The sequence below is a fragment of the Lethenteron reissneri genome, chromosome 37, assembly GCF_015708825.2.
Source record: "Lethenteron reissneri isolate LAM-NWPU_2019-01 chromosome 37, ASM1570882v1, whole genome shotgun sequence".
In the NCBI taxonomy this organism is placed as follows: Eukaryota; Metazoa; Chordata; class Hyperoartia; order Petromyzontiformes; family Petromyzontidae; genus Lethenteron; species Lethenteron reissneri.
Window position 1 is genome coordinate 8,354,675 of NC_083815.1, and position 144,179 is coordinate 8,498,853.

General features: G+C 46.1%; 1 protein-coding gene across 2 annotated transcripts; it reads right to left on the minus strand.

Moving 5' to 3' along the window:
* Positions 1-1,275: 1,275 nt before the first annotated feature.
* LOC133351504 (potassium voltage-gated channel subfamily C member 1-like) lies at positions 1,276-103,854 on the minus strand. 2 transcript variants are annotated; one of them, XM_061566762.1, is made up of 3 exons: positions 102,144-103,854; positions 71,120-72,104; positions 1,276-7,382 (listed from the first exon to the last, which is right to left on the minus strand). In XM_061566762.1, the coding sequence occupies exons 1-3, from the start codon at positions 102,768-102,770 to the stop codon at positions 7,330-7,332; spliced, it is 1,665 nt and encodes a 554-aa protein (XP_061422746.1). In that variant the 5' UTR covers positions 102,771-103,854; the 3' UTR covers positions 1,276-7,329. The 2 variants fall into 2 exon arrangements, with proteins under 2 accessions (XP_061422746.1, XP_061422745.1); XM_061566761.1 differs by lacking the exon at positions 1,276-7,382 and adding an exon at positions 43,712-44,869.
* Positions 103,855-144,179: the final 40,325 nt, after the last annotated feature.

The window sequence follows — 144,179 nt, forward strand, 5'->3', positions numbered from 1 at the left end:
ACAAGTTTGATATACATATTATTTGTCTGCAATAGCACATGTGTGGCGAATTTCAACATAAACTACAACTGTGCTTTATTGACCTGGCCAATGCCTGTGATACTAAACTAAACTATTTAAAATTTACCATGTAAGGCCCACTTACCTATGTAGGCCTTTTCCAGAAGCGACCTGGCCACTAATGATCGCTGAACGAAGTAGCTTACGTGGAAATTTATATCAGCCAAATACTCTAAACGCATGTTTCTAAATGTGGAGGGGAAAAAAATCCTGAGGACCTGGAGAAAATTCCATGTGATCACAGGGAAAACATGCAAACTCCAAATATACAGCAGGCGCAAACCAGGCGAGGTAGTTAACATCTCGTCACCGTGGCGCCCCATTAAGATACCATGAGTTTGGTCGAATCTGTTCCAGGTCCCTGACCCTTTGCTCATGAGCATTAGGGATCTTCATGATCATTAGGGATCTTCATGATCATTAGGGATCTTCATGATCATTAGGGATCTTCATGATCATTAGGGATCTTCGTAATGGTAGGCAGGCACGGGTAAAGCCGAGTAGCCAGCAGTCGGAGCCATTTTTTAAATCCTTTATATTAAGTTCGCTTGCTTGCTTAGGACCGTGCAAATCTTTCGGTCGTTTTTTAACCCACTTCCCGTGATCCAATCGAGCTGACATTTTGCACACAGACTCGTTGTGCGTGACAATGCATTTTCGTGAAAAAAGAATTTCCAAAATTTTACACTGTTTAGGGAAATTTTTAAAAATATTTAATTACCAATTGCTTAATGGTGGCAGACAATCATCTGACCCATAGGTGGCAGCCATCTCAAGCCAGAGGACGAGAGGACTCTAGCCGCCACGCATATAAAGGATTTCTAGTGAAAAACTTTGTTTTTACGAGTTATACTTGTTGTTTGCTTGATTTGGGATTACGGCAGAGATGTTTTCTAGCCCCGACAATATTTCACGTATGTTCTGGTCACATATAAAAGTATTCCATTGGTTGTACCAGCATGAATTCCATCTTATACAGATAGAAGGATTGGCGTGGCTCCCTACTCATCAGCTATGCCATGTAAGCCGAGGGGTGGGTAATTGTCGCTTACTTTGAGAAAGAGAGACTGCTGCTCAACCTGGAACTAGACAAAAATAAGTGGACATACTCTTAGGTTTTTTCGGTAAAGTCACGTAGGTAAAAATAAATAATAACAATAAAAAATAATAGAAATATTAATAGAAATAAAATAATAAATCACGACGTTTCGAAGGCATTTATTTATATTATTATTTATATATATATTTTTGTTATTATTTATTTTTACCTACGTGACTTTACCGAAAAAACTAAGAGTATGAATCCTTGCAGTCACGAAAGCTTCAAATCTAGAGCAAATAAGTGGAGCCTATCAGCCCCACCAAAACAAAATATCTGCCTGGATACTTGTGTATTCAATTACTCTTAACTATCTACGAGTAATGGGGTGCTTGTGAAGAGGGTGGAGGAGTTCCTGTGCAACACAAACAGCACTTGCCCCATCAGTCTGTTAAGGCTATACATGGGGGGGAGGGGGGAATCTTTGTATTTGTCTTTTGAGTATCTGTGCCTGAGCAGGGTGCACTTGAAGAGCTGTGGTTTTGCAGTGGAGGCCTCTTCCAATCAGTCTAGTGACAATATCTTGCATCGGCTACGTAACAATGTAACATTGTGTGGCAGTTGCCTGGCCTGTAACTCAGAACAGCGGCTTCTCAGCCACAAAACTATCCTCTCTTCTCTCTACTTCCCAAATATGGACCCCTTTACCAGGACGCTTGCGTTGACTTGATATATACAGGCTGGCCTGCCTACGCTCCTTTCTGGGAATATTCATAGTGGATTATGTGAGAACCTCACAAATCCTTGAAATGATCTCGACATTGGAGCATCAGCAGGCTACTCCAGCAGGCGAGGATCCATTGGATGGGTCATGATAATAATTCAAATTTATAACGCACATCCCATCCTAGAATCCTCATGGGCCTACAAGTCCAGTCACCGTATGCCCAAGCAGCTTCTGTTTGGCTGAATATAGGAAGCCAAAGTAGTCACTGCATGAGCTAGAGATGTTGTGAGCTAACTGAGAGTGTCAGTGTGTGTGAGGGTGTCAGTGTGGTGTTGAGAGTGTCAGTGTATGAGAGAGTGTCAATGTGTGTGAGAGTGTGTCTGAGTGTCAGTGTGTGTGAGAGTGTGTGTGTGTGTCAGTGTGTGAGAGGGTGTCAGTGTGTGAGGGTGTCAGTGTGTGAGTGTCAGTGTGTGTGAGGGTGTCAGTGTGTGGGAGAGTGTCAGTGTGTGAGAGAGTGTGTGAGTGTGAGGGTGTCAGTGTGTGAGAGAGTGTCAGTGTGTGTGAGAGAGTGTCAGTGTGTGTGAGTGTCAGTGTGTGTGAGAGTGTGTGAGTGTCATTGTGTGAGAGAGTGTCAGTGTGTGTGAGAGTGTGTGTGAGTGTCAGTGTGTGTGAGAGTGTGTGTGAGTGTCAGTGTGTGTGAGAGTGTGTGTGAGTGTCAGTGTGTGTGAGGGTGTCAGTGTGTGAGTGTGTCAGTGTGTGAGTGTCAGTGTGTGAGAGTGTGTCAGTGTGTGAGAGAGTGTCAGTGTGTGACAGTGTCAATGTGTGTGCACCTAGCCTGGCACAAGCGCCGTGGTGACTCCACAGCCGCTTAGTGGCGAATGGCGGCTGTGGTTGTTGTTGTTTGTGTGTGAATGCGTGTGAATATATGTGCTAGAGTTTTATCTGAATCGGTCCTGGGCCTCCCCTAGGTCGACTAGGCCTCAAATGAGTACCTGGTGCGATATGTAAAAACTTCGCCACTGGGGAGACAAAGGCGGCCGGGCGTGGTGTTGGCCACCCAGCCTCTCCTGTGCCGTGGCGGCCTTCATAGGTGCTCGCTAACAGCACTTGCCCCTACAGTCAGTTAAGGCTATACGGGGGATCTTTGTCTCATCTCTGGCGGAGCCTTAAACGTCGCAAGGCACTTTCAGAGCCGCACATCTGCGATAGGGATTTGTGGAACATTCTAAACAGCTGCACTTCGAGTCTGTGGCCAGCAGATGGCAGTACAACAAAAGCAGCTGATATGTGAACCCGCCTTCCGTATGCATTCTAGATTTGAAGCTTTCGTGACTGCAAGGATTCATATGCTTAGGTTTTTTCGGTAAAGTCACGTAGGTAAAAAAAAAGCCGCACCGAACCTCACAAAAATAATATTCAGGGCCTACCTTGGCTCCTCCCACCCTCAACCAGTATATATACAAATACGGGTTTCTTGGAATTTTTCTCACTTGATACAGCTATCGTGCTGTGACTGTTCCACCTGAAGACGGAAGCTTGTGTTGCCTCCGAAACGTCGTGATTTTTATTTTATTTTTATGTTTACTTTTATTAATTAGAATTTCTGTATGCACTTTGAGTTATCTCCCTCCCATGCATAGGTAGGATTTTCGCCTGGTACATCGGCATACCTGTCAACCCATACGGTTTACCCCGCGTTCTTGTACAGGGAAGTTGAATTTTCAGGTCCACAGCCGTTTGAATACGGGCAATTTTGTTTTGTCGATCTGTTTGTGTTTCTCCCTTGCGATGGGACTTTGTAGGATGAACTTTGAGGTTTATAAGGGGCACGGGGTGACCAATAAGGTCTGAATTGGTCTGTGATAAAGTAGGGCACTGATAAGGGGTTGACAGCTGATGCATAGGTCTCCCACCTACACGAAAATAATGTTCCCCCTTATTACAATAAGGAAGTGGAGCGGAAGATGGTAGCCTTCACGTGGGACCACCCTGTCAAGTGGGAAGTCCACGACTCCATGGCATCGTCAGCCCAGCGACCGGCGAACATCGATTGACGATCTCCCACTTGATACAGCAAATCTGGCTGATACAGCAAATCTGGCTGTGTATCAAGTGATACAGCAAATCTGGCTGATACAGCAAATCTGGCTGTGTATCAAGTGATACAGCAAATCTGGCTGATACAGCAAATCTGGCTGTGTATCAAGTGATACAGCAAATCTGGCTGATACAGCAAATCTGGCTGTGTATCAAGTGATACAGCAAATCTGGCTGATACAGCAAATCTGGCTGTGTATCAAGTGATACAGCAAATCTGGCTGATACAGCAAATCTGGCTGTGTATCAAGTGATACAGAAAATCTGGCTGATACAGCAAATCTGGCTGTGTATCAAGTGATACAGCAAATCTGGCTGATACAGCAAATCTGGCTGTGTATCAAGTGATACAGCAAATCTGGCTGATACAGCAAATCTGGCTGTGTATCAAGTGATACAGCAAATCTGGCTGATACAGCAAATCTGGCTGTGTATCAAGTGATACAGCAAATCTGGCTGATACAGCAAATCTGGCTGTGTATCAAGTGATACAGCAAATCTGGCTGATACAGCAAATCTGGCTGTGTATCAAGTGATACAGCAAATCTGGCTGATAACACAAATCTGGCTGTGTATCAAGTGATACAGCAAATCTGGCTGATACAGCAAATCTGGCTGTGTATCAAGTGATACAGCAAATCTGGCTGTGACGGTCCTACCTGATGACAGAGACTTGTGTTGCCTCCGAAACGTCGTTATTTTTTTTTATTAATTTTAATTAATTTTTTACCTACGTGACTTTACCGAAAAAATTAAGAGTATATCTCCCAGTTGTCCAGAGCAAAACAACTCAAACGAGGACTTTGAAAAACATGCCAAACGCAGGAGGACCCCGCGAGAAAGAGGTCCGAGATGTAGACACTCCCGGATTAAAAGTGTCCCTCATTCTAACGATGGTGAGATGGAACGTGTTTTGTTTGAAGGCAATGAAACGGATTTGAAATGAAAATGATAATTAAGGAATGTTTAATGATTGCAACGAATACATTTAAGCATTGTGAACCATATTTAAGGGTCATGGTAATAAATAGTCTTAAAAGATAAAAAAAGATATGTTTCTTATGCTAAATTAATATATTTTAAGTGATTGTACTTTTATTGGATTAGGTACATGGTGGTTAAGACTATAAAGTAATCAATTTAATTACTCCAATAGTCCAAAAAAGAATATGCAATTGGGCAGAAGTCATCTGGTAAACGAATAAAAATGTTAAATTAGAAACTCATTCCTGGTATGTATGTTTAGAGTTTGGAATTGAAAACAAAATCTTGTCTGAAAACTGGTGGGCGCCGGACTGACGATACAACATAGCATAGGAGATAGATTCTTCACACAGTGCTTCACCTTGACTCTGAAACAAATGGGAGTGTTAGCGCTGTAGGACACGCTCGGATGCATTTCCCGAAGCAAGATCCATCAGCAGACAAAAGTGCAACCCATTACGTACACTCAACAAAATTGCACATTTGGCCATTGCTCATTTAAACGTAGACTGCGCGTGATGAATAAATGCCGTAGACCTAACGGCATCTGCTAAACTAATAAACCAAATTAATAGCAACTTCAGTTTCTCAAAAGCTTTCAAACGTTTGATTTGATCATCCTCCATTGTAAGTGCTTCACAACTATGTGCACGCGAAAATGTTTATTATTTGTTTTTATGTATGTCGCCTACAATTGCGCATGAATGAGTAGCTGGCAAACGTTTAATTATTTGTATTTACAGGAGTAGAGACAATCTTGAGTCGCCTCCAATAAAGCAACATGGGGCTTTGGTTATACTGTACATATATCACATGGCAGACAGCACTCTGTCCCTCGGTGCAGTGGAAATCCTCTTATCCGGATAAGTATTCACCTAAACGAAAAACTCAACACTTTTCTATTTACTTTAGCAGGTAAGGCCCATAACTCCTCTTTCACAAACGTATCTGCAGATAAGTAGATACGTGTTCGGCACCATGACGCCTATCCAAGAAAAAAAACGATTAATAGAAGGATTGATTTTAGATATGGTGACCACCAGAGGTGGGACAAAGTCATTGTTATGCAAGTCCAAGTCGAGTCTGAAGTCATCAAATTCATGACTCGAGTCTGACTCGAGTCCAAGTCACATGACTCGAGTCCACACCTCAGAGGTGGGACAAAGTCATTGTTATGCAAGTCCAAGTCGAGTCTGAAGTCATCAAATTCATGACTCGAGTCTGACTCGAGTCCAAGTCACATGACTCGAGTCCACACCTCAGAGGTGGGACAAAGTCATTGTTATGCAAGTCCAAGTCGAGTCTGAAGTCATCAAATTCATGACTCGAGTCTGACTCGAGTCCAAGTCACATGACTCGAGTCCACACCTCTGGTGACCACATTCAGAAGGCCAATAATCCCCAATAACACTACCAAGATTAACTTTTGCTTCGACCAGAACTTCAGGGTAAAGTGTTTCTTATTCACGTAACAAAAACAACAACGGATATTAGAATCTATTTTTCCGTGATTTGAGGCGTTTTCACGGATTATATGAGGACTTCCGAACAACAGGAGTCACAGATAGTAGGAGCAGAAGCTTCACCGTACTAATGGACAGACACCTGCTGATGGGATATTTACCTGGGGGAAGCAGCAGGATAAGCACGTCTGATTCCAGATGAATTCATAGGTTAATGAAGGATCTATAATGCATTATTATTATTACTTTATCCAGGAAAGTCTTACGGAGTCTTAAGACTCGGGAGGGGAGGGGGGAACTAAAAAACTAAAACTAAACCATTTTTTTAAATCAGGTAAGGCCCACAGCCTAATAGCTGTTTTATTTAGAAGCGACCTGGCCACAGACGATAGCCTGATGCAGTGGATCATCACGTGCAAATGTATAGCAGCCAAATACTCTAAACGCACGTTGTTTCTAAATGGGACAGGTAGGTGGTTTTGCATTGGAATGTTTGAGCAATGTTTTATTTAATGTACAGTATTGAGTATTGGTGAACGTGGCTACTCAAAGTATACTGCTTAATTACGAGTGTGTGTCAACACTCTCTCGTTCGCAAACAAGCCAGCAATCGTCTTCCCGTGCTGCCATCTGTCGGCCACCTCGTCATCCCTATTTGGTTGGGAATCTCACAGCGTGGCACAGCGATCTTCACCAGCTCTGGCTGATCCACTAAAACCCACCTCCAAATCGCCACCATACGGGCGTGTGCCACCACCACCACCAGCCGCCGCCGCCGCCTCCAACACAGATTGAATGTTACACTTACGGTAACAGTCATGAGCTGAGGCTTGCACATCGCGCTCCAGCGCAGGCCCTGTCAAAGCAGGTATGAGCCCAAACGAGATCGGCCAAATAATTTAACCGCAGCGTTTCCTCTTGAGCTTGACACTTCGTGGAGAGGGGCAAAGTTCTCTCCATCAACTGCAGTCTTCCATGAAAGGGTCTGGAATCACTTTCTCACCCCAGGAACCTGGGAACGATACATTGACGCATGATCAAAATGAAGATGTATCAACACTGCGAGTTACACGACCGCAGTAGCGTACTGCAATAGAACACAATGCCCCCTATTCGTCCTCGCGCACCTGCAGGGCCGGATTCATGCGGGGGCTTTAGTGGCTGTAGTCCGAGACTCTGGATTTTGAAGAGAGGGGGGGGGGGCAATGCACCGGGTCGAGCAAAAGTCAGGACACCGGGTTATTATATTTATTTTAACAAATCACGTAGGACGTTTCGATTGCAACACAAGCAATCATTATCAGGTACGTATCTAAATTTTGATTTAAAGCTTTCGTGACTGCAGGGATTCATCTTCTTGGTTCTTTCGGTAAAGTCACGTAGAAGGGAAATAATAAAATAATAAAAATAAAACATAATAAAATACAATTCTCACGACGTTTCGGCCACAACGCAAGCAGCCGTCCTCAGGTGAAGAACAGGTCTGCTTGTGTTGTGGCCGTAACGTCGTGAGAATTATATTTTATTATGTTTTATTTTTATTATTTTATTATTTCCCTTCTACGTGACTTTATCGAATGAACCAAGAAGAGGTACGTACCTGATGATGTTTGCTTGTGTTGCAATCGAAACGTCGTGTGCTATTATTTAATTATTTTTTCTTTCTACGTGACTTTACCGAAAGAACCAAAGAGTAATTCCTGTAGTCACGAAAGCTCCAAATCAAGTTGAAATCACGTAGGGTTATTTCATATATTTTAATAAATATTAAAACCGGCTTCCGTTAACATTAATGCACGAATGTATTATCTTTTCAACTTAATTTAAGACTTTTTTAATATTACAAGTGCAATTTGTGAACATTCATCAATTATGTTTTGTTTCAATTCATTCAGGGGTCTTGGTCGAGTTTAGCAAATTACACGTTTTTGGTTGACCCCACAGGAAAAAGAAAATAGATATTAGTAATTATAATAGACACAAATATTAACATAAAGCATACTAATTAAAATGTTCTAATGCCAGTGTTAACACACATTAATTAACAACCATTTGTGTCCTGACTTTTCGGCCACCTTGTATACAGTATACCGCTTTATAATAGGTGACAAGCAATACTTAGCATTATGATACGTCCTATGGGTCATTTGTTAATTAAAGCCAATGCATCACTGTGTGTATTACCATGTACCAACATTAAATACTTTTGTTTATTTTTACTTTGATTTAGCGTTACGATTTGTATAACGCATTTAAAGCTTTAAAGCAGGAACTGAAATGACCCAGGTGAATATCACAATCGAGTGTTTGGTATCGGGATGTGTCGTGGTGAAAGAGTAATTTAGCTGAAAAGACTGAGGGCCCCCCAAAACCAAAACCAACGCCAAGCCCCCCCCCCCCCCCACAAACCTAAATCCAACCCTGCCCCCCCCCCCACCCCTTCCATCCCCGGCAATTTGATACGTTTCACGATTCAAGCCAATAATCTCAATACCGTTGCTATTGTTGTGAATTTAGCAGACTCTTGTGAGCTGAGGGGGTTGCAAGGACCCATCACTTATTGTGCACAATTTCCATAATACATCAAAGTGATGATTGTCGCCTGAGAGACAAACTTATATTTTTTTTAATTCCAAGGGCTGAAATTTTGCCAAATTACTTGAAACAATAAACTAGTGACGGGACTTGAGACTTACCACGCTTGGTTTAATCATGGTTGGTGACTGCCCCGATTCTAACCAAGGGTTTCAGCAGTTGCTGGCACATTACGCTGCCATGTGAACTAGGGGTCCACCTCCCATTAGTAATATTAAAGAATCTAGTGCATCTTGTGCTTTGCTTTTCTGGCTCAGTGTGCTGCAAAGCTTTACTGAAATAAACCAAACATTGATCACAGCCAAATATATTGGCGGGCCTTGCAGACATTCTGCCAGCATCCCTGATAAGGTGATTCTCATAGCTTGAATTTCATTTAATTAAACAAAGTTTTCCTGATCTGCGCACACGTACAACTTTTTGAAACAATATTTTATTTGATAAAAAAAAATATCCCCATGGATCAGAGGGTATTGTGCATCTGTCTAGACTAGATTTACCTGTTATCGTCACTTCTAAATATAGCACTGCCTTTCTATAATCCCCTCCGGATGTAACTTGTGCAGTACGTGTCCAGCTTGTTTTTGTCCGTCCACTGCTGGATGATCCTCCCCACAACCGAGCAGTCCGTGACGGTGATCTGTCCATACTTCACCACGATCCATTGTTGTGTTTGAGTTAGGCCACGTGGCAGCACGTAATTATTTGGTAAAATTATTGTCATTAACCCGACAAGATTCTCACGTTTACTAAAAATATTTATTTATACGTGGACAATGTCCGGATTAAATCCTGAATGTTCAAAGCTCCTCGCCGGTAGCTGAAGACTTCCTACGACTGATTGCAACATCAACGTGGGGACGACATTTGGCTCGGGCTGCTTTGAGCTTCACCGGGTAGAGAACTCGGGGGTGCAATGAGGCTGCCCCAGCTCACTCCGTGCGCCAAGTGACTGCCGTGTCATCACCAAATGCCAAAGTGGGGCTCATTTCCATTAATATATTTATTTTTTAATTTGGATTCTGCCCACTTTTATTCCATTGATTACTTTAAAAAAAAACTCCACCACGTTGGCCAGTGTGGGTTGGTGAAGGTGAGGAGAGCAAAGAACAACTCATGGATGTTGGGTGGTGCTTCGTCACTATCCTCTAACTGCTCACAACACCTACAACACCCGTTTTACTGGTAGGAACCTCCTGGGTACACCAGCCCACAGGGGATTATTGTGTCCGTCGTGCAGGGAGGGGCCGGGTGGGGAGGGAGGGGCTGGGTGGGGAGGGGAGGGTGGGGAGGGGCTGGGTGGGGAGAGTGGGGAGGGTGGGGCTGGGTGGGGAGTGGAAGGGGTTGGGCTGGGTGGGGAGAGGCTGGTCACCCCGTGGTGCCCTTATAAAACTAGACGTTTAACCTACTCACGCCGGCTTGTGCCCGCCCTCACAGTCGGGTATATTTGCGGAATACACCACGCCGCCGTTGACCCTGGCCATTGACCGAGCAACCCAACGTTCCTACCAGCTCCCTCCGCAGGAATGTGTTATACATGGCGATTGCCCATCCAGATACGGACCAGGCTCAAACTTGCTCAGCTTCCGAGTTCCCAGGGGATCAGATGCATTCCAGGTAGAAAGGCATTATATTTTCTTTTGGGACACTCACGAAAATTATTTCTGCTTCATATACGTTTAAAATCAAGTGGGAAGCCCCCAGCGAAACTCTCCCAACAACAATGCCGAGGAGCAAGAGCGGGATTGTAATTGTCTCATTGAACCCAGGGGCTCTTTTCAGTAGGATTCTGTAACTGGGATGCATGGACGATTCCTTAAACGAGCGCGTTGTATGTGGGACGAAACCACAGTGCTTGGAAGAATAATAATAAAACACTCGCATATGCAAGGGGCGTAACATGGAAATGGATGCTTCCGTGATGTAATGGTTATCGAGACTGGAGGTGCAATCCAGAGGTCACCGGTATGATTCGATCTCTTCACGTGGCAGTTGAAACAATGGCCAGTTCCAAGATGCCTTGCCAGTGTAGAACATTAGGCCAAACGCCCTCTCGGCGGCTCCATAGGTATGCATGGATTATACTAATAGGGTTTTTCCCCTTTTTTTCTGGCAACAAAACTGACACATTTGGCAAGGAATCATGTTTACGTTAACCACAATACTTGCAGTCAAATGTAAAAAAAACAATACTCTGATAATGTATGCATTGTCCTTGAAACTGATTGGTCCACATCAGAGACAGCTTTCTTTAGAGCCTAGTCTCGTATGGTGTTCGACCAGATGACGCCAAAAGGCGCACACTTCAAAGACAACGCACTAGCAGAGTAATGAGAGCTCGGGGTGAGCGAGGTCCCATGATGATATTCATGGATGTTGAACTTCTTTTCGCGCCGTACGTAGCCAACCGTGCCAATCGAAGGGTCCTCGCTTGGGGGAGCTCCCTCAAGCGAGGACCCTCGTGCCAGCAGTGACGTCAGCGGGAAGTTGCAGTGCTGCGCCTTCACCTTGCTTCACCTCACACCCGCTCGGCTCAGCAAACACATCTCGCTGCGATGTCATCCGCCGACTGAACGCTCCCTGAGCCCGGCAGACAGGCTGAGGGACTCGCAGCACGGTCGTGTTTCTTTGCTTGCGCGATCCACAAACCCCTGACTTTGTTACGAATAATATTGGTCGCGAAAGCGTACGTGTTAAAAGAAGTGATGGATTTACATTGGTGCGCCCACCCCCCCAACCCACACAGATGAATAAAATCAAAACGCAGCGCAACTGAGTGCAGACGAGCAATGCGGGCAATGTCCAATTGCAAAAACGACAACTGGCGTTTATTGTTGTTGTTGTCTTCAAATGTAAATAGATGTCTCTGGCTCTCTCTCTCTCGCTTGTCAGGGCTGCCACATGGCACCACATTAGTGGTCTCCTTCTTCTCTGCGTCGCCCAGCAGCCAATGGCGACGCAGAGAGCCCTACGCCACTGGAAGCGGAACGGCTCAAAATCGTTTACAATTCGTGTCTTGGTTGCTAAACAGGAAATCCTCTGTTTGTAGCGTGACGTGTGATGCTTGGCACGGTGTAATTGAATTAGAAGCAGCGGGGCTATTTGCTGTGCAGGCAAATGCCCTTGATTATTTTACCCTCCCGCAAAGGCAATTGTTTTAAATCACGAATGCGTCTAAGCTGCATACAATCGTGGGATGTCTGTAGAATCATATTTGAAAAAGGCAGTTGTGGGCGAGTTGGCAACCTTTAAAAAGCCACACTTTTGCGCACTTAAGTCCTGCTAGTATAATCAATGTATTATAATCGAGCATTTAGTGCTCCTATGAACACATTGCCCTGGATTAATGCGCATTGGCACGTTTTGCTTACGTGACAAACCTTACAAATTGGCTGTGTCGGGTGGTGGCGGGTTTAACGACACACTTATATATTTAAGCGATCTAACCCAAAAAAAATATTACGGATGATATTGATCGCGGAAAGCCTACGCGTCAAAGTGTCCCATCTCATCAGATGTTGGAAGCTTAAACAGGTGTTGAGGCTGGGTCAGTGCATCAATGGGTGGCCACAATGCACCGCAGTTTGCTCTACGCTGCGTGGTCGGAGCAGCAGAGGGCAGTGCAGCCACATCCATGGTTGTACTGGACGTTACTCTCCCGGGTCTATGCTCCCGGCCTTCGTCGACCATCATTGACCGGCGTGGTGAAGTATATCAGAAGAGAAAGAAAAAAAAACTCCCGCGGGAAGGTGACCTCTTCCGGCAGTTGATCGACACAAAGGGCTGCAACGCGTGCACGTACAATGTTTGTGAGACGTTAAGTGATGCAAGCTGAATCGCATGGTGCTTTTCTTTTTTTATTAAAGCGACGGCTTTCTTTCGTTGGGTAAATTAAGCGGGATAACTCTTGGCAAAGGCATTCGTGACAGCAGGATCAGGTGATTTTAGTCAAAATAAATGTCCGCGTTGCTCTATTGATTTTTTTTTGGTTGCTTGAGTCGCGCCAGTGTACATTTGCATCGCTTGTCTGGAGTGACTCAGGAATCAATCGGTGTCCATCAAAGCTTTGCGATGTTTTGACCGATGACTCCCGTTTTCTGTTTTCAATCAACATGGCACAATGCAGCGTCGTAAGAAGGAGAGAGAGAGAGAGGCGAACACTAGAGGCCGAAAGTCTATTTTTTACTTTCGGTCGGCCTCTAGCGAACACCCGCCCCGGCTGTAACTTTTAAGGACGTTGCAAGTAAAGCGAGGAAGACAGAAACCGTGCGAGCGCTTTACAGCATGCGTCTGTCCTCGGATGTACTCATTTGACTTACACGCCTTTTACTGGTAGGAACCTCCTGGTTACACCAGCCCACAGGGGATTGTTGTGTCCGTCCGTTCGTCGTGCAGGGAGGGGCTGGGTGGGGAAGGAGGGGCTGGGTGGGGAGGGGAGGGGAGGGTGGGGAGGGGCTGGGTGGGGAGGGGCTGGTCACACCGTGGTGCCCTTATAAAACTCAACGTTTAACCTACTCACGCCGGCTTGTGCCCGCCCTCACAGTCGGGCATATTTGCGGAATACACCATGCCGCCGTTGACCCTGGCCATTGACCGAGCAACCCAACGTTCCTACCAGCTCCCTCCGCAGGAATGTGTTAACTCACTCTCTCTGTTGTTGTCGTTGTTGTATCCTCAAATCTTGTAACTCAATTTTAACCCGCTCCCCAATGTGGTATCGACTGCAAACTTGGTATACTTAAGTCATACTGATGACAATACTATATTCTATCATAAAAAAAAAAACATTATTTTTTACATGTTATGTTTCGGCTTGGGTCTAATTGTCCACGTTCAACTCACGTTGGCTGTAATTGGCCAATGTCCCTTACGTTATGGAAAGCCTCGGGGCCACTTCATGGAGTCGTGGAGTTCTTCCATTGATATTAAATATTTCTTACTTCATGAAGATCAATAACGTGGACATTAAAAACGTAATGCAGAACACTTAAATTTAGCCGGTTTTCTGTAACGTTATTTCCCCCCATCACAATACAACTGTATGCTAAACATCCAGTTCATATTGGAGCATATTGCAAGAGTCATCGTGCCCACAGTAACATGCACACAACGCATAAACGCTTAAAATTTTGGTTGGGAATTGTCCAAAAGAACTTTCGTATGTGTGTTGAAGTCCTCTCGCACCGTACGTAGCCAACCGTGCCATTCGGAGGTGCGGGGAAGGACAACAACAACAAACTAAACACAACAACAAACTAAACACAACAACAACACGACTGCGTCAACTCTTTGTCGTCCATACAATTGCGAGCGTGCTGGGAGGTATCCTTCTTTAGGTCAGCGCCCCCAACCTTCTTGGCACCAGGGACCGGTTTCGTGGAAGACAATTTTTTCACGGACCGGGGCAGGGGGGGGGGGGTCATCATTGGGTCTTCCCCCTTTTCAAAGAAGCTCTCTAGCGACATTTGAATTTACTCATTTTGGCTACTATGGGTTAGCAGCTTGTGGGGCTTAACCAAAACTGTGACTGAGACAAGTGCGTACTGTGGGAAAGAGGCGCGGACGGAAGTGGTGAATAATAAAACAATGGGGGCGGGTTCCACGCGCGGACTCACCGCTCTCACCTCCTGCTGCTGTGCGGCCCGGTTCCTAACAGGCCACGGACCGGTACCGGTACCGGTCCGTGTCCTGTTCGGGACTCCTGTTGTAGGTGGTGTCGCTGCTGGCGACGGGCGATGGCAGAGGGCTCAGTGCGCAACGGCAGGAACCGACTGTGTTGTTGCCAGCCCAGGAGTTAGACCTTTCCGTTTCGCCTTGACACGTTCAATGGGATGCCACTGCATTAATATCTTAAAGTGTAGAGCCGGCGTTCGATGTTTGGCCATCGTGGATTCATGAGGCCAAAACCCTCCAGGGTTCGTCACGTCACGTGTGACGTTGATTTGCACCACGTGAGGTTGGAAAGTCGCTCCATTTATTTATCCGTCTATCCAACTGGGCGGTGCTGCAACAGATCATACTAATAGTCATTGAGAAGAAATCCCCGGGCAGTTTGTGCATATATGTACGTACGTTGAACTTCATTCGCACCTTACGTAGCCAACCGTGCTAATCAGAGGTGCGGGGGAAGGACGACAAACTGAGCACAAAACGCAGTTCTAAAGAAGTGAGTTTTCAATCTAGATTATTCAAAAGTGCGAAGCCCCAGTGGCTTCTTAATATCGGAAGGAAGAGCGTTCCAGACGGCCGCAGAAGCGCGTCTGAAAGCGCGCGATGCGGTGACCGCCTTCGTTCGATGGTCAACCAAAAGCCGCTGCAAGGATGGCGCGTGCTCAGAAGGGTATTGTGGTTCACTTGTGGCAAGCACTTTGTGTGCAAAAATGTCCTCTCGTCCACTCAATGAGTTGTCTACTTTGTTAGAGAAGTCAGAAGCAAACGTCCTTTTGAGAAGAATCTGTAATCACTCCCCTTCGCTCGAGGTTCTGCCATGGTGTGATGGTCGAGTGCTATGGAGTTATAATCTGGGGGTTGCTGCTTTGATCCGATCTCCCTGAGCGGCAGTTGTAGCAATGCTGCAGGTTTCTTAAATTATCCACCCGCCTCAGTCCACCCCAGCGGTGTCAATAGCTACACCGCATTGCATCTGTTTGCAAATCGCGCGGCGGTGGGATAAAGTGTGGGTACTCTCACCTCTTTTAACAAAAAGTCAATATGCGAAGCGTGGAAGATCGGACCAACTGCCCTCTGGAACGTGCTCTCCCAGAGCTCGTTCTTTCGTCAATGCAGGCACTTGCAGGGCTGCACCTTTGCCGTGTACCATTAACTCGTGATTCCCCCAGGGTGGTGACTCCCCGTCCCCACGTCCACGTGAACGTGAAGCCACTTGTTTTGACTCGGCACGTTTTTAACGTCGCTCGGTATGAAGTAACTCCACACAGAGGCCATCACGAATGACGGCGTTCCGCACGCCTCGCGTTTATGTTTTGTTTTTGCTCGACCGATTTCGTCAATGCACTACGATGCTTTTATCCCCCTCCCCCTTTCGTCTCTTAATATCGAAAGCCGCGGTGTGAACAACCAACCAGTGGCGGCTCCTGCAAAATCTCTCAGGGGGGGCAAATGTCTGGATGATTGATAAGGATAAGGTCCACCCATGCAATGGATAAATTAACAGCTTAAGCATGTAAAGGCAACTTCACTTCTTTAATATTAATGAAAAATAAAGTGACTCTTACAATACATCTTGTTTGTTTCTATACTCACTATTAAAACAAACCACTCAAGTTTATTTTATTAAAGATTCCACTAGATTTTGATTTAAAACTTTCGTGACTGCAGGGATTCATCTTCTTGGTTCTTTCGTTAAAGTCACGTAGAAGGGAAGTAATAAAATAATAAAAATAAAACATAATAAAATTATTCTCACGACGTTTCGGCCACAACGCAAGCAGCCGTCCTCAGGTGAAAACCAGGTCCGTCGAGGCGACAGAGTCTGAATGAAACAGCACACGAGCTTGGAGCATATATATAAGCTGGGCGCCTTGACAAAGGAATTTGCATATCAAGAGGAATTTAGCATATTTATGGGAAATGCAGGAATATGATTAGTACTGCATATGCATGTGCATTATGCAGGATTAACAGCATCAAAGGGAGCTGCAGTTGCTGCTGCTGCTGCAGTTGCTGCTGCTGCTGCAGTTTCTGCTGCTGCTGCAGTTGCTGCTGCTGCTGCAGTTGCTGCTGCTGCTGCAGTTGCTGCTGCTGCTGCAGTTGCTGCCTTATCCATTTTAATATAACACTATGTATTATTCTACCCACCCTAATGTGTATCACACTGCTATATATTTACTATACAATTACGACACCATACATTACCATGCACACTGCACCATGCCAGTGAGTGGAACGTTGTGGCCGAAACGTCGTGAGAATAACTTGCGTTGTGGCCGAAACGTCGTGAGAATAATTTTATTATGTTTTATTTTTATTATTTTATTACTTCCCTTCTACGTGACTTTACCGAAAGAACCAAGAAGAAGATTCCACTAGGTGGCGATAAATTATATTGTTGGATGAAACGTACTTACGTATAATGACGTGAGCACGTATGATGACGTAAGCACGTTAGGGCTTGCCCTCCCGGAAGCCATAGAGAATGCATTGCAGCGCCCGCCGTTCGAAAAAAACATCTTTCAATGTAAGTCTATGGGGCCACTTGGGGCGATTCTCAGCCGGGGTGAAATCGCCCAAAAAGAGGCGGTACGCCACAGAACGTGACATGACGCTGATTGGACTATATCCAGAGGCTGACAGTGACGGCTAGCATGACTCTGTGGGTCAATGACATTGGTGGTGCGTCGCCCAATCGCCCTAATGAAGAAACCGCCCCTGCAACCAACCCTCGTGTGTTTACCGCCCCGATGTGGGTGCCGTAGTTTGCGTGGCCACGCGTTTGGTTCGTCGGAGCGGCGGTCTTCAACAGTGGTTGTGGTTACATCGAGCCGAACCACTTCAAGCAACAGTACTTTATCATACGCACGTTACGCAGTCCAGACGCACGCTTGCGTGTGTGTGTGTGAGACACGCACGCACACGTACACACCGAGAGTGGGCTTGAATTTCACAGGCGGTCCAGCGTACCTAATGAATGTCTATTGACTGTAATATTGCACTCCGCTCCATTCTCCCATACTTCCTTTGCGCACGTTCGGATCTTCCATCCTTCACCACACGGAACATGGAACTATATTTAGCACGACTAATGGGGAGAGCAGAGGAATATGCGAGCGTTAAATCTGGGAATGCTTTTATTTCAGCTCGGCTATAAATGCCGTCCCGTATGAATGAGACCTCGTTCGATTTTGTGAGGTCTATCATGTATCGCATATATGCATGTTACCCGTGAAGCAATGCGTCTACTATTCATGGATAATATCGATTATTGGGCTCGCAGTCATCATCATCATCGGCCATGATCAATCTACTCCTGGATGAAGGCCTCCCCAAGCTGTCGGCATATTTCACGATCCAGCGGCGTTACCATCATTCAGATGACTGCACACGAGTCGACTTTGTCACTCCGTCTCCGCAGTATACGCCCTCTCAGAGATGTTCACCCCTTCAGCTGCCATTCTATCGCTAGGTTCGTCCATCTGTCATAAATTCCTTCAAGCGTCATGTCGTGCCCAATCTCAAGTTGGTTCTTTCGGTAAAGTCACGTGGGTATAAAATAAAATAAATCACGACGTTTCGGGCGCAACACAAGCGTCCGTCATCAGGTGGGAAAGCATGGTCTGCTGCTGAGGCAGACTGATTCAATCCCAATTAGTTTACTTATCGGTCAATCTCCATGACCTCAAGTGCATGTGTTTCTGTCCATCGGTGTTATGATGCGCATAACATCCGTCCATGGGTTTTTGCGCATGTTTCAGCCTTTCACATCTGTGTCAATGTTCATGTTTCTAAAGCGCATGTCGTGGCAAGTGGGGGGGAAAAAACGCCGGTTACAAGCTTTCTTTTTGTAAGCGCCATCGGTACATTGCTTTTCATGGTAATGTTCAGTTTTACACAAAATCACTCCGATCTTCTCTCATCTGCCCCTTTATTTCATCACCTTTGATTCCGGGACGCATTCCACGGCTGTCCAAGGGTTTCCACTTGCATCTCTTGACGGATGTTACGAATTATGTAATGCCACTTGTTGCACGTGACTTTTTGTTTTGCTCATTGTGATCTTGGGCCCCCCGTCTTTTTGAAGCCTTATTTTCCTAAATGCAAACAAGCATTCCCATTGGTTGTTCACTTAATGACTATGTCGTCACCAATTCTGATGAGATGTTTTCATTTCCCTGAGTGCATTCAACCATCAGAGAAGCAGTGCCGGTTTTTGGAAGCTCACACAGCACATGCGTGAAATACCGGGTGCAAAAATCATTTGTACTCGTATGCGCTGTATATAATGGGTTCACATCACACCTGTAACCACTAGAGGTGCTGCCATTCACCGAGGTGTAAAAATATATAATTGATTTTTTAATCGAATTACGATTCTTAACCGTGACAATTAATTAAATCGCTCGAGAACAAGGGGTGCAGGGATCAGGGAGGGATTATATCACCCCAATTACATGTCCATAAATCATCAGCCATTGTCTATCCTCTGTTGGATGAAGGCCTTTCCACGCCTCGTGGTCAATTGCTGCTACCATCATCTCATCTATCTCATCGCTCCATCCCATCGTCCCATTCCATCACCGCATCTCATCCATCTCATCATTGCATCTCATTGTTTCATCTTATCGCTTCATCTCATTGCCGCATCTCATCCATCTCACCGCTCCATCTCACCGCTCCATCTCACTGCTCCATCTCCATGCTCCATCTCACCGCTCCATCTAGCCGCTCCATCTAGCCGCTCCATCTCACCGCTTCATCTCACCGCTCCATCTCACCGCTCCATCTCACCGCTCCATCTCACCGCTCCATCTCACCGCTCCATCTCACCGCTCCATCTCACTGCTCCACCTCATCACTCCATCTCATCGCTCCACCTCATCGCTCCATCTCACCGCTCCATCTCACCGCTCCATCTCACGGCTCCATCTCACCGCTCCATCTCACCGCTCCATCTCATCACTTCATCTCATCGCTCCATCTCACCGCTCCATCTCATTGCTCCATTTCACCGCTTCATCTCACCGCTCCATCTCATCGCTCCATCTCACTGCTCCATCTCATCGCTCCATCTCACTGCTTCATCTCACCGCTCCATCTCACCGCTCCATCTCATCGCTTCATCTCACCGCTCCATCTCACCGCTCCACCTCATCGCTCCATCTCACCGCTCCATCTCACCGCTCCATCTCATCGCTCCATCTCATCGCTCCATCTCACCGCTTCATCTCACCGCTTCATCTCACCGCTCCATCTCATCGCTCCATCTCACCGCTTCATCTCACCGCTCCATCTCACCGCTCCATCTCACCGCTCCATCTCACTGCTCCATCTCATTGCTCCATCTCATCGCTCCATTTCACCGCTCCACCTCATCGCTACATCTCACCGCTCCATCTCACCGCTCCATCTCACCGCTCCATCTCATCGCTCCATCTCACTGCTCCATCTCATCGCTCCATCTCATCGCTCCATCTCACCGCTCCATCTCATCGCTCCATCTCATTGCTCCATCTCACCGCTCCATCTCACCGCTCCATCTCATCGCTCCATCTCATCGCTCCATCTCACCGCTCCATCTCACCGCTCCATCTCACTGCTCCATCTCATCGCTCCATCTCATTGCTCCATCTCACCGCTCCATCTCACCGCTCCACCTCATCGCTCTATCTCACCGCTCCATCTCATCGCTCCATCTCATCGCTCCATCTCACCGCTTCATCTCACCGCTCCATCTCACCGCTCCATCTCACTGCTCCATCTCACCGCTCAATCTCACCGCTCCATCTCACCGCTCCACCTCATCGCTCCATCTCACCGCTCCATCTCATCGCTCCATCTCACCGCTCCATCTCACCGCTCCATCTCACCGCTCCATCTCATCGCTCCATCTCACCGCTTCATCTCACCGCTCCATCTCATCACTCCATCTCACCGCTCCATCTCATCGCTCCATCTCACCACTCCATCTCACCGCTCCATCTCACCGCTCCATCTCACCGCTCCATCTCATCGCTCCATCTCATCGCTCCATCTCATCGCTCCATCTCACCGCTCCATCTCATCGCTCCATCTCATCGCTCCATCTCATCGCTCCATCTCACCGCTCCATCTCACCGCTTCATCTCACCGCTCCATCTCATCGCTCCATCTCATCGCTCCATCTCATCGCTCCATCTCATCGCTCCATCTCACCGCTCCACCTCATCGCTCCATCTCACCGCTCCATCTCACCGCTCCATCTCATCGCTCCATCTCACCGCTCCATCTCACCGCTCCATCTCATCGCTCCATCTCACCGCTCCATCTCATCGCTCCATCTCACCGCTTCATCTCATCGCTCCATCTCACCGCTCCATCTCACCGCTCCATCTCACCGCTCCATCTCACCGCTCCATCTCATCGCTCCATCTCACCGCTCCATCTCACCGCTCCATCTCACCGCTCCATCTCATCGCTCCATCTCATCGCTCCATCTCACCGCTCCATCTCATCGCTCCATCTCATCGCTCCATCTCATCGCTCCATCTCACCGCTCCATCTCACCGCTTCATCTCACCGCTCCATCTCACCGCTCCATCTCATCGCTCCATCTCACCGCTCCATCTCATCGCTCCATCTCATCGCTCCATCTCACCGCTCCATCTCATCTCTCCATCTCATCGCTCCATCTCATCTCTCCATCTCATCGCTCCATCTCATCGCTCCATCTCATCGCTCCATCTCACCGCTTCATCTCACCGCTTCATCTCACCGCTCCATCTCACTGCTCCATCTCACCGCTCCATCTCACCGCTCCATCTCATCGCTCCATCTCACCGCTCCATCTCACCGCTCCACCTCACCGCTCCATCTCACCGCTCCATCTCACTGCTCCATCTCACTGCTCCATCTCACCGCTCCACCTCACCGCTCCATCTCACCGCTCCATCTTACCGCTCCATCTCACCGCTCCATCTCACCGCTCCATCTCACCGCTCCATCTCACCGCTTCATCTCACTGCTCCATCTCACCACTCCATCTCACCGCTCCATCTCACCGCTTCATCTCACTGCTCCACCTCACCGCTCCATCTCACTGCTCCATCTCACCGCTCCATCTCACCGCTCCATCTCACCGCTCTATCTCACCGCTCCATCTCACCGCTTCATCTCACCGCTCCATCTCATCGCTCCACCTCACCGCTCCATCTCACCGCTCCATCTCACTGCTCCATCTCATCGCTCCATCTCATCGCTCCACCTCACCGCTCCATCTCACCGCTCCATCTCACCGCTTCATCTCACCGCTCCATCTCACCGCTTCATCTCACCGCTCCATCTCACCGCTCCATCTCACCGCTCCATCTCACCGCTCCATCTCATCGCTTCATCTCATCGCTCCATCTCATCGCTTCATCTCATCGCTTCATCTCACCGCTCCATCTCATCGCTTCATCTCACCGCTCCATCTCACCGCTCCATCTCACCGCTCCATCTCATCGCTCCACCTCACCGCTCCATCTCATTGCTCCATCTCACCGCTTCATCTCACCGCTCCATCTCACCGCTTCATCTCACCGCTCCATCTCACCGCTCCATCTCACCGCTCCATCTCACCGCTCCATCTCATCGCTTCATCTCATCGCTCCATCTCATCGCTTCATCTCATCGCTTCATCTCACCGCTCCATCTCATCGCTTCATCTCATCGCTTCATCTCACCGCTCCATCTCATCGCTCCATCTCACCGCTCCATCTCACCGCTCCATCTCATTGCTCCATCTCATCGCTCCATCTCACCGCTCCACCTCATTGCTTCATCTCACGCTCCATCTCACCGCTCCATCTCACCGCTCCATCGCACCGCTCCATCTCACTGCTCCATCTCACCGCTCCATCTCACCGCTCCACCTCATCGCTCCATCTCATCGCTCCATCTCATCGCTCCATTTCACCGCTCCATCTCACCGCTTTATCTCACCGCTCCATCTCACCGCTCCATCTCACCGCTCCATCTCACTGCTCCACCTCATCACTCCATCTCACTGCTCCACCTCATCACTCCATCTCATCGCTCCACCTCATCGCTCCATCTCACCGCTCCATCTCACCGCTCCACCTCATCGCTCCATCTCACCGCTCCATCTCACCGCTCCATCTCACCGCTCCATCTCACTGCTCCACCTCATCACTCCATCTCATCGCTCCACCTCATCGCTCCATCTCACCGCTCCATCTCACCGCTCCACCTCATCGCTCCATCTCACCGCTCCATCTCACCGCTCCATCTCACCGCTCCATCTCACCGCTCCATCTCACCGCTCCATCTCATCGCTCCATCTCATCGCTCCATCTCACCGCTCCATCTCATCGCTCCATTTCACCGCTCCATCTCACCGCTCCATCTCACCGCTCCATCTCACCGCTCCATCTCATCGCTTCATCTCACCGCTCCATCTCATCGCTCCATCTCATCGCTCCATCTCACCGCTCCATCTCACCGCTCCATCTCACCGCTCCATCTCACCGCTCCATCTCACCGCTCCATCTCCGCAGTCCTCTTGGACGCATTCCCTCCTTTGGCTGTTGTGCCATCATCAGTATCGTCCTTTGACCATCATCACGTGTGACCAGTCATGCAGAAATCACATTTCCTCTTGGTATGCATTACAAGCGTACCACATGTAATTTTATTAAATATATTATCCCCTTTATTTACCAAGTAAACCCTCACTTAGGGTCTCACAACTCATATTCATTGAGTTGTGTTATCAGTTCCGTTTATGAATGACATCTGGGAAGAAATCAGAGTACCCAGAGAAAATCCATGCATGTAAGGGCGTAACATAGAACGCACTGCACAGATGGATTCAATAATCTTAAAACGTACGTTTTTGTAGCTAATACAGTGCTCCATATTTGCTCTTTGGGTTAGGCCACGTGGCTGTTTTATTGCCAAAATTATTGTCATTGACCCTCCACCACCTGACCAGATTGTCACATTTACAACGAGCCTATTTCTTCATGCTCGTGTACAGTACTGGTACAATTAAGACCTGTAAGCCAAATAACTTCCGCCACTGAATTTAACATCAACGTAAAAGAAGACCTTTCACACTTGATTTAGAGCTTTCGTGACCGCAGGAATTACTATTTGGTTCTTTCGGTGAAGTCACGTCGAAAGAAAATAAATCTAATAATCGAGTACGACGTTTCGATTGCAACACAAGCAGTCGTCATAAGGTAGAACAAAATTTGAGAGAGAGACAAAACACATACACGGAGACACACAGACAGACACACAAGCAGAGAGAGAGATACACACACAGAGACACACAGAAAGAGACACACAGACACACAGAGAGAGACACACAACAGAGACACACAGAGAAAGACAACACAGAGACACAACATAGACACACAGAGAGAGACAACACAGAGACACACAGACACACTGACAGACACACAAGCAGAGAGAGACAACACAGAGACACAACATAGACACACAGACGGACACACAAGCAGAGAGAGACAACACAGAGACACACAGAGAGAGACACACACATAGACACACTGCTTTCACTCCGACTGCTTTGAGCTTTGTCGGGTCGAGATCCCGTCAATCGAGTGAGTGAATCAAGACTCCAGTGCTGTGCTGCCGTCTCGTGTCCACCTTGCTTTCTGCGTCGACAACATCTGGCATCCGCAGGGAGCTTCCAAATCCAAGCTGAGCCATATTTAGAGTCTGAGGTCTGATGCGGTCCACCACATTCTTGGTGTTTCTTTTCATCGGCTTTGAAGTAGATTTTTTAAAATATATTTTTGTTCATGGGCAAATAGTGTTAATATTTGTAGCTAAAGGCTAAAAGTCTGTCTTTACTCTGCCAAGATGGTCATCTCCATTGGAGGTATTGAGCCAGTTGTGGAAACAGGGGTCAGTATATCCATCGGACACCCACTACTTAATTTCCAGTGAAGTGGTCACTCGTGTTGATTAACCTTAGGTGGGAAGGCGCTCGGCTGAGGCAATCCCCATCCATGATTTGAACTTACAACCACTCTTTGATTCAGTTGCTCTGACATAGTACCACCTAAGTTGGGATGTAGAATATTTACAATGACATCTACAAATACAACTTGCTGCCCCTTGTCAGTCCAATGCTGGACGATGGTTGCCCCGTACCGTAAACTTAATTTGGAGCTTTCGTGACTGCAGGAATTATTCTTTGGTTCTTTCGGTAAAGTCACGTATAAAGATAAAATAATGAATTAAATTAAATACTAGCATACGACGTTTCGATTGCAACACAAGCAATCGTCATCAGGTATAAATGAAATAGAAACACAAATCTAGTATACTTAGAAATGTAATGTAATACAACAGAGAGTCGGATAACATAACAGTCAACACCCTACCTGGTTGCCCTGTACCCTGTTGGTCATAGGCATTGATTGTCCATACTTCACCTCGCTGGTCAAATGCATTTAGGGATGCAGTGGATGATAAATGAGGATACATGGCTTATTAACCGTATGATGAATTAATTATTTATAATTTACATTGAATGGCGACCATTTAGCAATCCACCACTGGGCGACGGCCTCCCTCATGCCATTTCAATAGAAGCTGCTGTTTGGCCATTCTTTGTTATGGTGGTCAGCGTGCATTGGTAAAGGTGGGGCATTGCATTCCAGGACCAGTTTAGATTTCACTTGCCATCGATGTTAGCCGTGGCCCAGGATTACACTTAACTGGCTGAGTTCCCTTGTGCGAGTGTATGTGTGTACATGGTAGTTTAGCAGTGAGCGCGTTGCGCTATGAACCTGGTGACCCGGGTTCGATTCCCGCTCAAGGCCAACACCAGTGACGATTATCTGAACCGGTCCTGGGCCTCCCCTAGGTCGACTCAGCCTGAAATGAGTACCTGGTGCGGTGTGTAAACATCGCCACTGGGGAGACAAAGGCGGTCGGGCGTGGTGCTGGCCACCCACCCCCTCGTGTACCGTTCCGGCCTTCATAGGTGCTTGCTAACAGCACTTGCCTTTACAGTCTGTTAAGGCTATACGGGGGATCTTTATATTTGTATTTGATAATACGGTGGTGTAGTGGGAGGGGAGAGATGGTGTAGAGCTTCGCGCTGCGCTACGAACCCGGCGACCCGAGTTCGATTTACCGCTCACGGCCAACAACAGTGACGATTATTTTAACCGCTCCTGGGCCTCTCCTAGGTCGACTCAGCCTCAAATTAGTACTTGGTGCGGTGTGTAAAACATCACGACCGGGGAGACAAAGGCAGTCGGCCTTTTAATAGGTGCTTGCTAACAGCACTTGCCCAAACAATCTTTTCAGGCTATACGTAGGATCCTTCTATTTGGTAATGGATTATTTTAGACATATTGTTGCACGAATGCCAACAATGTCGGATTTCAGGCTGTTGAGATTTTATTTTTTTATCTCAAAGGGCACTGTAATCTGATCGGCAGCGCATCCCAGGCGATTATTGGCTGTGACTCACAATATCGTCTGTCTGGTGACTCATGAATGACAAGTAGATGGATGAGTCACGGAGTCACATTGACTCTGAGGCAGTCAGAGGAGACTTTCCTGGTGGCATTTTAACCTTTTCATTTACTCTGCCGCGGCACGGCCCCCCGTGCAGTCCTGTGCTAAAGAGGCTTGTAATAATGTAAACATGTTGCAAAAGAGGAATTAATAATTAAGAAGAAGAAAAAAAACTGATCATTAAGATGATCTGAATTATACTCATACTTATATATCATTAAGATGATATGGTTTTGAATCCGTATTGTCGTCTGCGTCCTTATTTTCACCGTTTTATTCAGTAGCGCTATTTGTTTAACTTCTTTATTTTGATTAAAAGCCACGCTTGTAATGATGCTTTAAGTGTCTACACCAGTAACCGTGCTGGTTTTGACAGGCACTCGCATTGTTTTTAGTGCTCTCACTTTGACGCGTTCGTGAAAGTCATAATGATAATTATACTCATGCTTATATACAGTTAGTAAATACACTTTTTTAATTTCAGTTCTGTTATTGTATTTCTTAACACTTTTTACACATAGTGTATATATTTCACGAGAAAATGCATTCAGTATTTAGTTTCACCTTAATTCTGCATCTTTTTTTACACTGTAGATTCCGTTTTTTTATTCTATTTATTCTACGTTATTGTCCTGTTCATGTCGCATTTGTAAAACATAACCTAATTGTAAGTTTAAAAGTTTGCATCTGGATCCCGTTAATTCATGTCTCCCTTGAAAATCGGAATGGGCTCTTAACTCGTTTACCTGCGTCGAGCTGTCACCATATTCATGTACAGCTCTTTGTCAAAGCAGACCTGGATGAAGGCCTCTCCACTCTGTGCCTGTCAGGGGGAGGCCCAGGACCGCTTAAATCTATCACTACTGATGTTAGCCATGACCAGGTATCAAACTCAGGTTTACAAGTTAAGAGTGCATTGCGCCAACCAATGCACCACCACTCCACCCCCGATCTATCTAAAATAACAATGTTAATTGACATCTATTTGTCAGTCCACTACTGCATGAAGGCCTCCTGTGTTGTTGACCATACTTCACCACACTGGTCAGTGCGGGGTTGATGCACTGGTCAATGTGGGAATCAGATACGGCTTGCTGCTTGAATTATAGCCATAGGCCAAGAACTGAACTGGGCCCATTGGTTTAATATCTCAGAGACACACACCTCCCCCCCGGCATTTGTTCAAAGCAACACTTAGATCGGTTCACACATAATGATGATCAATTTCAACAAATAAAAATAATGCAAGGCAGCCGGTTCAGAATGGCAGACAATGCAAGCCCCATGGAAAGCTGGCGCTGTTGGGAGAGTCACGTGCAGGGGTGCACCGAGCCGCTGCGGCGAGGGAGGACGAGGCGAGGGCATCACGCGTGGATTCTTCACGTGTTTGGATCCCCGTCCGCGGAGGATCTCTGGCAGGCTGTTCAGCATCGAGCCCTCCACGATCCCCTGGGGACCCCATCGCCGCCGCTGACGCGCCAAGCGTGCGCGAGGATTTTGTGCGGTGCGTGGTCCGTTTGCGACCCGCAACTGTTTCGCGCGTCCAATTCGCATTCGAAACGGGCACTTAGCCCACGTGTGCATGGGGAAATAAGATATTTAAGGGGGGGTTGGGAGGCGGCAATCAATGCTGTGTGTACCTGCGATGCGTCTCAGAGGCTGTTGTTGTGGTGGTGGTTGGTGGCGGTGGTGGTGTGTACAGATTTGCAATCTTAAACGCGCACCGCGCGGCGAGGTGGCAGGGGGACGGGGCCGCGTCTCGGTCTGGTGGCCGTGGTGCCACCGAGGCTGTGATACGCTCGCATCCCGAGAGAGGGCATTTGAAGCCCGTCGTAACGCAGTTCTCCCGCGGTGCCTCCGCAACCCGCTTTGGCCGCGCTGCATTTTGCAGATCGCGACGAAGGAAGACGCGAGGGATCGTAGCATTGCAGCGATTTGCTCGTTTGACTTTCGTGGCGAGCCGGTGAGTGCCCACGTGGTACGAGAGACAGCGCGCTCGGCTCGCGAGGGGGGCAGCTGCCGTCCTCATGGCGTGGGCTCTCTCTGTCGCCGTTGGAAATGCGTTCCCCCCCTCGGATTGCTAAAATCATTTTCTACTTCGATTTAAAGCTTTCGTGACTGCAGGGATTCATCGGTAAAGTCACGTAGAAGGAAAATAATAAAATAATAAAAATAAAACATAATAAAATACAATTATCACGACGTTTCGGCCACAACGCAAGCAGCCGTCTTCAGGTGGAGAACAGGTCTGTCGAGAAGGCAGAGTCTGTTCTCCACCTGAAGACGGCTGCTTGCGTTGTGGCCGAAACGTCGTGAGAATTATTTTATTATGTTTATTTTATTTATTTCATTATTTCCCTTCTACGTGAATTTACCGAAAGAACCAATAAGATTTTCTACTTGCAACGATTTGAAAGCGAGCGGCGAATGGAAGGCACCGCCTAGGCCCAGCGAGGTTTACATTCACAATTGTGAGGATGAGCATGTCCAAGAATTGAGTTGGTGCCTCCGCGATTGTAGTGGTGGATAATCCACTCTCTACTCAACACACACACACATGTATACACCACTCGTAGCGATGTTTTTTTCTTCTTATGGCTGTTATTGCTTTGATATAAATCATGCACATTACGTGTACTTTCATTCTTGCCATTGCTCTCACTTTTGCATACGTTAACCGTGAATATTTGGCATTTTTCTGCATCTGCTAGCATCCCAAAGTGGAACCAAAAAAAAGATAATTGCAATGGCATTATAGTTCAAACGTCATCATCAGCCATGTTTAATCCACTGTTGGATGAAGGCCACCACAAGCTGTCGCCATCTCTGAGGGTGTTGCGATGTTGCAATCTCTCAAGCACCTCCAGACGAATTGATTTTTATCAAACCATCTCCAGGGTTGGATGTCCTCTTTGACCACGTACCCTCCTTTGCCCGTTCCAATTTTGCCCATAACCTCCAGCTATCGTCCCTTCAAGCGACACGTGACAGCCCAGCCCACTTGTCTTTTAACAGTCGATGTGATGTCTTTTGTATTTTCTCTCATCCGCGTGTTCCAAAAAGAGGAACACATGGATCAGGACAAAAAAGAAAGTAAAATACATCAAACGGGGATCTTATGTTTAATACAGAGGGGCTCTTTTATCTTGTTATTGAAATTGTGTCACGGCAAGCAGACAACAACAACAACAACATATAAATTATACTGACAATAAAATAATGGAAATGTGGATGAGCCCATTGCTTTGATTTCTGCTTCTGCAGGCAGGTGTTAATTATTTTCGCACTACCAGCCATTGTGCTGAGTGCCTGTGACACTAAACAGCGATTAAGACAGCGAGCCTCAACAGAGAGGCTTAGAGACAGTCCCTCCTTACCCATTACAAGTCACATGTCCAGTAAGAGCCACACCAAAGAGGATTCTCTTCAAATATTGCCATTAAGACGTGGCAACTGTGTGGAATGTATTTGCCGTGATGTTTCATTCGGTTCTTTGAATGGAGAGGCCACAGTACTGGAATATGATACACCGCATATCTATAGATCAATGGAAGGAGTTTGGCTCAGAAGTTGAATGCAAATTTTTGGGCAGGGTCCTTTGGGCCTCATCAATGACATATCTCACCCATCAATCTCATCGATCCTCCTGTCTCATTCATCAACCTTATTCATCCCCATGTCTCACCCATCAATCTCATCCTCATGTCTCATCTCTCAACCTCATTCATCCTCATGTCTCATCCATCACCGTCATTCATTCTCATATCTTACCCATCAATCTCATCCATCTTGTCTCATCCATAATTCCCATCCATCCTTATGTCTCATCCATCAAGCTCATTCATTCTCATATCTCACCCATCAATCTCATCCATCTTGTCTCATCCATCCTCATGTCTCATCTCTCAACCTCATTCATCCTCATGTCTCATCCATCACCGTCATTCATTCTCATATCTCACCCATCAATCTCATCCATCTTGTCTCACCCATCAATCTCATCCATCCTTATGTCTCATCCATCACTCACATCCATCCGTCTACATCCATATATCTGTCTTGTCTATCAGTCAATCCCTCTCATCCATCCATCCATCTCATCCATCTATTCATCTCATTCATCTATGTATCCATCAATTTATCCCAATCCATCCATCGAACTTATTCATCCATATCATCCATACATCATATTCATCCCCTTGTGACGGCTAGGTTTCAATCACGAGACCGTGATTGAACATTATCGGCATGGTGCATTTCACCCCATAATCCTTACATCCACCCATCCCATCCATCAATCATCAATCATCCCACTGGGGTCAGTACAAGGAGTACCACCTGGTGAGCATTCAGCAGTTAGTGGTAACTCACAGTTGTTGACGGTGTACTAGTCCTTGCCACAGACACTCGGAATTTGCAATATTTCTTCAGAACTACCCCAATTATCCTTGAGCTTGGGAATACTTTTAACTTTGACTTACCATACACACATACCATACACACATACCATACACATACCATACACATACCACACACATACCACACATATACCATACACATACCATACACATATCACACACATACCACACACATACCATACACATACCATACACATACCATACACATACCACACACATACCACACACATACCACACACGTACCATACACGTACCACACACATACCACACACATACCACACACATACCATACACGTACCATACACATACCACACACATACCACACACATACCATACACATACCACACACATACCACACACATACCATACACATACCATAAACATACCACACACATACCACACACATGCCACACACATACCACACACATACCACACACATACCATACACATACCATACACATACCACACACATACCATACACATACCACACACATACCATACACATACACACATACCACACACATACCACACACATACCATACACATACCACACACATACCATACACATACCACACACATACCACACACATACCATACACATACCATACACATACCACACACATACCACACACATACCATACACATACCACACACATACTATACACATACCACACACATACCATACACATACCACACACATACCATACACATACCACACACATACCACACACATATCACACACATACCACACACATACCATACACATACCATACACATACCATACACATACCACACACATACCACACACGTACCATACACGTACCACACACATACCACACACATACCACACACATACCATACACATACCACACACATACCACACACATACCATACACATACCACACACATACCACACACATACCATACAGATACCATACACATACCACACACATACCACACACATGCCACACACATACCACACACATTCCACACACATACCATACACATACCATACACACATACCATACACATACCACACACATACCACACACATACCACACACATACCACACATATACCATACACATACCATACACATACCATACACATACCATACAACATGTATCGCAAACAGATATGTATCATTGTTCCCATGACCAAATCATCTGGAATGTGGCAGACCTCTTCGCATCTGGGAAGCTGAGCAGGATGGAGCATTGATAGTGCTTTGAACGTAGACCCACCGACAAGCCAGATTGTCATTGGCGCCTGTGGTGGTTAGCAATGGGCGATGCGGCAAAATCCATAATTGCAAATATATCTGTGGTGCAACGCTTAGGCTGCCCGCCTTCGCCAACCACGCATTGCTCAGAGTGGTGAAGTATGGTCAAACAACACCCCCACGACCCGCACAATGTGTGTGTAGAGGCCATCGCACAGCAGTGGATAGACAAGAGGGGCCGCACACGTTACATGCGTACGTGTAAGCGTAGGCATTGACCCCATTGGCTGTTACTATCGTGGGTACAAAGCTGTCGCAAAAGCCCCTTCATCATCAGCATCATCAGCAGCATCATCAGCAGCTTAAACTATATTATCGGGCCAGGTGCAGCCCTGGAGAGAGTGGCCATTGGCCCTTCTGTGAGCTCACACCGAGGGGGAGGCCCTCGTGAGATTGGCACATCGCCACGAGGCACCGTGTCCGCTCCGTGCGCTTCCCGTGACCCTGGCGGCACCGCCACTGTGGGTGTCGTCGTTGGTGTCGTCAGCACACCCCAAAAACATGTATTTGTTTTTTTGTTCCAGAAGACTCAAAGACACCCGAACAGTTTTGGACAATTTCGATTTAAAGCTTTCGTGACTGCAGGGATTTATCTTCTTGGTTCTTTCGGTAAAGTCACATAGAATGGAAATAATAAAGTAATAAAATAAACATTATATTTTATTATAAAAACTAAAACATAATATTGTATTATGTTTTATTTATATTATTTTATTATTTCATTCTACGTGACTTTACCGAAAGAACCAAGAAGAGTTTTGGACAAGTATCTTGGAGCTTTTGAGGTATTGCTATACAGACTAGAGATTGTCAATGGAATTTCCGTTCAAATGAATGGGATTCGAGTGGTAATTTCTAAGGATCGTCACTAGATGGCAAGCTTTGGAAATTCCATAGATACAATACTGGCGAATCAACGATCCCTGGACGCCACCAGGAAACTCCCCTACACGGCACGCTCACCGTGTCAGAATCGTGTTTAAGTCGAGTTTAACTTGTTAATCACCCGCAGAAGAACCACGATTCCTGCTGGAATTCCCCACCGTGGAAGAATGGGATTCTAGGCTTCGGTGGTACGGCCATGTGATGCGAAGTGAAGAGTCATCAGTGGCCAAGACTGCCATGCGTATTGAGCCAGAGGGCCGCCGTCCACGCGGACGTCCGAAGAAGCGCTGGATGGATCGAATAAAGGAAGACATAAAGACGGTCAACGCATCCCCTGAAGATGCCCTGGACCGAGCCAAAATGGAGAAGACAATGCCGAAAAGCGGACCCTGCGCCACAGCGGGAACAACGCTAGGAAGAAGAAGGAAGAATGGGATTCTAAATCTATTCCTGTCGGAATCGCTCGAAGCAGGCTGAGTAGACCCCTGACTGGGAGGTCCATTCGCATCCTTCTGAATTATGAAAAATAAGATGAAGTTTTACCCTTTCTGGCAATAAAAAAAAGGGTGTTAAGATGTTCACATACTATATAGAAACCTTTTTCAAACACTCAAGTTCGCATTAACCACACGTGCTTGTGGTTAACATGCAAACAAACATTACAATAATAATAATAGTTCAATTTGTTACGCGCGCAAATTTGCAGACGTAGTGGCCGCAACTCAGAGGCGCGGAGCCAAGCTCAGAGTCGCTCAAAAGCACGTGGTTGTAGAGGTGAGTTTTTAAGTTTCTCTTGAAGGAGGCGATTGAGGTGATGCTGCGAATGCTGCAGAGGGATATCGTTCCAGACTGTTGGGGCTGCCACCGAGAAGCGGCGCATAGACATGACCATCCTGGATCATGGTATCAAGAGGAGGTCGTGAGTCACGCTGCGCAGTCATCTGCCGTGTGCTGAGCTGCAAGTCGTAAATAATGACGAAAGGTACGGCGGGCAGGCAGATATGAAGGCATTGTGGCATTATCTGATAATGTATGCAGTGTATTTGAAAGTGATTGGCCTACACCAGAGACAGCCTTCTTTAGGGCCTAGTCTCACCAGTGTCAGACGAGAGAACGCCAAAAGGTCTGGCCAGCATGGAAGAGTAGGCCAAAATTCCCTCTTCGAGGGGCTTTCTAGAACTATGTCTAGCAGAGGCCCTTCCACCAGCAGTGTTGTGAGCAAGCAATTGCAGGGCTGGATGATCATTATTTTCCACGTATAGATTTACAAATGTCGAATATATGAAGCCCAGCTCATGTCTAATCGATTAATGGCCTACTCCCTTTTGTTATCTGCAACGGCTGAGACCGCGCATGGTAAAGACTGCCACGCGGCATGCGCCCCGCACGCATCACGCGAGGCGCAATCGATCAATTGGACAAGCGGCGGCCAATCCCCGTTCGGCAGGACAATGTAAGGGCTCATTGAGATGCACCCGCGTGCTCTTTTTGCAGAGGAAACCAGGATAATCACTCACGGGTGGGGTGGAAGGGGGGCATTGGTTCTGCTTATTTTGCCATGAGTTTACATTTCATTTTCACATTGGGGGAGTGGCGGGGGGGGTGGGGTGATTCGAATTCTTGGGCGCTGGCACACCGTCATGTGCTCTTGGGAAGGTTGCCACGGAGTCTTTATGAACTTTGACCTTTGTGGCAGGTAGGGTGCGAAGGTGCTGTCCTACAATATAACCAAAGCAGCAGTGAAATTTTGATTGATTATCCTTTATTTAACTGTGTGAAAGCCTATTGAGAATCATTATCTGTTTTGCCCTGGTAACCACAGCCACCGAGAGGCAGTTATTTATTCATGACGCCGGTGTTTGGCGGTGTGCGTTATTCAATGACTTGGGGATTGGTGCTGGTGGATTGTTGAGAGATGGGGCATGCAGGATACACCCGCTGCTAAAGGTTTATTTCAACGAATAACGCATTAATGCTCTGCAATTCACGAATCACCTTTTGGCTGTGGGCGAAACGTAGAAATGTTAACTATTATGAGCATGTCCACATGCAAATAATAAACCCACACCGTCTTCTATCCACTGTTGGCATTGACACAGCCCTGAGAGATATCTTTGCGATAAACAAGGGCCACCGCCTGAAACGCGTCTATCAAATCCTCGATTCACAATTGATATCTGGCTTCAGCCTTGTGGCTCAAACCAAAATTCCACAGTGAATCACAATATTTGCTTCGCAAACCTATCCCGTGTCAAGCTACACATTTCCCCTTCTTCGAAGCAGAGGTATTGACGGAAACGTTGAGCGTCGTCGTCGTCGTTATATGTGCTCGCGCTCGCCACTTGGCCAACGCGCAGTGCCACGACGCTTTTTTTCCCCGTCCTCTGCGCTGTTGGATGATCCGGCCCCTCCCTCGGCCCCGTCTTCTGCTTGCCGCCGGTCGTGTGCGTGAATTAGTTCAGCTGCGAGCGATATTCACGTTTTGACCCCCGTCCGCGCGCGGCACGTCCGTCTCCAACGGCGAGCCCACCCCCGTTTAGCCATCACCGCGGTCCTGGGGTGAGCATTGCCTCTCATCAATAATTCCGTCGCCGCTGCGTACGCCAACGCCCGCCCGCCCGCCCGACACATTTGGCTCCTGTAATTAGGGTGAGTGGAGAGATGGAAAAGGTCCGCTGCTGCTGTAGCGGCGGCGGCGGCAGCAGCCCACCCGCGCTCTCCCCAAAGTCATCCATTGATTGCCCGACACGCTCTGCCACTGTCCTTAACACCCCGCGAGGGTTCCCTTCCATAAAAAGGGGCCGAGGACCAAAGCGCGCCTTCCCTCCACACGCACCGTGCGTGCTGTTTCTGTCGCTTTGCTGCTCGCCGCGGTCAAGCCATTTCAGCGATGGGATGGTGGTTTTGGTCACGGCTGTTACAGTTGTGCAGACGATGATGGTGATGGTGGTGGCAGTGGTGGTGGCAGTGATTGTGGTGATAACACTATGTAACACGATTTTTGTTCCTGGGTAGTAAGTGTTATTTTCGAATTGCTTATGTCTCAAAAGTATAGAAAATGGCTATTATTCCCCACAAACTTTGCTTTTGTGACCAGGACTTTATGTGAAATAATGACACAAATACACACTGAAAATGAAATAGGTAAATTTCTATATATCACTGTCCGGGGCACAAAAGCAAAGTTTGTGGGGAATAATATCCATTTTCTGTATGTTCGAGACATGAGCAATTAGAAAATAACACTTACCACCCAGGAACAAAAAAAGATGTGTTACACAGTGTAATTATCCTGCTGCATATGATCCAATATTGATGACGATGGTAGTGATCCAACGATAATGGAGAGCATTCAGTGATGATGACGCTGATTCAGGAATTATTCTGATAACGGTGATGATTAGGCGTGTAACAATGTATCAATCCCACAATTACAATTGACCCTTGTGCTCACGATGCATGCATCAAATTGTGCGACTCGATTGTTATCTTTGAGAAGCAGTTACATGCAATGGGTTCGTGTAACTCTACAGACACCAGAGGTGACACATTCAGCGTGGAGTTAATGACAGGATCATTTATTTAATCAAAGCATGACCATAAAACGTGGCAATGAAATTGCGATGGGCGAGAATCATTGGAGGAAAGTGGTGACGATGATGATGGTGATAACGATGGTAATGATGAGGGTTCTGATCATGATCATGATCCTCGAGTGAGTCTGTGCTTCGGTGAGAATGTGCGACTCACAACTGGAAGGTTGCAGGTTCAAATTGTCGTCTGATTTAATTCAATCCATCACCCCCCTCTCAGCGTTCCAGCTTAAATAAATTTAGCCCCTTTTTTGTGGGGAATTAAGAGTTGTCCACCTATGACTACACTGGCTCCCACCATGGAAATGTGGAATTTGCACCACTGGCTTAAAGCCACCAATGGAAAATTATGGTTTTAATATAATTTTGTTTTGGGGTGTTGGTGTGTACAAAAAATATTGTCCAAAAATATTAGCATGCAATTCACATTTAGTGTCGGTTATGTTGATTATTTGAACAAGGAAGAAAAACCATAGGCTCGCATGGATTCTGTAACTCTTTTCAAAATGCATTTGTCCCGCGAAAATATTTAATTGGCGGTAATCACGTGGCCTTCAGAGACGCACAACGGCGTGACGGCACACCGCTTGATGTGTGACGTCGCGAGATCACATCACTGGAGAGGCGGGTTACGCGAATGTCGTGTGACGTCATCGCCCTGGTCAAACGCCTGATACGTTTAGCACCGATTTTGTTGTTTGCCAAATTTTGGGCAACCCTTTTATCGACAGGGCCCTTGAAGCAAGAGAACGTTATTCAAAAATAGAATTCATACTGGATCATCTTCACGAGAGTTACCATGAACCCCATCGTGTGGTCAGACATCCGTGTTATAATTTTAAGCTCGAGAACTTTGGCACGAAGCAGTGGCGAAGCCGTCAGCGGAATACGCTGTGGACCCAGCAGCCAGCGTTTAATTTCTGGTCATAGCCAACATCAGTGGCAAGTGGTACATACATAAACCACTGCACCAGCCAGCACTGCCCAGCGTGGTGAGGTCAAACAACCCCTCTCCCCCCCGTGAAGAGGAGGCCTTCATCCAGCAGTGGATTTACAACGGGCTGTAAATTATGATGTATTTGTACTTGTCTAACGAACAAAACATACCCACAATATGTTATGAGTACCATTGGAACCTCATTTGCCAGTAAAAAATATGATAATTGTTTTTTTACCCTTCTATCTGGCAACAAAACTGACACCTTTTTTTACATAACTCTGATAAGGACAGTGCATATATTATCAGAGTTATGGTTTTTTTTTGCATTATGGCTGCAGGTATTGTGGTCTATGCAAACATGACTCCTTGTAAGAAAGGTGTCAGTTTTGTTGCCAGATAGGAGGGTAAAAAACCAATTATCATGTTATGAATACATTTGAAGCTTGCAACTGTAACGTTTTAAAGCTGTGGTTGATTAAACATTTAATGAAACAATTTTGTTTTGTTGTACCTAATAGGAAAAATGCTAAACGTAATGTTTGCTCCGTTTAAAATAAAAAGTCGTGCAGCTTTTTAACAAGTACGGCATTCTCGGTTGAGTCACTTCATGGAACATATTTAATTAATCGGTTTCGAATGTTCTCCTGGGGGAATTTTCACAATGCCATCGCAGCACTCATCAAAAATCCTAAATTCATGTTTTTACCTTAATACATATATATACATTGTTCACAGCTGGAGACAGGACCAACTTGCTGCAGTTATTTTACTTACTTAACACAAAATACTTGACGCACGTGACAACAACTACAATCTGTGTACTTTTGAATCAGGAAGGAGGTTTGCGTCTAGATGGAGGAGGGACAGGAATGACTCATAGATTTATTTCTATAAGTTAGCTTTTAATCTGGCATGTTATTATTTAACGTTTTCATTCATTTTTCTTTCCTATGCACACTTATGACAGTATCTTGAGTATTTTTACAATACGGTAAAACCTTGGATTGCGAGTAACTTGGTCTGCGAGTGTTTTGCAAGACGAGCAAATATTTTAAGTAAATATTAATTTGATAAACGAGCGAGGTCTTGCAATACGAGTAGTACGTGTATACACTTTGTCTGCCGAGCGTCACGTGATCACAACTGATATACGAGTGCTTTGGATTACAAACACGTTTGCGGAACAAATTATGCTCGCAATCCAAGGTTTTACTATTTTTGACTTTGTAAATGTTTGTTTATTATTGTACTTTGTGTGAAGGGGCCTTAAACCTCGTGACATGGAAAGTGCTCTTTAAATAACGATTGTCTCTCTGTGTGCCTCTGTGTTGTCTCTCTCTGCTTGTGTGTCTGTGTGTCTCCGTGTCTGTGTTTTGTCTCTCTCTCAAATTGAGTTCTACCTGATGACGGTTGCTTGTGTTGCAATCGAAACGTCGTACTCTATTATTTAATTAATTTTATTTCTACGTGACTTTACCGAAAGAACCAAAGAGTTATTCCTGCAGCCACGAAAGCTTCAAATCAAGTTCGATTATTGTTCATTAAAGAAGGCTAAGCTAAAGCCCTGCAATGTCTTGCTGACATCACGGTTGGCAGTAGATTCTCCGCTACGAAGGCACTTTAAAGGGCTCCTCTGTGGGGTGTTTTGGACCATCTTCTTGGTTCTTTCGGTAAAGTCAGGTAGAAGGGAAATAATAAAATAATAAAAAGTAAAACATAAAATAATTCTCACGACGTTTTTTCACCTGAGGACGGCTGCTTGCGTTGTGGCCGAAACGTCGTGAGAATTATTTTATTATGTTTTATTATTATTATTTTATTATTTCCGTTCTACGTGACTTTACCGAAAGAACCAAGAAGATGAATCCCTGCAGTCACGAATGTTTTGGACCACTTTGCCACGCTGGTTCGACGTCCTGGAAGAAGTGGGAGCACCCACCACACTTGACGCCACCACGCACGTCCCGCCGATCGACTCATCGCGCCGTCACCCATTTGAACCTCTGGGCTGACAGAGGTGGGCGTGCGTCCATGTAAGACGCCTGCACCATCGTTTCAATTTGAGTCCTGTGCGGAAGGCGAGCAGTGATCTCGTCTCACGGGGACTGATTTCTCCCCCTCCGGCGAAATCTCGGATCGCAACCACCGGCTTAGGACTTCGGTGTGCACGGTGGCGCGCATTGGAGAGGTTGTCTTGTTCTCCCGACATTTATTCTTTTAAATAAAAATCATAAATAAATACATGGATAAGTAATACATGAAGGGGGTGGGTTGAGGGGGTGGGGATCTCCACTGTCTCTCCGGTGCCGCGAAACTCTGCGGCTTTTTGTCGTTTGTAGTATCACCGAAGATAATGGAGCAGCCTTGTGAATGCGCGCAGACGTGATTCATACATTATTTAATATCGTGAGTTAGGGAGGTATATTTAGACAGCGTTTAGAGATGTAATTCATTGCATCCGAGTGCCTTAACAGGACGCGATCGTCTCCGCTTGAAGGCTCGTAATGTTAAACACGTGGCGTTTGTTTACTCGCTGCGGTTTAACTTCCACTTAGGAGCAGAGTGACTGACAGCCTTAGAGATGGCGAGTTCAGGCCAGCACCGAGAGAGTGCTGGATATATTTGAGTGCATTCGCTGTACAGGCTTTTGTAACTCGTGGAAAGCACGAGTGCTTATTTTGCAGAAAATTCGCGTATGTGCGCTGCACTTCTCTCGCAGCGTTCATAGCCAACCGAGCGAGTCGGAGGTGCGGGGGGAAGGACAAGAAACTAAACACAACACGCAGTTCTAAAGAAATACATTTTCATTCGAAAGAAATAGATTTTCAATCTGATGTGTGGTCGTCCTACGGAAATACTGACCCTGCCGCGGCAATGTGGAGCATAGAATGTGAACACAACACGCCCTAAATTTCGATTTAAAGCCTTCGTGACTGCAGGGATTAATCTTCTTTGTTCTTTCGGTAAAGTCACGTGACTTTACCGAAAGAACCAAGAAGACAACACGCCCTAATGGTGAAATGATGATGATTTTACTTTGCGTTTTCAATTTCGAAATTTCATCTGTGCGCAAGCTCGATTCGAAATGATCGCACGGTTAATCAAAGTGTACGAATTGAATCTGGCTAATTTACATTGAGCAATTGTACATTTTTTGTGGTTAATCCGATGACCGGACGAACCCTAGTCAGTTGCGTAAAAAAAGAAAATAGCCATCACACACGACACCGACAGTTTGAGTCTCAAACCGCCTAATGGTCGAAAATTAACGATGGAGGGGAGAGCGTAGCAATGGGAACGCGTCTGAAAAAGGAGGCAACGCACCGTAGACCGCAAAGATGGAGCAATGGAATTGGCTTGTGTGCGGGCGGGTGCGAGGCGGATTGTTCCATCGCAAGATCGTGAGGTAGCAGTGGCTTGGTGGAAACCTTCATCCAGCAGTGGGTTGACCATGGCTGCTGATTATGAATTTCTACGTACAGTGCCACATTGCAACATATTTGTTGTGCAAACCAAAGACGCTGAGATGCCATTTCAAGCTGATTATGGTCAAATTACCCAGAATGCACCCAATTTCATAAGATCCCAAAAGCCAAGCATGGCTTCAGCCTGGATAGAGCTTGGATGGATGACCACTGTGCATGCCAGGTTGTCATAGGCGACGCTGTGGCTCTGCTATGCGCTGGTCAGCAGAGGGCAGTGCAGTAAAATCCATTGTTGTACCGTATTCTATGTCCCCGCATCTGCGCTTTCCGCCTTCACCAGCCCGCACCGATCAGCGCCAGTGAAGTATGGTCAAATAACCCCCACAACCCCCACGCTGTGGGTAGGCCCTCATCCAGCAGTGGATTGACAAAGGGCTGTACGTGTACACACGCAAATGTGCACAGTGTCCGTCACATTGGTGAATTCTTGTGTGCTGGTGTCACAACCCAAATTACATGCAAATGACTCAAAACATTGTAAAGGACAACATATAATTGTCCGGTCTTCAATTGGTTCTTGGTTTTGTTGAATGAATGAATGAAAGCAACCTGCTGTGATGTGTGAAGACTAAGCAAATGTTGCGCAGCGATGACATAGTCACGTACGAAAGTTCACCACTTGGAACTCACGCCAGCTCTTTGCGATGACGCCCGTTACATTTGTTTGCAGCGCACAAAAGTAACAAATTGGGAATGGGCGGAGGAGCGGTGCTTGCAGTGGAATCGCGCGATACGCTATGAACCCATCCACCTGAGTTGAATTCCCGGCCGAGGCAAACATCGGTTGGCAAGTAATATCCGAACCAGTGCTGGGCTGCCATCATTCCTCAGCCTGCACTGGACCAGTGCGGTGAAGTATTGATTTGAAGCTTTCGTGACTGCAGCAATCAAATGTTCTTTGGTTCTTTCGGTAAAGTCACGTAGGTAGAAAGATTAAATAAAAGAATACTATATCACGACGTTTCGATCGCAACACAAGCGGTCGTCCTCAGGCTCTCGTGGTAACAGCTATCTCGCTGTGTTTCTTCCTGATTCAGTAGTTTTGCTGCTGGATTATATTTTCCGCCTGAGGACGACCGCCTGTGTTGCGATCGAAACGTCGTGATAGATTATTTTAGATTTTATTTTATTTTTCTACCGACGTGACTTTACCAAAAGAACCAAAGAGTGTGGTGAAGTATTGTCAAATAACGCCCCCCACCCCCCCCCCCCCCCCCTAGCCGCTGCCACGTGACTGGCATGGCACTGGCCACACATCATCCTGCAGCGGGTCAGCAAAAGGGCTGAACGTGCACTTTTAAATTATTCGAGATGTTTGATTTGTTTTACGTGTCGTTAGGTCCCACCGAATCAGATTACATAGCGAAACGTATTTTTTTAATCGTTGTAATGGCATGGGAATCACGCTTGCCCGGTGGGAGGAAAGCCCTGGAAGGATATACCGCGTGACTTATGTCAATAGCCCATTGGACCACTTTGACAATCCTGCCGAAATTATCGTGAATCAATATGGGTACTCTGCATTTGCTGCGTGTTGTTTGTCCTTATAAATGTGGTCAACCGATGGAAATTTGATCGTGGGGTTAGCCTGTGGCGGGCAATACGTCCAGTACATTTTAATAATAAATTTAGCAGAACGCGTCCGAAAAAGGCAATCACTGAGGAGATGGAGCCATGAAATCGGTTCGTGCTCAGGTGCTAGGTGTATGTTTACATTGCAGAACCGTGAGAGATGGCGACGACTTGGGGAGGCCTTCATCCAGCAGTGGATTGATCATGGCTCATGATGACGACGAATAACCATAGATTGTCGGTGTAAGAACCCTTCGTGTTGATGGGATTTCTCCAGGCACTCCAGCTTGCGCCCACGAGCAAACATACTTGCTAATTAATTGGTCAAACGTTCCAAGCGCAGGATTTGCATGAGGAAAACAAAGCCCTGGCCCTGTCTCCTGAATAGATGTTGAAATACCTTTAGAATATTATTATTCGAACATATTTGTGTGCATCTGGGTGTAAGGCCGCATACCGAAAGGTTGTGAGTTCAAATTCTGGTTGAGATTGATGTACGTCTTCTTCCCTCCGTGGTCAATCAAATGCGTGCCACCTTGTGGAGGAGTTAACAGTGGCTGCCCAATGGCTTTGTCTGTCATTCCGCTAAAGGAATGTAGAATTTTGATTTGAAGCTTTCGTGACTGTCACGGTAAAGTCACGTAGACTGTTTTAAGCCAGTCTGCCTCAGCAGCAGACCATGCTTTCCCACCTGATGATGGACGCTTGTGTTGTGCCCGAAACGTCGTGGTTTATTTAATTTGAGACCTACGCGACTTTACCAAAAGAACCAAAGAGTATGAATGTAGAATTATCCACCACTGGCTCGAGGCGATTACCAGGTGAAGATCACCACCCCTTGCTCAATCAAGCAGTAAAAACACCATGCTTTTTATGAAATGTGTAATGTAATTGTATTTAAATAAACGGTGCTGTGCTGTGAGTAGACTCTCAGTGTGAAGGGGGGGGGGACACTGCTGATGAGATCCAGAAGTTCGAAACCGGTTCCAGAATTTGTTTGCCTAAACAAAAGCTCCGCTGGATAACATTGATCGGGAAAGCCAATATGCTGATGGACTCACACGTTGAGTACGTGGGTCGACGCAGAACAGGGTTCTGCTTATACATCATTCTAGAGGAGCCCATTTAATTGAGCAGGTCGCTCTCATTCATTGATTTCCCGATGCTATTCCAGAAACCAGCATCTCAGCAGTGCTGGCTCAGTCGTATCCTGCCTCTGGCTTTCGCCCTCTGAGCCCCATCAGCACCTTGCCTGGCTCAATGCTCTCAAGCCTGAACATCTCTCACAATAAAGGTTATCGCTGGCGTCTCGCACACAATGAAGGATGTGGCTACATCACTCATTATTTTATAAGAGAAAGCATTTTTATTGCAGCTCTGTTATAACAGTTTGATGACATCATCATTTTACCCTATGATAAAGAAAGCATGCAGCTCATGTTATACATCTCTGGGTACCAAAGCATGCCCATATGTCAAAAATACATATGACATTTGGAACTCAAATTCTCAGAGACCACCCATCTCTTTAGGCTCCATACAAAAATCAAGTAATGTATCTCTCTAGTCAACATATTCACATACCCGATGATCAAGATGGAAAAATAGTACAGGCATAATTGCAGTTGATATACAATACTCTTTATATAACGATGCAAACATCGAAATGCATTGCATTAAACTGGCTACATCGTTACAATACATTGTTCTCGTGCGTTAAGCTAACCGCTTTTAAACACATACAGGTAGGAAAATAGTGGACACAATTTTTAGGGAAAAGTGTCCCATGTAAAATACATGTTCATACCCTCATCTCAGGCTGCGGGAACAGACATACGCTCTTGCCAGCATAGTACTGTATATTTACAAAAGTCCTCAAACATTCGTACCACTATATAATTCATTTCTGGAGTGTATAGAAAAAAGAAAATCTGCATTCTTGGCATTGTACATTACCATAAACACCGCGGTCATCTGGCACACTGGCCGTTACATGTTTTGCATCGACAAAGCGTTTGGAAAAAAAATAAGAAATGTTGAAATGAAACTCTCGGTTGATTTGTCGTTATATTTTTTTTGTACGTTTTTTTTTTTTGTTTCTTTTGTTTTTTATATTTGTACAGGTACATCCACTTTGCAGATTTACCGACTCAAATATCATGCACAAACCCCATGCCTAACCATTCACACGCTAAGATTAAAGTGGACAATCGTACAGCGCAAGTTTGAAGTCCAATACTCGACTCTCTTCCGTTGAGGTGTAACAGCACAATTCTTCCTGCATCTGTCGGTGAATTACTGTATATATTTTTATAATCATATATGTTTGTATCTATTTATATATATTTATATTTTTGCAGATACTGGTTACATCCAAGTCCGAAAGCCACCATGAGATCGCTGACCCCCCCCCACCCACCCCCACCTCTGCCTGGTTGCGAAGTTCCATTAAGCCACTGTCACTGCGTCAACTTGGGCATAGTTGGCAATGATTAGGTTTTCCTTGAAGCTGTCTGTGGGCACAATACGAGCATGCACACACGCGCACACACGCGCACACACACGCACACGCACGCACACGCACGCGCGTACATGTAAGTGACACCGTCGCAATATGCAGGCAATCACCGGGGCTTGCTCAAATAGATATATTTATATATTCCAGAGAGAGAGAGCAAAAAGAAAAATTACATTCTATCTGCGTACGTGAAAGAAAAAAACACGCCAGTCGTGTTTAAGTCAGGAATGTATAGTTGTTATCAAAGGCGAAACAGGCGGCCAGGACGGCACTGATATTATAATCGTTCAAAAATGTTGCGTAAATTAAGAATTATTATCATGCGAAAATCATCCTAAATTTTGATTTAAAGCTTTCGTGACTGCAGGGATTCATCCTCTTGGTTCTTTCGGTAAAGTCACGTAGAAGGGAAGTAATAAAATAATAAAAATAAAACATAACAAAATAATTCTCACGACGTTTCGGCCACAACGCAAGCAGCCGTCCTTCTACGTGACTTTACCGAAAGAACCAAGAAGAGGCAAATCATCCTGTTGAACATACGAATTGTTGTCGTCTGTGGTGGCAACACGCCTGTGATCAAGCAGCGCCTTGGAGGGTCGGCTTTGCGGTTCACACTGAGCTCATCACGTGGTGCGAGATAGGCAGCCATCTGTGGTCTCTGTAGGACACGGTATGGCGTGGAGGATGCTGGCCCTATCGGTGCAAATTTTGTGGTATGGCTTTTCCTCCGGGGCGAGTAGGGCTTTCCTTCCGCATGCCAAAAATAGGAAATGAAACGGTTCCAAGCAAATAAACCTCCTGAAAATGAGTCTTGAGGCTTAGTCGTGACGTTCCTGGTGATAACACAACATCGCATACGCATGCACAATGTACAGCAACGGTGACTTGGGATGCTTCAGGCTGGGCTGCAATTTAAATGGAGCGTTACGAGTGAGGGATGGCAAAACATGTTTGAGAATGAGATGCAAAAAAAATCCTCGCTTCATGGTTTTTGTTTTCTTGTTCATATCACTTTTGTTAAACAAAAACAATAGCTCACCACCGTTAGTATAAATGCACATGAAGAGTTAATGACAAAAGCGCATGGGTCTTACAGTGACGCGGATTTCGCAAAACCTGGTGCAGTCTCGCCTGAGTGTTCGCAGTTGTATATAAACAAAAATCTCTAAACACATTCGTTAATAACACTGTGGCATAAATAATGTAAACAATAGGCGACGTTTCGGGCAATGCACCTTCTTCACAGCGCACGGAGAAGGCAGAGAGGTCGACTTGCTCTCTCTCTCTTGTGCTTTGTGCACCACTGCCAATTCGGTATCACCAAAATAATATATTTTATGTTGTTGGCAGTCACGCACGTATATATATATTTAATGAAATGTGCACATCGCCGAATTCTGATAAATCGTTTACTGTGGCAGAGTTTAATCTCTGACGTTTAATATTGAGAATGTTCTCTCTGTGCATCTATCACCGTATCTCATTGCTTTGCACAGCGAATCGATGCCGCCGCATTTGCGGTGACATCGCAGTGGCGTTTGCTTGGCACGCGGGGCTAATGCCTCGCTGGGGTACTGTGCCAGCAAGCGCGATCCCGGGTTCACGTCCCGCGGTAGGGCATCTGCAAGCGCGAAGGGGAAAATAAGTATAACCCGTAAAAACAATTTTTTTCACTATAAATCCTTTATATGCGTGGCGGCTAGAGTCCTCTCGTCCTCTGGCTTGAGATGGCTGCCACCTATGGGTCAGATGATTGCATTGCACCATTAAGCAATTGGTAATTAAATATAATATTTTTGTCCTAAAAAGTGTAAAAAATTTGGAAAAATTTTTCACAAACATTAATTGTCACGCACAACGAGTCTGTGTGGAAAATGTCAGCTCGATTGGATCACGGGAAGTGGGTTAAAGATGTGCACGGTCGTAAGCAAGCAAGCAAGCACGCAAGCACGCAAGCAAGCAAACAAGCGAACTTAATATAAAGGATTTAAAAACATGCGTGGCGGTGCTCAATTTAACCGTAGTGAGAGAGAGCGAGAGCGAGGAGTGAGAGCGAGACACGGAACGGCGCGGCTGACACGGATTTTACGTTCATGCAGAAAGAGAGAAGCTGCGTTTCGCCACAGACTCAGAAATTTGAAATGCAAAAGTGGGGGGTGACTCCTTGGTTTTGCACGAGCAGATGGGACATGCTAACTTGAGTTGCTTTCGCCGTCTTGTGGCTGGTCGACGTGCGTTCGCATTCCATGCCGATTGAACAGAACACGAAGCGACAATTCTCAACATCACGAGGCTGTACTTTGCCCTGCGTTAAAACCAAATGTAAAAGAAGGGGTTTAAAAAAAATATATATCACAAGTATGAGTCACTGACAACAGCAACAACGAAAATCCTTGAAGGCTGGCAAAATGTAAACACACGGGTGCCAAGGGAACAAAAAAACCAAAACGAAAATTCGAGAAGTACGCGAGGGGTTGGGTGGGGGGGTGTCCAGTCTGCGTTTGTCAATCAAATCAGAGCTCTGAGTAAACAAAACAAAAAAACATTATTTAGAAATTCTATTTGGTGGATTAATGATTTATTTTAAAATAAATAAATTTCAGCGCTGCAGCGTGGCAGACCCCCCCCCCCCCACCTCTTCCCGTGCCCCACCACCGTGTCAGAAATGGGGGGTTGTTTGACCATACTTCACCACGCTGGTCATTGCGAGTGTCCTCAGGATCAGAGCACAGTGCGCCTACCACTATGCCATCGCTTCATCAAAAGAAACGTATATATATTTAATTACATAACTACCTTGTTAAAATAAAGCACACGTATTCCACTCAAAATCACACCAAATATTTACAGCTCAACAGTTTTTCTTACACAAATGCATTTGGGGTTGCAGATCCAGTGGATGAGATACAAGGATACACGAATTATATTATCATGCATATCAGAAATTAATTAATTAGCACCCTTTTCTACATCCATCGCAACACGAAGGCCTCTTCGTGGCATGTAAGTGATAGCTGTCGTTTGTCTAAAGCTTTATCACGGTGGCCAGCGTGTGGGTTGGCAACGGTAGAGACCATTTGGCAGATGTGGTTCAGCACCACTCCAGAAATCACTCGCCACTCACATTAGCCATGGCCCAGAATCAAACTCGGGTGGGTGATGGGTTCATAGTACAAAGCCCTCATCACTTTGCCACTGCTCCATCCCTGTTCATTCAAATAGAGAGGAGATAAAAGCGCAGTCCTGCAATATTCTTGCTCGCATCACTGCTGGTGGAAAGGGCCTCCAACTCGAGGTAGCTCTGGGGGGGGGGGGGGGGGGGGGCATTTGGCCTACTCTTCCGCAGCGGCCAGACTTCTCGTGAGAGGTGAGGAGCACCCGCACTTTAGCCCCACTGCAAGCGCGACGTGCCATTCGACAGTCGCGGGGAGGAGGGAGATTTAAGAAGCTGACCCAGTGTTTGGATGGTAAGCCAAGTGTGCTGGCCATTACAACAAGAGGCGAGTACTGCTCGTACTACTGCTATTATTACTATTATCCCTCTACGTGGAGTAATTTCTCCAACGGTCTAATTGGAAACCCGATGCCATTTAGCAAAACCCTTGCGTGATTTAGTGCCAGTTCGTTTTTGCTATGCACATTCAGGATTAATTCGCCTGGCACACCGCGGGTAACGAATGGAGTGAACTCGCGACGCCTTTCAATCACGCCAAATGTGGATTGGTGCCCATTGGGGGTGGTGGTGGTGGTGCCGGTGCAGTGTGTAAGCACACCGCGCGATGAACTCCACGACCCGAGTGTGTATCTCACCCGGTCCTCAGCTGCCACTTCGCCAACACAAACTACTGAGCGCTGTGGTGAAGTATGGTTAAAATATATCCCTACAAATGACAAACCTGCTGTTTTTGCTGTTTTTTCCTGGATTTTTCTGTTGCGTGTAGTCACTTTAAGATGTTTCTTGTTCGTGTTTTTGTTTGTTGCGGTTGCATCCGTGTCAAGAGCCGCATGGCTCACAGGGTTATACCTAAAAAATGAAACTGAAACTGAAACCTCGGTAGGGTTTCATCCTGTGGTGAACTGATACAGGAATGTAGAGGATTAGTTGTTGATGTTATGCTCATTGAGAATGGAAGCGCCTTCTGGCCACACAGATGGCAGCAGTATGTGCGATGCTGATCTAAACATTGTATTAATTTTTTTAAAGGCCACTAACTTACGAATGCCGTATGAAAATGTTGGGTGTACCCAGGACCAGATTAAAATTGTGTAGGCCCCTGGGCCACAGGTATTGTGAGGCCCCCAACAATATTTTCAAAATGAAAACAAATTTCAAGAAAAATGACATTTATGTTTACGAGGCTAACAACAAATGAAATTCAGCATTCACAAATGAAATAACTTTTGACACTTAATCTCTGCAGGTCCTCCAGCTGAAGGGATGTCCCTTGGCTGCAGCCCCTGAAGCCCCCGTGCCTTGATCCGGCCCTGGGTCTACCAGATCTAATAGCCCGAGTCAGGGTTGATTAACAAAAACACACGAGTACCACTTTCCGGGAAGTCATGTTTGACCGACTGGTAACTGGCACGGGAGTGTGGCAGGTCCACCGCTGGCTCAAGGCTCGCAAATGGAGTCGATCCTCAACAACTGTTGCTGCTTTGTGCAAGGCGGACATTGTGACTTGACTTTTGATTCTACTCATATCCAGCTGGTTTATGCCGTGTCAAGATCCCAGTGTGTGTCAGGAGGGATTGATAAGGACATGGGGGGGGGGTAGTAAAGGACCCCGTGTGTTTGTTTAGCAATGTGCACAAATAGAGGTGATTGTGAGGAAGAGGTCGAGAAGAAACATTGCATGAGCAGGCTAGTTTTTTTATGATGATGGACCACATAAACGTTTTGGGAAGAATTCGGTGATCAACTTGATTGCTACCAAAACGAGTCTAATTGTTACCAAACGAGTCTAAACGTTCGCGAATCGATTTCAACGGAAGCTTTTGAACGTGCATGTGCATGCAGGAGAAAGACCCTTGGAATCCGGTGGTAGAATAGATTCAGCAACTTTGAAGTCCGGAGTAGAGCGTGTCAAGGAATGATTTCGGTCGTAATCAGGAAGGGGAGCTTGCGGTTTGTGGGACACGTGCAGGATGAAGGGAGACAGCTTCTTGGGACGCGGCGTTCGAGTAGCCACTCAACACTCGCTGTGACCAAAGAAACACCTCAATGTTGAGATGAGATGATAAGAGCACGCCGAGGAGGGAGGGGGGGGTGTCAGCTCTGAACCAACGGTGGGATCTAGCAGAAGGACGCAGGCGATGGGGAGGTGTGGTCGTATCAAGCCAATGCCCCCCCCTGCCCGCCCACGTTGACTTCATCACTCGATCGATGTTGAGTCGCACCAGCTCGTTTGACTGGCTGCTTCACGCGGAATGGGAATGTGCCATTCACAGGCGGAGTTTGACTTATATATTTGGGAGGGGGGGGATTTGTTGTGTCCCTGACATTTGGAATAGCGGGTGCATATAATTACATATTGATAATCTTAATTGTAAACTACTGAAAATAAACTAATAAAGGTGCCTCGTTTGGGGTGGTGGGGCATTATACCCCCCCCCCCAAACTCCGCTCATGGTGCCATTCGAGGGCAACAAAAAACCCAGCACGTTCAACAATCACACTGTGACCTGAAAAGGAAAATACATATGTAATAGGTGACGTTTCGGGCAATGGTCCTTCTTCATGGCACAAATCATTTACATGTGCTCTGAAGAAGGACCATTAGCTGAAACGTCACCTGTCATATATTTTACTTTGAAGGCCACAATCCTACGTCCGAATGCGTTGAGTGCTATATTGTTTGCTAATTGTGCATCACTGCCAATGCAGTAGCATGGGAAAATAAATTGCTTAACATTCCAGAGGGTCATGATGGCAATAACTTATGATTCTTATGCGTGACTCTTTGGATATCCATACAACCCAGACTATTGGCAAAACACAGACATACAGACAGACAGTTATTTACAGAGTGTGAAAAATAAGAAGAGGTTTTACCCTTTCTGATAATAAAACAGGTGTTACGAAGTCCAAACACCACAAATAGAAACCTATTGTCTGCATCAACCACACGTACTTGTGGTGAAAATACAAACAAACATGCTCTGATAATATAATATATGTGTTGTCTTTGAAACTGATTGGCCTACACCAGATACAGCCTTCTGTCAGAAAGGTTAAAGCAAATTGTTATTTTTCATACTTTGATACTGGCTAAAAAGGTCCCAAGATGTCGTTTTTTGCATAATTAAAAGCACACATATTTGCAACAATTGTAATGGTTTCACCTCAATCATTAACGCGTGTGTCATCTTGTTTAAAGGGCTCACGGTCTTGTTCTTACACAACACCGGAACAAGATTGCGGGAGGCTTGTCTGATCGTGAACAATAATCAGCTTGATTGATTGGTGGTGGGATTGAATTGCAGAGTTCGGAAAAAAAACCGAAGGGAACATTTCCTACATTACAAAATGTCACGTTTCAGATTGTACGTGTGCCACGTTGTCTGTCACTGCTGATGATACCCATACAGGTTGAAACCCATCCTGAATTTGCTCGTGTAAACAAATGATGCTGCTGCTGACGCTGAAGAATAATTGTCTGGAAAACTAATCGCCCTATGGACTACAAAACTAAAATTCCATTTATATGTGGAGACAGAGAATGCAGCTCTATTTATAAATGGCTTTCATTCCCAATAAACAACACTCCCGTCTGCGCTAAACTCGCAACTCTATTAATGCTGATAACGCATGTGCACTGCGATACTGAGCATTACGTTATGGCTTAGGGGTGGCATCAACTTGGGGCCGGGACGACGCGAGCGGCCTGTCATTCAGGAGAATTCGTCAGCGGGCCCATGAAACGAACTCCAGTTGGTGGTCCTGAATTGGGAAAACCTGGCTAACTCAGCCGAGTCTTACATTGGTGGTCAATTCACATCTAACCGATTATAGAGTTCCTTCCCACCGAGCGAAGGGTGACGATGGGGAAACGAACAAGACTTCAATGCAGAGGTCGCAAACGGGTTTTGATTCCTCACCCGTACCCGGCCGCAGCAGTGTCGCAAATGAGTACCCGTACCCGTACCCGGCCGGGTACGTATACCCGTTCCCTACCCGTACCCTACCCGAAATTAGTGACAAATGGTTACTCACCAGTGACTCACGGACTACCCGTACCCGTACCCGGCTGCACCAGGGTCGCAAACGGCTACCCGTACCCGTACCTGGCCGGGTACGGGTAGCCAGGTATCGGGTAGGGTACGGGTATCGGGTACCCGGTTGCGACCTCTGCTTCAATTACGGCTCCAAGGTCGCACACGCACGCTCTCTCTGCCAGTGTGGAGTCGGTGTCCGGAGGTTCGCACCCACGCCGGAGTTGGCCCCGAGCGCCTACGAGGAGCGCTTCTGTTTTGGCAACAATGTTGGCCAGATGGAGGTTCGAGTCAAGTCCGAGGTGAGACTGCCCCCAAGGCACGGGGGTGAGAGTTGCCGGCGTGGTGGGTGGGGTTTGGGTTTGTGGAAGGCGGAGAGCTGGGTGCCATCAGCTGAGAAGGGATGGGTGACATTTGAGGCTGGGGGATAACTTTACAAGGTGGTAGATTGTGGATGTACAGGGTGCTTAAACACAAATGTTAACACTTTGTATTGGACTATCGTTTTTAATGGAAAAGGAACGGATAATTCACTGTAACATGATAACAAATGTGATGTTAATAGCTTAAAAAAATCTGTCTCCACTTGTTCGTCACCATTGTCAACGCACGCCTGGAATCTCCAGAGCCCCGAGGCACATTTCTTGTGGCATTGTTGCCAATTGTTGCAAAGTGTTAACATTTTTTTGAAGCACCCTGTACACACATATATAAGCCACTGAGTCAATCAGACATCTCATGACTTGTTTATCAACGCTGGACACATCCACAACAAGTGCACCTACACGTACATGCCAGAGACAAAGACCCCCCCCCCCCCTATTTAGTCTTGCAGGCTGTAAGGGGGGACAATGCTATTATTGCGAGTGCTACTAATGCCGGCGTGGTGCATGGGTGGACGGTGGTGGCCAGTACCATGCCTCGCCACCTCTGCCTCGCCATTGCTCACACCACGTGCTCATTTGAGGGCCTGAGTCGACATAGCGGAGGCCCAGGGCAGGTGGATGTCCCACCAGGACCATTTGGTATCCGCGCCGCTCTTAAAGCGCGATGATATAAGTTTCACAACGTCAGAGGTTGGTGTGCTAGGAGAACGTGGCCACTACTCGAGCGTGTTCACACAAAGCAGAGAGAAGAGTCGACACAAATGACGAAATGTGCGGTGGACACCCACTGTGGCCTATCTGCCCACGGATCGTGATGCTGATGATGATGATGATGATGATTCAGGTTGTTGGGCCCACCGTGATGCCAGCACTGCATGGCCACATCGTTAGTTGAATGTCACCGGGATCTTTAACATGCACTGTGAAGCAGACTCTGTGCAGTATTTGTAGTTAATACACCGCGCAGTATTAACCAGGGCGGCCCCCCCCGGTGGCTCGAACCACAGCCTGCCTCAACCACCCCGCCCGGCAGAGCGCACGCTGCCACTCGCCCACGACGCCACCCCCGACTTTCACATCCACGAGAATTGAGCCCAGGTCACTGGGTTCACACTGCAGTCCGCTAGCCACGAGATCACCACTCACGCACGCACACAGACACACACAGAGACGCACACACAGACGCACACACACAGACACACACACAGACGCACACACAGATGTATACACAGACGCACACAAAGATCCCTTGAATCCAAACAGTTGGGGCAAGTGCTGTTCGCGAGCACCTGTGAAAGCCGGCACGGCACACGAGCGGGTGGATAGCCAGCACCACGCCAGGCCGCCTTTGTCTCTCCAGTTTACACACCGCACAGGTACTCATTTGAGGCTGAGTCGACCTAGGGGAGGCCCAGGACCGGTTCAGATAATCGTCGCTGGTGTTGGCCGTGAGCGGGAATCGAACCCGGGTGGCCGGGTTCATAACGCAGCACGCAAACCGCTACACTACCGCTCCCCACACACACACACGCACAACCACCACCACAGTGCTGGATTATCCTTGTAGCAAAAGTAGCTACACATGCTACGGGCCCCGCACTTTCAAGGGCCCCGCGCTAAATGCTTTCAAGCTATCAATTCCGGTTCAGTGATTCTGCAGTTGCTCGATTACTATAGTACTATACCGCCTTCAACTTTTATGAACAACTGGGTGTTTGAGGTTAGCGATTTGTCGTATTATCTGGCTGTATAGCAAATGAAAAAATACAATTACTTTACTACGCAAGTTAAACATTAGTGTTTTAATATTGAAGTGTATATTTATTTATTTAGGGGCCCCTTTATAACATATGTTACAGGCCCCGCACTAGCTTAATCCGGCACTGAACGCATATCCATGCACGCGTGCCCACACGGCTTAAGGAGAAATTGTGCGTTGTGAAAATTAATAATCTGTGCAGGCTCGTGCGTGTGCGTGTGTGTAGCACCTCCCCGCCCTGTGCATAATTGCCCGGAGCTGTACGCACAGCAGCAAAGGGCATCAGCCGCGTGCGTGCGTGGCATGCCAAAGCAGAGGCAACACGCCACTTGCGTCGCCCGCCGCTCAAAGTTTTCAAGGTTACAGCGTTAAGTTTGGCTTATCAAGAGAGGCAAAGTTGTCCGGCGAATGTCCATTCGAATGTATTCTATTTCTGGTCGAATTTAATAGAATTGTAGTGACGTATATTGGGTCACTACGGTGTTAGCGCCAGCTACTGACAGAAGAGTGGAATTGTGCGTGTTAGAGCCTCTCTCTGGCATGGAAGGGGGCCCTCGGGGGCATGGTACTGGTGACTGTCACAGAGAGGGCAGTTGAGGACGTGACAGTCTGGGTGAACCCGAGAGGGCACGTCACAGAGGTCGCAACCGGGTACCCGATACCCGTACCCTACCCGATACCCGGCTACCCGTACCCGGCCGGGTATCGGGTAAGGTACGCGGGTACGGGTAGCCGTTTGCGACCCTGGTGCGGCCGGGTATGGGTACGGGTAGGTTGTGAGTCACTGGTGAGTAACTGTTTGTCACTCATTTCGGGTAGGGTACGGTTACGGGTAGGGAACGGGTACCCGTACCCGGCCAGGTACAGGTACGGGTACCCATTTGCGACCCTGGTGCGGCCGGGTACGGGTACGGGTAAGGAATCAAAACCCGTTTGCGACCTCTGGCACGTCACCAGGACAGGATAATGAAGGGGGCCAAGAGGGGGCGAGAGGGACACTCGGTGAATGGCCCAGAACCTTCTGGTAGGATCCAGAAGGGGGCGTGGCAGAGGGCGGAGCCGGGCCACGCTCAGGGGCATAAGAGGTAGGTCCCGAGAGACGATCCGGGCTGTCTTCTGGAATGAACCCCGCCGTGCTACGTCTCTTCGATCTTCGGGCTTTGGTCGTCATGTCGTCATGTTCGGCATCGTGGGTTAGGCAGTGTGGTACTGACTTGACCCGGTTATGTAGTTACCCCGCTGTGGTCTAGTTAACCGTGGCAGTTACCACCTATGTCGTTATCCCGTGTACGTTCATGTAGTTACCCCGTTGTGGTCTTATGATAAACGTGTTGCCTCCAAAGTCAAGTGTGGCCTCCGGTGAACCCACTACATAATCAACGCGGTGTTTAATTTACTCTTCTATCTGTCGTTACTGTCTGTCGTACCTACATGCAATGACAAAGACCGGGGGGGTCTTTGTCATATAGCCTTGTAGAATTCTGGGGCAAGTGCACAGCAGGTGCTGTTGGTGTGACTGTCATCATTACCTGGGTGCCTTTGCCTCGCCATTGCTGATGCTTAAATATTACACCAAGGGACTCTTTTGAAGGGTGAGTCGATCTCGCAAAGGAGGCCCAGCAAAGGGGATAACAACCAAATCAAGCGTGGTGGTGTTTCATTCAGACTCTGTCTCCCCGACAGACCTGGTCTTCACCTGAGGACGGCTGCTTGCTTTGTGGCCGAAACGTCGTGAGAATAATTTTATGATGTTTTATTTTTATTATTTTATTATTTCCTTTCTACGTGACTTTACCGAACGAACCAAGAAGATGAATCCCTGCAGTCACGAAAGCTTTAAATCGAAATTTAACCAAATCAATTGCCATTTATTTGCCCATGATGTGACAACTTGACTTGATTGGTACTGCCGGGTGGTGGAGGTTTAGAGTAAAAAAAACCGTGACATTATACCTACACAATGATCTAACCCAAAAGCAAGCAATTATGAATCAGGGTTCTACCTGTCAATGTGTAACACAACAGAGTATTCAAGAATGTTCTTGCGCTAACAGTGACCTCGAAACACGCTGCTGTACATCCGTAAAGGTCACATATTTTTTTGTGTTTTACCGGCATGAGAAGGAAATGAAAAAAAAAATCTCTGTTCATTCAGAGCAGTCTCGAATCTCGATCTTACGACAGTCTTCACGAACGACCGGCTCAGACTACATGCATTGCAGTGGGCTCTGATATGTTATTTGAGATTGCATGTATCATGACACCATATACGTGTGTCTTTCAGCACGCATGCAAGCAAGGTGGTATTGATTGGCGGTGCGATGTTACTTCGACAAACATGCCAATGATAAGTTGTATGTGTATTTAGCATGGCCATATTCTGGTGAACAAAAGAGAGTCCATGTGTGCCTATGAACAATGAATGTGAAGGTGTCACCGATGGATATCAGAGCTATTGGCTCTATTGTTTATTTACTACGCTTGCGATATAATGTGCTCACAACCTTGTCAAGCACAATAATATTACTGGATGAACAAATCATTGTCTTGTTCTGTGTGTGTGCGCGTATGTGTGCCGGGAAGCGTGCGGATTAGCTATTGAATTAATTTAATGCGTTGCAATCATAAGCACAGAAATAATATTTAAATATGATCGTTGGTCACATGACTGGTACGCAGCGATATATATATATGTACCCGTTCGCAAAATTCTAATAATTTACAAGCCTTCTTGGTTCTTTCGGTAAAGTCACGTAGAAGGGAAGTAATAAAATAATAAAAATAAAACATAATAAAATAATTCTCACGACGTTTCGGCCACAACGCAAGCAGCCGTCCTCAGGTGAAGACCAGGTCTGTCAGGGAGACAGCGTCTGAATGAAACACCACCACGCTTTTTTCATTCAGACGCTGTCTCCCCGACAGACCTGGTCTTCACCTTAGGACGACTGCTTGCGTTGTGGCCGAAACGTCGTGAGAATAATTTTATTATTATTTATTATTATTTTATTACTTCCCTTCTACGTGACTTTACCGAAAGAACCAAGAAGATGAATCCCTGCAGTCACGAAAGCTTTAAATCGAAATATACAAGCCCTTGTCAAGCCACTGCTGGATGAACGCCTCCCCGCACCGTGCCGGTCATGACGCCGCTCGGTTATCCTGCACCACGCCAGCCACGGCGAGGCCTGGCGAGGAACCAACGGAGGACCAGGATCGGTTCAGACATCGCTCGCCACTGATCTCAGCCACGTGTGGGATACAACCTCAGTGCGCGAACCACCGCACTACCGCTGTCCGCGTGTCCAAACTGTCTGCCATGTTTCTAAATGTGGCCTTCAGAAGCGTTTTTGCTTCTCTCAACTAAATGGTGCCGCAATGCTCGTGGGTCACGGTGATACAAATGAATTGAAACGCAGCGCCACTGCTGTGAATCTTCTTCCCTTTAGTCCTCTGCCCTGCGGAAGAGCTGCAGGTCAAACTCCCTCCGTCCTCTGCAATCGAGAGCTCTCATCTTCACTTCACTGCCCCTCCAATTAACGCGCTTGGCTACGTACGGTGCGATAGAAGTTCAACACATACACACACACGCACTCTACGCCTCCCCCTTCCTTCCTTCAAGTCGTCAGTCAAGACGCCTCTTTCTTTCCTTGCCTCTTGACCTCTTGACCTACACTATCCTTTCCGAAACTTCCTTCATCAAAGATTTTCTGAAACGTTCTAAATTAGACTTCTCTCCTCCCGAACTTGCTCTCTGGAACGTGCTAATCTCTCCTTTCTCTCCATGAAACGTTTTTATATATTTCTTTATTTATTTATCCGACGTCACTACCCACATCTCGAGGCCTTCGAATCTTCGCATGTCTTAGAGTGCACGTTTCTGCTGCATACAACAGGACACTCAACTGCTTTCACAGGGCATATCCACGAACGTGGATATCCACTGATGCGGAGATGAAGCATCCCTTCCGTAATCTCACTGTTTAATCAACTATCGCCGTTACTGTTTTCTTACATTGCTCCGTTTGTTTTCATGACGACTCTCTTTTGGGTTCGGTCATGTAGGTATAATGTTACTTTTGTAGCTACTGTATAACCTTCCACCACCCAACAGAACCAATCAAATCAAGTTGTCACGTGGGGTGATAAAATGCCAATCGTTTTGGTTTATCAGCAAAACGGGAATATTGAAGAGCAAGATTTTTGACATTTTTTTATTGAACTTTTTTCTTTCTTTCTGAAGATTACACCCAGCATCGTCGAGTGTCCACAGAAGCTCAGATTTCTGCTTGCTTTGTTTTGTGCAGGTTTCACACGCCGACTGCCGAATGTATCTACCCATGTGTACATTCCCCTGTCAATTTCTGACATTGCCGACCCCAGCAGCCTGGGCCTGGGGCCCCGGTGAAACAGCTCCATGGCTCATCGGGGTCGGTCTTTCCAGCTTAAATCAAAATGTCTAAAATCCACGTCATCCTCCCGAAGCAAAAACAAAAAACTTGTAAACGCAATTTGCAGTAAAATGGGCCTGTGCGTCACACCTAATTCGCATTGCTACCGTCACCCCTCTGTCCAAATTTGCGCTGAAAAGAACGCGTGAACGCACGTGTTCATTCTCCGTGCGAACCTAACGTCAAATTTGGACGTGTGTTGAGATACTTTACGTTTTCCTGGTAACTCCCTTTTTTTGCAATGGCTACCGTCCAGTGGTCTTTCAATAACGAATTTTCCTGAATGTAATATACATTTGCCATTTAAATGCCTGAGCAATTGTGTGTTTATATTATATTAATTAGCATTCATTATGCCATGTTGGTGACACGTCATTGCAATCAACGGTTGTACACACAGATAATTTTGGCAGACAACAAAATAAAATAATACTTTAGTAAGATATTTGAGCCACACTCAGACCACACTGTTGGCAATGGATAGACTGTTCTGGTTTCACATATTCAGTTGACCGCACCTCCCATTAGCACGGTTGGCTACGTACGGTGCAAAATAAGTTCTACGTACATATATAACCAGCTATAGAATCATTGCACTTTGTGCCTAAGACTACAATATATATTGTGTCCTTGTGGTTTTTAAATCAAGTCAATGTAAGCATGACTTAATACCCATCATGTCAAAACCTCACCGTTGAAACAAACGTATAATATAAGGGTTCCCATGTTAATGTGTACCACCCGTAACAACAACGTGGGGGAACACCAGCCAATTCATTCACGGGTCATTATCAGTGTTGAAATGTCTCCACCGTCGCCTCTGACTTTAGTAGGTACGGAGGCCATCGAGAGGAGGGGGATGAGTTACTTGATACAGCTGTCGTGGCTGTGACGGTTCTACCTGAAGACGGAAGCTTGTGTTGCCTCCGAAACGTCGTGATTTTTATTTTATTTTACTTTTATTAATTTTAATGTTTTACCTACGTGAATTTACCGAAAAAACCTAAGAATATGAATCCTTGCAGTCACGAAAGCTTCAAATCTAGAATTAACAGCTGTGCCGCGTTGTTCACAGACGTTTCCCAATCCACCGCCGAATAAAAGCCCTCCCCAACACCACGTTTGTCCTGAGGGTTGTTCGACCATACTTCACCGATGTAGTCAGCGGTGGGTTGATTAATAAGAGGCAGTCCAGGACCAGTTTCAGATGTCGCGCGCCACCGTTGCTGGCCGTGGGCACAACTGTGCCACCACTCACCCCATGTACAATAACTTGATTTAAAAAGCGACTTTGCTTTTGCCCGTATTTTGAAGCTCTGGATAGCGCGGAGATCAGCACGTGCGGCAAAACTCTCCAACCTGCTGGCTTGCGAGGTCATCAGGAGATGGCAGAATAGCAAGTGGGTTCATGCCCCATCTGTGCGGACCTAAGAGAGTTTTTTCCCAGAGTAGGGAACACACCCAAGAGGATGTCCAATGCAGTATTTTAAAAAAATTGTACAAAACATGAAAGTGGTTAAAATAAAGAGTGAAGTTAATAAGAAAACAAGTAAACCCGTAAAAACAAAGTTTTTCACTATAAATCCTTTATATGCGTGGCATCGGGGCGGCTAGAGTCCTCTCGTCCTCTGGCTTGAGATGGCTGCCACCTATGGGTCAGATGATTGTCTGGCAGCATTAAACAATTGGTAATTAAATATTTTAAAAAATTTCCCTAAACAGTGTAAAATTTTGGAAAAAATTTCACGAAAATGCATTGTCACGCACAACGAGTCTGTGTGCAAAATGTCAGCTCGATTGGATCACGGGAAGTGGGTTAAAAAACGACCGAAAGATTTGCACGGTCCTAAGCAAGCAAGCAAACTTAATATAAAGGATTTAAAAATGAGAGAGAATGGCAGCGATGAGGTCAGCTGGTGTCCAGGAGCGAGACGGATCAGTGCTTCGCAAGGCCATGAGATATGGAGATGGTTTGGGGATGCCTTCATGCAGCAGCGGAGAAATCATGGCTGGTGATTATGGTGGCCACAAAAAATGATATTCCCTCCGTTCCGTGGCTCATGTGGGACAGTCTATTCATAGGAGCCATGATTTCATAGTTTTGGGAAAAAATAACTATTTGTCCTGCAAGACGACCCAGGTCTGAACCTGTGAATCACACAATGCACAATGGTGTTATCTGCGTTGGGACTTTGCCGCACGCTGACACGTAGCCCAGCGCTTGCCAATAGGCTGCTATTATTATTATTGTTGTCTTAACACCAAATTTGGTCAAAACAATCTGAATTAATTTCATCAGTGAATACTGCCTGCTTTCGACATATGGTTCAGATATAATGTATGGTCATGAACAAGAAAAAAAGTTGAACAAAAACTGAAGGGTGCAGAAAGCGGCATGGAGAGATGCGTGCTTGGATTTGCATTGATAGACAGAACTGGTCACGCATGTGTAGGAGAACATACGCAAGTTAATGACGTTCACACAAGGCAGGACACGTCGCTTTAAGGGATCGCGTACGATAGTCAAGAATAACAATGGAATGGCAGCCAAAGAATGGAACATGTCCAAGAGTACATCTAACAAGGAGATGGCACGATGAAATCCGCTTGTGTTGGGTGGATCATTGCACCGCAGGATCGTGAGAGATTTTGATGGATTCAGGCCTTCATCCAGCAGTGGATTGACGATGACTGATGTAACAGAGAAGCACGGCAAGTCGTTCTTTGGCAGAGCTGAAGACTGCGGTTTAGTGGTGGTGGTTGTGTATGATGGGCCATTAAAGGATGTCAGTTGGCAAGTGGCTTTGGGGTCCCTTGCAAAATGGATGTGTGTCTGTGTTGCTATCGTGTAAGAGATCAGAAATGAGAATAATCATCCGACACCAATGTCACGCAGCGCAATGAAGGAGATTCGCGGTGGGCAGGGGAGAACTGCGATGGCACCACGAACATTGTGGTCTTATTCTTCTTCTTCTCCCTTGAACTCTGCTTTCCAGAACTATTACCGTTTCACGGCACACCGCGTTACATTGCAGTGGCAGGAGGGTGCTGGGTGACAGCGGTTAAAACCCCTTTCCTCTACTTAACCCCAGTATCTGCTTGCTGCTATCAAGGCAGCCGGCTGATTGTATACTCTTAGTTCTTTCGGTAAAGTCACGTAGGTAAAAAATGAAATTAAAATTAATAAAAATAAAACAATAAAAATCACGACGTTTCGGAGGCAACGCAAGTCTCCGTCATCAGGTGGGACCGTCACAGCCAGATTTGCTGCATCAAGTGGATTGTATGCTGCTGTGTCTCACCAGTTAGTAGCCGGATTTAGCAAACTCGCACGAATTTAAATCTACATCAGGTGGCCAGTACAGCGATGAGTTATTGAATCTATCTGTGCAGAGCTTTGAGTGTTTTTGAAGTTATCTCATCGTTAGCATGTGTTTTCTCTGGGTGCTATAGATGTATCCCACAAGGCAAGGCTCACCATAAAACGAGTCTTGAGACTCAATGAGGTTTTCCTGGGTAAATAACAGGCAGTGGTAACGTATTGTACCTTCAGTATAATTTATGCCAGGTACCTCGCGTTACATGTTCCAATTACACTGTGTGCATAATGCTTGCAGCATGCACCTTTGTATTTTTTCTCATTTGAATAATTGCAAAAGCAAGTTTGCATTTGTATTTTCCCTCAGATATCAAAGTACACAAAATTCTAATAATGTACGTTTTAAAAAACTTATACGGTAATAAAATGTACTTGTTCCCCAAATGTTTGATGCGTATATTTAAGTTGCCGATATTAAGAACCCCTTTAAAAATAATGACAAAATCCACTCGTATGATTTAATTGGGAGCTCATGAAAAGGATAATGATGGTAAAGCTATCTTCTTAATAAGTATTAATTGAAGAAACCGGTCATTACATCGATGGTATTCGCATGGAGGACACGGTTAATGCCTGTGGGCTAGTTGGCTTCTGAGCACTCATGGTCGTTCAAGTGAGGCTTGCTTGATGTTGATTTTGGGCGAAAATAATGTGGAAAGAGCAAAATAACCTCGCGGTCGTAAAAAAAACCCTTTTGGCTTGAGGCCCTTTTAAGAAATTCCACTTTGCCTCAGCGCAACGCATTGGCGGGCTTCGCAGATAATTAGAAAGCGGAATAATTTGGGGAAATTTCATTGCAGGGGAATTTAATATGCGGTTTGAGATGCTTTTCAACGAGCCCAGAAAGATGCCACACCAAGTGCTCCCAGGTTATAATTTAATTCTCTCACCGTGCAGGGAAATTAAGGGTGGAAGGGTTAAGAATGGAGCAAGGTTTTTCTTCAATGGGAAGTAGAGGTCTTTTGCTCCCGGTTGTCTCTGCACGTTTGAATCAAACCACGGGCGGCAACATTGGCCTTTCAGAAAAATCACAGAGGCCATCCTCACGGTGGCAGGGAATACATCGTGAGATGTTATTTCAGCCAGTGCACGCCAACACAATTGGGGACGGACTAAGTTGAAATATTTTTTTAATGTATTTATTAAAATATATGGCTGGAAATTATTTTTGTAAAAAAAAAATCGGTGGAGGTGGGGGGGGGGCGGAAAGCCCTGAGTTTGGGGCATCGGTAGAGTTGTACTGTACTGCCCCTTCGCTGCATCTCATCAGGCATGCCCGAAGGCCAATAAGAATCAATTCCACAAGTAGGGTTTTGATTTGTTTGTGTTTGTGAAATTTGGGTGTTCAGCCTTCATAAGTGTGGGCTTACACCAGCCACTGCAGTCTCTTCCCAGACACAATAATATTACAAACAGAACTAGGCAAATATGCCTGGCAGGAGACTCTTTTATATAAGTATGCAGTTCTTGGATTACATTACAAATTCCACATTTTTATGGCAAGGGCCACTCGCCATAGGAAACTCACTGTCGACGTCCTGCAAAGTCGTACACATGTTATGGACTCCAGAGGAGCGTGATGATGGGCTGAGTCGATCCCCCCCCTACCCTCAGGGATTTGAACTCATGACCTCCTGATTGTGAGTCACGCGCTCTAAGCACGGCGCTGCTTGACTGGATCACTGAAAAGAAACGAGCTTCAATTCAATAGTGCAGTGATGCTCTTCCTTTGACTTTGACTGGTCGACCGATACAGGTTGATTTAAAGGGTCTGAGGATTTTTTTTTCCCGTTTGAGTTCCATCCGACTAAATAAGCTACAACCTCCCGACAGTGTGGAACAATGGGCTTGCGTTAATTAAATACTATCCCCAGGGAGCACGCGTTTCATCACACGTGGCTAATTAGAGCCCGCCCACCAGAAAGGTGCAACCAATCAGACGCACATACACGAGTTTATCCCTAACTCACATGGAAAAGCAAATACAAAGATCCCCCATATAGCCTTCAATTGACTTTTGGGGCAAGTGCTGTTAGGGAGCAAGCTCACCGGTGGGTGGGAGGCCAACCCCATGCCCGGCTACCTTTGCGTACCAAGTGCTGACGTTAACTCACCATACCAGGTACTCATTTAAAGATGATTTGACCTAGGAAAGGCCCAGTACCGTTTCAGATATGCATCACTGATGTTGGTCGTGAGTGGCAATCGAACTCTGGAAGCCAGCATTTAGCGAAGTGCATGAACACTACACTATTACTTCCACGCTGGCGAGATGTTACCTACCTTGCGTGGTATAGGGGAAGTCGTGGGTTCGATTCCGACCTTGGGGCAGTTTAAGTATACAAGAGATGATATCTCAAACTCCCAGCATAAATCTTGATTTGAAGCTTTCGTGACTGCAGAAATCCATACTCTTTGGTTCTTTCGGTAAAGTCACGTAGGTAGAAATAAAAATACCGAAAAAACCAAAGAGTATGGATCCCAGCATAGACCTACTTGATGTACTGCCCAAGCCTGGGTTCAATTCTCCAGTGATTACAAACACAGCCTCATTGTTCACTAACATTATAATTGCGATCACATTGCTGCTGTTGTTGCAAATCATTATGAGTGGCACGACTCCGATTGCAGTCGATTCCAAGTCTGGCCCTACAGTCAGACACCTCGTTTGCCGCGAGAGGTGGGTGTCTCGAACGTTGCTTTCTCTCCCCATGGTCCACCAACCCACCAGAACCTCAGCCTCACCATGTCGGTTAAATTTATAGCGAGCATAGTCCCCAAAGTGAATGGTTCACTCTCTGTGTTTCGGGCTTATAACTCTTGCACGAATGTATTTAGTCGTACTGCTTATTTGAGAAAAATCGAACAACATCAGACAAACATATTGTCATACCAACGTTCAACATTATTTCAAAGCCGTATCTCCCATAGAATTCCGTGGATTCAATGTTAATGCTTGCGCCGGAATCCCTTTCCAATATCCCCTTCGAAATAAATACATCCTCTGATTTGCTTAATCAAAAATGAAGGCAACTCAGAAAGTGTGCGTGTGCGCTTTTCTGACGCCTGCTGTATATTTGGAGTTTGCGTATTTCTCTCCACGTGGTCACGTGGATTTTTCAGATTTAGAATCATCATCACGCGTTTGGAGTATTTGGCTGCTATACATTTCCACGTGATAAGCCACTTCGTTGAGCTATCATTTGTGGCCAGGTCACTTCTGCAAAAGCGCTATAGAGTTCAGTGGGCCTTAGCTAGTAAGATAAAAAAAATAATATATATAGTTAAAATTTTAACGCAGTTCTACAGTCTTAGGAGATGCATTGGCTTGGGCAATTCTTCTATATCCCCCCTCCTGCTCAGTAAAGCGATGTATTTTGCGCAGGGATTTTCCAAAGTGCAATGGGCACAAGCGTGAAGGGTATGGCTCCAGGGGCGATGTGCATTACTTATCGCGGCCAGGGTTATATTGCCTACGACGGTCGCATTCCCTCTTAGGTCAAATTGGCATTGCCAGTGATGCGTGAACACAAATTTCCATTGATGCAAGGAAATAATTGGAAGGGCCACGGAGACATACGCACACACACGCGCGCGCACACGCGCACAAAAAGTTAACGCACGTAACGCGGAATTGGCGCATTAGCGCGACTGGCACATCGGTAAATGTATTTCACCTCCCCGATGCCTGTCGTGATCGCGTGCACGACAGTATTGGCTTAGAGGGAACACTGCGGGGACCAGAGGCACAAAAGTAGCCCTACTTATTTTTGCTCAAACAGCGTTTGGGGAATATCGGATGGTCCGCCTGCGGTTGTCGCCAAAAGCGGCGTCACATCGCCGCCAACAGAGGAGGCATGCGCAGGAAAGACAGAGAATGGCATCGTCGCCTCTTGGCTGTGGATGAATCTACCGAGAGAGTGAGACGCAATGCGTGGTCAGGGAGCAGACATTCCGTGCCGAAACACTCAGATCTTCTTCCCTTCCTGTGAGTGGCAGAAAATAAATCCTCGTCTGCAGTTCGAAGTCAAAGATGAGTCAAGATGCGTCCATCATCAAATGAAGTATAGCTACTTAATCTGGTATTCCTTTTCTGAACTATATATTTTCTTCATAATTGCTCAGCAAATCAACAACATCCATTCAGACACCCCACTCATTTCTAATGACCACTTTTTGTCTTCTCAACAGGCGATTTAATAACGTGAAGCTATGCTGAACAAAGTTCACCGGGAGGGTGTTAAACTATTTAATAAGTTAATCGAGATTGGTGGGACACATGTCGAGGCTTTATTAATTGTCCCTGGTATTTTCGTGGAGGTTTCTATAAATGGATCACTCTGCACGTTGGCTGTCATAAGCCAATGAATGATTTGATTGATGGCCCTTACTGCAGGTAAATAATGCTTTATGAGATCTGTGAACAAGCTTAAGCCACGTGTGGTGTCACACACCTGTATTCCAGTGCTTTGCAAGTGAGGTTGGTGGAGCAGACAGACATCATCATGTGCACGTGCCACCCAACTTTCAGAGCTACTCGGTGGTCAGTATTTTTTGCGTGGATTTTTTTGCGTGTTGTCCCGCAACATTTGTGGGCTTTCTCTGGGTTACTTTGGTTTCCTTCTTCACATAAAACTACCCAACAAGGAATCAGTCATACATCCCGAGTGGGATTACTATGAACAGAGTTGTTAGACTCATTAAGGTGTTCCTGAACAAATACATAAAAACTGCCCTATTCATAACCATTACACTTTGGGTGCTAGGGCTTATGGGAAAGATCGCTCTACCGTCTCCCAAGTTAATGCCGGATTAATTTCAAGAGCACACACTCACCATCTTCAAGGTCCTCCACACGCTCCCTGCTGCTACAACCAAGGCCATATTCTTTCGAAGCCTCAATCAACCTTCGCTTGGTGGGACGTCAGTCTCTCTCCCCTACTACTCCTCCCGTGATCTGGAACTCCCTTATCCCAGCCATCCATGCTGCCGACTCCCTGCCCCTGTTCAAGTCCAGGCAAAAGAGATTCCTTTTTATCTGCCTACACTTGACTCCCTCTGTCGATGAAATAATGCCTACTGTGCCTGTGCAACATCGTGAGGTGTGGTCAAAGTTAGATGGCATGTAAATCGAAATCGTAATTTTAGCTAAATATTTACTGCATCTGAACAACGCTCCAATTGCAGGAAAGGAAGCGTCATTTTGGCTTCTCGCTTATGCCGTCCGTAACCATAGCTTTGGTCCCTGGTGGAAGTTGTTATGAGTGAATTAATTACGAGAGGGCGAATAGTTTGAGGCCTATATCTCCTCCAGACCAAAGGAACGCTTTAAAATGTAAATGAAATGCAACACAGTTTGGGTTTTTGAGGCACTTTTGTGCCATCTAATTTTAGGATGCAAATGTAATGAAGTAAAAATAATAATGATGATAATGATGATAATAATGATTTATTATTGATAAAGCACCCTCCTATACACCGGGACGTCTCGGCACCTTCAATCATATCTCTTCTCAAGAAATTTGAAAGGGCACCCCCAGAGGCACCTATCCCTGTGTGGGACAGGGTGAGTCAGCACCTGGCCTGTGAGTGGGCATGAGTGTGCCAGTGGGAGTGTTGATTGCAATGTAATAATCAAATTTGAGTGATATGTGGATCATTTTCAAATTCGCGCAAAATTTGGCCCCCGACAGAATGAGAAGCTTGAAATAATAAAGATGGACTAAAGTCGTCATCACATGTGTGAGAAGTGATTCAATATCAGATTAAAATGAAGGTGGGGGGGGGGTGTGGCCAAGTGACTCGGAGGTCAGAGAGGTCCAAGTGCTGAGCCGGCATCGCTGAGACCGTGGGGTTCATATCCTGTGATTGAACTGAGTTCTCAAGCGTAGTGAGTCGATGGTCTCGTTCCCAGTCACCAATCACTACACACATAAAAAACCCAATCACATTAAATTATATTCCGCACTTAATTTGGCCAAGTTCCAGCTCTGAGAAATGGAATATCAATTTTAACTGTCAAGTAAGTCACACAAACATTATGCAGAGTGGGTGGAAGAGTGCTGCCCTCTAACAGAGGTAGTAGCTCTGTATTATCCACTTCCGTGGGCCGTTCTCTGACATGAAGGGTTGCACTGCACGGCGAGAGATGAGCGAGTTCTCATCGCAAATTGGGACAGAGGGGGGATTGCGTTGCATCTCACAACAGAGCTGGTGACAAGGTGGATGTGTTATCTTGAGAACTGCTTTTACTGGTAGGAACCTCCTGGTTACACCAGCCCACAGGGGATTATTGTGTCCGTCCGTCCGTCGTGCAGGGAGGGGCTGGGTGGGGAGGGAGGGGCTGGGTGGGGAGGGGCTGGGTGGGGAGGGTGGGGCTGGGTGGGGAGGGGAGGGTGGGGAGGGGCTGGGTGGGGAGGGGCTGGGTGGGGAGGGGCTGGGTGGGGAGGGTGGGGAGGGGCTGGGTGGGGAGAGTGGGGCTGGATGGGGGGTGGGAGGGGTGGGGCTGGGTGGGGAGGGGCTGGTCACCCCGTGGTGCCCTTATAAAACTCAACATTTAACCTACTCACGCCGGCTTGTGCCCGCCCTCACAGTCGGGCATATTTGCGGAATACACCACGCCGCCGTTGACCCTGGCCATTGACCGAGCAACCCAACGTTCCTACCAGCTCCCTCCGCAGAACTGCTTTTTGTGTTTAGTTCGTTGTCCTTCCCCCGCACCTCCGATTAGCACGGTTGGGCTAGGTACGTTGCCAAAGAAGTTCAACATACGTACGTACATCACGAGAAGAGCGTGTGGGCATTTTGGTGAAGTGAGAGGGGATAATAGGCAAAGTAAGAAGCAGAGTGGGAGGGAATTGTGTAATGGCCAGCTGAGTTAGGAGTGAGCCATGCAATGGGCTTCCCTGTTAGACTCTGCTGGCTCTGCTGCTGCTGCTGAGGTTTCGTGTTAACATTATTCTGCACTATTACACGTTAGCTCACGTTATCCGGGCACGTCACTACGTCTGTGTACGGTATCCCTATGTGTAGTGCCTCACGAGGGGCACGAGAAAACAAGTGCTCGTACCCGAGTGAGAAGAAGAAGTAGCTGGGCAGATGGACCGAGTTGTGACCGGGGTGTGACGTGCCTGCTGTTCATTCCTGCTAAGGGCTAGGGGTTGTGCTGCCTCTCGCCGATTGAGAGACACGTGGGCACGGGAAGTCGGCTCATGATGCCTTGCTCCTTCGCAGCCAAAGCTCGAGTCCACAATATTTGACATGGCCCCAGGCTGGTATCGCAACAGAGTTTGGATTCGAGGCGTTAAATCGTCCACCGTGCAAGCCCAGGCCTAACCCGCAGTGACCACTTTTGTCTACTTCTGCCCATTCAGAAACCCGAGGCAGCGCACGTGTAGCCGTCAAGTTTAGAATGATGACGATGGCGATGAATAAGTGAAAGTGGCGCTGTCTGGCTGGATTGAGGGCCAGGGAGGGGATTCATTTCTCTCCCGGCAGAAAGGTAAAGGTGCAGCCCTGCAACGACTTGAAGGCAGCTCAATTAGAGCCCCTCCAAAAAAATTTTTTTTTTGGCCTCTTCTTCCACGCTGGTTAGACATCTTGGAAGAGTAGGGAATGGCCACCCTTTAGCGCATCACACGCGGAGCTGGCGATCGACAATTTGCGGTGTGGACCCATTGGCACTGCTGGGTGGACAGAGGCGGCGGTGGTGGCGGTGGCGGTGGTGGCGGTGGTGGTGATGGGGATTTAAGAAGCTTTGCACCGTTGTTTCAACTGGCGTGCCGGGAGATCGAATCGAACTGGCGACCTCTGCATTGCAAGTCCGGTGTGCTCACAATTAACAACAATCGTGGTATCAATGTCTGGGATAGCCTTATACAATTCGCAGTGAAGCAGGTTGTATCGAGGTGAGAAGGGAGGGGTGATTTATATATATATAAAACCCTTCAAGGAATCTCGCCTCCAGTTAGAATATATTTTCTAGCATGTGTTTACATTGTAGTTCATTCGAGTGATGTGGGTTTATGGGTGGCGAGATGTTAATTCGCTCGCCTGCTACACAGGAGGTCGTGGGGTCGATCCAGACCCTGGAGTTTGCGGTGTCTCTCTCCCCCGCGGTCGCTTGAATTTTTATCCAGCTCCTCCGGTTTTTCCTCTCCACATTAAGAATCACGCATTTAGAGTATTTGGCTGCTGTAAATTGCCACGTGTTAAGTGATTTCGCTGAGCGATCATTTGTGGCCAGGTCTCTCCTGAAAAAAAGCTAAATATCTCAGTGGTCGTAAAATAAATAAAAAATAGTTTCGTTAATTTAGCCGAAGTCGCATGCTACATACCTCATTATCTTCTTGGTTCTTTCGGTAAAGTCACGTAGAAGGGAAGTAATACAATAATAAAAATAAAACATAATAAAACAATTCTCACGACGTTTCGGCCACAACGCAAGCAGCCGCCTGAGGACGGCTGCTTGCGTTGTGGCCGAAACGTCGTGAGAATTGTTTTATTATGTTTTATTTTTATTATTTTATTACTTCCCTTCTACGTGACTTTACCGAAAGAACCAAGAAGATGAATCCCTGCAGTCACGAAAGCTTTAAATCGAAAGATACCTCATTATCTTATACAATTTCTGTAGCATCTACATAACGACGTATCTCAAGATGCGTTACAAGCAGGGGTATGCGATGGTGGCAGTTATGATTGAAGAGAGGAGAGGCTTGGTGAAGAGGCCCACGGCGCACGTGAAAGCACAGGCAGAGAACGAGCGGAATGTCTGAAGCAAAACGGATTCGAACATGGAGACGGAATTTCGCAATGGGCAGAGCAGACAGCCAGAGGGGTGGGAGTTCCAGACAACAGGAGCAGCAGAAGAGAACGAGCAACCTCTCATCGAGCGGAGGCCGACGGCGGCGTGTCGGCAGCCAGCCGCGGTCTCTGGAGTGTGGGGCGCGGTGGATGGGGGGGGGAGGTCAGGGTTAGGGACCAGGGTGAGATTGCAATGGACAACGGCAGCCAAAGGCACCCTACGCTCGCTCACACTCTCTCTGTCTCTCACCTGGGTTGTTCATCTCGTTGGTCTCGTCCTCGGCGAGGGGGCACTTGTCCCCATGCGTACTCGGCCGCGGCGAGTTGAGGTCCGACTTGCAGTAGTTGGGGGACGCGCCGGAGGCGGGGGCGGCCGCTGCCGCCGCCGCCGCCGCGGCCGCCGCGGCCGCCGCGGCGATCTGCGCCGAGCGCGGGATGTGTTTGTTTTTCTTCTTGGGCAGCTTCTGCTTGGCCATGGCCAGCGAGTAGTACATGCCGAAGTTGTTGACGATGACGGGCACGGGCATGGCGATGGTGAGCACGCCGGCGATGGCGCACATGGCGCCGACGAGGCGGCCCGACCACGTCTGCGGGTACATGTCCCCGTAGCCCAGCGTCGTCATGGTGACCACGGCCCACCAGAAGCCGATGGGGATGCTGGAGAAGTGGTTGTTCTTGATGTCCTCTTCCTTGGTGCCCAGCCGCTCTGCATAGAAGATCATGGTGGCGAAGATGAGCACGCCCAGCGCCAGGAAGATGATGAGCAGCAGGAACTCGTTGGTGCTGGCGCTCAGCGTGTGGCCCAGCACGCGCAGGCCCACGACGTGGCGCGTCAGCTTGAAGATGCGCAAGATGCGCACGAAGCGGACGACGCGCAGGAAGCCGAGCACGTCCTTGGAGGCCTTGGACGAGAGTCCGCTGAGCCCCACCTCGAGGTAGAAGGGCAGGATGGCCACGAAGTCAATGATGTTGAGGATGCTCCTCATGAACTCCTTCTTGTCCGGGCAGAAGGAAATGCGCATGAAGAACTCGAAGGTGAACCACAGCACGCACGCGCCCTCGACGTACATGAGCGCCGGCTCGGTGATGGCCTCCTTGATGACGACGGCCACCGTCGTGTTGCCCTGCTTGATGAACTCCGTTCGGTTGACCTTCAGGATGAAGTGCTCGTGCGTCTCCAGGCAGAAGGTGGTGATGGAGATGAGGATGAACAAGAGGGAGGCCAGCGCCACGTACTGCAAGGCAAAGACGGCGCACCGCCGGGGGGGGGGGGGGGGGGGTCACTCGACGCGGGCAGAATTCGCGTGCGCTCGTTCGCGCCCATGCTTGTGATTGTTATCGAACAGGCCGGTAGTGTGCCACGACCCGCAGAAACATTCATACTCACTTGCAATCCTTCCTAGACGCTCTTCCCTTTCCTTTTTCCATTCCCCCCCCCCTCCTTCCCATCCCCCCTCCCCCCTCGCACACCCACTATCTCTACTCCCTTATTCAGTTCTTCTTCCCCTAGCATCCCATTTCCCACATGAACGTACAAACACCCCGTTCGTGGTCCCCATTTGGGGTGGTGGCAGCAGCGAGCTTGATCTCTTCCCTCCTGGAAGTTCTGGAGCAACGGAGTTAGGGACTTTCTACCCCCTCCCCTACGTCGTGGATCTCCGTGCTCTATATAATGAAATGAACAAAAAAGCCCCACTTACAAAAGTGGAATCTGTTTGACATCATGCCTGCCTACGTGTAAAGCGATGTTCAATTAATTGATGCGAATGCCACGGTCTGAATTATCAGCATTATACATGAAGGCTCAATCGTTATCACTCGGGCACGTGATATCTGTACATACGTAAGCACATTTTCAATGATTGCGACCCCAATAAAAGAGCAAGTGCCGTGAATGTTAAAAGTGAATGCTGGGTTCTGTTTAACCTCTCTTTGTTAGGGAGTGAAACTTACCTGTTTTACATGTATTGCCATGTCATATTTTATTCCAACACAAAAGCATGATTTCTCAAGGTTTTTTTTTAGCCTGCTTAGGTACCTTTGGTCAGTTTCTTCGTGAATATTTCGAATCTTGGAAGAATACACAGTGCCCAGAGAATCACACGAATACAAAAGCCTGATGTTCAAGATTTTGTACAAGTAATGTAAGTAACCCACTTGCTCCACTACTGCACATTGGCCACCATCTGTCTATGTTTAGAAATACAGTAATTAGCGCAGTGCACTGCACCACGAATTCCCAACGACCCGAGTTCGATTCCCAGTCACGGATAACATCGGTGGTGATCGATAGCTGAACCGATCGTCAACTTCCCCAAGTTCAGCGATCCACATTGACCAACACGGTGAAGTGTGATTGGACAACTCCCATGACTCTGAGACAGCTCATGGAGGCCTATATCCAGCAGTGGGATTGATTGAGAGGGATACATATTAATGGTATTCAATATTATGATCCAATAAACCATTGCTTCAAAGCACTGATCATACGGCATGTGTCACCATAAACTGAAGTTAACTATTTTTATTTGAACAGGTAAGACACACTGAGCTATATCGCAATTTTTTTTCGGAGCGACCTGGCCACAAATGATAGCTCAACGAAGTGGCTTATCACGTGGACATTTTTGTTTACAGCAGCCAAATACTCTAAACGCATGTTTCTAAATGTGGAGGGGAAAACCAGAGGATCTGGAGAAAAATCTACGGGACCACGTGGAGAACAGTTAAACTACAAATATAGAGACATCAGGGTTGGGATCGAACCCATGCGCTCGTATACTATCTACAATTTATAATAATTATTATTATTATTTATTACTACGCTTGTACATGTATCATGATATGACACGATGCTGAATTTCAATATATGACGATTATCGGGATATCACTTTCCCTCAATTTTATAATTGTATTTTGCCTATTTATCATCTTGTGTGTGCTTTAATGTAGATCTGAAGCTTTCGTGACTGCAAGGATTCATACTCTTAGGTTTTTTTCGGTAAAGTCACTGTTATTTTGCTGTGCCTTTTTACACCTAATGAAGGAAGCTTGTGTTGCCCCCGAAACGTCGTGATTTATTATTTTATTTCTATTATTATTTCTATTATGTTAATTATTTCTTTATTAATTATTTATTTTCCCCTACGTGACTTTACCGAAAAAAACCTAAGAGTATGCTTCAATGTACTTCAAGTACAAATAGAGATTGCTTAAAAACTCAAAAGCCTGAGTTCACTTCACATAAGCCTGCTCTATATCTTATAACGACTGCAACTTTACAATCTATGTAGAACACTTCGTAACGCACGTGCTCTCAGAAATATGAATGACGTCACGTAAACTGCCGTGCGATGTATTACTCTGGAAACCGTTTGAAGAAGTGCTATTTTAATAGATTACAGCAATTTTCTAGGGAGATATTAAATTTGCGTTGTAAAATTTAATTGGTCTGACTTCGTAAATATTTTGTCAGGAGATTAACTGACAAAATAAACGGGCAACTTTTATTCATACCGTTATCGCGGGTTTTTTCATATCGTACGATGCATCATAATATAACCATATCACGGAGACCCTGGCACCTAAACAAGATATACAGAGGCATTTTCACTGGTCTACATCCTTCGCCCATTCCTGTCTGCACCCTAATAGCCTCAAACATCTCCGCTCACTGCAGATGCCCTTATAGATGGCCCCTAAAGGCATTTTGGGGCTCTGCACGGTTATCTTCTCCTAATTAGATATTATTTTTAGTTTCGCTGCAAGTGGGAGTAACGCGCAGAGCGAGGCTGGCTTTTAATCCACTGTGCAATGTCCCTACCTCCGTTCTTTGCTCGTCTCCACGGATACACCTTTGCATAAAGCCTCAGTAACGGTGTACTAATAAGAGCCCATCGGACACGTATCGATACACATTTCGAGACCGACGCGGATTGGCAATGTTGTTGGATCATGTAGCGGAGTCACTTTAATATTAACGGCAGCTTAAATTTATTGTTTGTGCCATGCCTGTCGGTGCGCCTCCGTTTACTCTGGTAAGGTATGCCAGGTCAAGATTTTGTAGTGTTGAGAGCGCAAATTCTCACTTTGCAAAACTGCTTTCACAATACGTTTTTAAAGTGTGAGGCTGAGTCTAAATTACCTTTCTCTGCAAAATACCAGCAATGGGCTGAGTGCTGTTGTGGCAGAACGTGTCATCTCAGTCTTCCAGGGTTCATAAAATTCTAACTGCTTTTGTGGGAGGTCAACCGTGAGTGACCTTTTGACGAATGGTCCCTGCCACAGCAATGCGGAATTTCCACTGCAATTTCAGAATCGCCAAGACACGTGCGTTCGAGCGATTGTTTGTGTTGATGTGGTGGCTCTTTGACTTTGATATTGGTCCTAAACCACTGGAGCAAATTTAATTAACAATAGCCGATTTGAAAGGCTTTTGCCTGATTGGAAATATAACCCGATGAGTTTAATTTACCCTTGACCCCAAATAATCACATTTTTTAAAACACTTTACCACTTGGCCAGCAAGTGCAGGATCATTGACTTGGCTCTGACATGATGCACGTCTGTCAATCAGCTAATGGCTTCGTACTGAAATGCAATCATTTAATGGCTGTGCTTTTGGCTCTTCCACACTGCCACACCTTGCCTTGTCTGAAGGAGACACATCCTTAAGACAAGAAGGCTTTAGTCAGTCAACGAATCATTTTGCGGCCCTTTAATTAGCGATATGGAAGATGTTCACACGCGACACCATTGACATCGTCAACCCACGCTGAATCCACCGCAGAAGGAAAGCCTCCACAAGCCGTTGCCATCACACGCGGCTCTGCGATGTGACAATCCACCCAGCGCCCGCAAACACCAGCTGATTGCATCGCTCAGTCTATTTGGTGGTGTGGACGTCCCCCTGGACGCGTTCCATCCCTTGGCTGCCACTGGATCGCAATTCCTGACCACCGGCCATCGTCCCAATCAGAGACGTGTCCTGCCCAAGCCCGCTCAACCATTCTCTCTCAGGCTAATGTGAAGCATGCATCTCTGTCGCATATCGGCATGTACTACTGGTTCAATTCAGTAGTAGGACAGCTGTTCGCTCATCTTTGCTCATAGTTGACTTCATAATGTGGATGTGACAATCACTCAAAGAAGTAAATCAGCATTAGGCCCATCTTATAATTGAGTGCACTGGTGTGTGTAGTAATGTCTTTGAATGTGGCCTAAACTCAACGCTAGTTTTACGTTCACTCATATTACCAAACTTAACACGTTGTATGCTTTTCAGCGGTGATCTTATTTGTTTTAGAATCCACCTATATTATCATAAATCTCGATTATACAGTATGTGACGTTAATAATGTGTATGGTATTTCCCCACAATATCATCCCGACTGTGCTATTGGCATCGTGCAAAGAGTCAAAGTATGTGGATCTCTCACATGGCAGTCCCTCTGTTCATGTTAGAGAATGGCCCGTGGAAGCGGTAGTCACAGAGCTACCTCTGAGATATTGTCAAATGACCTCTAGTTCACACACAGTAACGATAAGCACTTTTTTGTCTGCTCAGCATACGAGAGTAATCTGTGTTGCGTGACGGTCAAACTGCTATTTTAATTGTCAGAGCTGAAATTAAGCCAAATTAAGTGCAAAACCAAATTCTATGTTGCGCTTTTTTGTGTGCGCAGTCATTGGTGACAGGGCTGAACCCATCAACTCGCTACACTTGAGTGCCTGGCTTAATCACAGTCCATTACCTGGATTCGAACCGAGGGTCTCAGCGGTAGCAGCTCAGCCCGCTGACCACTGATCCTCACAGCCATCTCTTGATGAATTCGCGTGTATAATCAAGGGCACTAACAGGGGCGTGCAATGATTGTTCACCTCAAAGTAAAACACGTGCAACTGATACTCCAAATAATTCGCTAAAACATGAATCATACATCGATGATTTGAACGCAGCCCTTCGCTTGCGTGGTTATAAACTGCGCTCAAATGCGCTCCGAGTTGGCAAGCATGGATTAAGTTTGAATGTACAGCTAATCTCATCGCCATTGTTACAAGATATGCCATCACAGCAGCTTGCCGACCAGCATGTGTTCATATATAGAATGTTCAAGTCCCTCTTAGGATTATTTTCTCCATCGTATTTTATCTTTTATATTTTGAGTCAACGAATATGATTAATAAGGCGGTCAGGGTTTCATTTACGATGTGTAAGGGTTGGCAAACTGGACTTGCAATCCAGAGGGTTCGATCTGATCTCCCGGCACGGCAGTTCCAACGACGGGGCCAAATTTCTTATACCCACCCCCCCGGCTCTGTCCACCCAACGGTACCAAAGGGTGCACCACTGTTAATTGGTCGACAGTTCGCGTGTGGTGGGGTAAAGTGTGGGTACTCCAACCAGTCAGCCAAATACCCTCTGGACTCTAAGAGGGCCTCTCCAAAGCTACCCTCTAGCGGTGGCCCTTCCACCTGCAGTGGCGTGAGCAATACGTTGCAGGGTTGCACCTTTACCTTTTAACATAATGATAATAAATCACGCAAATAAATCTCGAGCACCTATTGGTAGAACAAAAACAATGCTCGAGTGTGTTTCTACACAACTTACATTACCTTGGTATAATGCGTTCTTCTTTCAGCGTTTACCACGTAATTAAGAGTAAATAAACATAATTGTTTTACGTGCTATATCCATCCACTGAGTCAGTGATGGAAATTCCACATTCCCACGACGAGCACCAATCGACTGACAAAGAAACCGCTTTTGACGTTATAAGACCTCCTTTACCAGTGGAAAAATATAGTAATAGGTTTTTACCCTTTTATCTGGTACAAAAACTGATACCTTTATACAAGGGATCATGTTTTTGTACCAGATGAATGTGTAAGGGTTGGCAAACTGGACTTGCAATCCAGATTTCTTGTATAAAAGTATCAGTTTTTGTACCAGATGAAAGGGTAAAAACCTATTACTATATTTTGCCACTGGTAAAGGAGGTCTCATAGTGTAAATGCTTACCCCGAGCTCTCAATACTCTGATAGTGCGCTGTTTTTGAGTTGTACGCCTTTTGGCGTCATCTGGTCCAACACCAATGGAGACTAGGCTCTAAGAAAAGCTGTCTCGGGTGTGGACCAATCAACTTCAAGGACAGTGCATATCATTATCATAATCAGAGTTGTTTCTTTTTGTTCGCTTTTGACGTCTCACAATCGACGGTAGCGGCAGCGACCACAACTCAAATCCACAGAAACTTAATTTGGAGCTTTCGTGACTGCAGAAATTATTCTTTGGTTCTTTTGGTAAAGTCACGTATAAAGATAAAATAATAAATTAAATTTATATTATTATTTTATCTTTAAAGATAAACTAATAATTTATTAAAGATAAAATAATAATATTATGAGTTTATCTTTAAAGATAAAATAATAAATGAAATTTAACTTATTTTATTATTTTATTTTATACGTGACTTTACCGAAAGAACCAAAGAATAAAATCCACAGCTTCGTCGTTTCTCACGGTGTCGCGATGCAACAATCCGCCTCGCTCACCCCGTGCACCGCGAGCCGATGTCCTCGCTCCGGCCGTCCTCCCTCGGCTGCCACTCCCCAGTGGAGTCTCGATCACCGGCCATCGGACCCTTTGTAGCGATGACGTAACCCAGTTTAAATTAATATTCTTGGTTCTTTCGGTAAAGTCACGTGGGTAGAAAATAAATAAAATTAATAAAATAAAATTTTCGATCGCAACACAAGCGGTCTTCATCCGCCTGATGAAGACCGCTTATTAAGACCGCTTATTTTATTTACATTTTATTTTATTTATTTTCTATCTACGTGACTTTACCGAAAGAACCAAGAATATGAATTCCTGCAGTCACGGAAATTTTAAGTCAAAATTTTTTCCAGTTTTAATTGTTAACGCTGAATGTGTTACCCCGTCTAATCGACGACTCCCTCTTTATGTCTCTCAGGGTAATCACAAAACGTGTAGCTCTTCGTGTGTGCCTTTTTTTTGGGGCAATGCTCAGGTTTTTGTTGTTGTTCCATTTGCTTTATCAGTGTCCGTGTTTGCGAAGCGGTGCGCCCATAGCAGGCAATATGTGGACTGTGGCACCGATTTTATTTGATTTCATTGACCCTGGAGGAATGATGAGCGGGTTCAAGCTCGGGGTGCAAGCTGGACTCACAACCCTCCAGTTGTGAATGATACATTCTCGCCACACCTCCGCATAATGTCATATTGTTCATGTAACGTTAACATCGATATCAAATTGACGTCAATCATTTTGTCATTCATGAGCATAATTTCACTCGGTGTAAGTTCCCCACCCGGCTTGCATTAAGACGAGAAAAATGCTGTCCGCATTTCGTGTGTTCTCTCGTTTCGTGTCGCCGTAACGCGTGCTTCACATGCGCTGTCTCGGACAGCGTGTCACCCAAATACGCGAGCGGCCGATGATGTGACCCGACCAGAGGAAGGGGAAACAATAAAAAGATGCGGTTTCGATGTCAATTCTGCAACCCTGCAAAATGGCTGAAATATATAAATAACGCGCGTGCGAACGTGCAGTGCCACATGAACAGCCCAGCAGGTTACGAGCTGCAGTAGGTAGCGGGTGACTTGAGATTAAAAAAAATATTACACCTCCGATAGATGTAAATACACGTATTCTTAGGTTTTTTTCGGTAAAGTCACTTAGGTAAAAAATTTGTATTAATAAAAGTAAAATAAAAAAAATCACGACGTTTCGGACGCAACACAAGCTTCCGTCTTCAGGTGGAACCGTCACAGCACGATAGCTGTATCCGATAGCTAGATGCAGCTATCGTGCTGTGACGGTCCCACCTGAAGACGGAAGGTTCTGTTGCCTCCGAAACGTCGTGATTTTTATTTTATTTTACTTTTATTAATTTCATCTTTTTTACCTACGTGACTTTACCGAAAAAACCTAAGAATATGAATCCTTGCAGTCACGAAAGCTTAAAATCTAGAAGGAATAAATATGCGTAATTACCGCAGATTCTGTTCCGTAATCGATCGGCGAGAACAGCAATGCAGATAATGATTCGTTTGAAATCCTCATTTACCATCACTCGAGATCTACAATGCGGTCTGGGCATTCGTCAGACATCAGCAGGGGCTGTTGCCTCAGCCCATCATCTCCTGGATGTGGAGAAAACAGGTTCCCCTTTTGTGTGACGTTAACAAGTATTTGTCCCACGGATAAAGTGGCCCCTCCCCTGCCGTGGGAATGTGGAATTACCATTGAATTTGGCTCAGGACTCCGAAGAGAAATGGACTCAAGCGGGCACTGTTGTTGCCTCTTGACGTGCACGTCCTTATTCATTCACCAATTTGTTTGTTTTGTTTGACAGGAGGCCGGTAAAAGGCACGAATCGTGATTAGGGAGGAGGAAGGGGCAGGGGTAGAGAAAATTCCGTGGACCAAAGTCCGAACGCACTGCTCTTGGGTTTTTGGGGAAGAGAGGGGGGGGGGGTTGAGACTCACTGCCTCCCCTACCCACGTAGTAGAGACTGTGAGCAGCGGGAACGTATGGTTTTTTTTATATATAAAATTGAACGTCCTTATCAAGGCCGTAATTATAATATTTATCGGGGGACACACATCCCCCCCAATATTGAAATATGCTCAAAATGTCCCCCCCACAATATATTCTATAAAATAGATGTCTGTCTATATGATTGTGGTTACGGTTGTACTTTATTAATCCCTAATCTCTGCCATTACATAAAATGAAACAAAAAAAGGTAAAAAAGAAAAAACAGCAATGTAATACAATACACTATTAGACATTATTGTTAAAATAAATAAAAAAGTCCATCGTTTGTGTTAGTGAATCTTTTTATATTTTAGCCAGGAAATGGCAGGAAATTCGTTTTCAAATTTAGATTTTTTTTGGGGGGGGGGGGAAGACCCCCAGACCCCCTGGAAGATTTAGTCCCCTCCAATGTTGACTCCATGGCGACGGCCTTGGTCCTTATTAATAACAAAGGGGGAGACGTTACGCAATGTCGCAGCGTCCGTCCATCCATCCGTCCACTCCGTGGGAGAAAATTATGCGCGGATTGCGAGCGAAGGAATCGTGAGCGCTGTGAAAGGAGAGACGAAGAGAGAGAGAGAGAGAGCGCGCGTGGCTGAATGCGGCGATGGGATGTATGTGTGGGTCAGCTGGCGAGAGAGAGAGAGAGGGAGCTGCAGGTGCTGCTTAAGAATGCAAGGGACGTGAGTACTGCAGTACAGTTGAGATGATCTATTGGGGGATGGGAGGGGAGGGAGGGAAGGAGTGGGGTGGATGCTGCAATGAGGATTTGGCCACTGTCAAAAAGGGAATAGCAAGGGGTAGTTATGGAAAATGCATCGCCTATAATTATATATAGGCACACACCACGCGCCACGATAATTGCCTTAATAAATAAATATGGTCAAAGCTACGTGTGTGTGTGTGTATCTAAATTGTACGGTGAAAACATGCATGGTGAAAACATGTCGTGTGTACCCGATTGAAATTCTATTTTATTGTTAAATATATATAATTGCCAAGAGGAAAAATGTTATTTCAACGTACAATGCCGGATGCCCTTCTCCTTGTACAGTATATAAAACGTTGAAAGTACAAATGCAGCCTAACCTTTTGTGCCGAGAATGTAAGCTTCCCTCCCATCGCAAAGGGCACTTGGACAAATTGGCATGCGGGCGCTGACGTAGCAACACAAGGCTACCGCGCGCCCATTTCTGCCACGCGTGTGTCGTGGTGTCGCCACGTTCACGGGCAACTTCGCTCGCGTTGTGCCTTCAAATCGTGAAAGGTTCACTTGCAACCAGCACCAGCACCGGGGCCCGACTGCAGCGATTTATACAAACGAGCGTTCAGCCATTAAACAATCGGCTGGCAACGAGCGGTCTTCGTTGATAATTAATTCACTGGTCAATAAAAAAAAAAACATTTTTCTGGCCTGGACTTTTGCAGCTGTTTTAGACTAATTTCAGGGTGCTGATTCCAAATCTGATCTCAGATTTGTTCTATCACATCTCATTTTTATGCTATCGGCATACCCCATTTTCATTGATTTTACCCGAAATTAACTCTGTCACTTATGATTGCAAGTTGTTGCGAGTCAGTGACTTTTTAGTGTTAAAATATGGTTCTGTATTTTAAGGAAAGTGTGTTTATAATAAAATTTATGTAGATATCCACATTTATTTAATATTTTTTCTGCAGTTTTTATTGAAAATGCAATATTTTATATCTCAAAAACCTGACGTGATAGACAAAATCTGATGCCAGATTTGGAATCAGCACCCCAAAATTACCTTAAACCCGTTGAGAATACCTTATGCCAGAAAAAGTGTGTTGACCAGTATAATTGCAAGCCGAGTGCCGGGTTAAGGACGGGGGGTGGGGTGGGGGGCCCAAAGCGACGTGCCCTCTTCTCGGTCGTGCACACGTCAAAGTCGTCCCGCGTTTGACCTTGAGAGTTCGCCTCCAGCTGACCACGCACGAGAGTGCGACGGTGCCCCCCCACCCTTCCCTCCCCATGCATGACGGCATTCACTCGGAGGGGACATCGCTGCGCCAACAGGTGCAGCCGATGGCTGAGCCACCAGCGAATTCTTCATTAACAGAGGGCATGCGGCACGCCAGCAAGTAGCGGTACGAGCGTGTCACACTCTTGTTTTCTCTCTATGCTCATTTACTCTCTCCCCCCCCCCCCCTACTGCAATACCGCAGGCTCGCGTGTGGTGTGTGTGTGTGTGGTGTGTGTGGTGTGTGTGCGGTGTGTGTGTATGGTGTGTGTGTGGTGTGTGTGTGTGCGGTGTGTGTGGTGTGTGTGTGTGCGGTGTGTGTGTGTGGAGTGTGCGGTGCTGCAGTGGTTTGCGCACTGCGCTACAATCCCCCCCAGCAAACCCCCCCTGTTGGGTTCGATCCCTGGCCATGCGCAACATCCGTCGCACGAAATAGCTTAATCGGAGCTGTCCGGGACTGAGCTTCAGAAAAAAAATTGGGCTGCTCCCCCCCCGCCCTCCACGCTCTTGCCTCCCCTACACCCACCCACCACTACCACCACCAATCTCAGAATGTGGAGGCTTATAGAATTGCGGGGAGGGGGGTGGGGTCCTGAAAATATTCCGTGAGAAATGAATCCCCTGGGTAGCAAATCGTGTGGTGGAGGCACCCGCATGGGCCCTCTCCTTCATCACCACAACCTCTAAAGGCCGTGAACTCGGTGCAGTGTGCAAAGCCACCGCAGCTGTGGACACAAACAAGGTGGGCCAAATTTCGATTTAAAGCTTTCGTGACTGCAGGGATTCATCTTCTTGGTTCTTTCGGTAAAGTCACGTAGAAGGGAAATAATAAAATAAAAAAAATAAAACATAATAAAATACAATTCTCACGACGTTTCGGTCACAACGCAAGCAGCCGTCCTCAGGTGAAGAACAGGTCTGTCGGAAAGACAGCGTCTGAATGTATGGCCCAAGTGCGATCGCACCTGGGTAGGGCTGAACGATGAATCGATTTCAAATCGAAATCGCAATTTGAAACAATGCGATTAGCAAATCGCAAAGGCTGCAATTTTTTGCGATTTGAAAAGTCCTCTTTTTTTATTGGAATTGTTTTATATGTTTTTTATTGTTCTAACTTTATTTGTTTAACTTAACAATTGTTCTATGTTTGATTGTTCTATTTCAATTAAAACGTTTTAATAAATACACGTTGGAAGCCATTCACATATTTTAAGTTCTCATCCTTGCATTAGAATATATAGAGCGGTTCATATTTTGATGGAATCATGTGGTAATGCTCCATCACATGTTTAAAATCTATTACACAGTGAATATTGAACCGAAGCTAGACTTTTTCAATTTTTGATCGCAAATCAAAACGCAATCGCAATGAGATATTGTCCCCAAATCGTTCAGCCCTCCCATACCACCACCCCTTTGTGATCCCGTGATAAGGGGTCCTGTGCCGATCCGGCGGTGAAAATCGATTCTTGTTGGTCGCGATGTGTGCACCGCTCTGCGCGCGTAAGAATCGACGCTTCTTTTTGCCACTCTTATTTGTTTCATGCAATGGGTCCACCCGACCGCTCAAACCGCTGAAGGCGTGTACATTCACAACGCCATTAACACTAAGAATGTATTCTTGAAATGGATCGCAACTCTGAATCACGACACTTGATTGTGCCCTAACTGGCCATAATGGTTACTTGTGAACGACAGTCATCTCTCCGGTATGTAAGGCTCAATGGACATCTTTGTCCTTGAGTGTGTCTTTGTTTCAGTCGAAGCACAACCATATCCAGCAGTCTGCACGGGTCACTTTGTCTGGTATCAGAAGATACAATTCCCAAAGCCTGCCAGTAATTTTGTAATGAAGTAGAAGCAAAGGTGTATCTTCAGATAGCCCGCATAGAAATTATTTGGCCTGCTCTTCCCTGCTGGTAAGACATCATGGAAGAGGTGGAAGTACCCACACTTTACCCTACCACACACGACCTGCATTGGAATCCATACTCTTTGGTTCTTTCGGTAAAGTCACGTAGGTAGAAAAAATAATAGATCACGACGTTTCGATCGCAAAGCAAGCAATCGTCATCGGGTGGAAGAAAGAGGAGGGAGGCTGCTGATGCAGGCTGCTTTTTGCAAAGAGTACAGATTCCTGCGGTCACGAAAGCTTCAAATAAAGACTGCATTGGAATGTTTGAACAAGTCTGTACATTAAACTTTACATGGGGAAGAAACCAGGGCACCCGAAAATAAAACAATGAGAGGGATTTTTTTAGATTTAAAGCTTTCGTGACTGCAGGGATTCATCTTATTGGTTCTTTCGGTAAAGTCACGTAGAAAGGAAGTAATAAAATAATAAGAATAAAACATAATAAAATAATTCTCACGACGTTTCGGCCACAACGCAAGCAGCCGTCCTCAGGTTCAGACGCTGTCTTCCCGACAGACCTGTTCTTCACCTGAGGACGGCTGCTTGCGTTGTGGCCAAAACGTCGTGAGAATTATTTTATTATGTTTTATTTTTATTATTTTATTACTTCCCTTCTATGTGACTTTACCGAAAGAACCAAGAAAATGAGAGGGATGCTAAGAATCAGAGCTCTGCGCACGTAGATTCAAACACACCGCTCTGCTACCATCTCGTGGCTACCTCGCAGCCCCAAGCCGACACCACCAGCGATTCTCCCCGCAGTCTCTCGTCCACAAATAACCTTGAGAACACCTCCACACGTACAAGGGGTAAAACACCCAGAGCTCCGCACAGATAGATTCCAGAATCCATTGCTATACTGCCAACCCATGGTGACCTCTCCAGACCATGGGGAGAGTCCGCAAACTCTGTCAACTATTTGCCTAGTACTGCATACCATGGGTGTTGTGTCCACCAATCTCATTGAAATGTCGGGGCAGTCCGATGAGTGTGGTGTTTCAGAGTTGGGAATGAACTGGAGTGGCGGCAGAAAATCCACGAGAATCGGATCGCAGTCAAATTGTGCATCAGCAGAATAAATCGACTTCTATAGCTGCCTTCTCCTGTTCACCTTGCAGACTCCCTACACCTCTAATTCCATGGTCCTTTGTCAACCAAGCACTTGCCAGGCTCAAACCCTACTTAGCTCCAAGATCATATGAGATCGGTCGGGTTGGAATCGGCGTGATGGGGTGTAGACATGTCCCGTGGTACACGGTTCAATAGAAACTCAGTTTAGTCTGTGTCACCACACGTACGGATGAGTGTTGGCACGTTTATTGATGCTGACATGCCTCGTGTTATTCATGAGATAGTACAGGGACGAAATGGAGTTGATTTACATGCGCACGATTGATTTTATTTAAGTTGGGACATGTGTGCAAACATTGTGCAGATGCTCTGCCAAGTATACTGGAGGGTTGGCAATTCTGCACTAAAATACGCAATGCACTGAACATCAGCAACACGTGATCCTTAAAGGTTAATAAATGTGCAAACACTGGGGGGTGGGGGAGTGCACTTTCGGTTAATTTTGGAATCGGGTGGACCCGATTAAACATTTGAATCAGTTTGGCGAATCAGGACCAACTAAGGTTAAATCTGCACATTCTGATCAGCTTATTTGTGTGCATTGCTATGCACAGCGACTCGTAAGTTCATGTCCAGATGTGACAGCTGAAGGGACACCCTCGGGGGAAGCTGAATGGACGTCTTCAATGCCTCGACTGAATTTAACCGAGGTTCTGATCAGCCGATTTGGCTCCCTGTTTAAAAATGCAGACGTGAAGAATAAAAATTGGCTCCTGGAGCCACAGTACGCTACACTGAATGATTATTTTTTTCTAATAAGTAGTAACGGAGTTGCTCAAGGCTGCAGGGGTCATGAATAAATTCACTAATTACACTGGTCAACAAAAAAAAAATTCTGGCCTGGACTTTTGCAGCTGTTTTAGACTAATTCCATGGTGCTGATTCCAAATCTGATCTCAGATTTGCTCTATCACATCTCATTTTATGATTTTACCCGAAATTAACTCTGTCACTTATGAGTGCAAGTTGTTGCGAGTCAGTGACTGCTTTAGTGTTAAAATATGGTGCTGTATTTTTAGGATAGTGTGTTTATAATATCATTTTATGTAGATATCCACATTTATTTAATATTTTTCTTCTGCAGTTTTTATTGAAAATGCAATATTTGATATCTCAAAAACCTGACGTGATAGACAAAATTGATGCCAGATTTGGAATCAACACCCCAAAATTACCTTAAAACCATTGGAATACCTTATGCCAGAAAAAGTGTGTTGACTAGTGTTATCTTTATTGATTCGAAAGCCGGTTCTTTTGGTGTGGCCCAGTGCTTTGGAGGCGTGGGTTGGTGAACAGCTTAGAGATTCGTGAGACTCCCAAACCTGCTCATCTGTGAGCCGGTCAGCAAATCTCAATATAGGTGGGTTCATGAACCCGTCTGTGAGAACCTGAGAGATACATCTCAAATGTTTATGGGATTTCCCTGGATTTTCGTCCCAAATTGGAAACATTCATCGAGGGAAATTGTCAAACATCCCAACGCAGGAGCTGCCCGAAAATGTGTGTCGAGACTCATTGAGAATGTATTTGTATTAAATAAATCACTTTTCAATTTTATAAAGAAGCCCAACATGCATTTCCATTGTTATCTTCGTCTAGAACAATTGTTTCACATATTGATAACCAATAATGAAAATCGTATCCCAATCGATCTTGGAGTGGCTTTAAAGGGCCAATCAGGATCAGGTCCACAGGAATGCGGACCGGATCAGATCATTGGGGAATCGTGATATAGTCTGAATCCAAACTACGTGATTGAGTTCACTTTGACTCAAGCTGTGCACACAAAGTACAAGCGTCTGGGTTTTAGCAGCAGGATGTTCATGCTACCATCAATATATTGCTACAAAATAAATAATACTGTAATGATAATTAGACTTTTCAGGCCATTGTCACCCCACGGCTTGATGAAGGCCTCTCCACCCTGTGTCGGCCAATAGAGGTTGTTTTACCATACTTCACCATGCTGGTCAACAAGCAAGGCGAATGAGGCAGCCCAGGACCAGTTCAGGCGCCATGGGGGCGAGACTTTAACTACCTCGCCTGGTATTCATATTCTTAGGTTTTTTTCGGTAAAGTCACGTAGGTAAAAAAATTAAAATTAATAAAAGTAAAATACAAATTTAAATGTTTTACCTACGTGACTTTACCGAAAAAACCTAAGAATATGAATCCTTGCAGTCACGAAAGCTTCAAATCTCACCTGGTATGCCAGGAGACCATGGTTCTTGATCAACACCCTGACGACTGCTGTTTATTTGGAGTTTGCATGTTCTACCCGGTTTTTCCTTCCCCATTTAGAATCAATATGCGTTATAGAGTATTTGGCTGCTATACATTTGCATATGATAACCCGCTTTGTTGAGCTATCGTCTGTGGCCAGGTCGCTTCTGACGAAGAGCTGCATAGCTCGGTGGGCCTTACCTGGTAAAATAAACAAACAGGCGCTGTCTTTCCGACAGACCTGTTCTTCACCTGAGGACGGCTGCTTGCGTTGCGGCCGAAACGTCGTGAGAATTATGTTATTATGTTTTATTTTTATTATTTTATTATTTCCCTTCTACGTGATTTTACCGAAAGAACCAAGAAGATGAATCCCTGCAGTCACGAAAGCTTTAAATCGAAAAATAAACAAAGTTTAATTTCAGTTTAGTGCCGCACCCATGTAGACGGCTGGGTGGACAGGCAGGGGGGTTTAATAGACTTGCACCATGTTTTTCCACTGCCGCACCGGACTAGACCTCTGCTCTGCATGGCGAGGTCAGTGTCTTAACCTTTGTGTTTACACTGCGGCAGCATCCCAGTGCTACGGTGAAGCACACGCATGATTTTTTGAGAAGCTGCCAGCGTATGCAATACGTAGACTGCCCCGAGGAACTCTGTTCATAGTGATTGTTAGATCACGAGTTTATAGAGACGTGTTGTGAATATTATAAATGTACGCGGGAAGAAATTATTAGAAATGATGGCGCGCATTGAATTTAGCGGGTCGTAATTATTAGGGCGATGCACGCAGAATATTTGTGTCGTCATTTTCCGCATCTTGTGCCATAACATTTGTTCTAAGTTAGGAAATTATTTGTTGCAATAAAATGAATTGAATCGCCAGATGCATTATTGATTAGTGTGGCGTTTCAGTTAAAGTTCGTGAATGGGTTAAGGAAACGTGATATGAAGACTGTGCATATGTACGGATACATATTTGTTTTCATTTATTTCTAATGTTTGTTCATTTCCAACCAAAGCCATTCAATGTATTTGTACCCTGATACCATGCATTTAACAAACGTGTACATGCCTGTAAGGTGGATTGGGATGGAAATGATGAAGCAACAAAAAATAAACGACAGCATGATTGAGTGATTTTGTAATTTGCCTAAAGAAGAATTGGTCTCGAGAGGAAAGTTTTCAGTCGGTGCATATTGCCAGCCATGACGTGGGTCAGAAACGTGAACACTGCACCAAGTCAAATGGGAACAGAAGTTCAACAATGTGCAAAGAGGCAAGCGAGAGATGCACGAATTAAATGACATCGTGACAGTCAGAGAGCAGAACGCACAGATCGGGGAACAAAGGGAAATCGGACGCGATTGTCATGAACGTAAGTGGGCTTGTGCAAGGACACTGCTCCAAATGGGACGATCGGAGATGGGAATGAGCCTGGCGACAGAATGGCAGCCCAAAGGAAGAAATGCGCCACAGAGAGATGGAGCCACGTGGTCAGCTTGTGCAGGAGTGCGATGGATCGTAAAAATCTTCCGGCCATGAGGTATTGCAGCAATGTGGCGAGGCCATTATCCAGCAGTAGATAGGAAACAATTGAAATCTAGATATCTTGCTATTACAAATGCCATTTTCAATATCGTGAGTTGATCTCACCAGTGGCATGCGTAACGTGATTTTGGATCGCTTTCTAGATTTCCCATTGTGCACCGTTCTGATTGCCTATTATTTTATTGTCCGCAATGTTTATATAAAACATGTAGCCCGCCGCCGTTGTTCTATGCCACCCCTGTAAACCCTCTCTGCCCATGCAACACGCATGCTGCCTTGGCCGCGTCGATAACGAGCTCCTGAGCTCAATGGGCCTTACCAGAAATAAACTGACTGATGGATATAACAGACCTTGATATTATATCACAAAATGTCCTTTTTTATGCTCTGCTCCCAATTATATTCGCATTGTGCTCTCGCCATCGTGACATCAGATGACGAAATACGCCCATGCGGCGGTTGCAATTAGCAGCGTAGCGGCCGGAGCATTGTGTCGGAGAATAGTTCCCAGAAGATGAAGTCACAGAGCTACTTCTGAGGGTACCTTCAGGGAGTCGCGTTTCCACGCTCGGAAGGTGCACCTTTCATGTGCCCTGCCCTTGCATGGAGTTTATTTGTTTATCACACGTCAATCAACCAAAATGTTTACTTCCCAGTGCTGCAATTTGTATAGATGTGACAAAGCTAATTTAATATGAAAGACGAGGCAAGGGTTGGATGGGAATGGGATCATTATAGATGGGAATGAGACTGGGCACGCACAGACGCATTGAATTTATTGATTTAAAATTGATTCTTACGCTCGCGATACAAGCGGAGAATTGTGCGTGCAAGAATCGACTGATTCCACGTGATTAGTACAGTACATGATGCACACAATTCCAATTCGGCCACGTGACCCCTGCAGCCACCAGAGGTGCTACATTTCATCCGCAAAGATTCAAATCACAGCCCTCAATAGGGCCTCTTAATTGAAAAGCGAAGGGCATGAATGCATATATGTTGGCTGGCCAATACCTACTATTAGGTAACTATTAATACGCTAATTTGAAAACTACTCATCGGAAAACATTTAAAAAATGTAATTTTCATTAGGCCCCATGGTATAAAGTGCAGCCTCCACCTCTTGTTATCCACTCTATCTCTCTGTGGCCTCTCTAATTATGTGCTGGGAAGAAAGGCCATTGCCCGAAACGTTGCCTGCTTATTTAGATATCTTTCTCTCTCCTTTTAAGGCCGCGGTGTTATTTATAAATGTGTTGGGAGTTTTTTTCTTAATTAAATCTATAAGACAATCATCTCGCCACACTAAATCATGGGTGGTTTTTTTAAACCAAGCCCAGGATTTTCAGCAACGCTGGCTCGGTGCTTGGACCACGGTTATCAGCCTCCTGAGCCTCTTGCCCAGGCAACATTCAGCGAAGAATTAAGGTTGCATACCTCTTGACAATTGAACCTTCTTAATTGTTCAAACAGAAAGTGAATATGTTTATGCTCTGACACTGAATTCACACGGAGATTTGAATTGTCCATGAATCCGTACAGAGATTTATTTATTTTAGTTACTGAAAATGAGGTGGCCAAGCCAGAGAACCCGAGCTAACACTGCTGGGCACCTGAGTTCGAATCCAGGCAGTCAGGAGTCATTAATTAATTAACCCTTCCTGTTCCCGATGACGTACGTGTACATGGAGGAAACAAAACCGAAATAAAAAACAAAAAAAACTGTATCGGTACCGAGGCTCCCACAAGGCCATGCGGGAGAGCGTGTGGCACAGTTTGGCGCCGGCTATCACAGAGTGTGGTCATGCGGTGAGTACAATGTCTTTAAAAACAGCGCCGCGATGCCTCTCTAAATAGATTGAACGCTGAATCGCTTGCGCGTTCCGCGATTCGGTGGCGAACGTGACCTCACCCTGCAACTTGAAGACGTCTCGGAGCGGGAATGAGTGAAGCCGGGCTCTCAAGTGGAGAAAGACAATGGCATGAGTCCAGTCAACGATGACTGTACAACAACAACAACAAAAAACCCCACCATGTTAACGTTTTCGTTGTTCACTTTCAAGTAGCTAATTTTCAGTTCTCAGCATTCAAATATAAGTGTGTCAATCTCATAGCAGAATGTGTGGAAAGGTTCCCCCCACCCCATCCCCCGATTGTGTAAAGATGAAGAAAAAAAAAAGCCAACATGAAGGGTTTTCAAAAGTTTCGTGCAAATCTCTTGCCACAGCCATGCTCGTACACGCAGAGAACACACTGCTTTGGGGAATTTTCAAATGGATTATATGTCTTATGATGATGCTGAAGGGTCAATCTCTGTTTAGAACCTCATGCCCTATCAATACCAATACGAAGTCTCATGCATCACTCGTTATCAGCTGTGTAATTGTTGCGTCTCATCCAAACACATAAATGAGGCATTTCAAACCAAGATGACTTGAATAAAATCATGCCAGGCATCGTTTGTAGTACTAATCGCATATCTGCATTTCCCATAAATATGCTAAATTCCTCTTGATATGCAAATTATTTTGTCAAGACGCTCTACGACCCTCCATCCCAGCATAAATAGTCGCTCCAAGCCTGGGGCGTTCCATTCAGACTCTGCCTTCTCGACAGACCCGTTGTGGCCGAAACGTCGTGAGAATTATTTTATTATTTTATTATTTTATTATTTTCCTTCTACGTGACTTTACCGAAAGAACCAAGAAAAAGCTATAGAAGTTTACTTAACGGTGGATTACACAGAGATCTGTATCCGTTGAAGGCACCCTACTTCGGATCAATATGCAAGCCTACACAGGGCAGTACACAAGTAGTCTGCTCACCTCTATTCTAAAACCCAACACGAGTCTTTGTCGAGAGAAACTGAGCAGTTGTCTGAATGTTGTTGTCATAATGTGGCAGGGTTTGTCGAAAAGTGGTGGCTAAGTGGGCTCCGTTTGAAGGTACCATATTGGGATTCATAGTGTGGTACAACTACCCAAGGCAGATGATTCTCCGGTTGTGACAATGGCTTAGATAACAGGGGAGTGTATGACCCTCATTTATCATAGCATCATCACAGACAGGAGAACCATTAGAAGTCATGATAACTCTGCAGACACCAGGAGTGGAGTGGCTGTCTCCCGGTGCTCCACCAAGGTTCAACTGCCACATCAAGACACGAATTCAAATAAAACGCCCCATGCCAGCCCAGATGTCGCCCAGATTATTAACAAGATCTGTGCATTCCGCTCAAGGTGGCTGTAAACGTGGGCTGGTGGACACTGCCTTCCCAGATGAGAAATCAGGGTTTGGGTGACTGTAGGATTCCTGACACAAAGATGGACAATATGATGTAGATGTATGTTTTGAACTTCTTTTGCACCGTACGTAGCTGGACAATATGATGGACAATATGGAAGGAACTTCCAGATGGCGGGGTACTGTAGGAGAGGACTTTGCAGTTAGCCTTTCAATCCTGTAAACACTGCAAGAGCTTGCATCAAGCAGAGAAATAAGATAGCAAGTGTTGATGGCATGAACAGTACTGGCCACGGTGACCTATTGACCTATGTGTGTGGATATTTGAGTGTTATCCCCATGCATTTGTGGCATTTAGACATTCCAGTTTCATGGCACGTGCAAAACTACGCGTTAAAATTATTGTCTAAATAGTCCACGAAAGGAGACTGCCGTAGCAAAATGGTCTGAAGAGACAATTCTGTCTTTGGATAAATGGAGGTTTATTATTTGTAAGATTTGGCGGGGCGGGTTTTTTTTTTTAAAGGGTTTGGTAACAAAGCATTTGAGGAATGTTTTCGGTGAGCAATCCACAGCACACAGATGTGCCAAAGCGGTGATAATTTGCCGCGTTCGTCCACGCGGCCTATTTATTTGTTGGCCGTGCCGGGTGGACCCGAATATCAATCATTGAATCATAACAATGGGCAGTGAAAGCTCTGCACGTGTTAAACATTTAGTATTGTATGTACAGTATACTGCATATAAGGTTGCTGCTTTGAGCAAGTTTAAAGAAAGTCGGTTGATCAAATCAATTACCCGGGGGGGTTGGGTGCGTTTGTGTTTACTCTAACTTCAGATTCACTGCACAAGGCCTGTCAGACAAAATGTCAAGATCTTTTTTTCCCTCTGAGTTGCAGTGCGTAAAAAAAAAAATCCCATTATATTTGATAATTTGACCTGTTATGGATGTAATATGGATTTACTGCGGGGAACGCTTTCCGGAGTTTTTTCTCTTGCTGTGTCCAAGCGACGACCCTTTGGTGTTGCTGTTTCACCGTCTGCCGTTATAAATACTGTGTCGTAATCATGGTATAGATACGTACTGCAGTTTTAATATTTCACGGGTAATTTGGAAAATGTTGGCGATTAAAAAATCTTAAATTTAATTATACAGTTACTGAGTACTATAATACAAAACTTGGAATACGTATTGTTGCATTATCATTGATCTCATTCATTATTTAAAGCACAATTTGCAGTTTTTTATATTGTATTCCATAATTTCCTTATGAATATGCTTCACATCACATGCCAACCACAACGAGTCAACTGTCATAGCTCATCCCACATTTACAATATAGTTTAGCTAATATTTCATACCTGTACACTTCTTTATATATATATCTCAATTAGCTCAAAGCCTCCTTCAAATCACGTGACTTGTGTGTGACCTCCCTTTACTCGGAATCCATCCCCTCCCCCCGCCCCCTGTGAAAACAGACGCTGCTCCATGCAGCTCACTTCTGCTCGCTCTCTTCCATCTCTCTTCCTTCTCTCGTCCCTCCTCTCTCACCCCCCTCTCCCCTTCATGCCCGGCGCTCTTTATGTATTCCTGCTGCTCATCTTGAGCCGTGCCATCTCTGGTCACCTTGGGCACTTTCCAGGCCAGCGTCCCTTCTCGTTCGTGGTCACCTTGCCCTGCCTGCTGACATTTTACGCAACTGACTCTGTTCCCCTTCCGGTGGTGTGCGGTCGTGGGTAAAACATTTTAGACACAATCAAGCGTGTTGCCTTGCATATAGCATAACATCTGTATACAGTGGTACATCGGTATATGTCGTTAATTCGTTCCAGAATGTAGGACTTGTACCGAAAATGACGTAGACACCAAGCAAATTTTTCCCATAAGAAATAAAGGGAAAGGAAATAATCCGTTCCAGAGAATAAGAAATTATATTTTATATGGCGTATTAAACATGAATGGGATTGTATAAAATAATGTATACACTACTTATTACTAAAATGCATACATAAATAAAAATAAATGCATGAATAAGTTAAAATAAATTTAAATAACAAATAAAATGTAACATCACTTCACCTTGCTGAGAGGAGTTGATAGCCTACGAGGATGGTGGTGAGCAAGGGGAGGAGGTGTGAACGGGGTACGCGGTGACTCATCCCGACCCACACAAGTTCTAGCAAGCGCCTCGTATCCCAAGCAAGACGTCGTATCCCAAGACATTTTTTTCTCGTCAAAACACGACGTATACCACATTCGACTTAATTCCAAAGCGGTCGTATACCGAGGTATGACTATATATTCAATTGTGCAGCAGTAGTGCAGTGGTTAGCATACAACACGACGAAACCTGGCAACCTGAGATCCATACCCGACCGTGGCTGAACATCGGTAGCGAGTGACATCTTGACCAGTGCTGCGCCGATACCGTGATGACTCCAAATTAAGTTTAGTGTGGTAAATATGTTAAAGAAATAAGACTAGCAGAACTGATATGGTGGAGGGGAGGCCTTCATGGAGCAGTGGACTGTTAAATCATTATTTAACATACGTACAGTACACACAGAGCAGGAGCCACGCGCGTACGGGGCTCTGGGTGCCACGTGCGCGGGGTGCGACTTCGCTGGCTGTCTGCCCGCTTCCCGTTGCCTGTCAGCAACGGGGAGTGTGTGTAACTGTGGAAGTGGAAAATAAAGGACTGATTCCAGAAGCTGTCTCGAGAAGGTTTATTACACATGCACCACTGATTCTCGGGCTCTGAACTATATATCCAGGTAAATACAAAAAATAAAATGTGCAATGGAGTGGGCATCGCCAATATCCAAGGTTCGAATCCAGTCGGTCGCCCGCGACTGAACGAGGCTCTCAAGCGAATTGAGTTGATGATCTCAGCCCAGTTTCCAATGACTGCACGAAAAAAAATCTATTACATTCATTTGGTTACGTTTGTTTCATTTGGCCACGTTCCAACTCTGAGAAGGGAAGTCACGTTCTGACTGCGTTGTTATGGCGCAAATGCTCTCATATGTTAGAGCAGGTGGGGAAGTTCTGCTCTCTAAGCTGTGGACTCGGGGTCACTTGAAGGGACCTCAGTAGCAGCTCTGTGATATCCACTTCCGCAAGCCATTTTTGACTGGCTGCGCTGCTGTGCGGGAGATTCAATGAAAACTTTGTCTCGTGACGTGACGCCGATAGCACAATTGGCATCGTGAAACTGGAAAAAAAATTGCTTAATAATAATGCACAATCAGAATGTACAATGATATATTCTATTATCACCATGAAGATGCTAGTACATTTGTCTACAACTGTGAAACGTGTGTTGCAATGGAATTCAAGGTCTAGAACATACGATTCTGCCAATGGCCACATTCTTAGTTTCTCTGTTACATTGTCAAATTAGCTATTTTTGAAAACATTCTACAATTTGTCTTAAAATCATTTTACTGCGATTAGTCGGGAATTTTATTTTCAGGGCAAAAATTATTTCGGTCGTTGTTTTTTTCTAACATAAATATACGGGTTAGCAAATGTGGCCTCATAAAAACAATAAATGTAAAAAATGTAAGGCATCTAAATGTGATCACATCTCAAGATGATGTACGAATAGGGTTAACGTGGCCACAGATGGAGTCCAAAAAGGCTTTGCATAGCCCTGCTATCCCACTCGTTAAACTGAGTGTCAAGCGAGTAGCGTCGGGTGAGTTTTAAGTGTCAAATAATTATCTGGTGAGAGTTAGGTGAGTAGTGAGCGCTCCGTGAGTGGCGTCCGCTGAGGACCGTTGAGTGTAAACTATTCACTTTTTATGTTTACCAGGTAAGCCCCATTGAGCTATATAGCTACTTTTCAGAAGCGACCTGGTCACAAATGATAGCTCAACCATGGAAATTTAGAGCCGCCAATTACTCGAAACGCATGATGATTCGAAATGTGGAAAGAAAAGCCGGAAGACCCGGAGAAAAATCCACGCGACCATGGGGAGAGAGACATGCAAGCTGCAAATATACAGCAGCAGGCGTCAGGGTGGAAATCGAACCCACGACCTCCTGCATACCAGGTGAGTCTTGTCATCCCATCTGCAGACTGGCCTGCTCTAATACTGAGTGACTTAATAACTGAATGTTAAAAACCTCAATAAGTACAGTAGTAGAGCATTTTTAACAACGGTGAAAGTTTCTTAAATGTCCACCCCCCCCCCTCCCAGACCCTGCTTCAGTCCACCCAGCAGTAGAAATGAATAAACCACCGTCGATTGCCAGGTTCCTTCTGGTGGGGCAAAGTGTGGGTACTTCCACCTCTTCTAGAATGTCTGATCAGTCTGTGAGTGGAGATCAATTGCCCTCTAGAGGGGCTCTCTAGAGCTCCCTCTAGTGAAGGCTCTTCTGCCAGCAGTGTCGTGAGAAAGATATTGCAGGCGCTGCACCTTCACCTTTTAATCTCCACATTAATCCAAAATCTTTTCTAGTCAATTGCCCTGCTGACATTCCAGACTTTTGTTAACCAACGTAATTTGTCTAAACGCGCAAACTCTGCACGGATTTCAACCTTCCGTGGCTCATTAGCACAGTCAAGCTTCATAAGCAAATACTGCCAAATCGCCAGATGCTATTGGTAAGTTCCCCTTTTTTTGCACCATACGTCTGGAAGGCCAAGTGGGCCAACACACTGAAATATACATATTGCATTCGTGGAGAGATACAGAGAAGCAACTTATGTTTCAATCGAACCTAATTTTATAGTCATCTGAAGCAGTGGGTGGTTTTTTTCCTCCTCTGTGCAGTGGTTGATTTTTCACAGCGATTTGCTACTGCGTGGAGATTATCTGCACACGAGACCCATGTGCAGTAGCCGGTATGATCTGTGGATTCTAATGCAGCATCACTTCAATGCTGGTTCGGTGCTGTGACACGGACATTACATTGTCCCCCTGAATCACCCAAGCCACTTCATCGTAGCGATTTCCAAATAGAAATCACGAGACCCACGACCATGGCAGGCTTGCTGTTCCCTAGCGTTGAACTGAACCCGCATGTGGGCAGTCTGTATTGCATAAAACAGTGATCAACGTGTTATGTCAATGTTGTGGAATAAATAAAGAATGAATGCAGATTCACGCAGATAATTATGAGGTGTGCGGGTGGCTTAGGAGGCTAATACTATGTCAGAGCACTAAGCTGGCACCATTGGAATCCTGGGTTAAATTCCATGACCAAGCCAGGATTCATCACAGATTCTCCAGTGTAACGAGCGGATAGGACTCAGTCCAGTCACCAACGACTGCAACAACAAAAAATGATTTTTATGCCACTTAATTTGACTTCATTCAGTTCTGGGAATTTATATAATGTTATTGCCATGTAAAAAAAGACTCTTTCCACGAGCTTAAAATAAAGCATCGCCTCGTGTGGATGACGTTATTGAAGATACTAAGACATAGTCTTGTGGCATCATTTTTCCAGGGCTATATTAAACCCAGTGGTGGCAGGACTGAGTTTGGGTTTTATCTGTGGCTTTGGCCCACGAAATGACAACTTGATATGAGTGTCGGGGTGGGGGGGGGCTTAATAGCGCCGAGTTATTATTCTATTTTAAATTTTTAACGAGCCCATTACAAAGCACGAGCGATAGGGGGAAGTGGTAAAGGTATTCTGTGGACAACAATCCCGAGGCCAGGTGCCCACTGGGTAAGGCGAAGGAAGGGCGATTGGGCTCACTGTCCCTTTACTCACGTTGGGGTAACGGTCGGGAACGTGGCATTTTTAGGGGAGGGGGCCCACTTCTAGATTCTTATGGTCAACTCAAAAATGTATGGCACGCTCTTAACTACAGAGTTGAATATTCTCTGCTGCCAATGTGATGCACTGTGAGATAAACCAATGACTTTTCTTTCATCTCAAGATATGATCCTGACAGCACAGAGTCTAATTATAAAAAGGGAAATTAACTAAAGTACAGGGTAATGTTATTTTACAGGCAAAACTATTGCCTAGACTAAATGAACGGGGCAGAGGGCGGGGTGTCTCAATCGAGAAAGACAATGGAACAAGAGTAATCTATCCAACACAGGAACGCCGTGAATATTTGCATTCAAGTTTTCGGCACAATTGTTTTTCCCGCCTTCACTCACAGATTCCCATGATACATTTACACGTGGGTGGTCAGTAAATCAACACGGTAGTATGGCGATTGTGTACAGACGATAGCCCCCTGCCATGAGAATATGGAATGTCCACCAATAGTTCAAGAGTCATGCCCCATCGCTCATTTGAGGCAGGAGAAGCTTTGACCTTTACTCGTTTCGTACCCAGGGCTACAGCATTCACATTAGAAATGTGTAATTACCGTATTGCTCTCCCATAAGTGGCACGGGGTTTGTTTAAGCTCGGCAGGCATTGAGAGAATATTCTTGGGAAGTTAGCATTGTGCAGTGAGTTGCAGACACATATCGAATGCCTGGCCGTGACACTTTACACCATCGTCTACTGTTGAATAATGTCAAGAGATTGCTTGCATCTGGCAGCAAGTGAGACGCCACCATTGGTTGATTTGTGCTCTTCAAAGCCACTGAGTTCATATGGAATGGAGCACACACACACGTACTGCAGTATTCATAATAAAGGTTTTTGGGTTGCATCGCGTGAGTATAAATGTGTCGTAACCCTCCACCACCCGACGCAGCAAATTAGTAAGGGATTTGTCAGGTAAACAAAACGCCAATTCATTACTACTTGGAGAATAAATCCACAGCATTTACAATTTGAGTACGACGTTTCGGTTGTTAATTACATCCAGCATCATTGGGCGATTTGCCAGAATAGTCTTACGCGAACTCACCCAAAAACCTTCATTGTGAATCATATTGGTCGCGAAAGCCTACGTGTTACAACGTACTGCAGTATGCAGTACAAGTATAATATACTGCAGGATCACAAGTCAACGTGTCTCGTCGCTTAAACATGATGGAAGTGCGCCGAGCGTCATCCGTGGCCCTTAGCCAGTGCTGGAAATTCCACATTCCCATTGCGAAGATCAGTCTCCCTCTCTCCGTAGAGTGCCCACTGTTGATTTTTCACGAAATGTCTCTAATATTTACTGACCCTGAAGGGATGGAATTTTTATTTGGCACCCTCAGATTGTGAGCCCATCATCTTTAATCACAGTACTACCTGGGCACATATTTTTAAGATACCTTGCTTTATAAATGTACTTAGATCCATAATAAGACACGTAGCTTGATGATATTGGTCTGGCAGCCAAGAGGCTGATTGACTAATAGATATTTGTATTTATATTAGGAAATATAGACCATAGTTCTGCTTATATTTGCTTTTACAGATAAAAAATTGTCGAATTTTGTGCAATATGCCAATGACATATGGCATATACATGAATCTCATATTTAGCACTTGCCCCAAAGGTATTGAGGCAAGTGCTGTCAGTGAGCACCTATTAAGGCTGACACGTCACGCAAAGGGATTGTGTGGCCAGCATCAGCATCATGCCCGACCACCTTTGTCTTCCCAGCGCCGTCATTCATGCGGTACATCGAGGTACTCATTTGCCGCTGCTTCAACCGAGAGGAAGACCGATGAACCGGTTTAGAGAGCACTCGATGCAGAGGAATTGATTCCTCGCACCCACCATTCATTCCTCCTTGCAAACATATAACAATCAGAACACGCAGACAACGATCGGAGCAAAAAATAAAGACAAAGGCATCTCAGTCCGCAACGCGCATGGCTCAGCCTCCTATTCAGATGCAACTGCACATGCAATATCGTATTCAGCAGGACGTGTCGTCACGTCCCAAAGAGAAATGCCAGTCGGCACCAGTTGCGTTTCAAATTGCACGGGCATGGCTTTGCCTGCAGAACCCATCAAGCAATTGGCCACCGAGCGAGCGGGGCCCGTGCACGCGCTCGCTCGCGTGAACGCGCTGCGCCGCAGCGCTTTCTGCAAGGTTGACTGATGGCCCACGCTCGTTGGTCCTCAAAGACGCGCGCCCGCCAGCTCGCTGCGACCACCCGCTTGCACGTTACATCACTCCGTGTGGCGTCGCCTTCCGCCGCATTTTGTGCGTCAGCTCCATCGGCGGAGCGAATGGGTTACGGTGGGGGTGGGGGCCCCGTGCCGCCACGCCGTCTCTTGTCTTGTCTGCCGTGGTGGCTCTGCCATGAGGGCCGGTTGCGTTGTGTGATTTTTTTTTTCTCTCTCTCTTGTCTGGTGTTGTTCGCTCATTAGCAATGCACCGCACGTGTGTGTTCCCATGCAGCGTCCTCGGGATGAACGCGCGTGTGCGTTCGCCCATGCGGAATGATACGCGGCGTTCTATGTGTGTTGTATGTGGTTGCTGGAACGCGTGTGCGTGTATATGTGTATACGCACGCATAGAGATTTTGTGGAGGAAAAAAAAAACACGCAACATGCATCTCCATATATAATGGTGTGTTCTTATATATACGTCGCATATTCATACAGCCAAAATCCATAATAATCAGCACGACAATGAGCTATTGTATATAATGTTCACTGTAGGATACAGGTGTTCTGTCTTGGTAATATTGTCCATGAGTCTGGGTCAATCTTGATTATTTAAACGACAATGTTGACATTAAACTGAAGAGAGAATAGCATTTTTTTTTTATATACAAATGAATCCCTGGACACTTCTGCAGGAGAGAATGATTGTCCTGATGGCCTCTCACTTGGATCTAAGGGTTATTGATCAAATGCATATCTCGCGCTGTGCGTAAATATGGGTCATCCGTGTGCTGAGTGTTTCCTTACGACAGTTCGACATCTAATTTAATATGCAGTATGGGCTGTACGCAATTGAAGGCGGTGGATAGGATGAGAGAGGGTGGATATAGAGCAGGCAGAAGTTGAGGAGATGAAAGAAAGATAATGGGAATACAAAAGTGAGATATTGGAGAGAGATGATGGAGGGAGATGGAGGGTCAGGAATGGCTAAGGAAGAAACAGGTTAAGTAGAGAAGATGGAGAGGCAGGGTGTGAAGGGATGAGAGGATATTAAAGGCAGGTGTTTGAGAGAATGAAGAGAAAATGTATGGAGATGTACATACAGCATATGGAGCAAGAGGATGAATGGAAGGACAATAACGAATGTAGAACTATCATTGCGACAGGATGAAGATGTGGTGGAGATAGGCTGGGGGGAAATGGAGGGAAGATCGGAAGAGGTTATGAGGAAAAAACGATAAGGGGACTGAAATAGACGATTAAGAGAGCAGTTGGAGAGAAATAAGATAAAGAAAGGGTGAGTATGGAGATATGAAGATGATGGAATGGAGATAAATAAATGTATGGATAGAGAATGCATGGGAGAAAAATGCATAGAGAGGGTTGAGAGATGATTTGTAGATTGAGATGATGAGGAAGAGAGAGAGAGAGATGACGGTGATAGCATGACGAAATGTTGGAGAGAAAGAAGGTGAAGACAGGTCACGTGAGAAGGTGGATGCTGACAGAGGCTTGAGACAGAGCGTATTGAGCAAGAAGCTGACAAAACAGCTCGAGGATGGGGATGCGATGGAGAAGTCAGGTGGAGATTGAGAATAGGTAGACAAGCTTCCGTCGGAAAATGTGCACACGCGCACAAACACACACGCAGCAGCAGCAGCAGCAACTAACCTTGGCGTTCTTGGACGAGTACGGATCTTCGAAAAGGTTCCACAGTTTGGGCTGCCAGCGACGCCACCAATTCGACTTGGCGGCCGCGCTGGGGTCATCGACGCCGAACCGCTTGCTGCCCGAGCCGCCCGACTCCTCGTCCCCGTCGCCACCTCCGCCATCGTCGGGGGCATTGTCAAAGCTGTCGAGGGCCTCCTCGGCGTCGCGGTGCTGCCTGTAGGTCATCCAGCAGCACGCCTCCACGTCCGTCTCATCGATGCCCCAGTAGGCGAGCTCCTCCTCGAAGAAAGGTCCGCACACGTCGGCGGGGCAGTGCAGCTTGCCCGTGCGGTAGTAGTTGAGGATGTGCGCGAAGACGCCGGGGTGCCTGTCGAAGAAGAACTCGTCGCACTTGGGGTCGTAGTCGAAGGTGCTGTAGGCGTCGGGCTCCGTGAGCCACGAGAGGCGAGTGCCCGGCAGGGTCTTGAGCGTGGTCCTGTAGGTCTCATGGCGCATGCCGCCCACGTTGATGATTATCCGCTCCTCTTCCTCGCTCTTGGCCATCTCGCCCTTCAGGCATGTCTTTGACGGCGGCTTGTTGCCGGACTTGCGTCCTCGGAACGACGAGACGCACACTGAACTGATCATGCGTCTGGATGGCGGAGGAGGCTGCGGAGCAGCGAGGAGGAGACGCGTCGAGCCACGTTATAATTTATTATTATTAAATTTATTACCAGCGCTAGATCTCGCCGTCGTCACCACGCCGCTTTACTGCTGATGCTGCTGCTGCTGCTCTTAATTAAATTGATGGTGATGATGATGGTGGTGGGTCCTGTTTTTTTTTCTGCTGTCCGAGCAAATTCAGTCAGTGGCTGGCCCGCGGGTAGGCGCGGCGCTGGAGATTGATGGTCGGATGTCCTCTCTCCAGCGGAAGCTCTCTTCTCTTCAGCCTCCTGCTTCGCCTCTGCCGTGTCCTCCTTCCCTCTCTATGTTCTCGGTGAACGACGGCGGTCGGAGGAGACGGGACGCGAGTGGAAAGCCTCCTCGTCATGCGGCAGCGTGGAGAAGGTTTCAGCGCTGCCGAGAGGGCAGGGACCCTGTAAGAGCCCTGATAACAACATCCAGTCTCTCTGGGTTTTTTTTTTATATATATATTATTCTGTGTCTGTTGCTGAGCCACAATAGGGGGGGTGGGTGGTGGAGAGGGAAAACAAGATATAAAGACGCAAAATGAATGAGATTTCTTTTTTTAAATCAGAAAATTCCCATCTTCGTGAAAATATCGCAGCTCATTATTTGCTCGTACGCACGCCAAATTCGACACCTTGCGACAAGGTTCACAATTAAGATGGGTTGTTGCCCCCCCCCCCCTCTGTGTAATATATAACACAGGAAAATAAAAACTGCTTTCTTATCCTCGGTTATCCCCCCCACCCCACCCCCCCATTCGCAACACGCTATACTCGACCGCGCATTAAGATAGCGATGCCATACACACAGGTGCGCCGATATAAAACATCAACAACAAGAAAACACACGCAAATCCACAGAGCGACTCGACTGACTGCCAGTACTGTCACATATACGGCAAATATCTACATAGACGGAGAGAGCGAGAGGCTGCCAATGCAACGACCAATGCTCCAGTCCCAGAATGGGAGCGATGGAGAGAGAGCGCGCATCTAAGCGTAGAGCGCGCGCTCTGTGCTGCTTCCTGCCCGCTGAGCACCTCTCTGCATCGGCAAGAGAAAAGGAGACGAGAGAGAGAGAGAGCGAGAGAGGAGGAGGGTGGGTGGGTGGGTTGCGGGGGGGGATGCATTAAATCTGTCGGTGGTGAGGAAGGCAATGCGAGCAGCAGGCTGTAGGCTGTCCGCGTATACGCAAACGCACATGCGCGTGTGTGCACAGACACAGCACGCACACAAGCACGCAGCAGCTGATGTAAGGCCGGTTCGTGAAGAATAAACCCATACAGCATAAATAGATAGGTTACACACACACCTCCCACACACACGCGCACACACACGGTAATGTGTACGACTAATGTCTGCATTGGCTGTGTTATTCCTGTATGCAAATACGGTAAATGGACGTGTGGAAGGGAGATGCGTGGAATATACATAATGGAACAACATGCTGGGTCATTATTTGATATAATGTTCCAGCGACGTTATGTATTGATGGGGTTGTGCAACATTTGTGTAATAATATTACTAATGTAATTTTATATATATATAAGCATAATGGTGATTAGGGGGCAGGAATTATGATGATAAACATGATTCCGGCTGAAAATGATCGTGCACATCCACAATAAATTGTGGTAATTAATGCACGCGATGTGCAACATGTTTGCCTGTGACATGCCGATGCTGAAACGATGTGCGCGTTATTTTTTGCAGGTCACTTATAATGCACAACATATTGCAAATGCCAATGCGGTGTTCTCAGCAGCAATGCAGCATCCATGACAATATAACGCCACACGATACTTGCATCGAATCGCCTTCGCGATAAATGCAATGCGACTGTACACATATAATGAATTAATTGTACGTCGAAATTTTATTCTTGTTATTCACGCACACGTGCGGATTTATTAACCATTTTCCATCGCTTACCGGGGTGTGCAAGGGGGACGGCTCTCTGTACGCGAGCGAGGCTGTTGGTATATCTCGGTCACTTGAGACAAAGACAAAGATCCCCCGTGTAGGCTTTGACATGCTGTTTGGGGCAAGTGCTGTTTGCGAGCACCTTAATGATGGTGGCCAGCAACCACGCCCGGCCGCCTTTGTCTCCCCCACCTCCCCAGTGGCGATGTTTGCCGGGTGTTCATTTGAGGCTGAGTCGACCTAAGGGATGAGGCCCCCGGGACCGGTTCAGATGACCGTCACCGGTGGTGTTGGCCTCGGGTGTCGGGGAACGAACTCGGATCGCCGGGCAGTCGGAGTAAACCACGACAGCTCCCAGCCACGTACACTTAAAAAAAACCCAACACGAACACACACACACATTACAATTGATCTATTATAAAGCATCGCCTCTGCTGCGCTGGCGATGATTCGCAGGTGACAGTGGCGTGTGTGCTCGCCGCTGACAACGAATGCGTTTCACCAGAACAGCAGCAGCAGCAGCAAACCCTTCGCCCCACTCACGTGCATTGTTTCGCCGTCTCTCGCAAGGCAGCCGGGCCCGCAATTGTTCATTCAGGGCGCGTGTCCACCTCGCTCGCGTGCGTGAGACGTGCGCTCGACCCGCAGTGTGGCGCAGGCTGTGTATGTGTGTACAGGCTGTGTGTGTGTACAGGCTGTGTGTGTGTGTACAGGCTGTGTGTGTGTACAGGCTGTGTGTGTGTGTGTGTACAGGCTGTGTGTGTGAGCTGTGTGTGTGAGCTGTGTGTGAGATGTGTGTGTGAGCTGTGTGTGTGTGAGCTGTGTGTGTACAGGCTGTGTGTGTGAGCTGTGTGTGTGTGAGCTGTGTGTGTGAGCTGTGTGTGCGAGCTGTGTGTGTGCAGGCTGTGTGTGTAAGCTGTGTGTGTGTGAGCTGTGTGCGTGAGCTGTGTGTGAGCTGTGTGTGTGATAGCTGTGTGTGAGCTGTGTGTAAGCTGTGTGTGTGTGTGAGCTGTGTGTGTGTGTGTGAGCTGTGTGTGTGTGAGCTGTGTGTGTGTGAGCTGTGTGTGTGTGAGCTGTGTGTACAGGCTGTGCGTGTGTGTGAGCTGTGTGTGTGTGTGAGAGCTGTGTGAGCTGTGTGTGTGTGTGTGAGCTGTGTGTGTGTGTGAGCTGTGCGTGTGTATGTTAGCTGGGTGTATGGGCTATATGTAAAGTGTGTGTGTATGTAGCTGTGTGTGTGTGGGCTATATGTAAAGTGTGTGTGTGAGCTGTGTGTGTGTGTGAGCTGTGTGTGAGAGCTGTGTGTGTGAGCTGTGTGTGTGAGCTGTGTGGGTGTGTGAGCTGTGTGTGTGTGTGAGCTGTGTGTGTGTGTGAGCTGTGTGTGTGTGTGAGCTGTGTGAGAGCTGTGTGTGTGTGAGCTGTGTGTGTGTGTGAGCTGTGTGTGTGTGTGTGAGCTGTGTGTGTGTGTGAGCTGTGTGAGAGCTGTGTGTGTGTGAGCTGTGTGTGTGTGAGCTGTGTGTGTGAGCTGTGTGTGTGTGTGAGAGCTGTGTGTGTGACGTGTGTGTGTGAACTGTGTGTGTGTGTGAGCTGTGTGTGTGAGCTGTGTGTGTGTGTGAGCTGTGTGTGTGAGCTGTGTGTGTGTGAGCTGTGTGTGTGTGAGCTGTGTGTGTGTGAGCTGTGTGTGTGAGCTGTGTGTGTGTGAGCTGTGTGTGTGTGAGCTGTGTGTGTGTGTGAGCTGTGTGTGAGCTGTGTGTGTGAGCTGTGTGTGTGAGCTGTGTGTGTGTGAGTTTGTGTGTGTGAGCTGTGTGTGGAGCTGTGTGTGAGCTGTGTGTGTGTGTGAGCTGTGTGTGTGTGAGCTGTGTGTGTGAGCTGTGTGTGTGAGCTGTGTGTGTGTGAGCTGTGTGTGTGAGCTGTGTGTGAGTGTGTGAGCTGTGTGTGAGTGTGTGTGTGAGCTGTGTGTGAGCTGTGTGTGAGTGTGTGAGCTGTGTGTGAGTGTGTGTGTGAGCTGTGTGTGAGCTGTGTGTGAGTGTGTGAGCTGTGTGTGAGCTGTGTGTGAGTGTGTGAGCTGTGTGAGAGCTGTGTGTGTGTGAGCTGTGTGTGTGAGCTGTGTGTGAGTGTGTGAGCTGTGTGTGTGAGCTGTGTGTGTGTATGTTAGCTGTGTGTGTGTGTGAGAGCTGTGTGTGTGTGTGTGTGAGCTGTGTGTGTGTGTGAGCTTTGTGTGTGTGAGCTGTGTGTGTGTATGTTAGCTGTGTGTGTGTGAGCTGTGTGTGTGTGAGCTGTGTGTGTGTGAGCTGTGTGTGTGTACAGGCTGTGTGTGTGTGAGCTGTGTGTGAGTGTGTGAGCTGTGTGTGAGTGTGTGTGTGAGCTGTGTGTGAGCTGTGTGTGAGGTGTGTGAGCTGTGTGTGAGTGTGTGTGTGAGCTGTGTGTGTGAGCTGTGTGTGAGCTGTGTGTGAGTGTGTGAGCTGTGTGTGAGCTGTGTGTGAGTGTGTGAGCTGTGTGAGAGCTGTGTGTGTGTGAGCTGTGTGTGTGAGCTGTGTGTGAGTGTGTGAGCTGTGTGTGTGAGCTGTGTGTGTGTATGTTAGCTGTGTGTGTGTGTGAGAGCTGTGTGTGTGTGTGAGCTGTGTGTGTGTGAGCTTTGTGTGTGTGAGCTGTGTGTGTGTATGTTAGCTGTGTGTGTGTGAGCTGTGTGTGTGTGAGCTGTGTGTGTGTGAGCTGTGTGTGTGTACAGGCTGTGTGTGTGTGAGCTGTGTGTGAGTGTGTGAGCTGTGTGTGAGTGTGTGTGTGAGCTGTGTGTGAGCTGTGTGTGAGTGTGTGAGCTGTGTGTGAGTGTGTGTGTGAGCTGTGTGTGAGCTGTGTGTGAGTGTGTGAGCTGTGTGTGAGCTGTGTGTGAGTGTGTGAGCTGTGTGAGAGCTGTGTGTGTGAGCTGTGTGTGAGCTGTGTGTGTGAGCTGTGTGTGCGTGTGTGAGCTGTGTGTGTGAGCTGTGTGTGTGTATGTTAGTTGTGTGTGTGTGTGAGAGCTGTGTGTGTGTGTGAGCTGTGTGTGTGTGAGCTGTGTGTGTGTGAGCTGTGTGTGTGTATGTTAGCTGTGTGTGTGTGAGCTGTGTGTGTGTGAGCTGTGTGTGTGTGTGAGCTGTGTGTGTGTGTGTGTGTACAGGCTGTGTGTGTGTGAGCTGTGTGTGTGTGTGAGCTGTGTGTGTGTACAGGCTGTGTGTGTGTGAGCTGTGTGTACAGGCTGTGTGTGTATGTGAGCTGTGTGTGTGTGAGCTATATGTAAAGTGTGTGTGTGAGCTATATGATCAGGTTGTGTGTGTGTGAGCTGTGTTCAGGCTGTGATGTGACTTTGTGCGTGAGCTTTGTAGGGAGTGGTGGTGCACGCTAGGAACCTGGCGACTCGACTTCAATTCCTTCTCAAGGCCACCACCAACACCCAGTGACGATTATTTGAACCATTCATGGGCCTCTTGCAGGTAGACTCAGCCTCAAATGAGCACCTGGTGCGGTGTGTTAACATCACCACTTGGGAGACAAAGGCGGCCGGGCGTGGTGCTGGCCACCTACCCCCTAGTGTGCTGTGTCGGCCATAATAAGTGCTACTCTAACAGCACTTGCCCCAACAGCATTGTATCGGCTATATTTCGTGAGCTTTGTGTACAGGCTTTGTACAGGATATGTGTGAGAAATGTGGAAAGGCTTTATCTGTGTCTGTCTCCCCTAGGTAATCCCTAGCTCTAAATAAGTACCTGGTCCAGTGTGTAAACTTCAACACAGAGGACAGAGAGAAGCCAGGGTTGGTTCTGGTCACATACCAGCACGTAGTGGTGCCACGTTGGCCTTAATAGGTGCTTACTAACATCACATACCCACCACACTGCTTGAGATGTGTGTCCAGGCTGTGTTTAATCTCGGTTCAGGTTGCGTATGAATGTTGTCGCTGTGTGTACAGGCGTGTATGTAATTGTGTCTTTGTTCTGAGCACTGGCGCTTTGCGACCAATGTCACTACGTTAAGTCAAACTGATTACTCTCAGAGGGCACTTTCATTCACCACAGTGGCTAACGGGGGGCCGGGGGGGGGGTGAGTCCTGGTTTGCTACAAGGGCCTGGGGGTAACCCCCTTCCACCTTGAAATCATTGGCAGGCAACCAGAATAAAATAGAGATTGTCAAAATACGCACGTGCCAGTGCCTGCCGTGGAAACAGGTGGCTAAGATGTCCCGTGGCTAACCCCCTTTGGCAGAAACAGGGGGGGGGGGGGGCTCTGAATCATTCAGACCCCTCCAGAGAGCCTCAAGAAACAAGAGGGGACGTCCGTTGATCGGCCACATAGAATGTTCAAACACTTGCTGGGGGAGAGAGAGGCTGCCGTACCTCTGTCAGAAGCTGGATTGGTGCTACCTGACCTCTGTGGGGGGATACACGTCCACTGAACCGACTTTGGCTCCTGTCACCAGGAGAGGCAGACAGTCCTCTACTCTTGGCAGGATGTCAAACAACAGAGAGTTGCTCTTCTGCTGAAAATGACAACAAAGGTGGCCTGGGATCGGGGTGGTAAGGTATTGGAGGCCCTGAGTCCTAGGCCGTGAAGGACTCGTCTCCACATCAGTCAGGGGCAAGGAATGTTTCCCTGACAAAGATGGACATCCGTGCAAGGCTGATACGTCGGGAAGCCTTTCATGACCTCCTGTCCCAGGTGATGGCGAACGTGGACCCTTGAAATAGCCAATTTATTGGATGATTAATTATCAAGTGGGTCATTACGCGAGCAATTATGTGGAAGTGAGTGAAAGTTTGGGCCCGATCAACTCAACAATAGCAGGAGGAGGCTGCTAGATTTCGGTGGAATCCATGGGCTTGTAATCACCAACATGCTGTGACTGCATGGCAGGTCCAAGCAAGAACATCTGAACTCTCTCGTGATAGCTACACCTTGTCCTTGACATCAGGGCCAGCTGTTGAACGTATCTGTGTGTCAAATGACCTTTGGCTTGTCATTTTTAAAATGTACCTGAGGTGGTAGGCATCCACCTAGGGACCCATGCACAATAGCATGGTCCTGTCTAACTTTTGTTGCAAGCGGGAAGTTGCAAGCGGGAATTTGATCAGTAATGCAGCTCAGTTTGCGATCTTGCTCCTTTCCATCTGATGCAGAGGAAAATGGGTAAAGTTCAGGACTGTAATCCATGCAGCTGCTATGGCTGCAAGCAGCACCCAGTCCAAACCCTCACCAGAAACCCTGGCTCATGAAAGAGGCGTTCGAGCTAGCTGAGTTAAAGCAGTTCATTATCGCCATGTATTCCTGTATATCTCTTTCCTAAGAATAAGGAGGCTTATTGCAACCTTTGCTCAAAGGTTTGGATTTCCAATTGGCGCTGCAAGGATACGGCATTTGCAGTACCATCCCTATTGCCAGCCATGAGGGTAGAAAATGGCGATTCCATCTCTGAACCCCAGGATCAGGTCTGCAGATATTGGAATTTTTGTAAGGAAAAAGTAGAATCCCTCAACTCAAACAACACTGTGAGGCAAGGGGGGGTTACCCTGATTCTCAAAAGTTGGAGGAAAAAGCCACCCCCTGTGAGTAGCTAGTAGCTGAGTGATACAGAGCCTTGGGACTAGGCTAAACATTGGGAAGGGATTTATGTCCAAAGCAAACTGTTGACGGAGAGCAGTGATTGTGTGTTGGCTACTTTACATGAAACCACTATAACTGCTTAGGCCACAGGACAGATGCTGCAGGATACTGATACAAATACCAGGGCATCTTCCTCAAAAGTCCAGAAAATGTTTCACAACGATTATCCAACATAATGCAATGAATGCTGAGACGTTTGCAGAGCACCAATGTTGATTTAGGCAGGGGAGGTTCCTGCAGAGACACCGTTTTATTTTCCATTCTGCTACAGCAGATGCGTATGGAATTTGAAGAAAAGCTCCACTTCTGCTTTATTGAAGTGGTCAAGGACTATGATGCCTTTAAAAGGCCAAGGCTTGGGGGTTATCCTTTATACTTTTGGGGTCCCTGACCCTCTGTTCACTACCATCAAGGACCTTCATAATGTTGGACAGTCCGGGCAAAGCTGCATGGCCTGGAGTGAGAGCCATTCCTTGTTCACCTTGGGTTGCGAGATAGATCTCACGTGCCTTCTATATTATTTAACGTCCTTTGTGGCCACGTACTTCGAGACGCCTTCCACTATTGCGCCAGTCGAATTTCATCCTGCAGGCTGATCGATGCCCAAGTACCCCATCCCTGTTCGATCCACCAACCCTGCAACCAGGTTCCCGTATTGCAAGTACGCAACCACGACATCGATGCTGCCGCGGCGAAATGTTTGGCACCCCACACACTCGCAGCGGCTCGGCAGGTCGCCGGTTCAACCTCGCTTTGCGGAAGTCAAAGATTTGGATGCATTTTTTTTATCCCCCAATGTGTATAAATGGATCCACCACATTTGAGTCAAATGGTGGGTCGAGTGCGGGCACTCGCGCCTCTCGCCCGAGAAGATGTGTAAGCACCTTCTCTAGAGGGGCTCTAGAGAGCAGTGTTCTTCATCGCAAGGCCCGCTGGGCCACTGGCAGAGGTCGCAACCGGGTACCCGATACCCGTTCCCTACCCGATATCCGGCTACCCATACCCGGCCGGGTACGGGTAGCCGTTTGCGACCCTGGTGCGGCCGGGTACGGGTAGGCCGTGAGTCACTGGTGAGTCACCGTTTGTCACTCATTTCCCAACGTCTTGTCTCTTCTCACAATTCAAGTTCCTAGAATCAACCCACCCGCGCCTGCAACATGGCTTCATCCCAATGGTCGCAATCGGGAACCCGTACCCTACCCGATACCCGGCCGGGTACGGGTAGCCGGGTATCGGGTAGGGTACGGGTACCCGTTTGCGACCCTGGTGCGGCCGGGTACGGGTACGGGTAAGGAATCAAAACCCGTTTTCGACCTCTGGCCACTGGCGGCCCCTGGTGGCCTCTAGTGCGGCCCCTTGACGTGCAGGCCCACGACAATACACACCGAGTGAAAAGACCCCTGGCTGGCGCTATGGTGGCCCTCACACTGATGATGTCCTATCGGGGAAAGTGACCACCCCCACTCACCCCCCTCTCTGAAAATGTGTGAAGAATACTGGGCTAGAGGGTAATCTCTAGAGCTCCATCCACCTTATACCATCACACCCATCTGCGAAGCCCATGACTAATTATGAATGAATGAGCACGCAGGAGGCCAGGATATGTTCTCATGTGTCATCTTCAGTTCCCAGCCAAGGGTCAAATCGGGTTATTGCCCCTCTAGGGTCAGTCAAGTCAGCGCTGCCCGCTGCAGTTGCACCACTTGGTAGGAAACCAAGGATTGTTGTGCTTCTGGTTATGTTGACCCAACTACAGGGATGTGGAATGTACTTCGCGGGCAGCCAGTATCGTTGAGTTGTCTATTTACATCAGTGGACATTCACATACATTTTCAGAATGGCTCTTCTATCTACGTATAATTTATTTATTTTAATCAACACATTCTTAAATAACACTGTGGCCATATTCTTTCGGTAAAGTCACGTAGAAGGGACACAATAAAGAACCAAGAATATGAATCCCTGCAGTCACGAAAGCTTTAAATCAAAATTTAAACACTGTGGCCAGTTTATGGGCTATGAAGAAGAGTCAATGCCCGAATGTTTGGTTGCTTATAATAGATTTTAAGGCAGCGTTATTCACGAATGTGTTGAGTTGTTAGTGTTACATGTGCTTGTGCACCACCAACGCAGTATCACCAAATATTTTGTATATATTAATAATAACGTAATTTATCCAGGATGGTCAGACTGAGACTCAAGCCTTTTTTATGAAGGCTCTGCATTTGGATGTCTGGCCGATTCCATTATCGAGCACCCAGAGAAAACTCAATACAATTTTAGGATTGAACACTCACAGTTATATACAGACAAGTTGCAACCCATTTTCTGTACTGCCATCTCCTGGACATCTTAAAGCGACCGACCGGATATGAGAGTTTCAACGAGTTGTGATCCTCCAAATCTTGTCTTCAAAGTGCTGGCATACACAGCAGATTGTTAGCCACTGTGCCTAGATTTATGCTGCACTGTTAGTCAGAAGTGAGCTCTGCCCACTTACTGTTAACTTTATCATCATACTCAACTGGAGGATATATTACTTGGTGAGCTGATGATGGGGATCGAATATGTTTTAGTATTTGATACGAGACTTTGAGCAATTTAGGGCTTTTGGCTAACCTTGCCCTGTGTTCAACCAATAAACCTCTGGGCCATAATTTCTGGAGGCGTAAACGTAAACAAAAATATTTTCAGCATGTTGTTATAAGCATAACCGCAGCAATATTTCTGTAAAATGTCAGCTCTCTAGCCCTTCTATAAAATCATTACCATGTGCATCGGTCACACTAAAGCCAGGGCCACCTGGCTGGGCATTGCACTCTATTTGGCCACGTGGCACGTGCGGTTAGAGCAATTGACTCGCAACCCGTTGCCTCTCCAGGATCAATAGTTACCACGAACTCATGGGATATTAAAACAGTGGGCATCCTGTAGAGGGAAAGGCTTCTTCCATAGGAACGTGAAATTCCCAACACTGCTTCGAGGTCACTAATATTCAGTTGAGCACTACCCCACTGCTTGAGTGGGGAGACATTTCGATATTTTGGCTCCACAGTATCACTACCCACCCAAAGACTTCGATATCACACGCACGCATGCTCACTCGCGTACGCTACGGGTGCCTTTGAACAGCTCAAACCGCCGATGGCGATGTTCGCTTGCTGCCAGCACCGATGCACAAGCACCCACTTGCTCTGGCACAGTCAGAAAGCCCTGTTCATCACCGAGCCCTCTCACAGCATCGGCGATGTGCCCCTGTATGCCCCCCACCCTACTCGACCACAGGAGACCGTTGCTCTTTCCACTTCCTCCGGCGTCTCTGCGTAGCGGGCTGACAGCTGTTCCCTAGTTCTTTGCTAGACGAGCCACTCTGTAGCAACCTGCCCTGGCAACGTCTGTGGCAGCTGTCAGATGCGGAGGTTTGTTCGTTGTGGTCCTGTGGAGATCGTCCTTGCCGAAAGCGGCCCTTTTTTAAATCCTTTATATTAAGTTCACTTGCTGGCTTGCGCGCTTACGACCGTGCAAATCTTTCGGTCGTGTTTTAACCCACTTCCCGTGATCCAATCGAGCTGACATTTTGCACACAGGCTCGTTGTGCGTGACAATTTATTTTCGTGAAAATTTTTTTCCAAAATGTTACACTTTTTAGGAAATTTTTTTGTTAATCCTTTATATTAAGTTTACTTGCTTGCTTGCGCGCTTACGAGCGTGCAAATCTTTCGGTCATTTTTAACCCACTTCCCGTGATCCAATCGAGCTGACATTTTGCACACAGACTCGTTGTGCGTGACAATTTATTTTCGTCAAAATTTTGTTCCAAAATTTTCCACTTAAAAAAAAATTCATATTTAATTTAAAATACCAATGTGATAAAAATGAAACTCTTACTTAAGAAAAACAGAAATGAATAATAAAATAAAAACCGATGCCACGCATATACAGGATTTATAGTGAAAAACTTTGATTTTACTTGTAAATTTTTTCTCCCCCTATCATTGCCCTTCGCCTGCGTGCGCGTGTGGCTGAACAGGAGCGTCGCAGGGCACAGAGTTTAGCGCCCTCAAGGGCGCGCGCCTGAATCGCCCACATTGTTTGAACAAGGCAAGGGAGTCACGGTATCTGTCAGATCAAATGCGTAATCTGTTGGCGCTCATCTAAGTTAGCAAATCCTTCAGCGCTGATGGAAATTTCACGTCACATTCCCGTGGTCCTGGGCTGAGTTTTCCACGGGACGACCACTCATCGCTGCTCAGAGGGATGATGGAATGATTGGGCTGGTGTGACCCCATATAACTCACGCCACCTTTTAGATTGTGAGTCAAGTGCTGTAATCACGGCACCACCAGGCTGTTTGTTGCTTTAAAAATCCACATTTGCGTGTACATTGAATGTAAACAACAACAACAAAATGCATCAATTCTAGATTTGAAGCTTTCGTGACTGCAAGGATTCATATTCTTATTTTTTTCGGTAAAGTCACGTAGGTAAAAATTAAAATTAATAAAAGTCAAATTAAAATCACGACGTTTCGGAAGCAACACAAGCCTCCGTCTTCAGGTGGAACCATCACAGCACGATTACTGGATCATGAAAGGCTTACTTACCGTCACAGCACGATTGCTGTATCAAGTAAGGCTTACTTGATACAGCAATCGTGCTGTGACGGTTCCACCTGAAGACGGAGGCTTGTGTTGCCTCTGAAACGTCGTGATTTTTTATTTTACTTTATTAATTTACATTTTTACCTCCGTGACTTTACCGAAAAAACCTAAGAATAAAAATGCATCAAATGAATGTGCCCGTTATGAGCAGCGTGCGAATGGACGTGAAGTCGTGGTGGGCGCGTTTGAACCCAACGAGTGGCGTCAACAGCCTTGCGGTATCGTCCGCACGCCGTGCCGCTGGTGATAATGGCCTTGTTCTGTGGCCAAATATTGGTCAAGCTTGCCAGAGATGTTTGAGGCACTTTGTTAAAACCACTGCAGTTGGGGAGAGAGGGAGGCGGGGGGGCTTTTTTTTACTATGGTCTTCAAAGCAGAACCACGCGTCCGTTTCAAAATGCTGTCGTGGATGTTGTCGCAGCTTGGAGGCGTGCGTGAATGATGCTGGGCACGTGGAAACACGTGGATATCTACGCGCGTAGTTTTTTGTTTGCTTGTTTGTTGTTGTTGTTGAAAAGTATTGTTACGAAAAAAAATTGTGTTCACAAATCACATTTTGCTCATTCGACACGGTGACGTGTTCACATTCGATGTTGCGCGATGGTATACACTTGCATGCATGTGGATGAAATACAAGGGCAAATGGAAATGACAACTTGCCTAAATTCGGCAATGGTGATTTTAATGCGCGCCACGAGAGAGCAACTGATGCAGTGGTGAGCGCACACTGCGAAACTCGCCACCTGAGTTCAATTCCTGGCCACGATTAATATCGGGGTCAAGCGATGTCCGAACCGGTCCTGGGAAATCCTCCTCCCCCCCTTCGCCAATCTTCACTGACCAGTGACCAGCATGGTGAAGTATGGTCAAACCACCCACGAAACCTGCATTGTGGGGAGGCGTTCATCCAGCCGTGGCTTGATAAAAGCCGTGTCAATTGTGTGTGTATGTCTATAGTTTGTGTGCGCCAACGCGAAACGTGAAATGCATTGCACGTGTGTGCGCGCTATGCCCGAATGTTCGCCCCGGCACCGCGCAGCGCTACGTTGTTGTTGTTTGTGCAGCATGCTACATTGTTGTTGTTGTGCATCACGCTACATCGTTGTTGTTGTTGTGCATCACGCTACGTTGTTGTTGTGCATCACGCTACGTTGTTGTTGTTGTTGTTGTGCAGCACGCTACGTTGTTGTTGTTGTTGTTGTGCAGCACGCTACGTTGTTGTTGTTTGTGATGCAGCACGCTACGTTGTTGTTGTAGTGCATCACGCTACATTGTTGTTGTTGTGCAGCACGCTACATCGTTGTTGTTGTTGTGCATCACGTTACGTTGTTGTTGTGCATCACGCTACGTTGTTGTTGTTGTTGTGCAGCACGCTACGTTGTTGTTGTTGTGCAGCACGCTACATTGTTGTTGTTGTGCAGCACGCTACGTTGTTGTTGTTGTGCAGCACGCTACGTTGTTGTTGTTGTTGTTGTGCAGCACGCTACGTTGTTGTTGTTGTGCAGCACGCTACGTTGTTGTTGTTGTTGTGCATCATGCTACGTTGTTGTTGTGCAGCACGCTACATTGTTGTTGTTGTTGTGCAGCACGCTACATTGTTGTTGTGCAGCACGCTACATTGTTGTTGTTGTGCAGCACGCTACATTGTTGTTGTTGTGCAGCACGCTACATTGTTGTTGTGCTGCACGCTACATTGTTGTTGTTGTGCATCACGCTACATTGTTGTTGTATGTGCAGCACGCTACATTGTTGTTGTTGTTGTGCAGCACGCTACATTGTTGTTGTTGTTGTGCAGCACGCTACATTGTTGTTGTTGTTGTGCAGCACGCTACATTGTTGTTGTTTGTGCAGCACGCTACATTGTTGTTGTTGTGCAGCACGCTACATTGTTGTTGTTGTGCATCACGCTACATTGTTGTTGTGCAGCACGCTACATTGTTGTTGTTGTTGTGCAGCACGCTACATTGTTGTTGTTTGCGTGCAGCACGCTACATTGGTGTTGTTGTTGTGTGCAGCACGCTACATTGGTGTTGTTGTTGTGTGCAGCACGCTACATTGTTGTTGTTGTGCAGCACGCTACATTGGTGTTGTTGTTGTTGTGCAACACGCTACATTGTTGTTGTAGTGCAGCACGCTACGTCGTTGTTGTTGTTGTGCAGCACGCTTCATTGTTGTTGTTGTGGTGCAGCATGCTCTATTGTTGTTGTTGTGCAGCACGCTACATTGTTGTTGTTGTGCAGCACGCTACATTGTTGTTGTTGTGCAGCACGCTACATTGTTGTTGTAGTGCAGCACGCTACGTCGTTGTTGTTGTTGTGCAGCACGCTTCATTGTTGTTGTTGTGGTGCAGCATGCTCTATTGTTGTTGTTGTGCAGCACACTACATTGTTGTTGTTGTGCAGCACACTGCACTCGATGTGGCCACGTGGTGCAGCGAGGGAGAGCTGGCAATCCGCCCGCTCGTGCCTCCACATACCAATCAGAGGCAGCGGCCGTCACTGTGAACGCAGTGCCCTTTCAACTGTGCACAGTCACAGACTGACAGCTGCGTGTCCAGTTTAGTAGCATGCGTTCATTGATTGCATGGGGGGTTTTTTTGTTGTTGAAAATTTCAACCTACCCCCTACCCCTCGTATATATATATCCTGTCAAATCTCACCACACACACACACCTCGCTCCGCAGTCAGCGCGCTAGAGCCTCGCTGCGGCTGACACAGATGGCAAGCTCGCCAGCGAAGTTTGTTCGTGGCTGATTAAGGGTTAATTAAATATGGCAAACACAAGGCGACTGGCTAATAATAGCAACGGAATATTGGTACGCGCGCCAGCGTAGTGATCGACGTCGTTCACGGAATAATTAAGAAATGCATTTTTATTCGGTTAATACAATGATCAATGTATCTGCCGTGGGTAAGATGCATTCTCCGTGGTTCTGGCAAGTCCATGTGGATGGTTGGAACACGGTTGTTTCCATAGGGCGTCGACAGAAGCTCAACATGCATACAACACTGGGCTCGCAATGCAGAGGTCGTCGGTCTGATCTCCCAGTGTGGCTGTTGTAACAATCGTGCAATACTCCCCACCCCCCTCGCCTCTGTCCTGTGCATGAAGTGTAAATGGGAACTCCGCAGTTCATTGATCGGCAGGTCACGTGCGCCGCGGTGAATTGTGAGTGCTCACATCTCTTTCCAAAACGTTCGCCCGGCATGAAATAGATGAGCCGATTTCCCTCCAGAGGGTTTTTTTCTAGAGCTCCCTCTCTGTGGGAGACCCTTCTAACAGCAGTGATGTGATCAAGAAATTGCAGGGCTGCACCTTCATCCATTACCTTTGCATGCATGCACTGAATGTTGAACCTCTGTCACGTCGTATGTAGCCGATCGTGCTCATTGGAGGTACGAACATTGCCTTTGCCTGTTGAGGAGGCATGGATAACTCGTGTGCGTTTCTTACACCAGAGGAACTTGACTGGTTGCCTACAACCTACATGCTGTACTGCCTCCTATACCTTGACATAGTTTTTCTCATGATTATTCTTCAATGAACTGTTCAAGTGTGTCATTACGGCTGTAATCGGCATGAAGTTTGTGAATAATACGCCGGATGATGCGTGCGAATGCACCAGTTTGTCGCATTTGTCGGATACACAATGATGTGTTTTTGTTGTTGTTAGGCGATTAGCGAAGCAAGCGTTAAGGACACACTGCGGTCACGTGACCCATACAGCTGTAAACGAACTCATAACCTAAGCCTCGCTCTCTGACGCGAGTGGCTATAGAAAACTTAAGATGACTCTGTGCTTAGACCACCGATGATGATGATGATGAGCATCAGCGGGGGCTGGAGAGGGCTGAGCCCCCCCCCCCCCCCCCCGCTTCTGAAGGCTGAACACTGTGTCTGAAATCGTTGGAGGGAGCTGGACAAACGCCACGTTAATACATTTAAGTGATGTGCATCGCAGCCACCCCTCGTGAGAGCCAGAGTAGAATGCGTGACAGAACAAGAGCGGGTCAAATAATTCTTTTTTTTGTTCAAGTTGAATCATTGGCTTCAAGTTTGTTTAACTATTAATGTGTCTCGATTCAAAGCTTTCGTGACTGCAGGGATTCATCTTCTTGGTTCTTTCGGTAAAGTCACGTAGAAGGGAAATAATAAAATAATAAAAATAAAACATAATGTTTTATTTTTATTATTTTTATTTTATAAACATTTTGTTTTTATTTTATAAAACATTATGTTTTATTTGTATTCTTTTATTATTTCCCTTCTACGTGACTTCACCGAACGAACCAAGAACATTAATGTGTCGTGCCACGCTGACTTTTATTCTGCCGTCCCTTTAAACAAGATCAGCACGATGTCACCCTGCAAAGTGACGCCACGCGATGACGATGCCTTGGTGGTCACGTGTGCAACTCCGAAGCTATTTGGTTTTATGTAGACGTGACTCTATGAATGGCCATTCACCTAATGCGCATCGGTTCTAAGTGCCGTGTGTCCTGTGAGCATCGTACATTGTTGATGTTCGCTCTTTTATTGCGTAACTTGCAACGTACGATTGAGAGCAATACCACTTCACCCCCCCCCTCCTCCTAGCAACCAGGAATTTAATAATTGATTATCACTTTAAAATGCGCTGATTTTTTTTTTTACAATAAAGCGTCAGACATTCACTTAGATTTCCAGTTGAGGTCTTGCATACAGTGATATGTACTGAGCTTGTGGTTGTCGTGGCATGTTTAGTTTTAGGAAATACATTATTTATATACTTATTTAAATATTTATATATTCAGTTTAACACGTAGGCTTTCGCGACCAACATGCACTCATTAATCCCCTCGAAACAGGTGGACTTCTCCACAAATCTGGCTGTTGCCTGATTAAGCGAGTTGTAATTACTGGCGAAACGTCGTACTCAGATTGCGAATGTTGTGGCTTTGCTCTCCAACACACCGGTGTGCTGTACTAGTACACTACACTATACACTACACTACTATACACTACACTATACACTATGCACTACACACTACACTATACACTACACTATGCACTACACACTACACTATACACTACACTATACACTACACTATACACTAGTGCTGTACTAGTAACGAGTTGGCACGATCTGTTTACGTGGCAACCCTTACTAATTGGTTGTGTCGGGTGGTGGCGGGTATAACGACACATTTATATATTTATGCAATCTAACCCAAAGAAAACCTGTATTATGGATATTTATATATAAACAGGAACCAAACGATATGATTCTCAATTGGATTGCTGCATAGGTTTTTTGTGGTTGTGCCGTACAGCTCTATGATGTGTTTTTGGATTGTACCCGCGTGTTGCTTGGCACAAAAACCGACGATTCGGTCCAAGCGCTGGGAGCTTATTGAGGAACCAAAGGCACGCGTACAACCCCAACACATGGGAGAGCTATTTTTAGACACAGAGCGTTTCATCAATGCATTCATGAGACAGATCTGTAAAAAAAAAAGTATTGAGCCTGAACGATCAAAGACAATCATTTGTTGATATATAGAACTTCAATTTGCTTTATTCCACGAGTGAATAATATTACACATTCTCCAAAATGTGATGCATCTTGTGCAGAATGTGGTTTCGAATAGATTCCGCCGCTTGAAAGCCTTTCGAGACGATGGTACGCGCTGGACTGTCAGGGCTTCGAGACACTCAAAGTCAAAAGTGTTACTTCACTCAAAATAAGTTTGAGGCGTTGCTCATCTCTATCTGCAGCCCGAATTCATCGCCAGCCACGTTCTATCCACTGCTGGACGAAGGCCTGCCCAACCCACGCCATCCCAATCCCCGAGTCTCGCAACGCCACACTCCATCTCACTATGTGCATAAGATAATCGCCTTGCTCCATCTCCCCAGCGCTCATCCTCTACAGCAGGGGTTCCCAACCCCCGGGCCGCAGACCGGTACCGGTCCGTGGTCTGTTAGGAACCGGGCCGCACAGCAGCAGGAGGTGAGAGCGGTGAGTCCGCGCGTGGAACCCGCCCCCATTGTTTTATTATTCACCACTTCCGTCCGCGCCTCTTTCCCGCACTTCGCACTCGTCTCAGTCACAGTTTTGATAAGCCCACAAGCTGCTAACCCCCTAGTAGCCAGAATGAGTAAAACACAAACGTCGCTGGAGAGCTTCTTTAAAAAGGGGGAAAGACCCAATGATGACCCCCCCCCCCCCCGCCCGGTCCGTGAAAAAATTGTCTTCCACAAAACCGGTCCTATGTGCCAAAAAGGTTGGGGACCGCTGGCCTAAAGGGTGTGCTCCTGTCTTTGGCTGTTATACTGCCATCAGGCCCGTCCGTCTGCTACCATCGCTTCAAGCATTGTGTCCTACATAAGCGCTCCTACATATTTGAAGCGTTTAATGTGGTGTTTCTAACTTGTATGTGTGTGTGTGTTCTATGATTTCACGTGTTCATATTTCTGTCCCTCAGCATGCCTCTCTACTCTTGCCTCTCTGCGTGCTGACCAGCTGCTGTCCCACGTTCCACGCTGAGTCGACACATTTCTGAACCGCAGTTTTTGTTCGTCCCCCCATTGACCACTCGCACGCCCATGCTGGACATCTGTGAGATAGAACCTCGGAGCTCATCGGATTCCTCCTCCTGCACTCTAAATAAAGATGCTGACTGTTTCTGATCAACGAGATTCTAGAAAAGGCAAATTAATAGCAACCACCATTTCTTTCCTGGGATTTGGTGATTTTGAAAGAGGCATTTGTGGAAATTGATGCAGTCACCCAAGATCACACAAACCAAGGAATTTAAATGAAACAAATCTAGATGATCAAAAACGTATTGAGATTGAACATCAATCGTAACGTATCAAAAGACAAAACAAGAGACATCGTTCGATGAGACGTATTAACGCTATTAACAGTGTCGTCAGAGCATTAGCTTACATTGGTGGAAAGTCTACATTCATTTTGTGGGGGTCAGTGACTCCTCGGGAAAAGCACTGTTAACTTTAAACAAAACGGTCGTCATTTTATTGACTTTGGAGACACGGAGGGCTGATTGGACCTCCAGAAAAAGGGACTTCTGATTGCAAGTCACACTCCTCGCCAGGCAGAAGCTTCAGTTCATATGAACCAATACCAAGTAAATATTCCCCCCCGTAAACAATGTTTTGTTTCTTCACGAAGCTACCCACTGCGCACTCATTCTTCAAACCAATTGTGTTAGATGACACATGTTTGTAAATCCCCAAGTTGGTCATCTTAACTGCACAATCTCAGCTGTTGCGCTATTCCCCCACGTCTAGTGGTCGACGAGTTTGTCTAAAACAACAAAGCTACGGCATAACTAGGAGACATTCCGCTATTTATTTATCACAGCCAAAACAATCGCCGCATTGCCTTTCTCTCTCTCTCTCAGCAACATTTTCAAACGTCTTCCGTTTTGTTTTGTAAATCCTGTGGAGTGGACAACAGCGGTGGCGGAAGGCAAAGACACATTCAGGAGGGCGCTGGTGTAGCGGTAATTAAATGGCATGAAAAGAAAACTGCCAGGAATGCAGCCACTGCTACTTCAGCACTTGAACTAAAACTACGAAATAAAGATGGTCTTATTTGTCCAGGTAAGGCCCACTGAAGCGACCTGGCTACAAACCATAGCTCAACAAAGTTATTCATCACGTGGAAATGTATAGCAGTCTAATGAGACAAACGCATGTTTATAAATGTGGAGGGGAAAACAGGAGGACCCGGAGAAAACCCCACGCAACCACGGGGAGAACATGCAAATTCACAATAAACAGGTGTCAGGGTCGGGATCGGGATCGAACCCACGACCTCCTGCATACCAGGGGAGGGAGTTAACATCTCTCCACCGCGCAAGCTTGAGAGACGGGGTGGGCCGAATTATCCCATAGCCTATTGGCTTAAATGATGAATATGGAGAGTCAAACTATCGCTGGATGACGGCCTTCATAACACCGTAGGGATCATGCAGGTTGTTTCAGCATACTTTACTACTGAAGGTCAAGGAGCACAAGGGTTGGAGCATAGTACAGTACAATGGGGCTTTCTGCACTGCCCTCTGCTGAACAAATTCCGTGTAAACTGTCAATCCTAAAGTAATGAACACACGTGCAGCACAGTAATGGTGTTTGCTCTTTGCTGGATACCTTTTAAATGAGTGGCGGTACTACGTAGTGTATGAGAACCATTTCACGGGGACAATCTTTTCAAATGCCGTCCTGCTCTGGCTGTTGACATTTGGGGGCCATCCAATCTGGGCTAAAGCATTTCCTCTGCCACTCGTAGACAATGTGTTTTCTTTAATTTCCCGTAGCAAGCAGCTTTCTTGAGTAGGATCCCGTGCATATTAATGCTTTCTGGAGAGGCTTGCGAGACATTCTGGGTATTTCTCATGATCTTTCACCTTGGGGCTCACCATCATGTAGACTTCTGCTGGCTATAGCCCAGGTGCACACATCATTCCAGCACCTCAGTCCGAGACATAATTGGAGACGACTACTTCCTCCCGAAATGTCTTCGATACCGATTCTGCACAATTCTGCACAACTCTCGTGGCTGCAATGCAATCACGACACGTCCCAGGCGCTGTTGTTCATGTTGCCTCTTTACACGTGGCCCATGCAACTTCGGGCCGTCCGCGAACGTCGCGGGTCCACTGCGCAGCTGCTGCAGTCACTGGCGGAGGGTCGAAAGCGTGGCCAGGTGACATCAACAGCGCTGGCCACGGTGACCTCGTGACCCTTCACAATAGTTTTTGTTGCACTTTGGCCAACATTGTTCTTGGGAATAATTGTAACTGTCCCTCATTGAAAACACATTCCTGCGGAGGGAGCTGGTAGGAACGTTGGGTTGCTCGGTCAATGGCCAGGGTCAACGGCGGCGTGGTGTATTCCGCAAATATGCCCGACTGTGAGGGAGGGCACAAGCCGGCGTGAGTAGGTTAAACGTTGAGTTTTATAAGGGCACCACGGGGTGACCAGCCCCTCCCCACCCAGCCCCACCCCTCCCACCCCCCACCCAGCCCCACCCTCCCCACCCAGCCCCTCCCCACCCTCCCCACCCACCCCCTCCCCACCCAGCCCCTCCCCACCCAGCCCCTCCCCACCCTCCTCTCCCCACCCAGCCCCTCCCTCCCCACCCAACCCCTCCCCACCCTCCTCTCCCCACCCAGCCCCTCCCTCCCCACCCAGCCCCTCCCTGCACGACGGACACAATAATCCCCTGTGGGCTGATGTAACCAGGAGGTTCCTACCAGTAAAAGCTCTAAGCGTCTGCTTGCTCGTGTGAGCACTGGTGGTGACCTTGTGCCAGTGGTGCACATTCCACATTTCCATGGCGGCGGCCAGTCTCCCCAGAGGGCAAGCACTGCTGGCTTTCCACAAAGCAGTGCTCGTATGTTGTGTTCCCACGACCACTTGAAAGCAGACGTTTACATTTTGCAGCAGTGACGTGTCCACGGAATATGACGCTGTAGAATGCTCACATGTGCTTGATCAGAATGTATTGATTCTGCATACGTTGCTTCTGAGGTTTAAATTAGAATTTGTTAATTATCAATGGGAAGTGAAGAATCCAATATTGCGTGCAATTTCCGAAACATAGTACTATAAGAAACAGCTGAACACGTGCCACTGTAGCTAGACAAAATAGCTTTTGTGAGTTACAATTCCTGGGTGGGTGTCATCTGAGCTTATCATCCCTCCAGCGTCAGTAAAATAAGCACCAATTTTTTTCAGAAGTAAATAATGGTTATTCTTTGGACTGGCCACAGCCATGGAACTATGGAAAGTTTCAGGGCCACCAAATGACGAGTACCAGCCAAACTCATCTGAGTCATCTGAGTTTTGAGTTTGCAGAGCCAGCTGTAGTACTCGAGGTTGACACGAGAACGTGTGGATATCGTCTTTCTTTCCTATGGCATGCAAGTAACAGTTTGAATAGATTATGTCATATTCTTGTGTTTTTTCGGTAAAGTAAAATTAAAATTAATAAAAGTAAAAAAAAAATCACGACGTTTCGGAGGCAACACAAGCTTCCGTCTTCAGGTGGAAACGTTGTGATTTTAATTTTATTTGACTTTTTTTTATTTTATTTTACCTACGTGACTTTACCGAAAAAACCCAAGAAAATGAATCCTTGCAGTCACGAAAGCTTCAAATCTAGATGATGTCATAGTTGAATGATAAGGTTCCTTCAACTAACGCAAGGCAGTAGACGCTGCACGGATTGCAGGGATGCCGCAAGGGTCTGCGCGTGGATGTCGCACTCGTCGGTGATGCGTTTGCAGCTTTACCACGATCGCAGTTTGGCGATTCTTTGATTTTTTTTTTCCCGTTTCGGGAGCAGCGTGCACGACGCGCATCTCCCGTTCCGCGTAGTTCAATGTGGTCCACAGCCGAATGTAGTGGATGTAGTGACGTCACTTTCCTCCCATGATTATCGTTCAGTGGTGCCTCCGAACACACCCATCGTAAGGTGACACCGTCAATTAATCTGCCCTCTTGTATATATTCACGTGGATTAGAATTGGGACTATTAATCGATTTAGTCGAATAGTTGACTACAATATGTAATCAACTACATTGTTTTTGGTCGACTACTCGGGCTCTTTTAAAAATGACAGTCGCCGCGATATTCTGCATTTCAAAGGTGGGAAACCCCCTACAGGCCACACTCAGCATGATGCGGCTGATGTATGTTGCACTTCTTCCGTACCGTACGTAGCCAACCGTGCTAGCTAAACACGTGACATGCCACCCAACATCCATGCAGTGGTACCGGATGAGGCTTTTTCTTCCACAACTTTTCTGGGCTTTTATGATTTCGTGAAGCAATTGAGTGGATAATCGATAGTTGGAATCAATTAATTAAATTATCAGATAGCCCATCTCGAACGTGGATAACCTCAGCACTGTAGTATCCCACAGCTGTAGAAAAAAGCTTCCGATTTGTTGTTGTGCCAATGACACTGCAGCAGTGACTTTGACACCGCAGCGCAATTGGGATGGCATCATTCGCAGGAAATGTATCCCTGTATTGGGAAAGAATCGTTTGCGCGGATCGATTAAGCAACACGTTTTGCTTTCGCGAATCGGAATCCCCTTTTAGCGGTCGCGGGGGGACAAAAAGGGCATCGCAGAGACGAGTGAAGAGAATTCGCACCAGGTAATTGGCTCCATAAGTAAAGTGGACCACTGGGGGCTTGAACGTGAAAGCGCGTGCTTCAGGTTTCGTGGAAGCTCTTGAACGTCGCTTTACGCTGCCCGCTGCCGTGCAGCATTTTGCAGGCAGGTTTTAAAGGCTACGGGGGCCGTTGTGGTGTTTGGGCCTGGTGTTAAATTTAAAGGGCCATCAAGCTCCTAGAAAGCCATTGCTTTCCCATCGATAAATCAATCGACGAATTTGCTTTATTGATTTCAATTACCCGCAGCACCTGCCCACGTTTGTTTCACGCTCGAAGGCACGAATGGCAGATTCAGAAGAAAATTTAAAAAAATTGGGGTCACTCACTCTTCGCACGAGGAGGCCGTTGGTGTGCCGGACAGATTTTGAAACAAACAAAAAAGATCCGCACATGACTAAATTGAGATTATACGCAGCAATCATCGCCTTCCTACTGACAAATCTTGGCAGGACCATCCTGAAAACTAGTCATGAGACGGCTTTCCTTTGTAAACAATAATAATACAGAAAAAAAATCACTGCTGTTATTCACGACTGATAAAGGAGTACAAATCCAGGGCTTGTCGATATAGCTTTAAGACTGTACAGCTTTTGTCCTGGTTCGACTCCCCATGTGCAGTGGCAATATTGAATTCTGTTATACACAAGCCTATGCAGTTGAAATATGCAAATGATCATCATCATCAGCCGTGATATCTCCACAGTTAGAAGAAGGCCTCATAAACCGTCACCATCTCTCCTTGATCTTGCGATACCAAATAAATGTAGCACCTGCACACGAGCTGATTTTCGTGGCTACATCTCCATTGTGCATGTCCTCTCAGTCGTGTTTCCCCTCCTTGGCTGCCACTCTGTTCATAGTCTCGGCCATCAACCGTCATCCCTTATCGTGATTTGTCCTGCCCAAGCCCAATGGCTCTTCTTAGCAGTCAATACGATCACCGTAACGCGGCTATTTTTCACTAATGTATGTTGAACTTCTTTGGCGCCGTACGTAGCCAACCGTGCTAATCGGAGGTGCTCATCTTTACTCTCTGGCAGCGTCACTCCAAGCTTGCACCTCGACCACGAACACCGGGTGTACAATTGTGACATCACCAAGTGGTTAGCTAACGTGCTTGTTGTGAGTTGTACCATTGCTCTTTTCTTGTCTGCAGAGTTATTCAATTTCCCCTGCCGAGAATGGCACAGGAACAGCTTGTTTGCGGCTCAATTGAGTTATGCCATATAAATACTGCAATGATCGCAGTGCAGAGGTAGATATTGCTGCAAGCGCGGTCCGTTGCTATGTGCCATGAACTCGGCGATCCGAGTAGATTTCCCCATCGAGCATCAGCGAGTGGTGAGTGATGTCTGAACTGATTCCTGTTGTAATCTCTCATTTACTTGATACAGCTGTAGGGCTGTGACGGTTCCACCTGAAGACGGAAGCTTGTGTTGCCTCCGAAACGTCGTGATTTTTATTTTATTTTTATTTTATTTTACTTCTATTAATTTTAATTTTTTACCTACGTGACTTTACCGAAAAAACCTAAGAATATGAACCCCCCCCCCCACCCACCACCACAACACGCCATGACTGACACGGTGTGTGGATCCTTCATTCATCAGTAGATTAACGAAGGAGCGGTAAATTATTAATTTTTAATTATAAATCTAACGATCGCAGTGTAGATGCGGGATACTCTTTGCGCATTTTTTTCCCATCATCAATTCGCGGCCGTGCGGTACACGAGTCTGGAACGGAACGCTGCGCAAGCACCGAATAACTTTTTTCCCTCCAACCTTAATTGCGAGCCGCAAAACAACTCTGCCAAAGCAGCTGACACACGACCGTCTTTCGCCGTTCCTTTATTTGTCCTGTCCTTTTTTTGCGCGCCCTCTGTTCATGCCATGGCAGCGAGCCCAGCCCCCGCTATCGGCCAGTGGTGCCACTAATTGTGCGGATAGCATCAGAGGACACCGGGCCCGGCTGCGCTGCGCGGGTGTGATAAGTACGATAGGTGTGTGCATTTTAATGGGAAACGCATCCGCGACTTCGCTTCTCGGGGTATACTGCCTTCACGGAGTGCGGTCTATGGGTGTGCGCGTGCGTGTCGCGTGTGTCTGCGCGTATGTGTACGTGCGAATGCATGCGCGTGTTAATTCGTGCATGTAAGAGAAGCCGAATAATCGTTTATTCGATTAATCGATTCATATTTTTATGTTAGAGCTGGCCTATACGATTATTGAAGTCATTGATTACTCCACCTATTGTCGGGTTGATTACTCTGCTAATAGGATTTTACGCTGAAATATTTGGGGAGAAAAAAATATATCTCATCTCTGTTCTCACATGTGCCGCTGGACGGGAGGTGATGGGCGAGGTTTGGTGACGTCATCATCTTTATCAGACGCGTCACGACGCTTGACGTAGCTTGTAGGATGTACAGGCGGCTCAAATATGTTTAAGGAGCCCGAATAATCTACCACGTAAAATGCGTTTAGCCACATTTTTTGGTCGATTTATATGCATAACGCATGGTGATGTCTCTATCACTGTGCTACCACTCCTCCATATGCACTTATATACACAGCACTGCAATATCTAAAGGGTTCTTCAAAAACATGTTAACATCTTGTACCACATGAAATGTGCCTCCAGCTCTCGAGACCACCCGGAGAAGATTCCTGGCATGTTTTGACAATGATTTGTTATCATGCTACAGCGTATTATCCATTCTGTTTCCATTAAAAAAAACCGATAGTCCCCTACAAGTGTTAACATTTTTAGGAAGCGGACTGTATTTGCGTACTCACGAATGCCTCCCATGTTGTCTTGGACGTTCATTCATAAATGTTGCATGCACAATTGATTCTGACACTGTTGGCCTCTGTATATCGGTATGTTCAGAAACGTAAGGCATCAAAGGAAGAGGTTAGCATTGTGAACACACTTTATAATAGATCGTATACATTTGAGCATTGGTATGTTGTGACCACCTCGATTTGTAAACTATCCGTCATTTTGTTCATGAGCATTGTTGGAATTTCGCCATCAACCTGGCCACTACTTCATTTGTAAACTGACACCCAAACATTATCCGCACCAACCATGATCTATCCACTTCTGGATCAAGGCCTCTCAACACTGTAGCCATCTCTAATATTCTCGCAATGCAACGCTCCATCGAGCTCCTGTACACAAGGCGATTTAATTGCTCCATCTCCGGGGGTGGACGTACGCTCAGGCAGAATGATTGCTTTGGCTTCCACTCGATCGCTGGTTTCGACCATCGGGAATCATCCCAACGTGCTGACCCCGTGACCCTACTGGACATCTGTGAAAAGAGCTTCATAGCTCATCGGATTTCTCCAAGAAAAAAAAAATATTCCGATTCTGATTCTATCGGTGGGTCCTGCCCAAGCCCACCTACTTTCACCAAACAGTCAAAATGGTAAAGAAAAAAGTGTGCAAAGAACCATGGAGAAGTGCATTCTTGGAATGACAATGAGAGGCAGGAAAGGGAACACATGGACTGGAGAATGCGTGCAGTTAAGAATCACCACAGACAGGCAATCTGCATTAAAGGACACTGATAATTACCACTGGCAGTCTCCATTGTGCAATGGATAACAGAAGTTCATAATAAACATTTTTGGGTTAGATCGCGTTATTTATAATGTGTCGTAACCCTCCACCACCCGACACGGCCAATCAGTAAAAAAAAAGTGTCACGTTGACAAAAGACCAATAGTTCACTACTTTAGTCCACCGGTGTCTTGAAGAGTGAATCCACACCATTTACAATTTTTGAGTAGTACAACGCTTCGCTGGTAATTACATCATCCAGCATCATCGGGAAATTCTCCAGAATGGTGAAGCCCTCCACTTGCTCCCGGTCTTAAATAGAGCAGCAGCAGGGTGACGTCATCGCGTAACTCATTCATGTGCAGTGGTTTGAGGCGGAGGGGGGGGGGTATTGTAATTATATAATAGATTAGTAATCAGTCAATTGTTATGATTAGTAATGAGTTGTAGATTAGTAACTAGTTGTCATGTGTATTATTTAATAGCTGAACCCAGTGTTGATGACCCAACGCAACAGCTGAAGGGATCCGACCTGTGACCCCCAGGGGAAACTGCGGTCCGCAACGAACCGATTTCCGTACCGCAAACCCGACGCGGCGCCTCGTCGCTTCGCACGGTGGAAGATCAGCGATCGGCCCCTGCAACGCGGCCGCGGAGACGGTGACCAAACCGCAAAACTCATCGCGAGCTGGCGGCCCGCCCGCTGCGACGCTTCGCCAGGAAACCTCGAGCTTTCTCACGCAGGAACAACCTGAGCGGAGGCCAGAAAAAGAAGTGGCGATAACCGCAGAGTATCAAACTTCATCAGAGCTAAGCGGCAGGCTTCAGATTATTAAACCTCTTTTTTTTTGCCCGCAGACATAATTTCAAAGGAGAAAAGTTGTGCCGGAAAAACGTCACCGCATTATTATTATTTTAAATATATATAAATCACTCAGATTAGCTTTGAAATTCTGTACGTGTTAAAATAGTTTCATGTTCGGCAGCTTACCACTCTAATTGGTAGATTTTGGCAAGTATGCAGTGTATGTAGCGTCAGCTGCAACTAAAAGTCAAAGTACAGCACAATCCTTGCCACAGTGGAACGGATAACACATTGGGCTTGGAACCCATTGGTCGCCGGTGTCGTCTCCCAGCAGTTGTACTAATGGGCAAGACTATTTATAAATCCCGACACATTTGTCCGCCCGGTAGTATCGAGTATAAACGCATCGAGTACACCACATTTCATCGATCAGCAGGGTCACGTGTGGTGGTGGGGTAAAGTGTGGGTACTCTCACTTCCTCTCAGGCCAGATACCATTTAGAGGGGCTGCCTAGAGGGTCTTCGAGTTGCAGCCCTCCCAGTAAACGTGCAAAGATGGGCCAACTTTGGCACGTGCTTGGAACCCTTGGCCCAACATTCCAGCAGTGCTGTGCTCAAGCGATTGCAGGGCCACACCGCCTGCTTGAAATCCTGGCTGCTCATGTAATCACCACAATGCATAAACAACAACAACAACATTTCGATTTAAAGCTTCCGTGACTGCAGAGATTCATCTTCTTGGTTCTTTCGGTAAAGTCACGTAGAAGGGAAATAATAAAATAATAAAAATAAAACATTATTATTTTATTACGTTTTATTTTTATTATTTTACTAAAATAATAAAAATAAAACATAATTTTTTTATTATGTTTTATTTTTATTATTTTATTATTTCCCGTCTACGTGACTTCACCGAAAGCACCAGGAAGAACAACAACAACAACCACAGCCACTGAGTGGCGGTGACATCAAATGCCTGTGCCAGGCTAGGTGCATTTGTAGGGCCACGTGAAGTGTCGAAGGCTCGCTGACAGGAGGTCACGGAACAGACCACCCAGGTGGTTATGGGTTAAGTGTTGTAGATGCCTGAATATTGCACCACCTGTGCTCTGCAATGTGCCACCTCGCCGCGTTTTCATCCGCCCGGCGCTCCGCTCGTTGTTGCGAGAGTCACTCCTCTCTGCTTGCTGGAGGGCGATTCCCTCCAACCGCCCAGGAGCGTCCTTCACGAGCCTCCTCCACGGCGGCCGATCTTAACACCGCCGGTGCCAGTCATCGGCAAGTCCAATGAGCTCTATCCACATCCTGCTGTACGTACCCCCATCAGATCCAACTCTGGTGTAGCCCGTGCAGTGCCCGTTTAGCCCCCCTCTGTCCGACCAAACAGAAGCTGCTTGGGCATGCGCTCGCTCGGGAACACATCTAGCACAATGCGCGCAAAAAGATTACAGACAAGATCCCCCGTATAGCCTGTAACATACTGTATGGGCAAGTGCTGTTAGCGAGCACCTATGAAGGCCGGAACGGCACACGAGATGGTGGGTGGCCAGCACCACGCCCGACCGCCTTTGTCTCCCCAGTGGCCATGTTTACACACAACGCACCAGGTACTCATTTGAGGCTGAGTCGACCTAGGGGAGGCCCACGACCGGTTCAGATAATCGCCATTGATTGTTGGCCGTGAGCGGGAATCGAACCCGGTTAGCCGGAGTTCATAGCGCAGCGCGCTCACCGCTCCACTACGGCACACAAGCACGGCACGACATGCACATGCCAGTAATACGGAGCGCTGTATGCAGCGGTCTCGGGCGAATTCACCGCAGGAGGCTACGGCGTGGTTTTCAACCCTGCTTAGACATCAACAGCCGCCCTCTACGGGTTCTCTTGAAACGAGGCCCCCCCCCCCCCCCCCCACTTGAATCCCGCACCCGTAATTGCGAGTAGGGCCTCGTTTTATTTGTCGTTGCGCGAGACCACTCTGGCGTGCCGCTCCACATGGACAAACAACGCTGCGGGTGATGTACGCCTCGCATTAAACTGCCATCGAATTCAATCGCATTAGCCACCGAAATCGATGTCACCTTTTGTCTCACCAAATTTCCCTCGTTAAAGGCAACCTGGGATAAACCAAAAAATAGCCAGCGCGTCATTATGAGAATCCATTGTTCCTGAACAGCTGTCTGCAGCAAGGTTTATGGTCTCATCCGCGAGGGAAATCTTTGGCCAGGCGAAGCGGTAAGGAAGCAGCTGGGAGCGAATATTTTTTGTTAAAAAAATTGTTGTTTAACATGCAACTGACTGACCAAGCGCGTGGTCCTACGATTGCCCCGCTGTGTGCCTCGGTTCAAGTGGAGAGTGGTGGGAGAATGCGAAAATGTGCGCACCTTGCAACACTTTGCCGTGTTTAAGCCCAACATTGGACAAACGTTGCTGAGAGCGATGATGATGATGATGCTTGTGGCGATGTTGCATGAACATTCCAGGTTATCCGAAGCGAAGTATAGAACCGGCCTGTAATGTGTGGTTGCCCCATACCCCGCCCAAAATTAAATAATTTTTCACCCCTTCGGCACACGATGCACATTAATCTCTGGTGCCTCCCCCGAAACAAGACGCTGCCCCCCCCCCTAACCGTGCCCTCTTGTTTAATAATCCCCGAGCACGTCACAGATTGCAGAGGCTCTTTGCGGCACTGTACAACGTGAGATCTCCAGGGAGATGCTATATTGAACACAGTTGGAAAAGAGCTTACGGGTGAAAATTTGCAGCAGGGGGATAATTCGGAAGAAAATGGGAGTGCATTTTACAAGCACGCGTGTGCTTTATCATTGTCGGTGCCATTGTTGTCGTTATCACCATCATCATCATCATCGTTATCACCATAAATATATCAGCCATCTAGCATCCGTCATCATGAGCATCATTATTACCATACATTCATCAACCATCATACCCATACATCAACTATCATTGAATCATCGTCACACTCATCATCGTCAGCAGCAATCGTTCGATTTGTCACGTGACCATCTTTCTGGGCCATATTTCTGAGCTGGCCTCATGTTTTGGTTGCAGAAGAAGCACAATGCCCATTGTACCAGGTGTGTCATACCTCCAGAGGGCTCACAGCACTATCAGCTTCAACACCTTTACCCCTTCACACCCCCAATACATCGTCTCAACATTCGTATTGAGCACAAGTCCAGATTTAGACTCTGCTCAAACCTGCCAATATGAAGTCTCCTAACAATGTGTGAATTCACGTCAAAATGTCTCCGTTTTGAAACGAGCAATGGGCGGTGTTCATCGTCACAGTCGGCTCTTAAGCCAGCGATGAAAATTCCTCGTGGATATGGCAGGGACCAGTATATCTGTAGGTTAGCTGCTGTTGACTTCCCACGAAGTGCTTATCAATCTAGTGACATAGCCCAACCAGGAGTTGAACCCAAGAGGTTGACATGTATAATATTGAGGCAAGGCACTGGCGCATTAAAACAGAGATATGATGCAATGGGGGTGAAGTGGTGGTGCAAAGGTTATTGCACTGCTCGATGGACACAGTGACCTGAGGTTGATTCTCGGCCATGGCTAACATCAGGCACGAGGGATATCTGAGCTGGACCTTATAGAGGCACCTGTACTAAATATCTCTGTGTAAATCCTGCGTTAGAGGTTGTGGAACAGAAGCGATAAACACACGTGGATTTTTGTTTTGCGTATGGGTCACCATCTCCTATCAGGGCCCCCCAAACAATCCTCCCCCCCCCCCACCAGCCACCAAAGTGTGACCAGTGCGATTCGGCACTACGGCGTAATGCTTTACCGAACGTTTGCGGAAACTTTTTGATATCATTGGGGTCGGCCCTAACCCCACTCTCTCGCCACCAAATTTTGGCCATTAAGTAATTTTGGCATGGGCTTTGGAGAAATGGGTGTGTTTTTGGTGTGGAATTGGAAACACTGCATATAGAGCAAAATGTGGAATAACCCCAGTAAGTGGCATAACAATGGCCAACATAGCCATATGAATCAAGCCCAATGACAATGTGCTTTTTTATGGCGGTTTATTTTCCTAAAGAGCCTACTTGTTTTTACAGCTTACTGGTTAAATTGTGTGATCTAAAATCTAAACATGTTTCCAATATTCGTATCACTAAATTGTTCCTCTAATTTAAAATGAAAAAAAAAATTAAGTGCTTTGATGGCCAATTAGCAGTAGAGAAATACGGCCTGTATTAGAGTTCATTAGAGAATTAATGCAATCCATCAATATTCCAACTAACACATTTCTAATGGCATAATATGCATATTGAATTGCCTTTCAAGGCATTTCAAGCATCCGTGCATGAATTATTTGTGGGAAAGTACTCTCTCTTTCCAGTGAAGAGGGTAACAAAGTTATTGTTCGAGTGATTCTCATAACTTAGTTTTTGTTCAGTCTACAGATGTATTATGCAGTTTTTATTCCGGCTGTTTAAACAATGGGGCAAGTTTCTTAAATCGCCTCCCATCACCTCTGTCCATCCAGCAGCATACCGATGGGTACATCACAATACGGCAAGCTGTGTGTTTATTGCTCCTACCTCTGTTCTATGCCAAATACCATCTACATCTTCTAAGACATCCAAATATGCCAAATACCATCCAGAAGCCCTTCTACCAGCAGTGGCTTGAATCAAGCGATTGCAGTTTTGCACCTTTACCTTTGTTATGAGCCTTACATTGAAAAAACTTTATTTACTTTGTACAATGCCAATCTAGCTCTTTGAAGAATCGGTTGGTCGATCCCACAGACATATTTTGTGGAAGAGACACCACCCACCTGAATGGGTACAAGGGGGCCTGTAAAAGGCAGTACAGAAAGAATGTTGTTGACCTTTCAGTGCCCTGTGATACAGTATCTCCTACTTTGTATTAAACATTTTTATAGCCATTTTTGCAAACTGGTCAAACATCCCAAGCAAGGATTTCCTGGTTTAAAGAGCTTTGAGACTTCCATTGAGATTTTTTCCTTGCTATATATAGGGACTATTATAACCATGCTATCATAATCATGGACGGTCATATGCAGAGAATTACACTAAGAGACAGGAAGAGAGGCAGCACATGGATCAGCAGACATATGCAAGTTAGTGGCACCATATTGATCAACAACACGTAGGTTTTCGTAGCCAATAATAAAAAATCGTATTGAGTGCTGGAAAAAGTAAGTGGGCTTGGACAGGTCACGTGACTGGAAAGGCTAATGGCCAGTGGTTGAGACTCAGAGCCTCAAGAGGGAATACATCTGAGAGGAAGTCCACCAGGGATATGGAAGAATAATATAAGCATTGTCCACCTGGGTTCGATTCCTATGCAAGGCGACGAGAAGTGAGTGATATCTACGATGGCTCCCCTATTCATAAACCCGTAATGATGAGTGTTAAGTATGTTCAAACAACCCCATGATCGACAAAGCTTGGACAGGCTTTCATCCAGCAATGGATTGGCAAAGGGCTGTAAATGATTGTAATTGTTATTGTCAATGAAGTATTAATTGATCAAACGTGATGATAATGTGTATGGTTCTGCTCAGTGATAATGACATTTTATACTTTGAATACCCGTTAAGCTGCTTAATATTTAGAATAATTGTTTAGAAACACAGTTTAATTTACGACTCAAAAGCAGAGGGTTTCATTTCTATCCCCGCCATGTTTAATTAAAGTGCATTACAATCAGTAGCATCTACTCTGCAATCCGACCTCAACCATTTCCAACAGCCCAGCAGAATTTGAACTGTCTGGCCCTTGGATGGGTGACAACCGAAGAAGTCACGAGGCTCCACGTTTCAGACACAGACATTTAAAGCGAAGCCCGTTATACCCCGTGGGTGTTAAATACCCAGTGACACTCCTCAATAAAGATTGGGTGCTGTTAACTCCCACTTTCTTGGCAGAATCCTTCTGCACGGCTCAATAGAATGTTTTAGCGGGCCACATTCTCCCCACCAAGATAATTCTCAAGTAAATAAAGAATAACTGGCTTCCCCCATGAAGGTTGACCACTTGCAAGCGAGCTGCTCGAATTCCTGAGGCTAAAATTGCGCCTTTATAAATATTCAATCGAATAACTGAGTTGGTCATACAATTTGCTGAATGTTACAAATTATTTATCTGAAAATGAGGCTGGGGGATAAAAATGCCCCTTATTGCACTTAGGAATGTAATTCGTGCAATGACAGTAGTATAAGCACACACACACACATGAAATTATAACAGACTTGGAGGAAGGGCCTTTGCTATTGATGCCCCCAGGGTCTGGAATGTTGTTGCCAATAAATTGAAACTTGAGTCACTACCTATGAGATCTTCACTCAAAACTGCTCTAGAGGAGTTGTACACCCCTAGCTGCCAGTGCTATTCAGTGGCCTAAAATAAAATGTTTCGCTCCGGATGATCGATACAAAGTATGATCTGTGTTTTGATTTAGTGTGCTGATCTTAAAGGTGCATTGAAAAATTATAATACTCCTATTGATGCTCCTGCTGTTGTGGAGTGGCTCATGCAGCCAGCTATAGCTGCAAGGTTTTGGTAGTACATGTTTATGCCATTTATTGTGAAAATTCCGTCACAGTTCCTATGATTGCTTTTTCATTGCTTTCATGGCTTTATTTTGGTGATTTCGAAAAGTGTATTGGTTTAGCCATGTTTGTTTGTTGTAGTACAGAATTAGACTGATGGCCTTAATCTAAGTTGTCTTATGGTTGTTGTTGTTGTTTGACTTGCATCCCACTGGGATTTTTGCACACAGCGTTGGTGTACGGTGTTTTTTTCTGCAATATTTTGCTGTCTTTTCTTGGATTTTCTGTTTGCACTTAGTCACATATTCACTTTAAGATGTTTTTTGTTCATGTTTTTGTTTTTTGTTTGTTGCGGTTGCACCCGATTCAAGAGCCGAATGGCTCACAGGGCTATACCTAATAAATGAACTTTAACTTGAACTTGAAGGCGGTATATTTAAATGCACGTCAGCTGCCTATGACCAAATTACACAGAGGGTGCTGGATCTTGTCGGATCTCAGAAACCAAGCAGGGTTGAGCCTGATTATTGCTTGACTGGGTGACTACCATGCATGCCAGGTTTGTCGTAGGCAGCTGTGGGGTTGTGCTCCATGGTGATCAGCAGAGGGTTGTGCAAATAAAATCCAATATTTTTTATGGTATTATGCTGCCTGGCTGCAGGAACCCGCACTGACTCGCGAGGAAAAGCAGGTGACATGTAACCCTCGCTGCCCACACAGCGCGAAGAGGCCCTAATGCTACAGTAGATTGACTAAATGTATTCACCCTGAGCCATTGGCAGGTCTAAGCCGGGTGGGGGTGATGGGGTCAGTTGCCATCCTCGCTTCGGTACAGGCATAAGGTTGCATTGCCCACCAAACTCAATACCTCCGTACGGAGCGTGTCGATTGGCCAAGACGAATGCAAACGCACATTCTGACCATCGCGATGCGCAACGCTCAAGAAACCATATCTTTTTTTGATTGCATTCTCATTTTATAGCACTGTAGATAGACACTGGTATTTTTTATATATATGTAAGTGTATTTATTATTAATTTTGCTGAATTTTTATCCGTTAAAATAATGATAATAAATCCAAAGTTCGTTTTAATGAAATTTCTTAATTTGAATATTTGCATAAGCCACGAATTACCATAATAGTTTTTTTTAATTGATATTCACCAGAGACAATGCATTTTTCTTTACTATTATTATTAATCGAGGGTCCTGTTTAAAAAGTTGGACATTTTGGGGCTACCCCTCCCTGGGAACCGCCTTTGCTCTAAACCAAAACACCTTTAAATAAGCGCCGTTTGTTTGCTAGCTCCTTGCAATTTTGAATAGTTTGTGCCTCTGGGCCTGTGATCACCAACCGTTGATTAAAAACAACAACAACAACAACAACAAAACCCACCGCTGTGCAGGTCCACGGGTGTATGTGTCAGCAAACAAAAATCTCCCTCCTACAATTCCTCGGAAGAAAAAAAACACCAAGGCCTCGAACAGCTCAACACACAACGGTCAAGGGAAAAGGTTATTGTTTTTTGTGCAGCTTAGTCAGGTGGTAGTTAAGAAATGGCTCACAGGTTGGCCCACAGATTGAATGGCTTAATCTTCAAAGTTGTAGCCAATCAAGAGGTCAATGAGTTATTTGCACCCGAGAAGCCTTTCCCTTTTGTTTCCCACATCATCTGTGGTCATTAGTTCTTCTCAATACTTGGTCCTATGAATGGAAACCAACGTGTGGATCTGTCCTGTTGTTTTCATCCATATCCCGCCTTCGCATATCCACCCTGGCCAATTAACCGCCTCCACCCACTGCTGACTGCGAGCGGCATTTAATTGAGATTTTCTGCAGATGTCCGCATATCCCACCTTTTGCCCATATCCGTCTGTAACCCTGTCCTCAAGCAAGTCTGACATGCGACGTTGCACTGCACAGAGGATGTGTTGTGTTCCTGTAGTGGAGCGCTGCTCGGCGTACTGCACCAATACAACCCTGGCAACACAGGATCAATGTCTCGCCATCCACAGCACGATTGCTAATTGACATGGGCACCACCCCCCCCCCCCCCCCCCCCCCCAGTTTCCCCATCCCCTTCCCTAATGCAGCTCAACCACAAATGCCTGGCCTGGTGCGTTTACATCAGGACAATGATGTTCCATGGCGGATTTAATTCATGACCTTTAAAATACAACTTTCCACCGAAGCCAATAAGGCTAAAGTAGCCGTGTAATGCACATACGATATACGCATTGTTGTTTGTCAAAAGCATGGCCCGTCTATGCATGAATTATAAACATACGTGTAATTAATTGTGCCTAGAAGGAAGTCAACCTCTGCAATTGGTCTGATACGTGCATCGACTTTTCCACTTATTAGGCCATCCATGATGACATTACTTTTCTATGTCATCATATACTATTCTATTTCATTGCACATAAAAACACCACAGTACAATGTGATATATAATATTTTAGTCTCCTGACATACCGGCTTTCCACACTCGGAAAGACAGCGTCCGACAGACCTGTTCTTCACCTGAGAACGGCTGCTTGCGTTGTGGCCGAAACGTCGTGAGAATGATTTTATGATGTTTTATTTTTATTATTTTATTATTTCCCTTCTACGTGACTTTACCGAAAGAACCAAGAAGATATAGACGGATTATTTGGAAGTGTTAACCCGTTGGTGCGTGTTAATTAACAGAGTACCTCCAACTCTTAGTGTCTTCGATTCAGTCACTACACGTGTAGACGCTGCACCAGTTTCATCCTTCTGGAGATCATGAATGCTGTACACATTCTGCTGGAGAATCAGGCGTTATTGGTTATGGTTTCCTCTCTACACCGTTGGTCTTCAGCGCAAAAAAACATGTTTATAAAGCCTCAATATGTGCCGTTGTGAAGCATTGTGAGCAATAAGTAAAATAAGTCAACGTCCATTCCATTATCAATACATAACATTTAAATACGTGTAAGACTATCAGCCTATTCGCCTGCTGGATCGTACATTATATAAGGTTGTGTCCTTGACTCGGCTGAATTTCAATTCTGAGAATAAAAAAAGATATTGGTGTCACTGTCATTGGACAATCTCACAGTAGGGTGGATGGGAAAGTGCACCTCCAATTGTATCAAGGATTTTTTTTTTATGCCGCTTTAAGGATTTGGCCAGGGAGGCCCAGTGAAATATCTCTTATGCAGCCATTCCCTGACACGTGGTACACGCTGCTCTGCGCAATTTCTGAAAGGATTTTTCATCACGTGACATCATGCCAAGAGCACAATTGTATGAAATTGTAGAAAATACAATGTTAATATTCATAGGGAAAATAATTGTCATGGGTTATACTGGCCTGAATCTATAGACAAATAACTTAAGTCAAAATTGGGGCAAACCTTTAATCAAAATTGGGGCAACCTTTACTCCGCACATAATAGACCCCAGCATCACAATGACACCGTCAAGTATATTAAGCCAATCGATAAGGTCCATATACCATTCCATAGTCCAACACGAACATAACTTCTCCCAATGCTAAACATGCCTGCACGTGCATGTACACACGTTTGTGAATGAATCCACTTTGGTTAACATCAGCCTCCCGATTCCATTCATGTTTTGTTGGCTTTGGGAGCAACATTCTTCGGCGTCCATGGCCACATTCCAAGCATCCCACGCGTGGCCTCCACGTGACCTATTCATAGTGAGTTCATTCTGAGGCTGAAGTCACGTGGACGTCTCTATTTTCAAAATAAACCCCAATTAATTATTTGATGCTGATGCTGGTTTGGCAGTGGGGTCACGAGCAACAAATAACAAAATAACTCAACAGCTTCGTCAAATCACAACATTGCGGCCTTAAAAATGTAACTCTATGATAGGCAACGTTGAGCACCTCGTAACATCGCTCCTTCGACGTTTCCTCTTAAGACCGCAGTGCTATTGACGAATGTTTTGAGTTTTTTTTTATTTTAAAATTAGTTTCTTTCCAGCACATCAGGAACAGAAGCTACACTGCTGACCAAATTAATTTGCACAGGCTTCAACAGGTAATTGATCTTATTTGCTAGGCAAATTGATAGCGCCGGCGTTAGAAATATAATTAGACCATTTGTGACGAGCGATGCACATGCCATGGCAGCTGTGCAGGGGTTGGAGAACCGGCGAAATGTGTTTTGTGAACACAGCACTTTCTTAAGTAGGGCATTAATGTGCCACTGTTTCTTTAGAGCGGAAAACAAATATTTTGAATACGGTATTAGATACATTTACTCCGGGAGTTAGAATCCTTACGACTCTTGCTTTTGGTTCTGAAGATAGTTACGTCATTGTCATGTTTTTAACTTAGTTTTTATCAGTTACAAATATCATACGTGAATATTACCCGCCTAAATGCTTCCAATTTCAGAAGCTGACGAGGTTTAGGGGCCGTCCATAAATGACGTCACGCGATTTTTGACGATTTTTGACACCCCCCCCTTCGTCACACGCCCCCCCCCCCAAAAAAAAACACATGCTTCTAATCGCTTTAAACTATTGTCATTGTAGTGCATATTTAATGTGGCGCTGCACTCTGATGTTGTAGGAGAAAACATTTATTAAAAAGTCTATTTAATTAAGTAGAACGTGTTGTCTATATTTATTTAAAGTTGCGCATTTTCATGTGACGTCACATTTCTCAAACCCCCCCCATCGTCACACATCGTCACAAATGTCTGACCCCCCCCCCCCTAGGTGCGTGACGTCATTTATGGACGGCCCCTTAGTACTGATCGTGCTTGGATGGGAAATTGCCAGGTATCGTCGGCTTTTGGCTGAATGGTGGCTAGTATTTAATAAGAAAAGCAATTAATTCTTGAATCTATCGGTGTGGAAATTTGAGTGCAATTTCCTCGTATGTTTTGGTTTCCTCCAGGTTCTATGGTTACCCTCCACATGAAAGCAAAACGCTCATGAATTGAATTGGCCAAAGAAATTATAAACTTTGGACCCTTACTGGAAAAAACAACAACTTTACAACATATTCTTGTTTTTTTCGGTAAAGTCACGTAGTAGGGAAATAATAAAATAAAACAAATATAAAACTATAAAAAATATATATTGTTTTATATTTGTATTATTCTTGTTTTTTTCGGTAAAGTCACGTAGAAGGGAAATAATAAAATAATACAAATATAAAACAATTTAAAAAAATCTTGTTTTATATTTGTATAATTTTATTATTTCCCTTCTACGTGACTTAACCGAAAAAACCAATAAGATGAATCCCTGCAGTCACGAAAGCTTTAAATCAAAACTTTACAACAGGTATTCATGTTCGGTTGCTCTTCGAGCTGAGCCAAGAGCAAGACTATTACCATTAGAGCAGGTTTCAGGAAGTCACCTTTAATCTACTCCATAAATCAATGAGCGGAGCTATTTCACAAGATTACGTGAGAAGCATCCACGGTGTATTTTCCACTGCCATTGTTCTTGTCTTTACAGTGTTAAAAAGCATATCTTTAAAATCCAATGTTTGGGTTGTTTGTGAGTTTTTCTTTTCCTTTGAAAAATAAATGTGAAGGTTTTATTTCCCCATGTTTTGATCTCCCCTCCAATGAATTCCAGAACGAGATGAAAACTCCATTCGGAAATCTTCTCATAGAGCAGTGCGCGCTTTGCTGGACATCTGTGAAAAAAGAGCCTCGCAACTCATCGGCTTCCTCCAGTCCAAAGAAAGATTTAGAAAAGTAAATAAATGAAGTTTCAAATAATGGCTGCAGAAGGGATATTTCACAAAGTTTTGAAAAGAAACGCTTGAAGGGGGCCTTGCTCCGCTTTGCACAACAGGGGGTCGCACTTTCCCCCATACGCAACCGCTGTGAAATTACCGCGTTTTTTTGAATTCTCAGAGTTATAATTTAGGCAAATTCGATGTCCGATCATTTGGTGACTAGGCAGAGACCATCAACTTGCTGCACTAGAGAACCCCCGGGTTAATCGTGGCTGACTGAAGGCCAGATAAAATGTGAGGATCTCAGCAACTCTGGCCAAGGGCTTTGACCTGCGAGCCACCTGGCCCCATTTCATGGCTTATTTACCAACCATGTAACGATGCATCGATTCGTCGATTGCCACGCAGTGTTGTTGAGCTCACATTACATGCATCTGATAATGTATTAATCCTAAATATATGCTAATTATATGCGTGTTATTTGTTAACACCTCTTCCAAGACACCTGGCCAGTGTGGAAGAGTAGGCCAAATACTCTCTAGAGGGGCTATCTACAGCTTCCTTTAGTGGCATGAGCAAGAAATTGCAGAGCTGTGCCTTTACCCCTTTCATGCTGATATCATATTTATCCTAATGGAATGAACAAATATGGCTCTGATTTGCTTACTGCCGTGACACTATAGTAAAATTGGAGATTAAAATTGTTGATACAATGCAGACACTATGCATACGTGCCTAAATGTAGTGATTGCGGATTGGATATGGCAAGATGACACGTTCACATTGAGGGTAAAATGTTCCCTACAAAACATATATTCCCTAACAACCTAATGTCCAAGCTTGCATTTGATCTCGACAAATCTGCAGGAATGTATGTACGAGTGCAATTTGTGCATTCGTGCTTTATTTTTTTATGTTTGTGCATTGCTCATCTTTCTCCATTATACTCTTGTGCCATTGTATTTTTCGTTGATGTAACTTGCTGACCTGCCACTACTGGACATCGTGAAAAAGAGCTTCATAGCTCATCAGATTCATCCAATATGGATGAAGATTCTGATTCTGAATGCGGGACCCTCCTCTGAAAGAGTATTTTGGCAGAACTAATTTATGTTGGCATCCCCTTCGCCAGCGGCGAGAATTCCACATTCAATTGCTGAAATCTCTTCCGCTGTCTCCCTCGGATTCTTTTGCCTTCTTTCTCTGTCTCCACTCCGCAGTTAGATATGTCTCTCATCTCGCGTCAGTTGTTCTCATGATGTGGCCTGCCCAGTTCCACTTGGTTCCCTTTGCAAGTGGAAATGCCAACAGCATCATC

What these genes read in the sequence shown, in the direction of transcription:
- LOC133351504 (XM_061566761.1), bottom strand. Translation starts at nt 102,770, where the DNA reads ATGATCAGTTCAGTGTGCGTCTCGTCGTTCCGAGGACGCAAGTCCGGC. An exon ending in ACTCGTCCAAGAACGCCAAG is followed by an intron (nt 72,105 to 102,143) that starts GTTAGTTGCTGC and finishes TTTGCCTTGCAG; the next exon opens with TACGTGGCGCTGGCCTCCCT. An exon ending in CAACGAGATGAACAACCCAG is followed by an intron (nt 44,870 to 71,119) that starts GTGAGAGACAGA and finishes TTGTGCCCACAG; the next exon opens with ACAGCTTCAAGGAAAACCTA.